General features: G+C 45.6%; 2 protein-coding genes across 3 annotated transcripts; one reads left to right on the forward strand and one right to left on the reverse strand.

Moving 5' to 3' along the window:
- Positions 1-5,798: 5,798 nt before the first annotated feature.
- On the reverse strand, positions 5,799-48,111 carry pttg1 (PTTG1 regulator of sister chromatid separation, securin). Of its 2 annotated transcripts, none has more exons than XM_070877261.1 (6): positions 47,929-48,111; positions 17,861-17,960; positions 17,176-17,381; positions 9,819-9,918; positions 6,185-6,343; positions 5,799-6,100 (listed from the first exon to the last, which is right to left on the reverse strand). In XM_070877261.1, exons 2-6 carry the CDS (start codon positions 17,943-17,945, stop codon positions 6,012-6,014), a joined length of 639 nt encoding a protein of 212 aa, XP_070733362.1. In that variant the 5' UTR covers positions 17,946-17,960; positions 47,929-48,111; the 3' UTR covers positions 5,799-6,011. The 2 variants fall into 2 exon arrangements, with proteins under 2 accessions (XP_070733362.1, XP_070733363.1); XM_070877262.1 differs by lacking the exon at positions 47,929-48,111 and adding an exon at positions 18,806-18,894.
- Positions 48,112-48,241: 130 nt separating this feature from the next.
- On the forward strand, positions 48,242-117,569 carry LOC139262115 (uncharacterized protein C5orf47-like). The gene is made up of 5 exons (XM_070877263.1): positions 48,242-48,772; positions 75,202-75,272; positions 86,209-86,311; positions 107,230-107,282; positions 117,313-117,569. The coding sequence occupies exons 1-5, from the start codon at positions 48,427-48,429 to the stop codon at positions 117,337-117,339; spliced, it is 600 nt and encodes a 199-aa protein (XP_070733364.1). The 5' UTR covers positions 48,242-48,426; the 3' UTR covers positions 117,340-117,569.
- Positions 117,570-139,737: the final 22,168 nt, after the last annotated feature.

The raw sequence follows: 139,737 nt of genomic DNA on the forward strand, positions 1-139,737 counted from the left end.
TAGGTGATCTCATTGAAACATACAAGATTCTGAAGGGGATTGACAAAGTAGATGCTGAGAGGTTGTTTCCCCTGGCTCGAGTGTCTAGAACTAGGGGGCAGTGTTGCAGGATAAGAGGTAGGCCATTTAAGACAGAGATGAGAAGAAATTTCTTCACTCAGAAGGTTGTGAATGTTTGGAATTCTGCATCCCAGAGGGCTGCGGATGCTTGGTCTCTGAAATATATTCAAGACGGAGGGTAGGTAGATTTTTGGAGTCTAGGGGAAATCAAGGAATATGGAGATCGGGTAGGAAAGTGGAGTGGAGGTCGATAATCAGCTAAGATGTCATTAAATGGTGGAGCAGGCTTGAGGGGCTATATGACATACTCCTGCTCTTATTTCCTAATGTTCTTACTCACAGTGCTGTTTAGGAGGGCGTTCTTTGATTTTGGTCCAGTGACATATTTCCAAGTCAGGATGGTGTGACTTAGAGTAGAACTTGCAGGTGAGGATGTTCCCATGTGCCTGCTACCCTTGTCTTTCTAGGCATTCGAGGTCACGGGTTTGGGAAGCTGTTGAAGAAGCCTTGGCATATTGCTGCCGTGCACCTTGTAGATGGTACACACTGCAGCCATGGTGTGCCAGTGGTGGAAGGGAGTGAATGTTTAAAGGCAGTGGATGGGGTGCTAATCAAGTGGACCGTTTGGTCCTGGATGGTGTTGAGCTTCTTGTGTTGTTAGAGCTGCACTTGTCCAGGCAAGTCATCTTCATCAAATCACTGACCACACTTGACCAGCTCCGTTGGGCAGGCCACATGTGCTGGCATGTTAACACAAGACTCCCAAAGCAAGCATTCTACTTGGAACTCCTGCACGGCAAGCAAACCCCTGACCGGCAGAGGAAATGTTTCAAGGACATCCTCAAAGCCTCCTTGATAAAGTACAACATCCCCACCGACACCTGGGAATCCCTGGCCAAAGACTGCCCTAAGTGGAAGAGCAACATCCGGGAGGGTGCTGAGCACCTAGTCTCGTTGCCGAGAGCATGCGGCAAACTAGACACCCCACCCACCTTTCCTTCAACAACTGTCTGTCCCACCTGTGACAGAGACCGTAATGGACTGTACAGTCACCTGAGAACTCACTTTTAAAGTGGAAGCAAGTCTGCCTCGATTTTGAGGGACTGCCTATGATAATGGAAAGGCTTTGGGAGTCAGGAGGTACTACAGTTGCTGCAGAATACCCAGACTGACCTGCTCTGGTAAGTTGGTCCAGTTAAGTTTCTGGTCAATATTGACACCAAGGCTGTTGATGGTGGTGGATTTGTCAATGGTAATGCCATTGAACATCAAGGGGCAGTGGTTAGATTCTTGTTTGAGAGAGACATTGCCTGGCATTTGTGTTGCACAAATGTTACTTGTCACTTATCAGCCCAAGCCTGAAAGTCATCCAGGTCTTGGTGTATGCAGGTATGGATTGCTTCATTATCTGAGGAGTTGCAAATGGCACTAAACACTGTGCAATCATCATCAGCATCCCACCTCTGACCTTATGATAGAGCAAAGGTTATTGATGAAGCAGCTGAAGGTGGTTGGGCCTAGGACACAGCCAAAGGTGGTTGGGCCTAGGACACAGCCCTGAGGAACTCTTACAGCAATGTGCTAGGGCCATGATGATTGTAGTTGGAGAGACCAACCATTTTCTTTTGTGCTAGGCATGACTCTAGCTAGTGGAGAATTGCTCCCCTTATTCCCATTGACTTCAATTTTACTAGGGCTCCATGATGCCACTCAGTCAAATGCTGCCTTGAAATCAAGGGTGATCATTCTAAAAAGGGAGGGAGAACAGCCAGTTGTCATGGTGCACATCGGTACCAACGACATAGGACCTCATCCCTTTTTTTAAACCTACAAGACGAATTTAAGGAGCTAAATTAAAAAGTAGGACCTCAAAAGTAGTAATCTCAGGATTGCTACCAGTGCCACATGCTAGTCAGAGTAGGAATCGCAGATGAATACATAGCTTGAGCAGTGGTGCAGCAGGGCAGGATTCAAATTCCTGGGCATTGGAACAGGTTCTGGGGAGGTGGGACCAGTACAAACTGGACAGTCTGCACCTGGGCAGGACCAGAACCAATGTCCTAGGAGGAGTGTTTGCTAGTGCTGTTGGGGAGGTTAAACTAATATGGCAGGGGGATGGGAACCAATGCAGGGGGACAGGGAAACAAAGAGGAGACAAAAGCAAAAGACAGAAAGGAAATGAGTAAAAGTGGAAGGCAGAGAAACTCAAGGGCCACTGAATATAAAGGGGCTGCAGGAGGGGGCAAAACTAAAAATCATGGTTTAGAAACTAGGATTAAAACACTACCTAAACGCACGCAGCATTCGAAATAAAGTAAATGAGTTGACGGCACAAATCATTACAAATGGGTACAATTTGTAGGCCATTACAGAAACATGGTTGCAGGATGGCCAAGATTGGGAATTAAACATACAGGGGTATCTGACGATTCGGAAAGATAGACAAGAAGGGAAAGGAGGTGGGGTATCTCTGTTAATAAAGGATGATATCAGGACAGTTGAGAGAGATGATATTGGCTCTATTGAACAAAATGTTGAATCATTGTGGGTGGAGATTAGAGATAGTAAGGGGAAAAAGTCACTGGTGGGCGTAGTTTATAGGCCCCCAAATAATAACTTCACAGTGGGGCGGGCAATAATCAAGGGAATAATGGAGACATGTGAAAAAGGAACGGCAGTAGTCATGGGGTTTTAACCAACATATCGATTGGTCAACTCAAATCGCACGGGGTAGCCTTGAGGAGGAATTCATAGAATGCATATGGGATTGTTTTAGAACAGTATCTAAAACAGAACCTACAAGGGAGCAAGCTATCTTAGATCTGGTCCTGTGTAATGAGACAGGAAAAATAAACGATCTCCTAGTAAAAGATCCTCATGGAATGAGTGATCACAGTATGGTTGAATTTGTAATACAGATTGAGGGTGAGGAAGTTGTGTCAGAAACAAGCGTACTATGCTTAAACAAAGGGGACTACAGTGGGATGAGGGCAGAGTTGGCTAAAATAGACTGGAAACAGACTAAACGGTGGCACAATTGAGGAACAGTGGAGGACTTTTAAGGAGCTCTTTCATCGTGCGCAATAAAAATATATTCCAGTGAAAAAGGGTGGTAAGGGAAGGGATAACCAGCTGTGGATAACCAAGGAAATAAAGGAGTGTATCAAATCAAAGACCAATGCGTATAAGGTGGCCAAGGTTAGGAAAATTTTAAACAGCAAAGAATGACTAAAAAAGCAAGAAAGGAAAGGAAAGATAGATTACGAAGGTAAACTTGCACAAAACATAAAAACAGATAGTAAAAGCTTTTACAGATATATAAAATGGAAAAGTGTGACTAAAGTAAATGTTAGTCCCTTAGAAGATGAGAAGGGGGATTTAATAATGGGAAATGTGGAAATGGCTGAGACTTTAAAAACAATTATTTTGCTTCGGTCTTCACAGTGGAAGACACAAAAACCATGCCAAAAATTGCTGGTTATAGGAATGTGGGAAGGGAGGATCTTGAGACAATCACTCGGGGGGGTAGTGCTGGACAGGCTAATGGGACTCAAGGTCGACAAGTCCCCTGGTCCTGATGAAATGCATCCCAGGGTATTAAAAAAGAGATGGCGGAAGTTATAGCAGATGCATTCGTTATAATCTACCAAAATTCTCTGGACTCTGGGGAGGTACCAGCGGATTGGAAAGCAGCTAATGTAACGCCTCGGTTTAAAAGAAAAGGGGGCAGACAAAAGGCAGGTAACTATAGGCCAGTTAGTTTAACATCTGTAGTGGGGAAAATGCTTGAAACTATTAAGGAAGAAATAGTGCAATCAAGCAGACGCAGCATGGATTCATGAAGGGGAAATCATGTTTAACTAATTTACTGGAATTTTTTGAGGATATAAACGAGCATGGTGGATAGAGGTGTACCGATGGATGTGGTGTATTTAGATTTCCAAAAGGCATTCGATAAGGTGCCACACAAGATTACTGCAGAAGATAAAGGTACGCAGAGTCAGAAAAAATGTATTAGCATGGATAGAGAATTGGATGGCGAACAGAAAGCAGAGTCGGGATAAATGGGTCCTTTTCGGGTTGGAAATCGGTGGTTAGTGGTGTGCCACAGGGATCGGTGCTGGGACCACAACTGTTTACAATATACATAGATGACCTGGAAGAGGGGACAGAGTGTAGTGTAACAAAATTTGCAATGACACAAAGATTAGTGGGAAATCAGGTTGTGTAGAGGACAGAGAGGCTGCAAAGAGATTTAGATAGGTTAAGCAAATGGGCTAAGGTTTGGCAGATGGAATACAATGTCAGAAAGTGTGAGGTCATCCACCTTGGGGAAAAAAAAAAAAAACAGTAAAAGGGAATATTATTTGAATGGGGAGAAATTACAACATGCTGAGGTGCTGAGGGACCTGGGGGTCCTTGTGCATGAATCCCAAAAAGTTAGTTTGCAGGTGCAGCAGGTAATCAGGAAGGCAAATGGAATGTTGGCCTTCATTGCGAGAGGGATGGAGTACAAAAGCAGGGAGGTCCTGCTGCAACTGTATAGGGTATTAGTAAGACTGCACCTGGATTACTGCGTGCAGTTTTGGTCACCTTACTTAAGGAAGGATATACTGGCTTTGGAGGGGGTACAGAGACGATTCACTTGGCTGATTCCGGAGGTGAGGGGGTTACCTTATGATGATAGATTGAGTAGACTGGGTCTTTATTCGTTGGAGTTCAGAAGGATGAGGGGTGATCTTATCGAAACATTTAAAATAATGAAAGGGATAGACAAGATAGAGGCAGAGAGGTTGTTTCCACTGGTCAGGGAGACTAGAACTAGGGGGCACAGCCTCAAAATACAGGGGAGCCAATTTAAAACCAAGTTGAGAAGGAATTTCTTCTCCCAGAGGGTATTGAATCTGTGGAATTCTCTGCCCAAGGAAGTAGTTGAGGCTAGCTCATTGAATGTATTCAAGTCACAGATAGATAGATTTTTAACCAATAAGGGAATGAAGGGTGACAGGGAACAGGCGGGTAAGTGGAGCTGAGTCCACAGCCAGATCAGCCATGATCTTATTGAATGGCGGAGCAGGTACGAGGGGCTAGATGGCCTACTCGTGTTCCTAATTCTTATGTTCTTATCACTCATCTCTGGAATTCAGCTCTTGACCTCAGACCTCACCTTGCTGCTCGCCTCGCCCGCCGCCACTGCCCCTATCTTGGGGCCTCCTCACCAGCCCGGCCCCTCCTCTGCGACAGGGCCTGCCGGCCCGAACACTTCCTTGGTGGTGGGGCCCCACCAGACAACCTCCAGAACGGGACTGGCGACCCGAACAGTTCCTCCCCCCGACGTTCCGAAATCCGGAAATACCCAAACCTGGGCTTGGGCATTTCCAGATTCGCGATGTCAGAAAGAAGTTCCGAAGTCTGGAAAACGCAAAGTCCAGAACAGACTCGGTCCCGAGGGTTCCGGATTTGGGATGCTGCACTTATAGCACTGTCGACAACACCCTCAGGAAGGGGGGGGAAGACAGCTCCACAACCTCACTCACCCACAGCCAGCCATTTGTTAGGCCTGATCTACCCTTTACAAATCCATGCTGGCTCTATGATCAGCTGAAAATTGAATTTCACAACACAAGTTGAGAAAATATTCAATTTCAGAGCAGCATAGAAATTCCAGTGACCAAGGGATCCCTTGAGTTGGAGCAATTCATCTAGATTCTAAGAATGTGAATGCCACTAGGTGTATATACACACACAAAAGCCTTTATTAAAAAGTTTAAGGGAACATTGGTTGCATAAATTCAAAACGCTGAAAGTGAAGAGTTCTCCCCAGACTGTTATGGATTGGGCTGCAAGATACACATGCATCCAAATCATCCACACAACTGCAATCCAGAGAGACGAATAGTACCAAATCCAAATTTCAATAAAGATGGTCGGAAATACTAAGTCATGAGTTTTCAGAAGTCACATTCCATCAATGGCAATTCAACTGCAACTCCATCCAAGTCTGCCAAAATGTCAGTATTCATGTCAAAATCCATCAAACCTACAAATAAAAAAGGATAGATAGTTTCTTCCTCAAAAAACAGAAAACCCAATGCATAATAAAAAAGGCAATCCTTTTACTCACTGGACTCTTTTACAAGTGAAGGCCATTTCATAGGTGAAGGGATTTTGTTCAGCACTTTTTCCATTAATGCTCCTTCTTGTTCAAGAATAAAGAATGGTAGACCTGTCAGGCAAATGTGATCAAGCTTATGTTCCTCTGGCACGTTAAAGTCTTCAAAGTCTGCAAACAACAAATTTACAGTTTTATAAAAAAATACCCAATTTTTCTTCTCCAATTCTTTCCACAAAATAAAACTAGATAAATTCAGAGCTGTACTACTCTTGATATGCAACATTATATGCAGTCATGTTGTTCGATTCAGTGAAGACTTAAAAGAAAGCAAGTTCTGTCAGGTCTGCCAAAGTTAGATTCCCCTCAAGTAGAGTGTGGTAGGAAAGATCTACATACAAAACTGTGATGCAGTTTTGCACATAAATCTTGTACAATTCTCAACAGTATGGATTTTCACCCACACTTATCTACGTCACAAGTTTCAGCAAGAAAGTTGCTTTTATATAGTGCCTTTCATGACTCCAGGAAATCAAGGTGCTTTACAGTTCTGAATTACATTTTGGAGTGTTGTCACTGTTTTGATGGAGAAATGGGCTGTCAATTTGCTCTCCCCAAAGCCCTGCATCATCTGTTTAAATATTAAAATCACTTTTCCCCCTAAAATCTCTACCACAATTACAATGGCAAAGTATGCAGATTAGAAAAAAAGTTGTAATGTTAATGGATTTCTGCATTTGAAAATAAACATTGAGTCAAAATCCACTCGCTATAAAACAAAATCATCTCTCTTGTACAGGGTGCTTTAAGAGAGCTGGGAGTCACAAGAACATGGGGGGGGCAGGTGAGAAGTGTTGGGAGGTGGAAAAAAGACAGGAGGTCCATGGAAAAACAGGATCACCAATCACTCCATCCCAGAAAGCCTCCCCACCTTATTGTTTCCTTCCAAATATAGCCCTCCACACTTGCTCCAGGTTCTTCAAAAAATAAGTAAACACATGCCAAGAACTTCTATAATGATCTAAAACAGAGTAGCAAAATGAAGAGACCGAGACAGGAGAAATTATAATGGAGGAATAAGGGACCGGCAGGAACTTATAGAAAGCATACCAAAAATAGTGGGGAACTAAGGGGCTAGAGTGAGGAACTGTAATTAAAAGCAGAAAAAATACTTGAGAAACTAATGGGACTAAAAGCCAACAATCCCCTGAATCCAATGGCCTACATCCTAGGGTTCTAAGATGTGGCTGCAGAGATAGTGGATGCATGATGATCGTCCAAAATTCCTTAGATTCTAAAACAGTCCCAGAGGATTGGAAGGTAGCAAATTTAACCCCGTTATTCAAGAAAGGAGCGAGAGAAAAAACAGGGTACTACAGACCAGTTAGCTTGGCATCAGTTGTTGGGAAATTGCAGAATCCATTATTAAGGAAGTGGTAACTTAGGCAGAGTCAACATGGTTTTATGAAAGGGAAATTGTGTTTGACAAATTTATTACATTTTGATGTATCCAGCAGGGTAGGCAAGGGGGAACTAGAGGATGTAGCATATTTGGATTTCCAAAAGGCACAAGATGCCACCACATAAAGGTTGTTACACAAGATAAGGGCTCATGGGGTTGGGGGCGATACCTTAGCATTGATAGAGGATTGGATAACAGACAGAAAACAGTAGGAATACATGGGTCGTTTTCACGTTAACAGGTTGCAACGAGTGGGGTGCCGCAAGATCAGCGCTTGGACCTCAGCTATTTACAATCTATATTAATGACTTAGTTGAAGGGACCAAATATAATGTATCCAAGTTTGCTGACAATACAAAGCTAGGTGGGAAAGTAAGTTGTGAGGACAGAGCCTGTAAAGGGATATTGGCAGGTTAAGAGAGTGGGCAATATAGTGGCAGATGGAGCTGGGGAAATGCGAGGTTAAAAACAGTAGTTGTTTTATTTTAATATATAAATGGTGAGAAACTATTAAATGTTGTTGTTCAGAGAGATTCCAGTCTCCTTAGGTAGGAAACATGTATCATGCAGGTACAGCATGCAATTAGGAAGGCAAATAAGATGTTGGCCTTTATTGCAAGCAGATTGATGTACAAGTGTAAGGAAGTCTTCCTACAATTGTACAGGGCTTTGGTGAGACCATGCCTGAAGTACTGTGCACAGTTTTGGTCTCCTTACATGGAGGAACAACATAAATGCCTTAAAAGGCAGTGCAACAAAGGTGCATCAGACTGATCCCTGGGATGAGGGGGTTTGTCGGAGGAGAGATTGAGCCTATACTAGAGTTTGGAAGAATGAGAGGTGATCTCATTGAAACATACAAGATTCAGAGGGGGATTGACAGGGTAGATGTTGAGAAGCCATTTCCCTTGGCTGGAGTCTAGAACTAGGGATTATAGTCTCAGGATAAGGTGTCAGCCATTTAAGACTGAGGTGAAGTAGAATTTCTTCAGAGGGTTGTGAATCTTTGGAATCCTCAGCCACAAAATGGCTGTGGATGCCGAGTCGTTTATATGCAAGGTTGAGATAAATTTTTGGGCACTCAGGGAATCAAAAAATATGAGGATCAGGCAGGAAAGTAGAGTAGAGGTCAAAGATTAGCCATGATCTTATTGTAGGCTCAAGGGGCCATATGGCCCACTCCTGTTCCTTATGTTCTTATGCAGGAACCCCCAGATAGCAACAATTTGCCTTTAACGTAGTAAAACGTCCCAAAGCACTGTCCACGATTGTTATAAATCAAAATTTAGGCAGATGACCAAATGCTTGGTCAAAGAGGTAGGTTTTAAGGAGCGAGCACATGGGTGAACGGGACTTGGTGTGAGTTAGGATGCGGGCAGCCGAGTTCTGGATGACCAAGTTTATGTAGGATCAAACGTGGGAGGCCAGCCAGGAGTGCATTGGAATAGTCATGTCTAGAGGCAACAAAGGCATGGATGAGAGTTTCAGCAATAGATGAGCTGAGGCAGTGCCAGAGATGGACGATGCTATGGAGGAGGGAATAGGCAGTCTCGCTTATGGTGTGGATGTGATCGGAAGCTCACTTCAGGGGTCAAATACGACATCAAGGTTGTGAACAGTCTGGTTCAGCCTCAGACAGATGCTACGAAGGTTGGAGCTATTGGCTAGGGAACAGAGTTTGTGGTGGGGACTAAAGACAATGGCTTGATCTTCCCAATATTCAGTTGGAGGGAATTTTTGCTCATCCAGTACTGGATGTTGGACAAGCAGTCTGATGAGAGAGTTGGGTGTAATCAGCATAATGTTAAGTGTTTTCTGATGGCACCGAGGGGCAGCATGTAGATGAGAAAATAAAAAGGGGGCCACTTGGGGACAGCAGAGGCAACAATGTGCAGTGCCCACATCTAGTTATATGCACAAAGTTCCTAACTCAGAAAGCAACATCAGTAAAAAGAACCCTTACACTATGCAAAAGATACTTACAGAAAATGACAGATGGGAAGTCAAATAATAGACAATGTGAGCCTGCCCCGTACACCCGCCCTCCAAAAAAAAAAAGCTTGGTTGGCAAGTTACTTTCAACCAATGCAATTTCAGTTCTCATTGTATGTATCCTTTAACTCACTTAACATTTCTATCTCTTTCCTCTTCAACCCACTTCCTCCCAAGTTTTCAGTTTCTTACCAAGAGGATTATATGGAATGAAAGCTTCAATTTCAGGGTAGTCTTCAGACTTTTCAACAGGGCATTTTGGTGGCTCTGAAATGGAAGGCTTTTCTGTGGGCTGGAAGCACAAGTGCTTAAAATCAGCATTTTGTAGGTAATGGTTACAGATGCTTGATTATGCGACATAAAATAGCCTAAGATTTGCTAGTTTAGTATAGATGCACATGTGCCCTCGAGTTGCATCTAATTTATTTTAGATTGGACACAGGAAAAGGAGAAACAATGTCTGAGACCCATTCACACCACATTTAATGCAGAACTTCAATATCTCCCTGATCAAGAGTTTCATCTTTTAAAAAAAGTTACTGTACAAGTGTATAGCTTTGCAACAGAGCCATTCCAAAACTATTTCAACTAATTTGGGGGGAGAAGGGATGAGAGATTAAAAAGCAAGAAGTCCATCTGAACACTAGAAAGGAGTCACTGTTTCAGATGATACTAGAGATGCCTTTGCATTCATTCTATATAGTGTTAAGACTCTATGGCCCCTCATTGTAGATGCAACTTTATAACTGATTAAGCACTTCTTCATTAAAGAACTAGAACTGGAAGTACACAGCTTATTCCCTCTCCTTTGCATACAAGAAAAGACACCCCTGGAAGGACCACAATGCTGCTTTTAAAGATGAAGGTAAAAGAAAATGTATACATTTGACCCCCCCCCTGCACGTAGCCTTCACTCAACCAGGATTTTCCATTCCATTGTCACCTTCTCACTTAAACTTAGAAAAGGGTGTGGGAGCGAAGGCTAAGACAACCCCTCCATTATTCCCCTTTTGTTCAGTATCATTTCCCTGCACACAAGGATCACTAAATAAATTTATAAGAGTGTAATTCTGGGGAAGCAATCCAGTTGACTGATTCTACACTGGACCCCTTAGCTATATGCTCCAAGTACAACCAAATAAAAAATAGCAACCTGCAGAGTTAAACTCATTCAAATGTCAAAACACGCTGTTGTGGAATCATATTGAAACATGGGCAACAATTATTTTTGTTTGGGGAGAAAATACAAATGAAAGTGATTCATCCATCTGAAGTCCTTAGCTCCAATTTGCTTTCAGCTACATCACTTTATGTCAGTGATTTGAAAATACTGCAGATGCTGGAAATTTAAAAAAAGTTGGAAAAGCTTGGCATTCGCAGAGAAATGTAGGATTAACATTTCATGTTGACAACTTTGTCAGAACTGTTTGTCTGACAAAAGGTCATAGATATGAAGTGTATAATAGATAATCAAGGGGCTATAGGGAGGAGGGAACTTAAAACAATCACTATCATCACTGAAGAAAAAGTACTAGGTAAAATAATGGGACGAAAGGTAGACAAGTCCCCTGGACCTGATGCCTCACATCCTAGGGTCTTGAGAAGTGGCTGCAGAGATAGTGGAATCTACCAAAACTCCCTGGATTCTAGAGAGGTCCCAGCAGATTGGAAAACCACAAATGTAGCACCTCTACTAAAAAAAGAAGTAGGGAGACAGAAAGCAGGAAACTATAGACCAATTAGCTAAACATCTGTCATTGGGAAAATGCCAGAGTTCATTATTAAGGAAGCAGTAGCAGGACAGTCGAAAAAGCATAATACAGTCAAGCAGAGTCAGCATGGTTTTAATAAAAGGGAAATTACATTTGACAAATTTTGCTAGATTTCTTGGAGGATGTAACAAGCAGGGTGGATAAGGGAGTAAATATAGAAAATAGGTACAGGAGTAGGCCATTCGGCCCTTCAATAGTGCACCACCATTCAATATCATGCATGATCATTCACCTCAGTATCCCCTTCCTGCTTTCTCTCCATACCCCTTGATCTCTTTAGCCGTAAGGGCCATATCTAACTCCCTCTTGAATATATCTAATGAACTAGAATCAACTCTGTGGTAGAGAATTCCACAGGTTAACAACTCAGTGAAAAGGTTTCTCCTTATCTCGGTCCTAAATGGCTTACCCCTTATCCTTCGACTGTGACCCCTGATTCTGGACTGCCAAAACATCAGGAACATTCTTCCTGCATCAAACCTGTCCAGTCCCGTCAGAATTTTATATATGTTTCTATGAGATCCCCTCTCATTCTTCTAAACTCCACTGAATACAGGCCCAGTCAATCCAGTCTCTCCTCATGTCAGTCCTGCCATCCCAGGAATCAGTCTGGTGAACCTTCATTGCACTCCCTCAATAGCAAGAACGTCCTTCCTCAGATTAGGAGACCAAAACTGCACACAATATTCCAGGTGAGGCTTCACCAAGGTCCTGTACAACTGCACAAGACCTCCCAGCTCCTATACTCAAATCCCCTAGTTATGAAGGCCAACATGCCATTTGCCTTCTTCACCACCTGCTGTACCTGCATGTCAACTTTCAATGACTGATGTACCATGACGCCCAGGTCTCATTGCACCTCCCCTTTTCCTAATCTGCTGCCATTCAGATAATATTCTGCCTTCATGTTTTTGCCACCAAAGTGGATAACCTCACATTTATCCACATTATATTGCATCTGTCATGCATTTGCTCACTCACCTAACTTGTCCAAGTCACCCTGTAGCCTCTTAGCATCCTCCTCACAGCTCACACCACCACCTTGCTTAATGTTATCTGCAAACTTGGATATTACACTCAATTACTTCATCTAAATCAGTGATATATATTGTAAATAACTGGGTTCCCAGCACTGAGCCCTGCGGCACCCCACTAGGCACTGCCTGCCATTCTGAGAAGGATTTGTTTATCCCTACTTCCTGTCTGCCAACCAGTTCTCTATCCACGTCAATGCATTACCCCCAATACCATGTGCTTTAATTTTGCACACCAATCTCTTGTGGGACCTTGTCAAAAGCCTTTTGAAAGTCCAAATACACCACATCCACTGGTTCTCCCTTGTCCACTCTACTAGTTACATCCTCAAAAGATTCCAGAAGATTTGTCAAACATGATTTCCCTTTCATAAATCCATGCTGACTTGGACTGACCCAGTCACTGCTTTCCAAATGCGCTGCTATTTCACCTTTAATAATTGATTCCAACATTTTCCCCACTATTGATGTCAGGCTAACCGGTCTATAATTCCGTGTTTTCTCTCTCCCTCCTTTTTTTTAAAAAAAAAGGAGTGGTGTTACATTAGCTACCCTCCAGTCCATAGAAACTGATCCAGAGTCGATAGACTGTTGGAAAATGATCAAAAATGCATCCACTATTTCTAGGGCCACTTCCTTAAGTACTCTGGGATGCAGACTATCAGGCCCTGGGGATTTATCGGCCTTCAATCCCATCAATTTCCCTAACACAATTTCCTGACAGTCCCCTAGTATTTCCAGAATATATATATATAATATTCTGTTGTTCAATTGGTCTGCCATTTTGGGACCTACATTTGTCTTCACTAATCTTTTTCTCTTCACATATCTATAGAAGTTTTTGCAGTCAGTTTTTATGTTCCCTGCAAGCTTCCTCATATACTCTATTTCCCCCCTCCTAATTAAACCCTTTGTCCTCCTCTGCTGAATTCTAAATTTCTCCCAGTTCTCAGGTTTGCTGCATTTTCTGGCCAATTTATATGCCTCTTCCTTGGATTTAACACTATCCCTAATTTCCCTTGTTAGCCATGGTTGAGCCACCTTCCCTGTTTTGTTTTTACTCCAGACAGGGATGTAAAATTGTTGAAGTTCATCCATGTGCTCTTTAAATGTTTGCCATTGCCTATCCACCGTCAACCCTTTAAGTATCATTCACCAGTCTATTCTAGCCAATTCACATCTCATACCATCAAAGTTAACTTTCCTTAAGTTCAGGACCCTAGTCTGAATTATTATCACTCTCCATCTTAATAAAGAATTCTACCATATTATGGTCACTCTTCCCAAAGGGGCCATGAACAACAAGATTGCTAATTAGACCCCTCATTACACATCACCCAGTCTAGCATGGCCAGCCCTCTAGTTGGTTCCTTGACATATTGGTCTAGAAAGCCATCCCCAATACACTCCAGGAAATCCTCCTTCTCCAGTTTGGTTAGCCCAATCTATATGTAGATTAAAGTCATCCATGATAACTGCTGTACCTTTATTGCACGCATCCCTAATTTCTTGTTTGATGCTGTCCCCAACCTCACTACTACTGTTTGGTGGTCGGTACACAGCTCCCACTAGCGTTTTTTGCCCTTTGGTATTCCGCAGCTCTACCCATACAGATTTCACATCATCCAAGCTAATGTTCTTTCTTACTATTGCGTTAATTTCCTCTTTAACCAACCAGCAATGCTACCCCACCTCCTTTTCCTTTCTGAATATTGAGTTCCCAGCCTTGGTCACCCTGGAGCCATGTCTCCGTAATCCCAATTATATCATTCATTAATAGCTGCCTGCGCAGTTAATTTGTCCACCTTATTACGAATACTCCTCACATTGAGGCACAGAGCCTTCAGGCTTGTCTTTTTAATACAATTTGTCCCTTTAGAATTTTGCTGTATTGTGGCCTTTTTTGATTTTTGCCTTGTATTTCTCTGCCCTCCACTTTTACTTTCCTTCTTTTAACCTTTGGCTTCTGCCCCCATTTTACTTTCCTCTGTCTCCCTGCAAAGGTTCCCATCCCCCTGCAATTTTAGTTTAACCCCTCCCCAACAGCACTAGCAAACACTTCCCCTAGGACATTGGTTCTGGTCCTGCCAAGGTGCAGACTGTCATGTTTGTACTGGTCCCACCTCCCCCAGAACCAGTTCCAATGTCCCAAGAATTTGAATCCCTCCCTCCTGCACCACTCCTCAAGCCATGTATTCATCTTAGCTACCCTGCCATTTCTACGCTGACTAGCATGTGGCACTGGTAGCAATCCTGAGATTACTATCTTTGAGGTACCAGTGGATGTGGTGTATTTGGATTTCCAGAAGGCATTCAATAAGGTGCCACATAAAAGGCTACTGCACAAGATAAGAGTTCACAGGGTTGGGGGTAATATATTAGCATGCATCGAGGATGGCTAACAGAAAAGAGAGTTGGGATAAATGCATTATTTTCAGGTTGGCAAACAGTAACTAGTGGGGTGCCACAGGAATCGATACTGGAGCCTCAACTATTTACAATCTTTATGAAGGGACTGAGTGTAATGTAGCCAATTTTGCTGATGGTACAAAGATGGGTGGGAAAGCAAGTTGAGGAGGACAACAAATCTGCAAAGGGATAGAGAAAGGCTATGAGTGAGCAAACATTTGGAAGATGGGAGTATAATGTTGGAAAGTGTGAGGTTATTGATTTTGGCAGGAAAAATAAAAAAGCAAAGTTATTTTTAAAAAAATGGAGAGATTTGGACTTTCAAAAGGCTTTTGTCAAGGTCCCACACAAGAGATTAGTGTGCAAAATTAAAGCACATGGTATTGACGGTAACTTAGTGATGTGGAATGAGAACTGGTTGGCAGACAGGAAGCAAAGAGTAGGAATAAACAGGTCCTTTTCAGAATGGCAGGCAGTGACTAGTGGGGTACCGCAAGGTTCAGTGCTGGGCCCCCAGCTATTTACAATATACATGAATGATTTAGACAAAGGAATTGAATGTAATATCTCCAAGTTTGCAGATGACACTAAGCTGGGTGGTATTGTGAGCTGTGAGGAGGATGCTAAGAGGTTGCAGGGTGACTTGGACAGGTTAGGTGAGTGGGCAAATGCATGGCAGATGCAGTATAATATGGATGTGTGAGGTTATCCATTTTGGTGGCAAAAACAGGAAGGCAGAATATCATCTGAATGGCAGCAGATTAGGAAAAGGAGGTGCAACGAGATCTGGGTGTCATGGTACATCAGTCATTGAAAGTTGGCATGCAGGTACAGCAGGCGATGAAGGCAGCAAATGGCATTTTGGCCTTCATAGCAAGGGGATTTGAGTATAGGAGCAGGGAGGTCTGACTGCAGTTGTACAGGGCCTTAGTGAGACCACACCTTGAACAGTGTACACAGTTTTGGTCTCCTAATCTGAGGAAGGACATTCTTGCTATTAAGGGAGTGCAGTGAAGGTTCACCAGGCTGATTCGCAGGAAGGTAGGACTGACATATGAAGAGAGGCTGGATCGACTCTGCTTATATTCACTGGAATTAAGAAGAATGAGGGGGATCTCATGGCAACAAAATTGACAGGATTGGACAGGTTAGATGCAGGAAGAATGTTCCCAATGTTGGGGAAATCCAGAACCAGGGGTCAGTCTAAGGATAAGGGATAAGCCATTTAGGAACGAGATGAGGAGAAACTTCTTCACTCAGTTGTGAACCTGTGGAATTCTCTACCACAAAGTTGTTGAGGCCAATTCATTAGATATATTCAAAAAAGAGTGTTAGATGCGGCTCTTATGGCTAAAGGGATCAAGTAGTATAGAGAGAAAGCAGGAATGGGGTACTGAAGTTACATGATCATTTTGAATGGCAGTGCAGGCTTGAAGGGCCGAATGGCCTACTCATGCACCTATTTTCTATGTTTCTATGTTAAAATGCTGCAGTGGAGGGGGACCTGGGGTCCTTGTGCATGAAACAAAGTTAATATGCAGTTACAGCAAGTAATGAGGAAGGCAAATGGAATGTTGGCCATTATTGCAAGGGGGATGGAGTATAAAAGCAGGGACATCCTGCTTCAACTGTACAGAGTATTGGCGAGACCACATCTAGAATACTGTGTACAGTTTTGGTCTCCTTATTTAAGGAGAGATATACTTGCATTGGAGGCAATTCAGAGAAGGTTCACTAGGTTGATTCCTGAGATGAAGGGGTTGAATTATGAAGATTGAGTAAGTTGGGCTTATACTCATAAGAGTTTAGAAGAATGAGAGGTTATCTTATTGAAACATACAAGATACTGAGAGGGCTCGACAAGGTAGATGCAGAGAGGATGTTTCCACTAGTGGGGGAAAATCTAGAATGAAGGGGGTAAGTTTCAGAATAAGGTGGTCACCCATTTAGAACAGAGGAGAAGAGGAGGAATTTCATCTGAGAGTCATAAATCTGTGGAATTCTCTGCCCCAGGAGAGCTGTGGAGGCTGGGTCATTGAATATATTTAAAGGTGGAGATAAGACAGGTTTTTGAATGGTGAGGGAATGAAAGGTTATGGGGAGCAGGCAGGGAAGTGGAGCTGAACCCAAGATTAGATCAGCTATGATCTTATTAAATGGCAGAGCAGGCTCAAGGCACCAAATGGCCTACTCCTGCTTCTTCTTATGTTCTTATGTATCCTGCCTAGCTTGCTAAGCGTTGCCAACATTTTCCATTTAACCAAACTATCTAGTTGGACACATTTACTCAGTATTTAAAAAAAACAATTATTTGTTCCCCACAAATGTTAATACCTTAGCTGTTTTTAAAATTTGTTTGTTACTTTTCCCTTTGTGGACCTTCCCTATTCTCTTTTTCTGTGAGTAATCAGTCATGCTGCCTGCACGCAGCAGACAGTTTACATCACCCAGGGCTTTTCTTGCAGACTGCTGCAAGCGAGGAGTTGCAGTCAACATCTTTCCAGTTTGTGGAGTCTGCAGTAGAGACGTTTCAGTCATAGCTGAAACAAGAAAATAGAATTAGTGTTTTAAATAGTAAAACAAATTCACAAAAGCTCAGTCAATAGTGTAGATATTAGCCTAAATACAAACAAGGGGTCAATATAGTTGACAAGCTTTTGTGAAGAAAACAAGCATTGAGACTACTTTACCATTTTAACAAGTCATTTAGCTGCAGGATAACCTGGCCGTCATTTAAAAAGGCTTAGAATCCAATAGGCCACTTCCAGACAGACAGACATATTTATAATAAATGAGGTTTCCCAACAGAACATATATTCTTTGGTTAGAAAGACTAAAGTACTTCAATTACTGGGATATAAAAAGTTCCACACAGGTACAAAGTTCTGCATTAAACCAGATACAAACTTCAAGATCAAGATGTTACCTTAATGCAAAGCTTAGTTTATGACCTCATAGCAAGTTATTGAAATTTCCCTTGTTCAAGTGCACATTAATAGAAAGAAGATAAAATACTTACATGAAACAGAAAGTAGCTTTGGATGGTTCTTTGTATGGGTACTCAAGAGCTCATTTTCTTTCTCCATAAATATTCTCACTGCCATTTTAGTTAGAGATCACTATAAAAAAATATTTAATGCCACTGTAATTGATTTTTTTTTATAGAATGTGAAGAACTTGAACAGAAAATTTAGGATTTTTCTGATTAGTAAACCAGTGATAAAATTTGGTAAACCAGTGATAAAATTTGCTAGAAATATTAAGCACTAGACATTTAACTCACAATTTTAACTTGGAGCAGTACGTAATAAGAAAAGCCAAGTATTTGTAAAACATTTCCACACAATACAGAACTGTTGTATCTATGGCTAGAGTGCCTGAAGAGAACTTCATTTTCCCTCCCTGAAGGATCACACACACATTGCTCTTTAGAAATGCCACACAAATCTCATTTGAGATAGGAGTCATGTATGCACCCCAGCAGGTGGGCTTCCTAAAGTTCTTCAGGTGACAACCACATTACGTTGAAAACACTCTTCGTTTCAAAAAGGATCACAAAAGTGATTAGTTGCAGCTCACTCACGATACTGACCACAGCCCATTTCCGAGTGGTCAGGTAACTCAGCGAATTACGAGTCACGTGAATGTATTTATTTCCTTTTCCCTATACTGACAGGCACCGAATAGCTACAGCAGAATACGGTCTACATGAGAATTTTAACATTTTATAAATCAAATTGTAAGGTCCATATCAGAAGTCTCATTTTACCGGCTGCTATGTTTTAAAAACATTTGTCGGTCATTTTGGAAACTAAATGTCATTATTCCCTAAATACCAATTTCTCCAGACCACCTAATGCAAACAGCCTAAAGCGCCAAAGTATATGCTCAAACACTCAACTCATTTTCACAGTTTAAAATTAAACACTTATCAAACTTTATGACAAAATTAAACCGGACTAACCACTCCAGTTATAGTCACTATAAAACTCAGCACCATCCCGCCACAACTGTTTTAAATGATGCCGAGCGACAAGCTGGCGGTTGATTGGATCAAATTAATCAGACAAGGAAAGCAGAAGATCGCAGAGCTTTAAAATGCTCAAGTCCCGAACAAGGGCACCCCCTGCAGGCCGGAGGGCTAAAATAAGCGGGAACAGTTTGAGCCAAGGCTGACTGATACCGTGGCATTTTGCAACCACTTAAGAGAATCTTCTCTATGCATTCATTTGTTTCAAAGTGTTTGGAATGATGGCGAGATGGATTGAATATATATATATTTGATGTGAATGACTTATTTTAGCTCTTGCGCACGTCAATCCTGCATAGTCTATTAGAAATTCAAATTAACAACGGTTCTGAGTTGTTGGGTTCAGGTGTAAATTATTTTTAGAGTCTGAAATCTACAGTACAGTAAAGCAGCAAGGCATTGTGCAGGATGTAGTGGCACACTACGCTTCTCGGCACTTCGCTTTTTTGTTTGATTTAGAGTAAGAAAAGGGAAAATGAGAGTTTGTAAAGTAGGACCACCCAGGATCGGAAATGTTAATTCGGTTTTTCTCTCCACAGATGCTGCCTGACCTGCTGAGATTCCAGCATTCTGTTTTTATTGCATATTCCAGCATCTGCCGTATTTTGCTTTTGTATTTGAGTTAAAAGTAAACTTGGGCCGAGCAGTCCACTAAGCCCACTTTTTGAGACAGAATCCAGCGAGATTATGCAGAAATTTCAACCAGTAATGAATACACATAAAGAACATAAACATAGAAACATAGAAAATAGGTGCAGGAGTAGGCCATTCGGCCCTTCTAGCCTGCACCGCCATTCAATGAGTTCATGGCTGAACATTCAACTTCAGTACCCCATTCCTGCTTTCTTGCCATACCCCTTGATCCCCCTAGTAGTAAGGACCTCATCTAACTCCTTTTTGAATATATTTAGTGAATTGGCCTCAACAACTTTCTGTGGTAGAGAATTCCACAGGTTCACCACTCTGGGTGAAGAAGTTCCTCCGCATCTCGGTCCTAAATGGCTTACCCCTTATCCTTAGACTGTGACCTCTGGTTCTGGACTTCCCCAACATTGGGAACATTCTTCCTGCATCTAACCTGTCTAACCCCGTCAGAATTTTAAATGTTTCTATGAGGTCCCCTCTCATTCTTCTGAACTCCAGTGAATACAAGCCCAGTTGATCCAGTCTTTCTTGATAGGTCAGTCCCGCCATCCCGGGAATCAGTCTGGTGAACCTTCGCTGCACTCCCTCAATAGCAAGAATGTCCTTCCTCAGGTTAGGAGACCAAAACTGTACACAATACTCCAGGTGTGGCCTCACCAATGCCCTGTACAACTGTAGCAACACCTCCCTGCCCCTATACTCAAATCCCCTTGCTATGAAGGCCAACATGCCATTTGCTTTCTTAACCGCCTGCTGCACCTGCATGCCAACCTTCAATGACTGATGTACCATGACACCCAGGTCTCTTTGCACCTCCCCTTTTCCTAATCTGTCACCATTCAGATAATAGTCTGTCTCTCTGTTTTTACCACCAAAGTGGATAACCTCACATTTATCCACATTATACTTCATCTGCCATGCATTTGCCCACTCACCTAACCTATCCAAGTCGCTCTGCAGCCTCACAGCATCCTCCTCGCAGCTCACACTGCCACCCAACTTAGTGTCATCCGCAAATTTGGAGATACTACATTTAATCCCCTCATCTAAATCATTAATGTACAGTGTAAACAGCTGGGGCCCCAGCACAGAACCTTGCGGTACCCCACTAGTCACTGCCTGCCATTCTGAAAAGTACCCATTTACTCCTACTCTTTGCTTCCTGTCTGACAACCAGTTCTCAATCCATGTCAGTACACTACCCCCAATCCCATGTGCTCTAACTTTGCACATCAATCTCTTGTGAAATAGGAACAGGAGTAACCTCTTATCGATTAAGGAACCGTCCATTTCTGTCTTAAATTTATTCAATGTCCCAGCTTCCACAGCTCTCAGACAGTGAATTCCACAAATTCAAAACCCTCAGAAGAAATTTCTTCTCATCTCGGTTTTAAATGGGCGTCCCCTTATTCTAGTTCTAGTCTCCCCCATCAGTGGAAACATCCTCTCTGAATCCACCCTGTCAAGCCCCCTCATAATCTTATATGTCTTGATAAGATCACCTCTCATTCTTCTGAATTCCAATGAGTAGAGGCCCAACCTACTCAACCTTTCCTCACAAGTCAACCCCCTCATCGCTGGAATCAACCTAGCCTCCTGAACTGCCTCCAAAGCAAGTATATCCTTTCGTAAATATGGAAACCAAAACTGCACGCAGTATTCCAAGTGTGGCCTCATCAATACCTTATATAGCTGTAGTAAGACTTCCCTGCTTTTATACTCCAGCCCCTTTGCAATAAAGGCTAAGATATCATTGGCCTTCCTGATCACTTGCTGTACCTGCATACTATCTGTAGTGTATGGAGAAAGAGTCAGACTGACTACTGTGAGCTCAAAGTAAAGTGTGACCGTAGTCTTTTAGTTCAGGTCTCCAGAGTGCCTCTCCAACCTGTGAAGCCTTTTTAAATACCTGTGCTCCCAAGGGATTATGGGATCCCTTGGGACTCCGGGGAATGAGCCCTCTGGTGGCTGTACAGAGTAAATACAAGTCCACACATAACAACATTCCCCCCCCCCCAAAATCAATAGGGTAACTATTTACAATGCGAGTCGATCTGGGGCCCTTCTTGCCCTGGTTGATTGTCTTGGTGTGAAAGCTGGTGTTGTTGAATCATTTGTTGGGCTCTCGCTGGGCTGCTGTGCAGCTGGCCTTGCTGCCTGGTGTGTTGGCCCTGCAGGGCTGCTGTGGATGATGGGTTCTGCTTCGTGGTCAACCATGGTGCCGGTTGCCACTGGTGTGTATGTTGGGGGATCAAAAAAAGGTAGGGTCCAAGGTGGGTTGCTCAGGGTAGTCCGTGATTCGGAGTTTGATTTGGTCCAAGTGTTTCAGGTGAATGAGTCCATTTGAAACTTTGACCCAAAACACCCTGCTCCCCTCTTTGGCCACAACAGTGCCAGGAAGCCACTTGGGACCTTGTCTCGTGCAGTAGCTAAGCAGGACTCTGGATAGGCGAGTCTGCAGTGAGCCTTCAGTTACCGTCTTCAAGCCTTGCTTGATGGTTTGCACTGCTCGCTCTGCCTGACCATTGGACGCTGGTTTAAACGGGGCAGATGTGACAAGTTTGATCCAGTTACGGGTCATGAATTCTTTGTACTCAGCACTGGTAAAACATGGCCTGTTGTCACTCACCAGAACATCAGGTAAGCCGTGAGTGGCAAACATGGCCCACAGGCTTTCAGTAGTGGCAGCGGACGTGCTAGCCGACATTATCTCACATTCAATCCCCTTGGAGTATGCGTCTACAACCACAAGGAACATTTTACCCAAGAACGGGCCTGCACAATCGACGTGTACCCTAGACCATGGTTTGGAGGGCCAAGACCATAAACTTAGTGGTGCCTCCCTGAGTACATTGCATAACTGCGAGCATGTATTACATCTGTGTACGCAGGACTCTAAGTCTGCATCGATACTGGGCTACCACACGTGGGATCTGGCTATCGCTTTCATCATTATGATGCCTGGGTGGGTACTGTGGAGGTCATTGATAAAGGTGTCTCTTCACTTCTTGGGGACCACAACGCGATTACCCCACAGAAGGCAGTCTGCCTTTTTAGACGTTTCATCTTTGTGCCACTGGAACGGCTTTATCTCTTCCTGCATTTCCACTGGGACACTGGACCAGCTCCCATGAAGCATACAGCTTTTGACTAGAGATAATAAGGGGTCCTGGCTTGTCCAGGTTTTGATCTGCCGGGCAGCGACAGGTGATTGCTCACGCTCAAATGCTTCCATAACCATGGCTAGATCTGCAGGCTGCGCCATTTCCACCCCCGTGGTGGGCAATGGCAGCCTACTAAGAGCATCGGCGCAGTTTTCTGTGCTTGGCCTGTGGCGGATGGTGTAGTTGTATGCGAACAACGTGAGCACCCATCTCTGGATGCGGCCCGATGTGTTGGTATTTATCCCTTTACTCTCAGAAAACAGGAATATAAGTGGCTTATGGTCAGTTTCCAATTCGAATTTTAGCCCAAACAGGTATTGATGCATTTTCTTTACCCCATAGACACACGCTAACGCTTCTTTTTCAATCATGCTGTAGGCTCTCTCGGCCTTAGACAGACTCCTGGATGCATAAGCAACCGGTTGCAGTTTCCCGAAATCATTAGCTTGTTGCCTGACGCCATATGACGACGCATCACATGCTAGTGCCAAACACTTACATGGATCATACAACACAAGCAATTTGTTTGAGCATAACAATTTTCTCACTTTTACAAAGGCATTTTCTTAGTTTTTGCCTCAAACACATTTGTCCCCTTTTCGTAGTAAGATGTGTAGTGGTTCTAGCAAGATGCTGAGACCTGGTAAGAAGTTACCAAAGCAGTTCAAGTTTTCCAGAAACGAGCACAGCTCCGTCACGTTCTGTGGCCTCGGTGCGTTCTCGATTGCCTCAGTCTTCGCGCTGGTGGGCCTGATGCCGTCTGCCGCAATCCTCCTTCCCAGGAACTCTACTTCAGGTGCCAGGAAAACACACTTCGAGCGTTTTAACCTGAGCCCAACGCGGTTGAGTCGACTAAGAACCTCCTCCAGGTTCTGCAGATGCTCGACTGTGTTCCGACCAGTAACCAAGATGTCGTCCTGGAAGACCACGGTGTACGGGACTGATTTCAGTAAACTTTCCATGTTTCTCTGGAATATCGTCACCGCTGATCGATGCCTGTTTGGATTCCAGTTATAAACAAAAAGACCTTTGTGCGTGTTGATGCAGGTGAGGGCCTTCAATGATTCCTCCAGTTCCTGCGTCATGTAGGCTGAAGTCAGATCCAGCTTTGTGAATGTCTTTCCTTCCGCCAGCATTGCAAAGAGGTCGTCGGCTTTTGGTAGTGGTTATTGGTCCTGCAGGGAGAAACGATTGATAAGTTACTTTGTAATCGCCACAGATTCGGACGGTGGCGTCTCCCTTGAGGACTGAAACAATAGGACTGGCCCACTCGCTGAACTCGATCGATGAGATGATGCCTTCTCTTTGTAGCTGGTCTAGCTCGATCTCTACCCTTTCTCTCATCATATACGGTACTGCTCTCGTCTTGTGATGAATGGGTCACGCCCCCGGAATTAGGTGGATCTGCACTTTTGCTCCTTGGAATTTCCCGATGCCTGGTTCGAACGGCGAAGGAAATTTGTTTAAGAACTGGGCACACGAAGTGTCATCAGCAGGCGATAGCGCTCGGATGTCGTCCCAGTTCCAGCGTATCTTTCCCAGACAGCTCCTGCCGAGCAGCGTGGGACCATCACCCAGTACCATCCAGAGTGGTAGCTTGTACACCGCTCCATCGTAGGAGACCTTTACGGTAGCACTGCCGATTACAGGAATCAGTTCTTTTGTGTAAGTTCTTAGTTTCTTCCAAATTGGAGCCAAGACTGGCCTCGAGGCCTTGTTGCACCACAACCTTTCGAAAGTCTTTTTGCTGATGAACTGGCTTGCGTCCGTGTCCAGCTCCATTGACACCGGGAGTCCATTTAGTTCAACATTCAGCATTATTGGGGGACAATTCGTGAAGAATGTGTCCACCCCCGTGTACCTCTGCCTCCTCTTTGAGGCTCTGTTTCATCATGATCCTCCTCTGCAACCTGGTGGTTTGCAGGTTTAACAGGCTTAGCAGCTCGCCTGCACACTCGTTGGAAGTGTCCCATTGTTCCACAGCCCTTGCAAATATATCCTTTGAATTGGCATGAATGGAAACAATGATCACTCCGCAGCACCAACAAGGTGTTAATGCCTTGTATTCATCACCCTTGATGGTGGACTCAAGACACCTGCAGATGTATGGCTGCACGTATGTGTGACCGGCCCTGTACATTACGATTCAAAAACAACATCACTTTGTTCACACTACTTGTAGCAGCATGTGTGTACTGAGAGATTTGCTTAGTATTGTCACTGGTGGCAATGAACGCTTGGGTTATCGCTATGGCCTTACTCAAGGTTGGGGTCTCTACAGTCAAAAGTTTGCGAAGTATGGTTTCGTGGCCAATGCCAAGTACGAAAAAGTCTCAACCATGTGCTCCAAATGTCCTTCAAATTTGCAATGTCCTGCAAGGCGTCTTAGCTCAGTGACATAACTCGCCACTTCCTGGCCTTCAGATCTTGCCATCAGAACGCTTTTCTTCGGGTTCAAATGCTCTCAGACCAGTGTGCACAAATCGTCGTACGATTTCTCCATGGGTTTTGCTGGAGTGAGCAGATTCTTCATGAGGCCATACGTTGGTGCCCCACAGACAGTGAGGAGGATCGCCCTTCATTTGGCAGCACTCTCTTCCCCATCTAGCTCGTTGGCCACAAAGTATTGGTCGAGTCGTTCTGCAAAAGTTTCCCAATCATCTCCCTCCGAAAATTTCTCCAGGATGCCCACTGTTCTCTGCATCTTTGGGTTCGCTATCTGTAGCTCGTCGCCAGTTGTAGTGTATGGAGAAAGAGTCAGACTGAACACTGAGCTCAAAGTAAAGTGTGCCCTTAGTCTTTTATTGCAGATCTCCAGATTGCTTCTCCAATCTGTGAAGCCTTCTTAAATACCTGTGCTCCTAAAGGAATATGGGATCCCTTGGGACTCCAGGGAATGAACCCTCCGGTGGCTGTACAGAGTAAACACAAGTCCACATATATAACACTATCCTTTTGTGCTTCATGCACAAGTACTCCCAGGTCCCGCTGTACTGCAGCACTTTGCATTTTTTCTGCCAAAGTGCATGACCTCACACTTTCCTACATTATACTCCATCTGCCAAATTTTTGCCCACTCACTTAGCCTGTCTATGTCCTTTTGCAGATTTTGTATGTCCTCCTCACTCATTGCTTTTCCTCCCACCTTTGTATCGTCAGCAAACTTGGCTACGTTACACTCAGTCCCTTCTTCCAAGTCGTTAATATAGATTGTAAATAGTTGGGGTCCCAGCACTGATCCCTGCGGCACCTCACTAGTTACTGGTTGCCAACCAGAGAATTAACCATTTATCCCAGCTCTCTGTTCTCTGTTAGCCAATCCTCTATCTATGCTAATATATAATCCCCAACCCCGTGAACTTTTATCTTGTGCAGTAACCTTTTATGTGGCACCTTGTCAAATACCTTCTGTAGTGTATGTAGGCACCTTTCGTAATGACTCCACGAGGCAGGATATGATACTTAAACTGTGTAGACCTGTAGTCTTATTTGCAGCTCCTGAGTGAGGATAACAGGCTGTGAGTTCCTTTTTATACTGGTTACCTGCAGTGTGCAGGTAACCCTTAGGTCTCCAGCAGCAGCACCCTCTGGTGTACAGATAAGGTATGTACAGTATAAGGGTACATTCAGTGTGGCATAACAGTGTTACAGACATCACACCGTAAACAGGCATACACAACATCTTCTGGAAATCAAAATACATCACATCCACTGGTTCCCCTTTATCCACCCTGTTCGTTACACCCTCAAATAACTCCAGCAAATTTGTCAAACATGACTTCCCCTTCATAAATCCATGCTGACTCTGCCTGACTGAATTTTGCTTTTCCAAATGTCCTGCAACTGCTTCTTTAATAATGGACTCCAACATTTTCCCAACCACAGATGTTAGGCTAACTGGTCTACAGTTTCCCGCTTTTTGCCTGCCTCCTTTTTTAAAATAGGGGGATTACATTTGCAGTTTTCTAATCTGCTGGGACCTCCCCAGAATCCAGGCAATTTTGGTAAATTACAACCAATGCATCCACAATCCCTGCCGCTATTTCTCAAGACCCTAGGATGCAAGCCATCAGGTCCAGGGGAACCACCTCCTTTGTGATTGTGATTGTGTTAAGTTTCCCGCCCCTCCCTCCCCCCCCCCCCCCCCCCACCGCCTGCCCCCAAACTATCCATTGTCAGAATATTGTTAGTGTCCTCATCCGGAAAGACTGATACAAAATATCTGTTCAGAGTTTCTGCCATCTCCATGTTCCCCATTACTAATTCCCCGGTCTCGTCCTCTAAGGGACCAACATTTACTTTAGCCACCCTTTTCCTTTTTATGCACCTATAGAAACTCTTGCTATCTGTTTTTATATTTTGCGCTAGTTTACTTTCATTGTGTATCCTCCCTTTCTTAATCATTTTTTTAACATCGTTCTTTGCTGGCTTTTAAAAGCTTCCCAGTCTTCTGTCCTCCCACTAGTTTTGGCCACTTTGTGTGCCCTTGTTTTTAAATTGGATACCATCCTTTATTTCTTTAAAGCTGGAGTTGCACTCTGTAGTTTGAATAAAAATGTGGATTTATCTGTGATTTTGTTTACAACTATACAATTATTATGGTTTTATGACAGTGATGTAGGATTCTGATAAAGGGGAACAGCTAAAAGATGGGTTTGGAGGGAGAGACCGTTCTAGTGGCTGTGATTTTAATGATATCAGTTGGTCAGAACAGTGGCAAATGGAATTTAATCTGAAAAAGTGTGAGGTGATGCATTTGGAGAGTACGAACAAGCGAATACACATTAAATATTTTGTATCTGTCTTCACAGTAGAAGACGCAAAATGCATACCTAAAATGGTGGGGAACCAAGAACTATGCGGATGAGAAACTTAATGTAATTAATACAAGTAAAGAAAAACTACTACAGTAACTAATGGGACCAAAAGTCGACTGACGGCCTACATCCTATGGTTCTAATAGAGGCAGCTGCCGAGATAGCGAATGCATTGGTTATGATCTTCCAAAATTCCCCAGATTCTAGAACGGTCCCAGCAGATTGGAAGGTAGCAAATGTAACACCGCTATTCAAGTCATGAGGGAAGAGAAAAAACAGGTAACTATAGGCCAGTTAGGCTGACATCAATCATCTGGAAAATACTGGAATCCATTGTTAGGGAAGTGGTATTAAGCACTTAGAAAATCATAACATGATTAGCTGAGTCAACATGGTTTTATGAAAGGGAAATCATGATTGACAAATTTATTAGTTTTTTGAGGATGTAACTAACAAGGTAGATATAGGGAAACCAGTGGATGTCATATATTTAGATTTCCAAAAGACATTCGATAAGGTACCACATAAAAGATTGTTATTAGCATGGATAGAGGATTGGTTAATGGACAGAAAATAGAGGGTAGGGATAAATGGGTCATTTTCCAGTTGGCAGGCTGTAACTAGTGGGGTGGCGCAAGGATCAGTGCTTGGGTCTCAGCTATTTCTTCTTTCTTTAGCAGTCCCTCGGAGTCGAAGATGATTTGCGTCCACACTAATATAAGTTATCAGGTAACTGATGAGTCCAATGCAGGACCTAGTCTCTGTCACAGGTGGGGCAGACAGTGGTTGAAGGGACGGTGGGTGGGGTGCTTGGATTGTTGTGCGCTCCTTCCGCTTGGCTTCTGCGAGCTCCCGGCAAAGAGACTCACGGTATTCAGCACCTTCCCAGATGCTTCTCCTCCACTTTGGACCAGGGATTCCCAGGTGTTGGTGGGGATGTTGCACTTCAAGGAGGCTTGGAGGGTGTCCTTGAAGCGTTTCCTCTGCCCATCTGAGACTCACTTGCCGTGTCGGAGCTCTGAGTAGAGCACTTGTTTTGGGAGTCTAGTATCAGGCATGCAGACTATCTATATTAATGACTTAGATGAAGGAACAGAGTGCAATATATCTATGTTTGCTGATGATACAAAGCTAGGTGGGAAAATAAGCTGTGAGGACAAAGAGCCTGCAAAGGGATATAGACAGGTCAAGTGAGTGAGCAATAAGGTGGCAGATGGAGTATAATATGGGGCAGTGTGAGATTATTCACTTTGGTAGGAAGAACAGAACAGAAAACAGAATATTTTTTAAATGGTGAGAAACTGGTGTTCAAAGAGATTTAGGGGTCCTCATACAGGAAACACAGAAAGTCAGCCTGCAGGTACAGCAAGCAATTAGGAAGGCAAATGGCATGTTGGCCTTTATTACAAGTGGGTTGAAGTACAAGAGTAAGGAAGTCTTACTACAATTGTACAGGGCTGAGTGAGACCACACCTTGAGTACTGTGCACAATTTTGATCTCCTTATCTGAGGAAGGACATATTTGCCTTCGAGTCAGTGCAACAGAGGTTCACTAGATTGATTCATGAGATGAGAGGATTGTCCTAGGAGGAGAGATCGAGTAGATTGGGCCAATACTCTCTGGAGTTTAGGAGAAGATCTCATCGGATACTGAGGGGGATTGACAGGGTAGAATCAGACAGGTTGTTTTACGTGGCTGGAGAGTCTAGAACTAGGGGGCATAGTCTCAGGATAAGGGGTCGGCCATTTAAGACTGATATGAGGAGAAAATTCTTCATTCAGAGGATTGTGAATCGTTGAATTTCTCTACCCCAAAGGGCTGTGCATGCTGAGTCACTGAGTATATTCAAGACTGAGATAGATAGATTTTTAGACTCTAGGGAAAATCAAGAAAAAAGGGGAACTTGGGCAGGAAAGTGGAGTTGAGGTCAAAAATCAGGCAAGTTCTTATTAAATGTGGAGCAGGCTCAAGGGGCCGTATGGCCTACTCCTAATTATTATACCTGTATCAATATTTGCCGATGAAACAAAAATTGGGAGCATAGTTAAGTGTGAAAATCTTCCAGAAGAGAAAGATTGGACAGACAGATGTCAGATGAAATTTAGTGTGTAGAAATGTGAGGAGATATATCATGGGAAAACATTGAGAGGAAACATGCACTAAATAGTAAAATTGAAAAAGAAGTAGAAGAGCTGAGATAGAGGGGTTCAGATGCAGGTTTTACAAACAACATAGAATACAAAAGCAAAGAGAGAATGGTAAACCTGTACAAATAATTGGTTAAGCCACAAATAGATTATTCGGGCCGATTCCTTGATTAGGATTAACAGCATTCCCAGGTGCACATGTGCTTGGTTACATGTCAGCCTGTTCCGGAGATACCTTTACGTTGAGCCCCCTCCTAGGTGGTGTGCGCTGGCGACGTATTTCTTCCGCCAGCAGCACAGCCTCAACTACGACACGCAGCTCCTGTTTCTGAGCTTGGGTGGGCGTCAGGACCGCCGTCGGGGGCTGCCTGTCTTTTACTAGGAGCTCATCAGGGTCTGGAACAGAGTCGCCACCAAGCGCAGCTCTCCACCGGCTGGAGTGGCGGCTGTCCTGCAGGAGCTGCTGCTCGGAAATCCGTACCTCCACGACTGAGGTTTCAGGTGGCAGTCGGACGAGAGGGCTGTGGCTGGCGAGGTGACCAGGGTTGGGGACCTGCTCGATGGCGGAGGAGCAGGCTGGATGGCGCTAGACATGCCGACGTCCGCCGCGCAGCCGATGCCATCGAGTCGCTAAAAACAGCTCTGGGCCCTGACTCCGTTAGGTGTGTCGAGGAGGCTCAAGCATGTGGGGAGATCCCGTCCGAACTGACCCCCGTCCGGACGGAATTTCTCATCGGCGCCAAACCCCGGAACCTCCCTCGGGAGCCGGCGCCTCAACTTGAGCCGCCTCGGGGAAATCCCCTCCGTGCCTTTCAGTTCTGCGCTGAGGGGTTTCCTGTATGGGCTGCTCCTGCATACTCTCAACCTTGCCATCCTCGTCTGCCGTCCGGACACGCCATGGCTTACCATCCTGCCGTCCGGAGGAGGCGCGGGTCCCCGATGGAGTGCACTCTATGCGGGAGTCCTCCCACTATTTATCGGGGACTTGGCCTGGAGGGTGGTGCATGGAGCAGTCCCGTGCAATAAATTTTTAAATCGGTTCACAGGCTCCCAGGCCGCCTGCAATTTCTGCGGTCTGGAAGAGTCCGTGATCCACGTTATTATTGAATGTACGAGGTTGCAGCCCCTGTTCCATTATTTAAAGTGGTTGCTCCTCAATTTCTGGTTGCACTTCAGTCCCACACTCCTGATCTTTGGGCACCCTGTGCGGAGGGGAGTTGGTAGGTCAGAGGGCCTCCTTGTAGGACTGCTCCTGGGCACGGCCAAGGGTGCCATCAGCCGTTCCAGGCAGCGGGCGGTCGAGGGGGTCGTTCAGCCTGACTGCCTGCCTCTCTTCCGCGCCTACATCCGGGCCAGGGTGTCCTTAGAGATGGAGCACGCGGTGTCCACCGGTACGCTCGCGTGCTTCCGCGAGAGGTGGGCGCCGGAGGGGCTGGAGTGCATCATCGCCCCCGGCAACCAAATTTTAATTTGATTTTATATGTTTTAAAGTTTAATTTGTTTTAATTGCCGGGTCTTTAGTGTCCCCCCTCCCCTTTTATAGGGGGCACTTGTAAATTATGGTTTTAGAGCCCAAAAAAACCCACAAAAAAACCTACAAAAATACAAAAAAAAAAGGGCCTTGGGAAATGTTTGGTGTGTCCCCCAGATCGGGGGGCACGATTTAATGTTTAATATTGTTTACTCCAAAAGAGTTGTCAGCCTGCTCCTTCTGCAAGAGGGGGGCGCCGGAGGAACCGGAGTGCATCATCACCCCCAGCAACCAAATTTTAATTTTACCGTTTAAAGTTTAATTTGTTGGTTTTAATGCCTCTTTAACAAGGGGGCATTTGATTAAAAAAATATAGTTATCAGCCTGCTCCTGCTAAATTCCATGGTATTGGATAATTTAAATTAGCCAGATTGCATGTTTTTTATGTCTGTGTGGATTGCTGTTGCACTGGACGATGGGACAGGGACTTGGGAATCCTGAGTGTACCAGCCGTTAAAGTATTGCAAAACTGTATTTTTGGCAGAAACTGGTATTGAAGATAATTAGAAAAGCAACAATAACTGCCGAGCAAGGCCTGGAGATCCTGCAGAAGGAGGTGGGAAGGCATCAGAGGGGAACTCCCGTAAAAGATCAAATGTGCGGCAGATATGGCAGGACATGGCAACCTGTGTGAATACAGACTTCCATATCTATAGGTCATGGAAGTAAATATACAAAAAGTTTTCAAGACCAAGGAACAGTGCCAAGATAAGCTTGTATTAATTATGCTCATTTAATAGAAGGGGATGCTTGTACGATAGAAATATAGAAAATAGGTGCAGAAGTAGGCCATTCGGCCCTTCGAGCCTGCGCCACCATTCAAAAGATCATGGCTGATCATTCACCTCAGTACCCCTTTCCTGCTTTCTCTCCATACCCTTTTTGAATATATTCAACGAACTGGCATCAACAACTCTCTGCAGTAGGGAATTCCACAGGTTAACAACTCTGAGTGAAGAAGTTTCTCTTCATCTCAGTCCTAAATGGCTTACCCCTTATCCTTAGACTGTGTCCCCTAGTTCTGGATTTCCCCAACATTGATCTAACCTGTCCAGTCCCGTCAGAATTTTATATGTTTCTATGAGATCCCCTCTCATCCTTCTAAACTCCAGTGAATAAAGGCCCAGTCGATCCAGTCGCGCCTCATATGTCAGTCCAGCCATCCCGGGAATCAGTCTGGTGAACCTTCGCTGCACTCCCTCAACAGCAAGAACGTCCTTTCTCAGATTAGGAGACCAAAACTGAACACAATATTCCAGGTGAGGCCTCACCAAGGCCCTGTACAACTGCAATAAGACCTCCTATACTCAAATCCCCTAGCTATGTAGGCCAACATACCATTTGCCTTCTTCACCACCTGCTGTACCTGCATGCCAACTTTCAATGACTGATGTACCATGACACCCAGGTCTCGTTGCACTTCCCCTTTTCCTAATCTGCCACCATTCAGATAATATTCTGCCTTCGTGTTTTTGCCACCAAAGTGGATAACCTCACATTTATCCACATTATACTGCATCTGCCATGCATTTGCCTACTCACCTAACCTGTCCAAGTCAACCTGTAGCCTCTTAGTGTCCTCCTCACAGCTCACACCACCACCCAGTTAAGTGTCATCTGCAAACTTGGAGATATTACACTCAATTCCTTCATCTAAATCATTGATGTATATTGTAAATAGCTGGGGTCCTAGCACTGAGCCCTGCGACACTCCACTAGTCACTGCCTGCCATTCTGAAAAGGACCCGTTTATCCCGATTCTCTGCTTCCTGTCTGCCAACCAGTTCTCTATCCACGTCAGTACATGTTAACAAATATGATGTGATTGGGATTACGGAGACGTGGCTCCAGGATGAACAGGGCTGGGAACTCAACATCCAGGGGTATTCAACATTCAGGAAGGATAGAATAAAAGGAAAAGGAGGTGGGATAGCATTGCTGGTTAAAGAGGAGATTAATGCAATAGTTAGGAAAGACATTAGCTTGGATGATGTGGAATCTATATGGGTAGAGCTGCAGAACACTAAAGGGCAAAAAACGTTAGTGGGAGTTGTGTACAGACCTCCAAACAGTAGTAGTGATGTTGGGGAGGGCATCAAACAGGAAATTAGGAGTGCATGCAATAAAGGTGCAGCAGTTATAATGGATGACTTTAATATGCACATAGATTGGGCTAGCCAAACTGGAAGCAATACGGTGGAGGAGGATTTCCTGGAGTGCATAAGGGATGGTTTTCTAGACCAATATGTCGAGGAACCAACTAGGGGGGAGGCCATCTTAGACTGGGTGTTGTGTAATGAGAGAGGATTAATTAGCAATCTCATTGTGCGAGGCCCCTTGGGGAAGAGTGACCATAATATGGTGGAATTCTGCATTAGGATGGAGAATGAAACAGTTAATTCAGAGACCATGGTCCAGAACTTAAAGAAGGGTAACTTTGAAGGTATGAGGCGTGAATTGGCTAAGATAGATTGGCGAATGATACTTAAGGGGTTGACTGTGGATGGGTAATGGCAGACATTTAGAGACCGCATGGATGAATTACAACAATTGTACATTCCTGTCTGGCGTAAAAATAAAAAAGGGAAGGTGGCTCAACCGTGGTTATCTAGGGAAATCAGGGATAGTATTAAAGCCAAGGAAGTAGCATACAAATTGGCCAGAAATAGCAGCGAACCTGGGGACTGGGAGAAATTTAGAACTCAGCAGAGGAGGACAAAGGGTTTGATTAGGGCAGGGAAAATGGAGTACGAGAAGAAGCTTGCAGGGAACATTAAGGCGGATTGCAAAAGTTTCTAAAGACAAACGTAGGTCCCCTGCAGTCAGAATCAGGGGAAGTCATAACGGGGAACAAAGAAATGGCAGACCAATTGAACAAGTACTTTGGTTCAGTATTCACTAAGGAGGACACAAACGACCTTCCGGATATAAAAGGGGTCAGAGGGTCTAGTAAGGAGGAGGAACTGAGGGAAATCTTTATTAGTCGGGAAATTGTGTTGGGGAAATTGATGGGATTGAAGGCCGATAAATCCCCAGGGCCTGATGGACTGCATCCCAGAGTACTTAAGGAGCTGGCCTTGGAAATAGCGGATGCATTGACAGTCATTTTCCAACATTCCATTGACTCTGGATCAGTTCCTATTGAGTGGAGGGTAGCCAATGTAACCCCACTTTTTAAAAAAGGAGGGAGAGAGAAAGCAGGGAATTATAGACCGGTCAGCCTGACCTCAGTAGTGGGTAAAATGATAGAATCAATTATTAAGGATGTCATAGCAGCGCATTTGGAAAATGGTGACATGATAGGTCCAAGTCAGCATGGATTTGTGAAAGGGAAATCATGCTTGACAAATCTTCTGGAATTTTTTGAGGATGTTTCCAGTAAAGTGGACAAAGGAGAACCAGTTGATGTGGTATATTTGGACTTTCAGAAGGCTTTCGACAAGGTCCCACACAGGAGATTAATGTGCAAAGTTAGAGCACATGGGATTGGGGGTAGTGTGCTGACGTGGATTGAGAACTGGTTGTCAGACAGGAAGCAAAGAGTAGGAGTAAATGGGTACTTTTCAGAATGGCAGGCAGTGACTAGTGGGGTACCGCAGGGTTCTGTGCTGGGGCCCCAGCTGTTTACATTGTACATTAATGATTTAGACGAGGGGATTAAATGTAGTATCTCCAAATTTGCGGATGACACTAAGTTGGGTGGCAGTGTGAGCTGCGAGGAGGATGCTATGAGGTTGCAGAGTGACTTGGATAGGTTAGGTGAGTGGGCAAATGCGTGGCAGATGACGTATAATGTGGATAAATGTGAGGTTATCCACTTTGGTGGTAAAAACAGAGAGACAGACTATTATCTGAATGGTGACAGATTAGGAAAAGGGGAGGTGCAACGAGACCTGGGTGTCATGGTACATCAGTCACTGAAGGTTGGCATGCAGGTACAGCAGGCGGTTAAGAAAGCAAATGGCATGTTGGCCTTCATAGCGAGGGGATTTGAGTACAGGGGCAGGGAGGTGTTGCTACAGTTGTACAAGGCCTTGGTGAGGCCACACCTGGAGTATTGTGTACAGTTTTGGTCTCCTAACTTGAGGAAGGATATTCTTGCTATTGAGGGAGTGCAGCGAAGATTCACGAGACTGATTCCCGGGATGGCGGGACTGACCTATCAAGAAAGACTGGATCAACTGGGCTTGTATTCACTGGAGTTCAGAAGAGTGAGAGGGGACCTCATAGAAACGTTTAAAATTCTGACGGGTTTGGACAGGTTGGATGCAGGAAGAATGTTCCCAATGTTGGGGAAGTCCAGAACCAGGGGTCACAGTCTAAGGATAAGGAGTAAGCCATTTAGGACCGAGATGAGGAGAAACTTCTTCACCCAGAGAGTGGTGAACCTGTGGAATTCTCTACCACAGAAAGTAGTTGAGGCCAATTCACTAAATATATTCAAAAGGGAGTTAGATGAAGTCCTTACTACTCGGGGGATCAAGGGGTATGGCGAGAAAGCAGGAAGGGGGTACTGAAGTTTCATGGTCAGCCATGAACTCGTTGAATGGCGGTGCAGGCTAGAAGGGCTGAATGGCCTGCTCCTGCACCTATTTTTCTATGTTTCTAGTACATTACCCCCAATACCGTGTGCTTTAATTTTGCACACCAATCTCTTGTGTGGGACCTTGTCAAAAGCCTTTTGAAAGTCCAAATTCACCACATCCACTGGTTCTCCCTTGTCCACTCTACTAGTTATATCCTCAAAAAATTCCAGAAGATTTGTCAAGCATGATTTCCTTTTCATAAATCCATGTTGACTTGGACCGATCCTATCACTGCTTTCCAAATGCGCTGTTATTTCATCTTTAATAATTGATTCCAACATTTTCCCCACTAACCAATGTCAGGCTAACCGGTCTATAATTACCCGTTTTCTCTCTCCCTCCCTTTTTTAAAAGTGGCATTACATTAGCTACCCTCCAGTCCATAGGAACTGATCCAGTCGATAGACTATTGGAAAATGATCACCAATGCATCCACTATTTCTAGAGCCACTTCCTTAAGTACTCTGGGATGCAGACTATCAGGCCCCGGGGATTTATCGGCCTTCAATCCCATCAATTTCCCTAACACAATTTCCCGCCTAATAAGGATATCCTTCTGTTCCTCCTTCTCAGTAGGCTCTCGGTCCCCTAATAGTTCCGGAAGGTTATTTGTGTCTTCCTTCATGAAGATAGAACCAAAGTATTTGTTCAACTGGTCTGCCATTTCTTTGTTCCCCCATTATAAATTCACCTGAATTGGACTGAAAGAGACAAAAGTTTGTCTTCACTAATCTTTTTCTCTTCATATATCTACAGAAGCTTTTGCAGTCAGTTTTTATGTTCCTGGCAAGCTTCCTCTCATACTCTATTTCCCCCCTCCTAATTAAATCCTTTGTCCTTCTCTGCTGAATTCTAAATTTTTCCCAGTCCTCAGGTTTGCTGCTTTTTCTGGCCAATTTATTGCCTCTTCCTTGGATCTGAGGAAGGACGTTCTTGCTATTGAGTGCAGCGAAGGTTCACCAGACTGATTCCCCGGGATGGCACGACTAACATATGAGGAGAGACTGGATCGACTAGGCCTGTATTCACTAGAGTTTAGAAGGATGAGAGGGAATCTCATAGAAACATCTAAGATTCTGACGGGACTGGACAGGTTAGATGCAGGAAGAATGTTCACGATGTTGGGGAAGTCCAGAACCAGGGGACATAGTCTAAGGATAAGGGGTAAGCCATTTAGGATTGAGATGAGGAGAAACTTGTTAACCTGTGGAATTCCCTACCGCAGAGAGTTGTTGATGCCAGTTCATTGGATATATTCAAGAGGGAGTTAGATATGGCCCTTATGGCTAAAGCAATCAAGGGGTATGGAGAGAATGCAGGAAAGGGGTACTGAGGTGAATGATCAGCCATGATCTTTTTGAATGATGATGCAGGCTCGAAGGGCCAAATGGCCTACTTCTGCACCTATTTTCTATGTAATTCTATCATATTATGTTAACACTATTCTTAATTTCCCTTGTTAGCCACGGTTGAGCCACCTTCCCAGTTTTATTTTTACTCCAGACAGGGATGTACCATTGTAGAAGTTCATCCATGTGATCTTTAAATGTTTGCCATTGCCTATCCACCATCAACCCTCCAAGTATCATTTGCCATTCTATTCTAGCCAATTCACGTCTCATACCATCGAAGTTACCTTTCCTTAAGTTCAGGACCCTAGTCTCTGAATTAACCGTCACTCTTCATCTTAATAAGTAATTCTATCATATTATGGTCACTCTTCCCCAAGGGGCCTCACACAAGATTGCCAATTAGTCCTTTCTCATTACACATCACCCAGTCTACGATAGCCAGCCCTCTAGTTGGTTCCTCGACATATTGGTCCAGAAAACCATCCCTAATACACTCCAGGAAATCCTCCTCCATCGTATTGCTACCAGTTTGGTTAGCCCAATCTATATGTAGATTAAAGTCGCCCATGATAACTGCTGTACCTTTATTGCACGCATCCCTAATTTCTTGTTTGATGCTGTCCCCAACCTCACTACTACTGTTTGGTGGTCTGTACACAACTCCCACTAGCGTTTTCTGCCCTTTGGTATTCCGCAGCTCCACCCATACAAATTCGATATCATCCAAGCTAATGTCGTTCCTTACTATTGCGTTAATGTCCTCTTTAACGAGCAACGCTACCCCACCTCGTTTTCCTTTCTGTCTATCCTTCCTGAATGTTGAATACCCCTGGATGTTGAGTTCCCAGCCTTGGTCACCCTGGAGCCATGTCTCGGTGATGCCAATTATAACATATTCATTAATTGCTGTCTGTGCAGTTAATTCGTCCACCTTATTACGAATACTCCTCACATTGAGGCACAGAGCCTTCAGGCTTGTCTTTTTAACACACTTTGCCCTTTTAGAATTTTGCTGTCATGTGGCCTTTTTTGCTTTTTACCTTGGGTTTCTCTGCCCTCCACTTTTACTTTTCTTCTTTCTATCTTTTGCTTCTGCCCCTACTTAACTTCCCTCTGTCTCCCTGCAATGGTTCCCATCCCCCTGCCATCTTAGTTTAACCCCTCCCCAACAGCACTAACAAACACTCTCCCTCGGACATTGGTTCCGGTCCTGCCCATGTAGGATGTGTTATATCACCAATGTCCCAATCCTCACATCCTACACTCATTCACTATCACCTCAGTCAAGTTACAGCTTCAATCTGTTGCCAGATGAAGGCTTTCTTTTACATGTATTACAAGTGTTTCATGTTTAGTCACCACTTGCTGTCGCTCCTCAAACTACTTGCAAGTTATTTACTCCTGCTCGTACTGTAGGTGGAATATAGGCTGGGCATAGGATTCTGCACCTTATCCAATGCTGAAATCATGTTTGCTTGCCTTTGTAGAAGAAAGCTGCCAACAACCATTGAGAGAACCTGCGCTGGAGGTGGACCATCTGCCACCACAACTAACAAGAGGATATTCTCAAATAATTAGCGTGAAAGTTATTGAGGGAATGGGTAAAGGAGCGCTTGGTAACTTCATACCGGAGTAACAAGGCAAGAGTTCACTTCAACATTATCTTCTTGCTAACATGCGACCCTTAACTCAGTGACAAACAGGCTACCATATCTGTCCCTCTGCTGCAAGAAACAATATTGGTCTTGCTACTCTATGTCCAGCCAATAGCCACACACCTTATACTGATTCATGTTTTTTGTGTCAAAGTCTCCCAGTTCTGTAACATAAGCACCCATCAAGACATCCAGAAACAAGAGTCCAAGGAAGCATCCAATATTAATAGTTAGGTATTCACATATCTTAGGAAAGGTCTGTTCACCTGTCTGCAGATATGGGTAATGGGTGCAAATTTATTCTTTAACAAACTAGAATAATTGGTACACAGGCTCAAGAACTAATTGCACGCATCATTAAAAAAAGTGAAGAAATTGCTTTGAAACTACATAACCAATTTACTTACTGTGTCTTTTAAATCAACTAATTCTCACAGCTAATTCCTTAGCAGTATTGGATGTATTTTTTGATGGAAAATTATTTGGAACCAATGCCCTAGATGCTAGCAAATAGCATGCAGGAATCCCTGCCTTGCGCTCAAATTAATATTTAAATTATTTCCCTGCTTGAGGCAAGTGCTTCTCTTGGCCATCGGAAATAACAAGGGAAAACAGGTGGGTGCTAAAGTGGGTTGAGCTATCACAGAAAATAACTTTAGCCTATTTTCTGATCTGGCCTGCCCGATTTATGCTGGTAAAATGGATAATCTGGGTTCAATACTCTGACCGTACTCATCCAATTTCACAGCAAATCTCCTGAAATTAAAAGCTATAAAATGGAAGTTATTATCACTCTGGAGTTAACAAAAGAAAGATTCTGTAAGAATTAAAATGTTTCTTGCAATAACCTTTGGCCTTCTGAACATCTATTTGAAAACAAGAACGGATTACTGATTAGAATAGTAAGGGTTAGTGTAATCTGTCAGTAAATGTTGAACAATGATGGTTGTAGCTGTTATTACAATAAATTGCCTCTAGGAGGAGCTATGCAATAATGTTTGTTTTTGGAAGATGTCTGCCAGTTATTGCAATGACCACCCTGTTGGTGTCATTGTATCAGTGCAACAAATGCACTTCTGGCTTAGTGCCATTGAGAAATGATGGCCAGAAGTTAGAATAAATGTAACTACTTCAAAGTCTAAATCAAAATAGAAAGAAATACCACTGTTTATTTTTTTTAAATGGACAAAGTAGTAAATTGGAGATTAAAATTCCTCATCGGAAGGAATCCCTCAAACATCAACTGTCAAAATTCTGACATAACGAACATGGAATATAAGTCGAAGATTCAGAATCGTTAAAAACGTAAAACATTTACAAACATCCACTTCCCATCTTTGATCAGGTTTAATTTTAAAATATAATGGTTTTGGTCCAACATCAAAATGGTCCCCTATGAAAATCCAAACTTATTAAAAGCATATGTGCCTGAAGTAAAACAAATTCATAGAAATTAGAACACAGAAGGACGCCATTTGAATACGCTGTTCTTTGCTTTTCTACTGAACCCATCTACTCTAATTTCATTTCTCTGCAGCCTTTTATAGTCTTCCTTTTTAAATAGAGTGGCCTAGAAATTCAATTGTGCAGCATGTTTTATTTGCACCCAAGGGTCCAATATGATGGGCGGCGTGTGCACGCTCAGTCTGCCACCCGCCATATTCAATCCGCCCCCTCCGTAACCATCCATGGCTTGTGACGAATGTATTAAAAAACCTCTTTATAATATTTAAATGCGGGTCTTACACTGATTGTAGGATCCTTTTGTGAAATTGGTCTGACTCGCAACGTGATAAACTCACTGAGCAACTTGTGGCAGTAACAGGCAAGAAGGATCCTCCAGGAGCAGTATTTAAAAGGACTCATCCGCTACAAACAGGTTAGTTGCTGGTTTGTCATTCAAGGCTTTTTTTTTGCCTATTTTCTGCTTTCTACAATTGACTTGTGACTTCTGCTAACAACTTTTTTCTCGTGCTGGACTGCTTTTGTCTGTCTTCAAAACAGTTTTATTGCAGTCAAGGGTGGACTGGTAGGTATGCCTTTGGGGCAGGAGGACGAGGGCACTGCATAGACCATGCCCACAGGGTAGAAGTTCTTCCTGAAAACCCACTAACTTCACTGAAGAGCAATGTGGCAGGTGTCTTCCCTTCGCCAAGGAGGCTGTCACCGAGCTATGTCACCTTCTGCAGCCACAACTGGAGCTTCAAACCAGGGCATGGACAGCATTGCCTGTGGCTGTCAAGGTCACAATGACCCTTACCGTTTATGCCATGGGATCATCCCAGGCTGCAGCAGGTGACATCTCCCAGTTCGCTGTTCACCTTTGCATCAAGGTCACAGGCTCTCCATGCCAGAAGGATCAGCTACAATGCTTTCTCAATAGACAGAGCAAAGTAGGACAAGAGAGCACTCGATTCTGCTCGCATTGCAGGCTGCTCCAGGGTCCAAGGTGCCATATTTTGCACCCACATTGACTTGCATGTTCCTTATCACCATTCTGGCATCTTTCAGGATAAAAAGGGATTCCACTCCTTCAACGTCCAGCTTGCTTGCAACACATCATGCAGGTTTGTGCCCAATTACTTGGAAGAAGTCATGATTCATTCCTTCTGCGCCAACCTTCTATGCTGCCTGGGGAGAGGAGGTCTGCATATACAGGTCAGCACTTTTCTGGTGAACAGAGTGTGAATCACAGCCCACAGTATAACTGTGGAGTTCCTGGCACCAATGCAGTGTACCTGCAGTCTTGGACAATATGTTGAAGAATTTTCCACTTCAAAATCAGCCACAGATTTAATGTCATTAATGTGTCTGCAGTGTTTATGAAAAGTGGTGACTTGTTTCACTATATACCTTGTAATCTTACTATAATCATCAATAAGTTCACTGCAAAACCTCCCAATATAAAATACATTATGCAGTATTGGGGAACATTTGCAATGCTATATGGTTCTGAAAAACAAGTGTCTATTTTCAGAATTTATGCTGATAGTACTATTTCCATCACATTCAAATGCTAAATCTAAATGGATATTCAGCACAAGAAAATCAAAGACTGAACTGTATTGGTTAAATCCTTACCAGCCATCAAGCTAAATGATCAGGCTTAAGTTCCAAATCATGTATGTCAGCAAGTTAGAAAGCTTGATCCATTTAGGGTTATGTTTGTTTAGACCATGCTTCTTTATGTATTTATGCTGCATGCTGAACAGTATGCCTTTAAAGGTATTACATCTATCTTTTAGTAAAGTATTGTTAAACAATCCTCCCAAATTAGACTGCTTAAGCATTTCACTAATTCCCTTTAAATTGGTTATTTTTAATCTGCATACCTGGCTGTGTTGTGCATAATTTGGGTCACTTGCTATTAAGCAAAGTTGTTCATTTTCTCTCATGGTGTCCTTGACAGACTTGGTCATGAAGTAGTCATGAATTACATTTACTAATTCGGATTCTGAATGATTTGGGCATTCCCAATTAATATTTTAAAATATACTCCCTGTTTTTGCATTCTTTTCTCTCATCAGAAATAACTGTCTTCCTTCTTAGTCTGACCTGCTGTTAGTACTGCCCTTTCCCATGCCTCAGGAGCCTCTTATCAACAAGGGCAGACATTGACGACGAGATTCAACACCTCCTCCAGTGCACCAGTGCAGCCCGTGGGAGGACAGATGCACCAACATTAGCGTCCTCGACCAGTCCAACATTCCCAGCATTGAAGCATTGACCACACTTGATCAGCTCCGCTGGGCAGGCCACATAATTCACATGCCTGACACAAGACTCCCAAAGCAAGCGCTCTACTCTGAACTCCTTCACGGCAAACAAGCCAAAAGGTGGGCAGAGGAAACGTTTCAATGACACCCTCAAAGCCTCCTTGGTAAAGTGCAACATCCCCACCTAGGAGTCCCTGGCCAAAGACGGCCCTTAGTGGAGGAAGTGCATCCAGGAGGGTGCTGAGCATCTAAGAACTCATTTTATAGAGCAGAAGCACGTCTTCCTCGATTCTGAGGGACTGCTTATGATAATGATGATGATTCAGGTTAAAAATATCCTACCAGAGTAGTTTGTTTTGCAGTTTTATATTTCCCTTACCATCTGCATTAGACAAGAAATTCAGTGGTATGATGAAAGTGAATGCCAGTTAGTAAAAGGATCAAAAAACAGGGGTATTTTTAAGTCAGTCTCAGTCATTCAAGTTACATGGAATTTGTGAAGGCTTTGTTGTTGTGAAAATGGCTCTGATTGAAAATGTTTTCAAAGAAAGGAACAAATCAATTAGATTTTTCTTTCAATTTCCCCTAATTATTTCTGCCCCCCCAATTTTTCCCTCCACTTCTGAAAGCAGAGATTTTAACTGTTGAATGGTGCCATGTATACTAGCAGTCCACCCGTACATTGACCAAGCAGCATGAGTGGAAGATAATGGCATAATTTGCAGTCAGCAACGAAGCAAAACCTTGGCCCCGAAGAGAGTTGTTCAGACATTTCTATGGCAAGAAGTTTGTCTTTTCGACATTCAATTGATTTCAGCACTCTGTAGTGGGAATCCCTCGTGCAATACTGCTGTGATAATGTCAACAGCTGTCTAAGCAGCCAATCACATTGCAGAATTCTCAGACAGGGAACAAGGAAACAATGAAACTGCTTTTATCAGGACTAAAAAAAAATTAGAGCGCAAAACAAAGATTGGGACTCCCACATGGGGATAAGGTAGAAACTGAAATATCATGAACAAATTTTTAAAAACAAATTGTGATTTTATCATAAATGGAGAAATTTGACACGTATAAATATCAAAATTAGTTTTACCTGGCCATAACGTTTATCAGTCCATGCGCTGTTAAATCCCCAGTTACACTTACTCCAACAAGACTTATCATATAATTTTTTAAAAAATCAGCGCTATTACCGCGGAAAAGCCCAAGTTTTCGTCAGTTTCACTGATTGCTGGCTATGGGGTGGGTGGAGTCGACAGCGCAGCCGGTGTGGGGGCAGTGAGTTTGACCGCAACGTCAGGATTTCCGCGTTAGGCGGCACATGCGCTACATCCAGAAGTTGCTGTCAGTTTCAGAGCGATAATCACGCCGAACGCTGGCAGTTCGCTGCTATTACCTGCCGCAAATTCCGGTCCTGTATAGTCTGCTAACTTATACTTTAACCACAGCAACGTTCCAGCGCAGCTGCTATTAGACCTATTCTCACTCATAAGAACATAAGAATTAGGAACAGGAGTAGGCCATCTAGCCCCTCGAGCCTGCCCCGCCATTCAATAAGATCATGGCTGACCTGGTCGTGGACTCAGCTCCACTTACCTGCCCTCTCCCCGTAACCCTTAATTCCCTTATTGGTTAAAAATCTATCTATCTTTGACTTGAAAACATTCAATGAGCTAGCCTCAACTGCTTCCTTGGGCAGAGAATTCCACAGATTCACAACCCTCTGGGAGAAGAAATTTTTTCTCAACTCGGTTTTAAATTGGCTCCTCCGTATTTTGAGGCTGTGCCCCCTAGTTCTAGTCTCCCCCACCAATGGAAACAACTTCTCTTCCTCTATCTTGTCTATCCCTTTCATGATTTTAAATGTTTCGATAAGATCACCCCTCATCCTTCTGAACTCCAAGGAGTAAAGACCCAGTCTACTCAATCTATCATCATAAGGTAACCCCCTCATTTCTTGAATCAGCCTAGTGAATCGTCTCTGTACCCCTTCCAAAGCTAGTATATCCTTCCTTAAGTAAGGTGACCAAAACTGCACGCAGTACTCCAGGTGCGGCCTTACCAATACCTTATACAGTTGCAGCAAGACCTCCCTGCTTTTGTACTCCATCCCTTTCGCAATGAAGGCCAATATTCCATTTGCCTTCCTGATTACCTGCTGCACCTGCAAACTAACCTTTTGGGTTTCATGCACAAGGATCCTTGGAGATGGAGCACGCGGTGTCCACCGGTACGCTCGCGGCCTTCCGCGAGAGGTGGGCACCGGAGGGACTGGAGTGCATCATCACGCCCGGCAACCAAATTTTAATTTGATTTTACGTTTTAAAGTTTAATTTGTTTTAATTGCCGGTGCTTTTAGTGTCCCCCTTCCCTTTTATAGGGGGCACTGGGGAAAATTGTGATTTTAGTGCCCAAAAAAAAAACCAAAAAAAAAAAGAAAAACACAAAAAAAAAAGGGGGGAAAAAAAGGGCTTTGAAAATGTCTGGAGTGTCACCCAGGTCGGGTGGCACCGTTTATTGTTTTTATGTTTTCACAGGTGAACTCAAAAGAGTTTCATGCACAAGGATCCTTGGAGATGGAGCACGCGGTGTCCACCGGTACGCTCGCGGCCTTCCGCGAGAGGTGGGCACCGGAGGGACTGGAGTGCATCATCACGCCCGGCAACCAAATTTTAATTTGATTTTACGTTTTAAAGTTTAATTTGTTTTAATTGCCGGTGCTTTTAGTGTCCCCTTCCCTTTTATAGGGGGCACTGGGGAAAAATTGTGATTTTAGTGCCCAAAAAAAAACCAAAAAAAAGAAAAACACAAAAAAAAAACCAAAAAAAGGAAAAAAAGGGCCTTGTAAATGTCTGGTGTGTCACCCAGGTCGGGTGGCACGGTTTAATGTTTTATGTTTTGCAGGTAGACTCTAAAAGAGTTTCATGCACAAGGACCCCCAGGTCCCTTTGCACCACAGCATGTTGTAATTTCTCCCCATTCAAATAATATTCCCTTTTACTGTTTTTTTTCCCCCAAGGTGGATGACCTCACACTTTCTGACATTGTATTCCATCTGCCAAACCTTAGCCCATTCGCTTAACCTATCCAAATCTCCTTGCAGCCTCTCTGAGTCCTCTACACAACCCGCTTTCCCACTAATCTTTGTGTCATCTGCAAATTTTGTTGCACTACACTCTGTCCCCTCTTCTAGGTCATCTATGTATATTGTAAACAGTTGTGGTCCCAGCACTGATCCCTGTGGCACACCACTAACCACTGATTTCCAACCGGAAAAGGACCCATTTATCCCGAGACTCTGCTTTCTGTTCGCCAGCCAATTCTCTATCCATGCTAATACATTTCCTCTGACTCCGCGTACCTTTATCTTCTGTAGTAACCTTTTGTGTGGCACCTTATCGAATGCCTTTTGGAAATCTAAATACACCACATCCATCGGTACACCTCTATGCACCATGCTCGTTATATCCTCAAAGAATTCCAGTAAGTTAGTTAAACATGATTTCCCTTTCATGAATCCATGCTGCGTCTGCTTGATTGCACTATTCCTATCCAGATGTCCCGCTATTTCTTCCTTAATGATAGTTTCAAGCATTTTCCCCACTACAGATGTTAAACTAACCGGCCTATAGTTACCTGCCTTTTGCCTGCCCCCTTTTTTAAACAGTGGCATTACATTAGCTGCTCTCCAATCCGCTGGTACCTCCCCAGAGTCCAGAGAATTTTGGTAGATTATAACGAGTGCATCTGCTATAACTTCAGCCATCTCTTTTAATACCCTGGGATGTATTTCATCAGGACCAGGGGACTTGTCTACCTTCAGTCCCATTAGCCTGTCCAGCACTACTCCCCTAGTGATAGTGATTGTCTCAAGGTCCTCCCTTCCCACATTCCTGTGGCCTGCAAATTTTGGCATGGTTTTTGTGTCTTCCACTGTGAAGACCGAAGCAAAATAATTGTTTAAGGTCTCAGCCATTTCCACATTTCCGATTCTTAAATCTCCCTTCTCATCTTCTAAGGGACCAACATTTACTTTAGTCACTCTCTTCCGTTTTATATATCGGTAAAAGCTTTTACTATCTGTTTTTATGTTTTGCGCCAGTTTACTTTCGTAATCTATCTTTCCTTTCTTAGTCATTCTTTGCTGTCGTTTAAAATTTTCCCAATCTTCTAGTTTCCCACTAACCTTGGCCACCTTATACGCATTGGTATTTAATTTGATACTCTCCTTTATTTTCTTGGTTATCCACGGCTGGTTATCACTTCTCTTGCCGCCCTTCTTTTTCACTGGAATATATTTTTTTTGCGCACTATGAAAAAGCTCCTTAAAAGTCCTCCACTGTTCCTCAATTGTGCCACCGTTTAGTCCTTGTTTCCAGTCTACTTTAGCCAACTCTGCCCTCATCCCACTGTAGTCACCTTTGTTTAAGCATAGTACCCTCGTTTCTGATACAACTTCCTCATCCTCAATCTGTATTACAAATTCAACCATATTGTGATCACTCATTCCGAGAGGATCTTTTACGAGGAGATCGTTTATTTTTCCTGTCTCATTACACAGGACCAGATCCAAGATGGCTTGCTCCCTTGTAGGCTCTGTTACATACTGTTCTAAGAAACAGTCCCATATGCATTCTATGAATTCCTCCTCCAAGCTATCCCCTGCGATTTGATTTGACCAGTCGGTATGTAGGTTAAAATCCCCCATGACTACTGTCGTTCCTTTTTCACATGCCTCCATTATTCCCTTGATTATTGCCCGCCCCACCGTGAAGTTATTATTTGGGGGCCTATAAACTATGCCGACCAGTGACTTTTTCCCCTTACTATCTCTAATTTCCACCCACAATGATTCAACATTTTGTTCATTGGAGCCAATATCATCCCTCACAACTGCCCTGATATCATCCTTTATTAACAGAGCTATCCCACCTCCTTTCCCTTCTTGCCTATCTTTCTGAATAGTCAGATACCCCTGTATGTTTAATTCCCAGTCTTGGCCACCTTGCAACCATGTTTCTGTAATGGCCACCAAATCATACCCATTTGTAATGATTTGTGCCGTCAACTCATTTACTTTATTTCGAATGTGGCGTGCATTTATGTAGCGTTTTCATCCTCATTTTTAAACCATGATTTTTAGTTTTTACCCCTCCTGCAGCCCTTTTATATTCAGTGGCCCTTTTTGTTTCTTGCCTTTGGTTTCTCTGCCCTCCATTTTTACTCATCTCTTTTCTGTTTTTTGTTTTTGTCTCTCATAATTCAATAAAATACGCACTGTCCCATATAGCTAAACGAAGCGCCGTATTGACAAGGCGGCTATCACCGAGGCGCCTCAAAATAACTCTTTTAGATCAGAATGAGCAACTGTCTCATTCCTGAGTGGGCCTAGGTCTAAATAAATTGTGGACTCAAGTCACATATACAACATAAAACTTACCTGTACTGGGACTAATGTAAATTTTGCTTTTAAAATCTGGCGAGGGTATTTTTTTTACTTAAAAAGCTGTTCACGACGCTGTATATTTATTTACTCAAGAACAGTACACAACTCGCTGGAGAGCACCATCCACTTGGCGTTTGCTTCGTTTTAAACTGGGGCCGGCGCGTGAATTCCGGCCGGCTCCTGGGCCAATTAGGGCGCAAAGTTTTGGACTCAAGCGGGACGCATGGACCAATCACGGCGCAAAGTTTTGGACTCAAGCGGGATGCATGGGCCAATCACGGCGCAAAGTTTTGGGCGGGAAGTGGGGGCACGTGACTGCGGCCGAGACCGGCGCGAATTTTCGGTATTTATTATCCACCCTCCAATAACATTTAAAAATAGTTTCCAAACTTGGTATTTTCTATCAACGCCTCAGTTGCCGGCAATTTATTGGTCGCTGGAGAGATTTTCTCTTCAGAGATATTTTTCTGAATAGGAAATACCGGAGAATCAATGGCGCAGGCGGAGGAGGCGAGGGCGAGACCCCGTGAGAAAAAAGGCCTGAGCGCCGTCTATGTTAACCGCTTCGGCAAACATTTATCGGGTACGGTGATCAAGTTCGGGGGCAAGGGCGCCACGGAAGAGGAAAAGACCCTTCCCGTGTTACGACAACAGACGGCTGTGACTTCACTCGGGGAAAACAAATGTCGGACGGCAGGCGGCGCGAAGCCGGGGCTGGATGCGGGTTTGAAAGGTCGCAGTGACATGAAAAGGGCCGCTTTCCTTCCGCCGATACACCTTAAAAGCCCAGAGTTGTCCCCAGAACAAGTTGACTCAGGAACACTGATGCAAAATAATGGTAGGTTTTCTGCCAAGAATACGGCTAACCTTACTCTTGCCAATAATAATACAAATCATGTTTGAGTAGCTAGAGAGAAACCGTTCACATTTGCGGAAAGGTCGAGAACCAGAGGACACAGCTTTAAGGTGATTGGCAGAAAATTCAAAGGCGACCTGAGGGAAAACATTTTTACGCAGCGAGTGGTTATGATGTGGAATGCACTGCCTGAAAGGGTGGTGGAGTAGATTCAACGATGGCTTTCAAAAGTTAATTAGATAAGTTCCTGAAGGGAAAAAAAATGCAGGGCTATGGAGAAAGGGTGGGGAAGTGGGACTAGCTGAAGTGCTCTTGAAGAGATTTGGCATGGGGTCGATGGGCTGAATGGCCTTCTGTGCTGCAATGATTATGTGCATTCTTTTTTAACCTATTTCCTACCTCCATTTACCCTACTTTGTCTTCTGAAGGTAGTTAACGCATGGTGGGGTTTAGTTCTATGGGAGCTCAGCCATGATCTTATTGAATGGCAGCGCAGGCTCAAGGGGCCAAATAACCTGCCCCTGCTTCTATTTCTTATATTCTTATGTGCTCAGGCACCTTGGCCAAGCAACCACATTTGAGTCCAGAGTGGGTCCGCAGGCTATTAAACCAATGGCGGATGTGATTTCCACATCCATGCATTTCTGAGCAGGGGTCACTGGATAGCAGTCAGGAGTGGGAACATAACTGATTCTTTTCCCTCCCAAGGACACTATGGTCAATTATCTTTCCCGCCTTTGGCAGAGATCAGTTTACTCAGCACAAATCAGATCAAACCTGGGACCTTCCTGGTCTGTAGGCTCAGTCTGAACTACCAACGCATTAGGGGCCTGAAATTCACTGTCCCCGAAGGGCGTCTATTGCGGAGTTCGGTCGAAAAAATCGATCGGTCGGGTACTTTTCCCTCCCCGAGTTGAATATAGCTCGGGGAGAATTTCAGCGGTGTTCACCTCTGCTGAAAATGGCGCGGTGAAGCCACTATAAACGAAGGTTTCCAGCGGTGAGCTCTGCAGTGTGTAGGCTGCTGGAAAATGACTACCACAGCAAAATTCACCGAGGAAAAGGTAGGACTTTTCCTGGCAGTGCCCCCGCGAGGTTTTCGATGCAGTGCTCGAATGCGACACTGCTGGGGCCCTTCGGTAGGTAAAACATTTATTATTTTTATTTCATATTCCAGCATGCACAGTATTTAGCGGTTGATATAGTTTTATTCATTATTATTTTCAGCAACCATGATTCCTTCACTCTGTACCAGACCAGTGTGCCTGCGGTCTTCACCGGCACAAATCAGGATTGCGGTTGGCTGCTTGGGGACAAGGGATGTCCACCTGTATACTTGACTGCTCACTCCTCTGCAGCACCCCAGGACAGTGCCAGAGCATGCATACAATAACGTTCATTGTGCCACCAGGTGCATCATCGAGCAGTGCATAGGCATCCTTAAGCAGAGATTCCAGTGCCTGGACCGCTCTGGTGGCACCTTGCAGTACTCTCAACAGGTCTCCATAATTGTCGTGATCTGCATGCTGCACAATCTGGCCATCATGAGGGGACAGCTGCTGGAGATCGAGCCAGCAGTACCACCTGAGGAGGAAGATCTCCGTTGCCCCAGAGCTAAGAGGTGTCGACCCACCGCCATCCTGGAAGGGCCGGGTGCAGACTGACCAGCACCCCCATGCTTTTGTACGCCTCGGTGAAGATGTTGACAATGGCTTGGAGTTCAGCCTCTGAATGTGTGCAGACGCAAGCGTACTGTAGTTCGACAATAGAAGATGCAGCGATCTTGGATCTAGCCTGGAGGCAACGAAGGTTGAACAGGTTCCCATTGGTTCTATAGTTTAGTTCCACTCCAGCGGGTGCTTGTTGAGCGTGAGATGGAGTATTGCAGTGAGGAAGATCGAGAAGAGGGTTGGCACGATGACTCAGTCCTGCTTGATCCCGGTCCGGATGTGGATTGGGTCTGTGGTGGATCCGTTGGTAAGGATCATGTCGTCGTGGAGAATGGCGACAGACTTTTGGGGGCAGTCGAAATAGAGGAGGACGCTCCATAGTCCCTCACGGTTAACAGTGTCAAAGGCCTTTGTGAGGTCAAAGAAGGCAATGTACAAGAGTTGGTGCTGTTCCCTGCATTTCTCTTGCAGTTGTTGCGCTGTGATGATCATGTCCTTTGTACCCCATAGCGGACGGAATCCGCACTGTGACTCCGGGAGGAGCTCCCCAGCCACAGGGAGAAGACAGTTGAGGAAGATTGTAGTGATGACTTTCCCAGCTGACAATGGGGAGATTCCTCTGTCGTTGCCGCAGTCGGACTTGTCCCCTTTTTTAAAGATGGTCACGATTACTGCATCTCTGAGATCTCCAGGCATGCACTCTTCCTTCCAGATGAGGTCATGCATTCGAGCCAATAGTGCCTCTCCGCCATACTTTAGTGCCTCAGTGGGGATTCCATCTGCTCCCAATGCCTTGTTATTCTTGAGCTGACGGCCTTTTCTACCTCATGCCGGGCTGGGGTTTTGCTGAGATGGTGGGATGGAGTCGAGGAGACTTGTGTCAAAGGCAGAGTCTTGATTAAGGAGATCTTCGAAGTGCTCCTTTCGGCGGGTCCTGACTGCCTCGGTGTCCTTGATGAGTGTTTCCCGATTCTTGGCCTTGGATGCTTGGGCCGTAGGTGGATTTGGCTGTGGTGAAGAATTCTCGCACTTCATGGCTGTCGGCCAGCTGCTGAATCTCCTGTGCTTTCTCCACCCACCATCTATTCTTTAGGTCGCGGGTTTTTTGTTGGATCTCAGCCGTGAGCCGTCTGTCGAGCTGCTTTACTGCTCCCGAGTTGGGTTGTTGCTTTAAATTCAGAAATGCCCTGCGCTTGCGATTTATTAGCTCCTGGATCTCCTAGTCATTCTCATCAAACCAGTCCTGGTGTTTCCCGGTTGAGTGACCGAGCGTCTCTTCCCAGACACTGGTTATGGTGGCCTGGAGGGCAAACCAAGCGTTGTGGGTACTCTGTGTCTCGGGGTCATCGAGGGACGCCAGGTTGGCAGTGAGGCGCTGGCTGTATAGGGCTCTCTTAGCTGGGTCCTTGTGTGCCCCGGCGTTGATTTTTCTACCGTCATTGCTTTGAGGCTATATTAATGTTGATGACGGATTAGGCGGTGGTCTGTCCAGCAGTCGTCGGCTGCTGTCATGGCGCGGGTGATACGCATGCCCTTGCAATCCCTCGTTCGAACACTGACGTAGTCGAGCAGGTGTCAATGCTTGGAGCGAGGGTATTGCCATGATGCCTTGCACTTGTCCCTTTGGTGGAACAAGGTGTTGGTGATGACAAGGTCGTGTTCTTGGCATTTTGTCATGAACAGGATACCGCTGGAGTTGCTTTTCCCTTCCCCCTCCCTGCCAATCACGCCTCCTCCGAGGTCAGTGTCGTTACCGATTCTGGCATTGATGTCGCCAAGGAGGATCAGTTTGTCGTCCGTAGGGACGCGGGACAGGGATTGTTCGAGGCTGGAGTAGAATACCTCTTTGGCCTCATCTGTTGTGTCAAGTGTTGGGCGTATGCACTGACAACTGTGGCGCATTGATTCTGGGATAGGGTGAGTCGGAGAGTCATGAGACGTTCGCTAATCCCGCAGGGAGAGTCTCTGAGGTGGTCGACCAGCTCGTTCTTGATGGCAAAACCAACTCCATGGAGGTGGCATTCTTCCTCTGGTTTGCCTTTCGAGAAGAAGGCGTAGCCTTGAGGAAGAGTTCATAGAGTGCATAAGGGACGGGTTCCTTGAACAGTATGTAACGGAACTAACCAGGGGCCAGGCTATCTTAGATCTGGTCCTGTGTAATGAGACAAGATTAATAAACAATCTCCTAGTAAAGGATCCCCTTGGAATGAGTGATCTTAGTATGATTGAATTTCAAATTCAGATGGAGGGTGAGAAAGTTTGATCTCTAACCAGCGTACTAAGCTTAAATAAAGGAGACTATGAAGGTATGAGGGCAAAGTTGGCAAAGTAGATTGGGAAAATAGATTAAAGTGTAGGACAGTTGATGAATAGTGGTGTATATTTAAAGAGATATTTCACAACACTCCATTCCAGTGAGGAGGAAAGGGTGTAAAAGAAAAGATAGCCAGCCGTGGCTAACTAAAGAAATAAAGGACAGTATCTGTTGTGTATGGAGAAAGAGTCAGACTGAACACTGTGAGCTCAAAGTAAAGTGTGACCGTAGTCTTTTATTGCAGGTCTCCAGAGTGACTCTCCAAACTGTGAAGCCTTCTTAAATACCTGTGCTCCCAAGGTATTATGGGATCCCTTTGGACTCCAGGGAATGAGCCCTCTGGTGGCTGTATAGAGTAAATACAAGTCCACATATGTAACAACATTCCCCCCAAAGTCAATAGTGCAACTATTTACAATGTGAATCGATCTGGGGCCCTTGCCCTGGTTGATCGTCTCTGTGTGAAAGCTGATGTTGAATCATTTGTTGGGCCCTTGCTGGCTGCTGTGCAGCTGGCCTTGCTCAGCTGCCTGGTGTGTTGGGCCCTGCAGGGCTGCTGTGGATGATGGGTTCTGCTTTGTGGTCAACCGTGGTGTTGGTTGCCACTGGTGTGTGTGTTGGGGGATTAAAAAAGGTAGGATCCAAAGTGGGTTGCTCAGGGTAGTCCATGAATCTGAGTTTGATTTGGTCCAAGTGTTTCCGGTGAATGAGTCCATTTGAAAGTTTGACCCGAAACCCCCTGCTCCCTTCTTTGGCCACGACAGTGCCAGGAAGCCACAAATACAGTATCATTAACTTCAATCTCATGACACATTTGTGCTATCATGGTATGCACTTTGTTGAAGCCGCCTGCTCTCTACCTGTTCATGTAGATCAGGGTGAACGAACGAGAGCCTTGTCTTTTAAGTGCTCTTTTCATGAGCAGTTCAGCAAGTGGGATCCCAGTGAGTGTGTGGTCTCGTGCGATAGCTAAGCAGGACTCTGGATAGGTGAGTCTGCACTGAGCCTTCAGTTACCCTCTTCAAGCCTTGATTGATGGTTCGCACTGCTCTTTCAGCCCGACCATTGGATGCTGGTTTAAACGGGGCAGATGTGACATATTTGATCCCGTTGCGGGTCATGAATTCTTTGAACTCAGCACTGGTAAAACATGGCCCATTGTCGCTCACCAGGACATCGGGTAAGCCGTGTGTGGCAAACATGGCCCGCAGGCTTTCAGTGGTGGCAGCGGACATGCTAGCCGACATTATCTCCCATCAAATCCACTTGGAGTACGCGTTTACAACCACAAGGAACATTTTACCCAAGAACGGGCCTGCATAGTCGATGTGTACCCTAGATCACGGTTTGGAGGACCAAGACTATAAACTTAGCGGCGCCTCCTTGGGTACATTGCTTAACTGCGAGCATGTATTACATCTGTGAACGCAGGACTCTCAAGTCCGCATTGATACCGGGCCACCACACGTGGGATCTGGCTATCACTTTCATCATTACGATGCCTGGGTGGGTACTGTGGAGGTCATTGATGAAGGTGTCTCTGCCCTTCTTGGGGACCACTACTTGATTGCTCCACAGAAGGCAGTCTGTCTGTATCGACATTTCACCTTTGCGCCACTGGAATGGCTTTATCTCTTCCTGCATTTGCACGGGGACACTGGACCAGCTCCCGTGAAGCACACAGCTTTTGACTAGAGATAATAAGGGGTCCTGGTTTGTCCAGGTTTTGATCTGCCGGGCAGTGACGGGTGATTGCTCACACTCAAATGCTTCCATAATCATAGCTTAATCTGCGGACTGCGCCATTTCCACCCCCGTGGTGGGCAATGGCAGCCTACTGAGAGCATTGGCGCAGTTTTCTGTGCCTGGCCTGTGGCGGATGGTGTAGTTGTATGTGGACAACGTGAGCGCCCATCTCTGGATGCGGTCCGATGCGTTGGTATGTATCCCTTTACTCTCAGAAAACAGGGATATAAGTTGCTTATGGTCAGTTTCCAATTCGAATTTTAGCCAAATAGGTATTGATGCATTTTCTTTACCCCATAGACACATGCTAACACTTCTTTTTCAATCATGCTGTAGACTCTCTCGGCCTTAGACAGACTCCTGGATGCATAAGCAACCGATTTCAGTTTCCCAAAATCATTAGCTTGTTGCAATACACACCCGACGCCATATGACAACACATCACATGCTAGTACCAAACGCTTACATGGATCATACAACACAAGCAATTTGTTTGAGCATAACAATTTTCTCGCTTTTACAAAGGCATTTTCTTGGCTTTTGCCTCAAATCCATTAACCCCCTTTTCATAGTAAGACATGTAGTGGTTCTAGCAGGGTGCTGAGACCCGATAAGAAGTTACCAAAGTAGTTCAAGAGTCCCGGAAACGACTGCAGCTCCGTCACATTCTGTGGCCTCTGTGCGTTCTCGATTGCCTCCGTCTTCGCGTTGGTGGGCCTGATGCATCCGCCACAATCCTCTTTCCCAGGAACTCCACATCAGGCACCAAGAAAAGGCACTTCGAGTGTTTTAACCTGAGCCCCATGCGGTTGAGTCGACTAAGTACCTCCTCCAGGTTCTGCAGGTGCTCGACTGTGTTCCGACCAATGACCAAGGTGTCGTTCTGGAAGACCACGGTGTGCGGGACCGACTTCAGTAAACTTTTCATGTTTCTCTGGAATATTGCCGCCGCTGATCGGATTCCAAACGGGCATCTGTTATAAACAAAAAGACCTTTGTGCGTGTTGATGCAGGTGAAAGCCTTCGATGATTCCTCCAGTTCCTGCGTCATGTAGGCTGAAGTCAGATCCAACTTTGTGAACGTCTTTCCTCCCGCCAGTGTTGCAAAGAGATCGTCAGCTTTTGGTAGTGAGTATTGGTCCTGTAGGGAGAAACGATTGACAGTTACTTTGTAATTGTCACAGATTCTGACGGTGGCGTCTCTCTTGAGGACTGGGACAGTAGGACTGGCCCACTCGCTGAACTCGATCGGTGAGATAATGCCCTCTCTCTTTATAGCCGGTCTAGCTCAATCTCTACCCTTTCTCTCATCATGTACGGTACTGCTCTCGCCTTGTGATGGATGGGTCGCGCCCCCGGAATTAGGTGGATCTGCACTTTTGCTCCTTGGAATTTCCCAATGCCTGGTTCGAACAGCGAAGGAAATTTGTTTAAGACCTGGGCACACGAACTGTCATCAGCGGGTGATAGCGCTCGGACATCGTCCCAGTTCCAGCATATCTTTCCCAGCCAGCTCCTGCCGAGCAGCGTGGGACCATCGCCCGGTACAACCCAGAGTGGTAGCTTGTGCACCGCTCCATCGTAGGAGACCTTTACGGTAGCATTGCTAATTACAGGAATCATTTTTTTAGTGTAAGTTCTTAGTCTCATGCGAACTGGAGTTAAGACTGGCCTTGAGGCCTTGTTGCACCACAACATTTTGAAAGTCTTTTTGCCCATGATGGACTGGCTCGCGCCCATGTCCAGCCCCATTGACACCAGGAGTCCATTTAGTTCAACATTCAGCATTATCGGGGGACAATTTGTGGTGAATGTGTGCACTCCATGTACCTCTGCCTCCTCTACCTGAGGCTCTGGTTCATAGTGATCCTCCGTGGATCTGCCCTCCTCTGCAACGTGGTGGTTTGCAGGTTTAACAGGCTTTGCAGCTCATCTGCACACTCGTTGGAGGTATCCCATTGTTCCACAGCCCTTGCAAACGTATCTTTTGAATCGGCATGAATGGAAACGATGATCGCCCCCACAGCACCAACAAGATGTTAATGGCCTTGTATTCATCACCCTCATCTGCGCATGTGCAGCTGCAGGTATGTGTGACCTGTCCTGTACGTTACGATTCGAAAACAACATCACGTTGTTCACAGTACTTGTAGCAGCTTTTGTGTGCTGAGAGATTTGCTTAGTATTGTCACTGGTGGCAATGAACGCCTGGGCTATCGCTATGGCCTTACTCAAAGTTGGGGTCTCTGCAGTTAAAAGCTTGTGAAGTATGGTTTCGTGGCCAATGCCAAGTACGAAAAAGTCTTTGAGCATGTGCTCCAAATGTCCTTCAAATTCGCAATGTCCTGCTCGGCGACATAACTCGCCATTTCCTGGCCTTCAGACCTTTTGTAGGTGTAGAACCGGTACCTCGCCATCAGAACGCTTTCCTTTGGGTTCAAATGCTCTCGGACCCGTGTGCACAAATCGTTTTACGATTTCTCCGTGGGTTTCACTGGAGTGAGCAGATTCTTCATGAGGCCATACGTTGGTGCCCCACAGACGGTGAGGAGGATCGCTCTATGTTTGGCAGCGTTCTCTTCCCCATCTAGCTCGTTGGCCACGAAGTATTGGTCGAGTCGCTCCACAAAAGTTTCCCAATCATCTCCCTCCGAAAATTTCTCCAGGATGCCCACTGTTCTTTGCATCTTTGGGTTCGCTATCTGTATCTCGTCGCCAGTTGTTGTGTATTGAGAAAGAGTCAGACTGAACACTGAGCTCAAAGTAAAGTGTGACCGTAGTCTTTTATTGCAGGTTTCCAGAGTGCCTCTCCAATCTGTGAAGCCTTCTTAAATACCTGTGCTCCTAAAGGATTATGGTATCCCTTGGGACTCTGGGGAATGAGCCCTCTGGTGGCTGTACAGAGTACATACAAGTCCACATATATAATAGTGTCCAATTAAAAACAATAGCATACAAAGTGGCCAAAACTAGTGGGAGGACAGAAGATTGGGAAGCTTTTAAAAGCCAGCAAACAATGACTAAAAAAATGATTAAAAAAGGGAAGATGGACTATGAAAGTAAACTAGCACGAAATATTAAAACAGATAGCAAGAGTTTCTATAGGTATATAAAAAGGAAAAAAGTGGCTAAAGTAAATGTTGGTCCCTTGGAGGACGAGACCAGGGAATTAGTAATGGGGAACATGGAGATGGCAGAAAATGAACAAATATCTTGTATCAGTCTTTACAGTAGAGAACACTAACAATATTCCAACAGTGGATAGTCAAGGAGTTATCATGGGGGTGGGCGGGAGGAACTTATCACAATCACTAAGGAGGTAGTACTCCGTAAGATAATGGGACTAAAGGCAGATAAATCCCCTGGACTTGATGGCTTGCATCCTACGGTCTTAAGAGAAGTAGCGGCAGGGATTGTGGATGCATTGGTTGTAATTTACCAAAATTCCCTGGATTCTAGGAATTGGAAAACTGCAAATGTAATGCCCCTATTTAAAAAAAGGAGGCAGACAAAAAGCAGGAAATTATAGACTAGTTCGGCTAACATCTGTGGTTGGGAAAATGTTGGAGTCCATTATTAAAGAAGCAGTAGCAGGTCGTTTGGAAAAGTAAAATTCAGTCAGGCAGAGTCAGCATGGATTTATGAAGGGGAAGTCATGTTTGACAAATTTGCTGGAATTCTTTGAGGATGTAACGAACAGGGTGGATAAAGGGGAACTAGTGGATATGGTGTATTTGGACTTCCAGAAGGCATTTGACAAGGGGCCACATAAAAGGTTACTGCACAAGATAAAAGTTCACGGGGTTGGGGTTAATATATTAACATGGATAGAGGATTGGCTAACTAACAGAAAACAGAGAGTCGGGATAAATGGTTCATTCTCTGGATGGCAATCAGTAACTAGCAGGGATCAGTGCTGGGACCCCAACTATTTACAATCTATATTAACGACTTGGAAGAAGGGACTGAGTGTAACGTAGCCATGTTTGCTGAGATACAAAGATGGGAGGAAAAGCATTGTGTGAGGAGGACACAAAAATCTGCAAAAGGACATAGACAGGCTAAGTGAGTGGGCAAAAATTTGGCAGATGGAGTATAATGTTGGAAAGTGTGAGGTCATGCACTTTGGCAGAAAAAAATCAAGAGCAAGTTATTATTTAAATGGAGAAAGATTGCAAAGTGCAAGTTGAAGGGATGAAGGCCCGAACGTCGTCGGAGGAATGAAGACCCGAACGTCGTCGGAGGGATGAAGGCCCGAACGTCGCCAGAGGGAGGAATAGAGGCCCGAATGTCGCCAGTGGAAGAAAGGGATGCAAGATGGTGGATGGGATAGCAGCTTCCTAGGGAGCTCTTCCCGAACAAACCTTCCTTTGGCCATCTGCTACCATTCTTCACCTGACCATCTGCTACCATCCTTCACCTCTCCTTCAAAACACCGCCCCTCCACCCCCGCCACTGTTTAAGCCCCTCTGGCCCTAACTTCGATTCCCTAAAGTATTTTCCTACCCCTATAAACCGCGCTGCAAGGGCCCACTGCCCATTGTTAAGTATGGAAGAACTCCACAAGACTGAGTACTGTGAGCTAAAACTGATGTGACCTTAGTCTCTTTAATACAACTCCAGAGTGCCTAAGCAGCATGGCAGACAACCTTTTATATATCCCTTGCACGAGGTGTACAGGTGACCCTTGGGCCTCCAACAGGTGGTCCGCTGGTGGCAAGTCTTACACAGTTACAATGTTTACATACATAACACCCATCCCGACAGCTTCAACTGTCAAGTTGGCGTCAGGAGTCGGCTGGAGCAGCGCTATTTAAAGGCGCCATCTTGAAAACATTTTTTTGTCGGCCATTACTCTTTGCAGCTTGCTAACACCTAGGCAGAGTGGCAGGTGAACAGATCACTGTGATTTTGGCTTCAAGGGCTGTTCTGCCTCTTAACTATTCCTCTGTATCAGTCAGGGCAGATTTGAAATCGCAACATTTTTCTCGTTTCATGGGGGCTGTGTTGGCACTCAACCTCGTGCTCCGACTTCACTGTTGGAGGCTGCTTAGGTGGAGACAAATGCAGGGAGAAAGGCATGGAGCAAGACCGGGAGAGAGACAGGGAGAGGCACAGGGAGAAAGGCAGCAAAATGTAGCCAGAAGGAGAAGGCCCAACAGGGCTGGCAACTGGAGACCTTACCCTCCCAGGTTATTCCGGCAGCAGGTCTCCTCCATCAATTTCACTGAGGAACAGTGTGTTCGAAGGTTGCGCTTCAGAAAGGACGTGGTTACAGAGTTCTGTCAACCAGCTGCAACCAGATGTAGAGCCTCAGACCAGGGCGAGGATGGCTCTCAGTAGCAGTCAACGTCACCATCACGCTCAGTTTCTACGGCTGCAAGCTGCACCACCTCAGGCTGGGCGGCGGCAGTCTGGGCTGGCTGGGTGACCGTTTGGTGGGCTGCTGCAACACCGTGACATCCCCGGTGGACTGTGGTGGACTCCGTGGGGGTGGCAGCAGTCCGAGCAGGTATGGCATCCAGCTGAGACAGCATGAGAACAGTCTGAGCTTCCATGCCACTAACTATAATCTGCATTACAGCACTAAGATGTTGAGTTGCTTCCACCTGTGCTGCAGTGGAAGCAGCCATGTCGCCCCTGACACGCATCATGAGGTCTGGATCCACACGGTTTTTCTCCACCATCGTCTGCAGACTGGCTGTCATGTATTCAACCAGCAATGTAACCCATGTATAATCTGATCTAAGTACACTGAGAAAAATGACCACTAGGTGGGAGACACTCCTAACCTGGGCCTTCAGGTACAAAAGGGGAAGCTCCACCCACTTTCATCTCTTTTCCCGCATCATGTACGGCACCGCTCTGCCCTTGTGGTGTACTGGCCTGGCGTCCGGGTTTATGTGAATCACTACCTTGTCCCTCATGAAAGTGCCGATGCCGGGTTGAAATAATGAGTCAAATTTGTCCAGAATCTGTGAGCATGATACTCGCTCCACAGAGGAAATTGCATTGACGTCGCCCCGTTTCCACTTCATGACAGCAAGCCAACTCCTCCCCAGTAGTGCGGGACCATCCCCTGGGACAATCCAGAATGGCAACCTGTTCACCGAATCTTTGTGGGTCATGACTACCGTGGCGCTGCCAAGCACCGGAATGATCTGCTTTGTGTAAGTCTGTAGCTGTGCGTCAATCGGCGATAATTTTGGCCTCCTGGCCTTGGACGCCCACAACTTTTCGAACTGTTTGATACCCATCAGGGACTGGCTGGCACCCGTGTCTAGCTCCATTGATACTGGGATGCCACTGAGGAGCACTTTCATCATTATCGGTGGCGTCCTGGTGTATGAACTGTATACGTGCTCCACATGAACTCGCTGAACTTCAGCTTCCAGCGATTTCCCCCAGCGTTCATTTCTGCAGGTATTTTGCTCATCTCTGCAACCTCTGGCTGAGTGTGTGCCTCCACGCCTCCAACATGAGCTGTTGTTGGAAACAAAAGGTCCCTTGCCAGTCGATCGTCCCTGACTGCATCTGTTATTGTCCTTGAGTGCGCTATTAACAGGTGTTGATGGCCCCATTACTGGCCGCATTGTCCCTTGCAATGGCGTGAATCGCCGTTCAGTTTGCCATTGTCTCTGTCGAACTCCCCCTCTGGGTTTGACTACATGTTGGGGCATGCCCGATTGCCCCTGTCTGCCTGGAGAACTCTGTGCTGCTTTAACAATGTTGAATCTCTATCCCAACCATTCCTTAACACAGTACCTCTCGTCTGTTCTGCTAGTGGCCATGCTCGCGTGGTTTAAATCCCATCCTCGTCACCATTGATGGGTCCTTACTATACAGTATAAATGCACACGAGGCCCATGCTTGAGAGAAGGACAGTCTGTGACCTGTCCTTTATTCCTTAGCACTCAAAGAGATGAAGGTAGGTGGAGCTACGATACTGAAGAACACCTCCACAACCTGGAGGAGGTGCTACACAGACTGGACCGTGTAGGGCTGCGACTGAAAAAGGCGAAGTGCGTCTTCCTAGCTCCAGAGGTAGAATTCCTGGGGATGAGGGTAGCAGCCAGACTGGATCAGCCCTACTGCGTCCAAGACGGAAACGATCCAGAGAGCACCCAGACCCCGTAACACGATGGAGCTGCGTTCGTTCCTGGGGCTCCTGAACTATTTTGTTAACTTTCTTCCCAAATTGAGCACGCTCCTATGCAAAGATCGCGAATGGGTCTGGGGGGACAGCCAGGAAAGGGCTTTTAATAGAGCATGCAATTTGTTATGTTCCAACACTCTGTTAACACTATACGACCCATGGAAGAAACTTGTGTTAACGTGCGATGCGTCATCCTATGGTGTCGGGTGTGTGTTGCAGCATGTGAATGCCAAGGGTCAGTTACAGCCGGTAGCTTATGCCTCCAAGAGTCTGTCCCAGGCAGAAAGGGGTTACGGGATGGTAGAAAAGGAGACACTCGCATGTGTATATGCGGTAAAGAAAATGCACCAGAACCTGTTTGGCAGGAAATTTGAGCTGGAGACAGATCACAAACCCCTAACGTCCCTTTTGGCCGACAACAAGGCCATAAATGCAAATGCATCAGTCCGCATACAGAGATGGGCACTCACGTTAGCCTATGACTATACAATTCGGCACAGACTGGGCACCGAAAACTGCGCCGATGCACTCAGCAGGCTCCCACTAGCCCCTACTGAAGGGGCTACCGAGCATGCTGCTGAGATGGTCATGGCTGTTGAAGCTTTCGGAAGCGAAGGCTCACCTGTGACAGCCCGTCAGATTAAAGTCTGGACAAATAGAGACCCGCTATTGTCTCTGGTCAAGAAATGTGTCCTGAATGGGGACTGGGCAGCCACGTACAGGGCATGCCCTGAGGAATTTAAACCATTTCACAGGCGCAGGGATGAACTCTCGATTCAGGCCGATTGCCTACTGTGGGGAAACCGCGTAGTCATGCCCCAGATGGGCAGAGAGGTGTTCATCAGAGAACTTCACAATGAGCACCCGGGCATTGTCATGATGAAGGAAATTGCCAGGTCACACGTTTGGTGGCCAGGGATAGACGCAGATCTGGAACTTTGTGTTCGCAGGTGCAACACGTGTGTCCAGCTGGGCAATGCGCCCAGGGAAGCCCCCCTTAGCCCCTGGCCATGGCCCGCCAAGCCTTGGTCACGCATCCATGTGGACTACGCAGGTCCTTTCATGGGAAAAATGTTTTTGGTTGTAGTAGACGCCTACTCCAAATGGATCGAGTGTGACATTTTAAATTCAAGCACATCCTCTGCCACGGTAGAAAGTCTACGGGCAATGTTCGCGGCCCACGGTCTACCGGATGTCTTGGTCAGCGACAATGGCCCGTGCTTCACAAGCACTGAATTCCAGGACTTCATGGCAGGCAATGGAATCAACCATGTTAGAACGGCACCGTTCAAGCTGGCCTCAAACGACCAGGCAGAACGAGCAGTGCTGATAATCAAACAGGGGATGCTCAGAATCCAAGGGGGTTCCCTACAAAGACGCTTATCACGCTTCCTGTTGGCATATAGATCCCGACCACACTCGCTCACAGGGGTTCCACCTGCAGAGCTGCTAATGAAAAGGATGCTCAAAACCAGGTTATCCCTTATACACCCCACCATATGGCGCCAGCCACAATATGACTACCATGACAGGAATGCGAGGGCACGATGTATTGATGTAAATGATCCTGTTTTTGTCCTCAACTACGCTGCAGGGCCCAAATGACTCACAGGCACTGTGATTGCCAGAGAGGGAAATAGGATTCTGATAGTTAAACTGAACAATGGACAAATCTGCCGCAAACACCGTGGATCAAACAAAAAGGAGGTTCAGCAACCCCATAGAAGAAGCAGAGGAAGGACACGATGTAGAGTTCACTCCACCACAGGTGACTGAACACCGGAACCAAAGGGAGGAGAGCCCAGTCACTGTGGGCAGTCTGGACAGGCCTGAGGCACTGCAAACAGCAGACACTCAGGCCAGCGCCCAACAACCGGAGCCCCAACTCAGGCGCTCTACAAGAGAGCGTAAACCACCAGAGAGACTCAACCTGTGATCCCAATAAGACTTTGGGGGGGAAGTGATGTAATGTATTCAACCAGCAATGTAACCCATGTATAATCTGATCTAAGTTGTACACTGTGAGAACAATGACCACTAGGTGGGAGACACTCCTAACCTGGGCCTTCAGGTACCAAAGGGGAAGCTCCACCCACCTTCATCTCTTTGAGTGCTAAGGAATAAAGGACAGATCACAGACTGACCTTCTGTCAAGCATGGGCCTCGTGTGCATTTATACTGTAAAATAAGGACCTATCAATGGCAATCATGGGCTCCATGGTGTGTGCAGAACAGTCTGCAGTGCTGGATGCGAACTCCTCCACGCTCCGAAACACTGCAGAGAGGTTCTCTGGCACCCTTGCCATTACACCTATGATGTCAGAGTGCATGGCCATCACCCTTTGTGTGAATGCCTCTCCATCGAGGTCCTCATCTGAGTCCTGTGGAGCAGAACCCACACGCAAACTCTCCCTCTGGGAGATGGCTCCCGAGGTTCCCCTTCCCCTTGACCTTGCTGCAGCCTGCTAGGCCCCAGTCCACATCACCCAGTGCAGACTGCTCTACTAGCCAAACCTCTAATGAACGGGTAGTGCCAATATCTGAGCTAATGCCTGCAGATGAGAAAAGCAGTGCTCTGCTCCTGCTCTTCCTCTTTCTCCCCCTCCCCCTCCAGAATGTCTTTGAGGGGGGTGCTCAGGTGTAGGATCGCCAGCTTCTGGCTGGTTATATGAAAGCATATACGGCACAAGATTCACATTCAGGTGAGGGCAATGGGGCAGGAATGGAGCAAGGAATGCAGACAGTATCAGAAGGTAGAAAGTGATAAAGCTTTTTGGTGTGGGGGGGCGGGGGTATAAGCGAAGGAGACAGGATTTAAAAGTGATAAAGCATCCTAGTGTGTGTGGGTGGTGGGGAGGGGGGGTGGGAAGAGGTATGAGAAAAGGAGAGGGGATAAAGTTACTGGCCCTGAAATTACAGTCGGAGGCTTCCTTCGGACGAACGCTTTCCGACCCAAATTTTTTTTACGAAAGTACCTGGTGGTCCCGGAGGCATCTTAGATTGCGGTGGGAGGCCGCCTTTTCCTGTCTTCGAGGTTCGGACGTTGAAGCTGGAGTCACGTGGGCCTGGACAACTAATCATGGTACAGTATTGTCATTAATACTGGGAACTCTGTATCTCCGAGATCTCATTACTATCAATGAGAATAATTCCCTAAAACATCTTAACATAACATATTAAATAAAAAACCTCAATTTTAAAATTAATTGAAAAAAAATATTTTTTGGATTTAAAAAAAAAAGTGTTTTAATAAGGTTTAAAATAAACTTGCCTTAGTGGACAGGGTTTTTAACATTAAAAATGTGTTTTTAAATTTTATTTTTATATGTTTTAAAACTCTTACGCTGATAAAAGTAGGCTATGTGCCTGCTTTTACCAGGCACAAGAGTTTGAAGGACATTCGCTGGGCAAGGGATGGGCAAATAGCCCAATCTCTCCTGCGCAAATGTCCTTCCTGCAGGGTTGCGGAGGATCTGTCTAGAGAAATCTTGACATATGAAAAGCTGATTTTCGGCACATGCGCATCTCGTCCCGACAAGCGGCTTTTGCGAGGCTTTGCCGGGTCCGGTCGTATTCCGTATGGACCCGGCGAAGCCGGGAATTCAGGGCCACTGTTGGTTCTCCCCGCGGGTTCGACTTCTTTGCCGGCCATGGTGCCCATCACTTGCGGCCCCAGCAATCGCTCCTCAAGGTCCTGGTTCCCCATCTCCAGTCCTCTGCTGCTCCCATCTGTTATCTGTCATCTTGGCCTACAAAAGAAAGGAACTAGTATGAATAAGGGTTCGCTATGCATTTGGAAGATATGCCTGCCGTGGTTGAATAGCTGTGACAAGGTGTGAGATGAGGATATGAGTGAGAGTATCTGCAGATGCTTGGTGGTTGAGTGGTGGGGAATTGGTGGATTGCACAGTGTGCGCAGGCAGAGGTTGAGAGGCTGGTATGGAGGAGGTGGGGAACCTTCGCCATCTGATATGGGTCGTTGAATTTTTTGCATGGGTGATGCTTCCCTGCACCACTGTGCTGTCCGATATCTCCCGGGCCACCTCTTGCCACATGACCTGGAAAACCTGCGGAGATGGCCTCCTTCCCGATGCAGGGAACAGGGACTCCCTCTTCGTCTCGACTGCCCTCACCAATGTCTCCAGAGCCACATCGTTCAATCTGTGGCCCTCTCTCTTGAAGGGGGATTACCAGCAGTCATTTCACAAGCTTCCTCAGTTCCAGAGATCAGTGACTGAAGTACAGTAATGCTGAAAATGAGTAGCAGCAGGTTCAAATGACCTCCCCTTTAAGAGCCAGATGGAGCTGGAGTCGAGGGTTGAAGGCTGATTGCTGAATGGAACTCAGCTGAAATTGGGTAACCCTCTGTGAATAGCGCCCCTGCAGGGCTCAGCTGAGGCCATTAGCGCCACATATACTGCCCCCTTCACTCCTGGGACGAAAGCACCCAATTTCACGCAATGTGGCAAGGTATCCCAAAGAGGGCGCCACCAAATTTCTCCCCCAGTATTTCATCCGTTTTACAATGAGTAACAATGGGAGATCTGCTAGTATAATATGATAATATGTGTACACACAATTCCTGTCGGTTACCTCCCATTTCCTAAGTCACATTTCTCTGTTACACTAAACTATGATAACATTTATTCCAGGCAAATTTGCAGCTGATTGACGCATCTGTAAATTTCTTTGAATAATTTTTTGTTTCAATAAGAAAGAAAGCCAGTTGTTTGGAATATACAGAGAAACTTCCCCACCGACAGAAAATGGGTTAATTAAAACAGAAGGCAGAATATCTAGCTTGTAATTTAAGAAGGGAACAAAAACATACAGTTCAAATTAGGTTCAGACTTACAGCCTGAAGAACAGTTACACAGTACGTGACCTCATTTTGCAGAGTTCCCCCATTAAACAATGAAACTTTGATTGACCGAGAGTTGTATTTTACTTCATAATTAGACATTGTAGCCATAAAGGGGCACAGCTCTGCCTTTGTTGCAGAATAATACATTGTGCATTATATGGTATATTACTCCTTACAAAACAGCATTTCATCTGACTTACCTCGAGCAAAACCATTAGAGTGCTATTAGTGTTGTAAAAATCATAGAACTGAGGCTTATACAATACATGTTTACCTTCCCATGAGCAACCAAAAGAATTTACTTTGAGACATATTGACATTGTGTGAAGATACTTATGGCCACCAATGTAGCACAGACAATACAAATATTAATCACACCATAAATGTAATAATGCAAAATGCATTTACAGTTAACAGTAATATTGCACATTGTTCCTACAATTGTTATGGTCTGCAATGTTCCCCATAAAATTCCAATCTTGGACCACTGGAAAAATATGCTGGACACCTTAGTTTTAATCCATGTGTACATGCAAACAGCATTTTAAGCAACTTAAAATACTACACAAGGGGTGGGTGGTTGCAGAAAACAAACCACAGACAGGATCATTGATTTCTCCCTGCAGTACTTTAAAGTATGTGGCTGATGGCATTCAGTGGTTTATTTTTGTGCCAGGGCAACTTTCTGACATTTGCACAGTATGAATCACTATTGACTACTTTTTTCACTGGTGAAGCAATCAAATCAGCGAGGGAGGCAACTAGTGCAGATACACTGCTGCTCCTATTTCCTCGCCCCCCCCCCCCTGAAATTTTCATTATTATTTCATGATTTCTGTTACCTTCTTCCACAAATTCAAACCTTCCTTCACATTGAAGCCCTGAAGCTGTGCAGTGCACAATCTTTCAAATGATTGCTTTTCAGTTTTCTTAAAAATGTAGTGAGGTGCAACCAATCCACTTCCACTTCACTTAAACAGAAATTACTTTAATCAATTTAAACCAATTAAAATGTATTTTTTATTACATGTTGTTTACCATTTACTTTCGACATCATTGAGGTTTATTTTTCAGTTCAATTTTGCATTTTAAATGTCCTTATAAGAAAGGTGCTGCGAAGAAGTTTCACTTTTTTTTTTACATTAAAATGTGACCATGCAGAAAGAAGACACAAATATGTAACAAATCGGTCTTCTGTAGCTGGATTAATAGAAGTAAATGAGCTTCAAGTTAAATTTATGAAGACATAGTACAATAGTGGTTGCCTTTATTTTGTATATTTGTATTAATTTTGACCCTCATCAGGAGTGAGAACAACATCTTGAGGTCAGATTCTTGCCATACCACAAGTGCTAGGTCCTGGTTCTGCCTGCTTACTGATAAACATGAAGGCTGATCTGATAGACTGCCGACCCTGAAAGATGACACTCTGAAGCTAGTTGCCATTGTTTTCTCAATACAATCCTCTGAAGGCCAATGGCTAATACCTTCGCATGTGAATCACAAATTGGTCTGGAGTCCTCTTGGTTGGGAGAAGAGATGCAGAGGTTCCTGGATCTATTAATCACTCCAATTAGTATGGTATCGTGTTGAACCCATCGTGGATATTGACAGAGGATGGCATTAAACTCAGGTAGCACCTCTGCTGAACAGTTGCAGAAATCTATGCCTGGCTGTAGAGTCTCTGGACCCTGAGATCTGAGACCTGAGCCTCTGTAGCCTAGGACTGACTTCAGCAGCCCCTCTGCTCCTGCCATCAAACTCCATTAGGATTTGTCATTCCCCTAGCAATTTCTTGCTCTGTGACTTACCAAGTGACAAATCCTTATCTCAACCATTTAGATCCCCCTGGATGGATTTCTCTGGGTTAGTGAGTGAAAGAGAAAAAGAGTGAGTGACAGCATAGGTGATGGGAGGGTAACTGAGGGCTCATGAGTATTGTGCAGCTTTCTTTTCAGCCTCTGCCATGAAGGTGGCACATCCTCACTTCTCCGGCTGCTTTGTCCTCTGTGAATCACCTAGTGCAAAATCTTCATTAACACTATCCAATTTGGGTGAAAGTATTTGAGTGCATGGAAGGAAAAAAAACAAGCAAACAGAAGGTAATATTAAGAGTCTATTGGCAGAGGACCATGATAGGAGTTTGTTGCAGGAACACTTTGTTGGTCTTGACCCAAACTTCCTCTCTATCTTTATCATCATCCTCTTTGCCCTTCTCACCCTCATAATCCATAAGGAAGATGTTCTGTTTCTCGTCCTTCTCCTTTTCATCATCATCATCATCATCGCAATTTTCTTCCTCCTCTTTACCGCCCCCCCCCCCACCACTGTTGCTGAGGAAACAATTACAGGACTATATAGAAAGAGCAGGGGAGTGGGATTATATGGATAGTTCTTTCAAAGAGCTGGCACAGGCATGATAAGCTGAATGGCCTTCTGTGCTGTATGATTCTCTGAAAAGGAGCATACAAGTTAAGAATGGGTGAACACTAACCCCTTGGGATTAAAATGTCAGAGAAGGGTGTTGAAGCTTGTAGGTGTATTGTGCTTCAGAGGGCAGCTACGGTGACTATGCAACTATTCTCCACTGCTAACCGTCTTTTTAAACCCCCCTCCCCAGTCTCCACCCTCATCTCCGACAATAAGTGTGAGGAGCTCATGGACTTCTTTGTCTCTAAGATTGAGACCATCTGTTCGGCCGCCTCTGCCTCTCCCCTTCCTTCCCCTAGCCCACCGGGCCAAACTTCCTCTAAGGATCCTCCCTGCCCTAGCCCTGACCTCACATCTTTCTCCAGTTTCTCTCCAATCTCCCCTCATGACCTTTCCGAGCTCATCCTGTCCATGAGACCCACTTCCTGTTCCCTTGACCCTATTCCCATCAAACTGCTGACTACCCAACTTCCTTTTCTGGATCCCATGTTAGCTGACATTGTTAATGGCTCTCCCTCCTCAGGTACTGTCCCCATCTCCCTCAAATCTGCCCTCATCACCCTCTCCTCAAAAAACTAACCCTCAACCTCATTGTCGTTGCAAACTACTGCCCCATCTCCAACCTCCCTTTCCTCTCCAAAGTCCTTGAACATGTTGTTGCCTCCCAAATCCGTGCCCATCTTTCCCGCAATTCCATGTTTGAATCCCTCCAATCCGGTTTCCGCGGCTGCCACAGTATCGAAACAGCTATCATAAACGTCCTTTGTGACTGTGACAAAGGCACACTATCCCTCCTCGTCCTTCTTGACTTGTCTGCAGCCTTTGACACGGTTGACCACTCTATCCTTCTCCAATGCCTCTCCACCGTCGTCCAGCTGGGTGGTACTGCACCGGCCTGGTTCCATTCTTATTTATCTAATCGTAGCCAGAGAATCACCTGCAACGACTTCTCTTCCCGCCATCGCATTGTTACCTCTGGTGTCCCCCAAGAATCTATCCTTAGCTCCCTCCTATTTCTCATCTACTTGTTGCCCCTTGGCGATATCATCCAGAAACACGACATCAGTTTCCACATGTACGCTGATGACACCCAGCTCTACCTCACTACCACTTCTCTCGACCCCTCCACGGTCTCTAAATTGTCAGACTGGTTGTCTGACATCCAGATCTGGATAAGCAGAAATTTTCTCCAGTTGAATATTGGGAAGACAGAAGCCATTGTTTCGGTCCCAGCCACAAACTCCGTTCTCTAGCCACTGACTCCATCCCTCTCCCCAACTTCTGTCTGAGGCTGAACCAGACTGTTCGCAACCTTGGTATCATATTTGACCCTGAAATGAGCCTTTGACCACATACCTGCAACATAACTAAGACCGCCTATTTCCATCTCCATAATATCGCCTTGCCTCAGCTCATCTGCTCCTGAAGCCCTCATTCATGCCTTTGTTACCTCTAGACATGACTATTCCAATGCACTCCTGGCTGGACTCCCACATTCTACCCCTAGACTCGCACATTCTACCCTACATAAACTAGAGGTAATCCAAAACTCGGCTGCCTGTGTCGTAACTCACATCAAGTCCCCTGTGTGCCGGCCGCCCCCCCCCCCCCCCCCCCCCCCGTGCTCGTTGACCTACATTGGCTTCCAGTTAAGCAATGCCTTGATTTCAAACTTCTCATCCTTATTTTCAAATCCCTCCATGGCCTTGCCACTCCCTTTCTCTGTAATCTCTTCCAGCCCCACAACCCCCCGAAATATCTGCGCTCCTCCAATTCTGCCCTCTTGAGTATCCCTAATTATAATCAGTCAGCCATTGGTGGCCATGCCTTCAGGCCCCAAGCTCTGGAACTCCCTGTCTAAACCTCTCCGCCTCTCTACCTCTCTTTCCTCCTTCAAGACGTTCCTTTAAACCTACCTCTTCGACCAAGCTTTTGGTCACCTGCGCTAATTTTTACTTATGTGGCTCGGTATCAAAATTTTTAAATCTCATAGTACTCTATGAAGGGCCTGGGGACATTTCACTATGTTAAAGTGTAAGTGGTTTCCCTTAGGTGTTTTTGAAACACCCCCACTTTACAATAATTCTAACAATGGAAGTGATTACTGTACTGAACAGATGAATGGGTCAGGGATGGGTACCTTGGTCCAAGTACCGGCAATGCTTTTATTAAGTTAAAACACACACCTGCACCCAGTAAAACCACACACCCTGGTGTGTAAAACAAACAAATGCAGTACAATACACAGTTTGGCCCATCTAAACAGGCCCCTAACGCGAAGTACCCACATCTAAAACACCCCTGTTTGGATTCAAAATTACACTACTGAAATCTGTCCAACAGAAATGTGCGTACGTTTATGATCCTTGCAAAAACCTCCCCACTAAAACCTCTAAAGCTTGGTTGGGACACACGACATCCTTTCACACTATGCGGTGGTCTTAAAGATCCGTGGGCTGGGATAAATGCTCGGCAATTATCCCTCTGGCTTGCTCGCTGCTTCTCCCGATGAGGCGTATCTTCTGGGTCCATACCAAACTCTGGTATTCAAGTTCAGTCTCAAGATCAGCCTCCCAGTCGAAGTAACAAGGCTCTCTTGGCGGTTTCTTCTCTCCGTTCCAGATGGAGTGCTCGGTCCTTGTGCATTGCAAGCAGGCGTAGAAAAGGGGAGAGAGAGAGAGAGAGATGGCTTCCAACTGCTGTTCTCTTATACCTGCAAGACTGCTTAAAGTCTAACTGTCCTTCCTGCCTGAGGCTGTCCAACTGAAAAGCAAGTCACATCTCCAGCCTGTCTCTTTGTTACTGGGGCTTTTCCTGTGGATCTGGTTCCGAAAAGTCTGGGTGGCCACATCATTTCCTTTGTCTTTCGATGGCCTGAAACACTGGCCACTTTACTTAATGTCTCACTGATGGGTTCCCATTCCATGACAAAAGGCGCTCAATTAACCATGATGTTCCTGCTTTCAGCCATTCTCATTCCCGCCCAACTGATGTGTATTCAAGTTAAAACATGTTTGGACTTTCCCAGGTTAGCTCTTCTGCTGTACAGTGCCCCAGCAAAGTTCAAAACTTATAAATCCAAAAGTTTACATCGATGTTTTCGCCGCACCTTACAAAAGACTCTATATAAATACAAGTTGTTATTTAGTCACTAACCTGACACCAACATTATGCCTCCAACCTCATCCTGTCTCACAGCAAGAACAAAGTGTCTTGTAGGGAGTGAGTTTGTTAACGTCCGGGATGTACGCTTCAGTAACTGGCCTCTCTTGGGTACTGTGCACTAGTTTGTCCTGTAAGAAAGTTATGAATTAGGTGATGGCTGTTGCAGTCTTCAGCCAGAACTCACTTTTTAAAGGCTGCACTCTAATTTATTAGTACCCCAGTATATTATTCCTGTTTCACATAGGATTTATGCCAGTGACTTCTGCAATGGATGTGCAAATGTGCTGACCCACAAAACACTGGTGCAAATGTTTCTGCAGACCATCGCTGGGTGCAACTCACCTCACGTTGGTGCAAATGTAGCTCAATTTACTACCTGTAAATTTGGGGCCAGATTGTATTACGGAGCATAGGGGGCAATGATTGATTCAATTGGGCCCAAATTTGCCCAGGAGTTCCGTTTTTTTTGGAGCAACTTGATTTTTCCGGAGTATCTTAAAAATCTCCATTCTGCACATTCAATTTGCGCCAGTGTAAGTGAGTTAGTTAGGATTTTTTTTAGTTTAGTTTTTTTTTTCAAAAGGGGGCTTTGTCAGCCACCTATGCCTGTTTTGGCCATTTAAACCAGTTTGGACAGCTAATAGTTGCTCCAAACTAACTTCGGCCAGTGGATGTGGCCACTTGTGGCTGCACAGAAAACCCTTGCGGAGAGTTAAGAAATCAGCGCAGGTAGCCAGAGATGGGGGATGGGGGGGGGGGGAAGGGAAGTGGAGAGGACCTTGCAAAGCACTAAACACCTTCACAACAACCTTCAAGAAGCATAAAAACCATCAATAATAAAAAATAAAATTTAAGTCCTACCTTCCTAACTCGGCCTGGGAAGTCAGCAGGTCGACTCCGACTCTCTCTCCGACTCCGACTCTCTCTCCGACTCCGACTCTCTTTCTCTCGAGGACTCTGACTCTCCAAGGGACTTCTCCGAGGGATTTTTCCGAGGACTTCTCCAAGGGACCTCCGGCTGGGGGCAGGAGTTACTGCGCATGCACGAAACCTCCAGTGAGCATGCATTGAGCTGCTGGCACTGTTTTTCGCACAGGGCCCTTGCTCTGCCCCCTAATGGGCAGACCACGCTGCGCCAAGCCATGGGAGAGGCCTCAGCGCGGCCAGAATCCGAGGAGATCTTTTCGACGCCGTTTTTACCCTAGGAAGTCGGCGCATCTCCGGTGAGTGCGCTGAAAAAACGGGTGGGCCAAATTTGGGTCCAATGATTCAACAAAACTTTCTCACCCTCCAGTGAATTTGAAATTCAACCATGCTATGATCATTCTTCCTTAGAGGATCCTTTACTATGAAATCATTTATTAATCCTGTCTCTTTGCACAGTACCAGATCTAAGATTGCCTGCTCCCTGGTTGGTTGCACAATGTACTGTTCAAGGAAACCATCCCGGATACACTCTATGAACTCTTCTTCACAGGTATCTTGGCCAATTTGATTTGTCCAATCAATATGAAGATTAAAATCGCCCATGATTATTGCCGTACCCTTCTTACAAGCCTCCATTATTTCTTGATTTATACTCAGTCCAACAGCGTAGCTACTGTTAAGGGGCCTATAGAGTACGTCCACCAGTGACGACTTCCCCTTATTATTTCTTATCTCCACCCAAACTGATTCTACATCTTGATCTTCTGAGCCAATATCACTTCTCACTCCTGCACTGATCTCATCCTTTATTAACAGAACTACCCCACCTCATTTTCCTTTCTGTCTATCCTTCCAAATTGTCAAATACCCGTGAATATTCTGTTCCCAGTTTTGGTCACCTTGTAACCACGTTTCTCAAATGGCTATCAGATTATACCCACTTCCATATTAATTGAATCAATGGACAGGGAATGAATTTTAAAGAAAGCTAAAAACCAATTTAATTTGCTTCAATTGCTGATTTTCTCATTTTAACTTAATTTATAATTATTGTATATAATTAATTTTGTTTAATTATAATGAATCTTTATTATACTGATTTTTCTATTGTATACTCCTTATTGTATTATTTACAATGTAATTTGAATTTATTTTTTTAGTTTTTTTCGCCTGTTTCTATCTGCGTGCGCATTTTGGCTGCCGCTTCAGACCCAAACCTTTTACCTCTTTTACACTTCCTTCTGCCGCTTTTTCTCTTTCCTCCCTTGTCAATGTCTAACATGTTGCAAGACTGTTGTGAAGCACCTTGGGACGTTTTACTACGTTAAAGGCACTATATAAATAAAAGTTATTATTGTGATTGTTAGATCTCTTAATTTCCAATGAAATACGAACTCCGATGGTAGTTTTAACTTTTTAATCTCGGCAGAGAGCAACAAACTGCTGGCTGATTGGCAGTTTCTTTGTCTTACTGAAACCACATGGTCAAAATGGCTGTATTTATGCCTGGATCAATTTACAGAAAAGAACTCGCCTCCTTTGACCTTATTGGCTCACTACCCAAGGTCCGAAAATGTCAAGTTGATTGATGACTTAATGCAATGTGGCTGAAATGCATGTAGCATCTCTGACTTGTTGTCTGTGAATTTTCACAGCCTGTCTAAATGCAGCCTGTTTGAATTCTCTATCAGTGATTATGATTTTTTCTTATAAAATATTGGTAAAAATATAATTTTTTTTTTGGAGGCAATCCTTCTGCGCTCTACTGTCAGTGTTAGTGCTAATTCACAGACTAATATTCGACCATTAACAACAGAAAAACAAACAACCGGCATACATTTACATTTTTAAAAAAGGTATTGGAGGGTGAATTTCTATTGAATAAATTTACGTTATTTTTCTGAGGTTTCCGCGAAGTTTCAGCATATGAACATAATATTGGTGGAAATTCACCCCCATAAGGCTCAACCGTTGCAATTTTTTGGTTTATAGAATTCTTGATCCAAGCATAAAATATTTTCCAATTACCCCCTGTATATTGTTTTCAGTGCTCAAGACACTAAATATGGTCAACACTAATAAAATTCACATAAAAATAGTACATTTCCTGTTCAAAATATGTGTATTTATGTACTGCAGAGAATGCTGACGTCTTCAAGTTTCCCTTACCTGCCAACAATGATGCCGCAAAAGGCAAGAAGAGAAGACAGGTGTGGTATATGTTAAAATAAAATGTCTTTGTACGTTCATAAAATACTTGCATTATACCACACACATTCTTCTTAACCATCCAAACAAATATAATTGGGAGCATCAATAGAGGATACAGGTAATGGACTTTTCTGAGACTTAACCAGATTCTGCTGAGGGAGGTTCAGATAAAGTTGATCTGCATATGTTTGTCATTTGAACTCTGAATTTAATGTTACTGTCTTATATTCACTGGAGATAACTCGAATCATCCATATTTCTAGTTTTTCTTTTAAAATAATCACTGGGAGCTGGGTTCTCCAGATTGGCTGCCGTAACTTCGGTGGAAGATTGGCAGAACCCCACAAGGAAATTCCCAGCCAACATTTTCTTAAAATTGTAATGCATGTGTTTATACTGTTGACATTAAAAATGTGTGCAATGAAAATTCATTGTATTCTAGATGTTATAATGGAATTTTGTTCAGAAGAAATATTTGTATTGAGTGATGGCTCATTCATCTTTAGGAGTACTGAACTCTGTATTATGAAATAGAGTAACAATAGTATGAGCTTCTTTTCAACAAAGTATTTCAAACTATTATAGAAGCATTGTGGTTCTTTGAAGTATTGCTGTGTAATGTAAAAAGAACATCAGTTTTGTAAGCTAGAGCCTCCAGTGTTAGAAAATACTCCCATCTGTCGGCATTTTTGTTCCAATTTGCAGATATCATTTTCCTTATCCAATGTTTCAGCCTTGCACCAGAATGTCACAGCAGCAGGAAGTGAAGTCTTCCATACTGTCAGATATGGTGCAGCAGTTCTTTGGCAGGATGTCCAGTGCCTTGATGTACATACGAGATCATTTTTTTGGAAGCTGGGCCACTAAAGCTTGAATCTCTGTTCTCTTCAGCAGAGCGAGGACCTGAAGTTGTTCTCCGGCCAGCTCACCTATGAGATTCAAATAAGGCCTGACCACAAAACGGTTTGTCCCCTCAGATGCTATTTGGGCGGCTGTTCCGATTATTCTGTATGACCCACATGATGTGCACCACGCATCAGAATTGACCCCTACGTGAATGTTTACTTATGTAGTGTTTTACTCCTAAAAATGTTTACTATTACCTGTTTAGGGCATTGGAATCTGCACACCACTGCACCAATTAGGGAGCTAGTTAAGGAACTGAAGGCATAAGGCTACTTTTGTCGCTACTATGCTGTGGTGACTAATGTTATTGCTAGTTAATTTTTTGGTCAAAGTTACATCCTGATGCTCACCATTAATGTTATGGATAAACCATCCTCTGTCACAGACCAATCCTAGGGCTCAATTTTCCCCAGGCCCGATTTCTGGCGTACTTGCCCGAGTTAAGCATAAGAACATAAATAGGAGTAGGAGTAGGCCTTACGGCCCCTCGAGCCTGCTGCACCATTCAATAAGACCATGGCTGATCTGATCATAGACTCAGCTCCACTTCCCTGCCTGCTCCCCATAACCCCTTATCCCCTTATCGTTTAAGAAACTGTCTATTTCTGTCTTAAATTTATTCAATGTCCCAGCTTCCACAGCTCTCAGACAGCGAATTCCACAGATTTTCAACCCTCTGAGAGAAGAAATTTCTCCTCATCTCTGTTTTAAATGGGCGGCCCCTTATTCTAAGATCATGCCCTCCAGTTCTAGTCTCCCTCATCAGTGGAAACATCCTCTCAGCATCCACCTTGTCAAGCCCCCTCATAATCTTGTACATTTCGATAAGATCACCACTCATTCTTCATTACGTGAGTAGATGCGCCAGGAAAAAAATCTTCCTAGTTTCTCCGATGTTTGGCCTCTACTCTGCAGCCACAGAGCGTGGCCAGTCGACTCGGGGGGGTGGAGCCTGCGGTCTGCGCTGAAAAAAGTGCCGGCACTTCTGCGCATGCGTGGTGGAAAAAAGTGATGTTCCTGACGTCTCTGCAATGGCCGCGCATGCGCAGTAGCGCTCCGAGTTGGCAATCGGCCATTTTTAAAGAACAGTTTGTGTGTGTGTGTGCCAGAAGGAGTGCTGTGTTTAGAAAAATCCCAGCTGAATGTAGAAGCAGTGCTGTGTGTGTCTCAGAGCATTGAAAAAGTGCTGTGTGTGTCTGAGAGCAGCTGCAGCAATACAGCAACGCAGACCAAGGACAAAGAATTTCTTGGTGGAAGAAGTGGAGGCACTGGTTAATGTGATTGAGAACAGATGGCAGGAGCTGGGTACCAGCAGAGGTCACATAAAAGTGCCACCAAAAGAAATGAAGAAACGCTGGAACCAAGTTGCAGAAGGCTACTGTGCAGTGGTGAACACCAAGAGATCTGGAAGCCAGTGTAAAAAGAAATGGCAGGACCCTGGTCAATTTATTAGTGTAAGTAATATTTTCATTTATTCAATGCAATTGTAAATGTGACCAGCTGTATATGTCCCACCCAGCAGAAAGACACCCTCTCTAAAAAGTTGCACTTTCATCTTTGCAGAGGAAATTGGCCCACAACAAAAGGGAAAGAACTCGAACAGGAGGAGGCCCAGCAAATCTGCAGCCACTGACACCTTGGAAGAGAGGGTTGCTGCTTTAATGGCTCCTGCCTGGAGAAAAACAATCAGTACGACACAAGCTGGGCCCACGCTCGAGAGAGAGGGTAAGACCTGCAAATTCATCGTGGCCCTTCAAATCAACCTGCTACCTGGCCTGCTATGTGTGAGCCTACTCATGCCACCTATCCTGCCCCCTCCTCTGCTGCTAACCATTTGACTGTTCTGCAAAATATAACAGAACCTGAGGCCAATCCTGAAGATAGAGAAGAAGATTCAGATGCGGACGAGCCTGAAGAGGAGAATATCTTCCAATCCAACCCTCCAGACCAATATAGGGGTGAGGGGGAGTGGAAGAGGATGGAGATGGATGAAGGCCACATTGTTCTACTGAATCTTGAGGAGGTGGCAGTCGTGGAGTTGACAGCCCCTTCCGTGACGAGTGGTTTGAGTGCCAGTGTGACATTCCATGGTTTCCCACCTTCCGAGTTTGTGGGTCCCAGTAGTGGGGCACAGCAAGTCACACCCAGGGCCCCATCATCCTAGGCTATGGGTTCCATTGTTGGGGTGCAGCAAGTCGCACCCAAGGCTCTACAGTCCGAGATTGCGGGTCCCAGTGGGATGCAGCGAGGCACACTCAGGGCCCCACCGTCCGAGGCTGCGGGTCCCAATGGGATGCAGAGAGGCACACCCAGGGCTCCACCGTCCGAGGCTGCAGGTACCAGTGGGATGCAACGTGGCAGACCCTGGGTGAAGGGAAGGAAAACTCATCCACACTCTCCTGAGATGCAGGATGTAACAGATGTGGTTCAAATGATGTCATTAAGTGCGGAGAGCATTGACCTTACCCGATCACTCCTGGACACCATCAGTGGGGTGAGTGATGAGGTAGCGGGACTATCAGGAGAATGAACAACACCCGCCGGAACCATCAGTGAGGGAATAGTGTCCATGAACGAGAGAATGTCAGAGGTAGTGCAAACCATGTCTGTGGTCATGAGGGAGGGAGTGTCAGAGGTAGTGCAAAGCACGGCACTGGCCGTGAGGGAGGGAGTGTCAGAGGTAGTGCAAAGCACAGCAGTGGCCATGAGGGGAGGCTATGTCAGAGGTAGTGTAAAGCATGGCAGTGGCCATGAGGGAATGTCAGAGGTAGTGCAAAGCACAAAACTGGCAATGAGTGAGGGAATGTCAGGGGTAGTACAGGCCATCAGGGAGGGAATGTTTTAGTCCGCTGAGATACTGTCAAGGTGCATGAGGGATGGCATGTGTGAGTTAGCTGCTGCAATAAGGGAACACATCCAGACCACGCGCCCATTGACAAAATCAACTGCCACTCCCACTGCAACCCCCACACCAGCCTCTGAAGAGCCCCAAGCTGGGCCCTCCACATTACCACCTGACTCCCCATCCACCCCCAATCAAGAAGTGCGCATTACCAGAGATATTAGAAGCTTGGTACCAAGCCCAAAATCACCGCCACCGCCTGCGGGAAGGGGTGGTGGAGAGTCCAAGACTAAGCGTAGCGGGCAGTGTTAGACTAAGGGGGACAAGGGGGATGAGAGATGGGTGCAGCCTTTCTTTGCTGTGTTCTTGTTGTTGATGTTACTGTTGTAACTGTTCTCAACTTACAAAAAACTTTTAATTTATGTAAATTTACAAGTTTATAAGTAATAAAGTTTTTAAGTGATCTTAAAGAGTCATATTAAAGTAAAGTTTGATACAAGAATAATTTTATTACAATAAAGTTAAGTACATTGTAAACTTTTAAATAAAATATATTTTACATTAACACTGAATCATGTTCCATTAACACAACACAACATTACGGAACAGCTCCAAAAAATAAACATGTCCATGTGGAATAGTTGTCGCTGAGCCCTCGGGCATTAGTAAAGCATTCACGGATGAGCTGCTGGCGCAAGGCTCGAGCAATAGTTAAAGGAGCACAATGGTCCGCCCTCCTCCCCCGTCGTGCTCCGGCCTCAGGCATTGCATGGTTTCCTCATCCTCGTCATCATCCTTCTCCTCCTCCTCCTCCTCCTTGTCACCTGCATCTTCTGCATCATTATCATCAGCCACTCTCACCGCTGGTGGGTCTACCACTACCAGCTGCTGCTGCCTCATGATGGCTAAGTTATGCAGCATGCAGCACACAACTGTGAACTGACCGACAATCTCAGGGGAGTATTGCAAGTAGCCTCCGGAATGGTCCAGGCATCGGAAACTCTGTTTCAAGATGCCAATGGTCCTCTCTATGATGCTGCGCGTCGCAATGTGCGACATGTTGTATTCACGGTCAGCTTCCGTCCGGGTTACGCCTAGGGGCGTCATGAGCCAGGTGGTGAGGCCGTACCCTTTGTCTCCCAGTAGCCAGCTCTGCCCTTCTGGCTGCTATTCTAACATGGCAGATATAACGCTGTCGCGTAGGATGAACACATCATGGTGCTGCTAGGGTATCTTGCATTGACTGACATGATGCGATGCATGTCGTCACACACGAACTCCACATTAATGGAGTGGGAGCCTTTTCTGTTTCTGAACATCTCTGAATCCTCCAAAGGTGCTCGCAAGGCGATGTGGGTACAATCAATGCAGCCCTGTACCTTTGGGAAGCCAGCAATACTGGAGAAGCCCACAGCCCTATCACGGATTGCTTGTGCGGTCATTGGGAACTTGAAGTCATTCCTCTGCGCATGCAGTGCAGCCGTGACCTGGCGAATGGAGACATGTATTGCATGTTGAGAGATGGCGCACACATCTCCAGTTGTAGCTTGAAATGATCTGGAGGCATAGAATGAAAGTGCAGCTGTAACCTTCACTTCAACTGACAAAGCAGTCCACCTGACGCTTTTCGGCTGCAGGTTTGGTCTCAGCAACTCACAGATCTCGGACAACTTCTCTGCGGAAACGCAGCCTTCTGACACGGTCTGCATCACTCGGTTGTGGGTACGAATGCCTGTCTCGATATTGCCAAGGTGGGTAAGGCCTCCTGTCCAACACCCTACAGGCTCTAATGTTCCTGATGTGATGAGCTCTAATCAATTGTCTCCTACGTAGCACAATGATGCAGAACATTTGCACAAGGTACGGCATTGTCAGTACTGCCCCCATTCTTAAAGTTAAACTTTCAAAGAAGCTCAAAATGGCAGGAAAACAGGCAGCACAGGTTTGCAGTTCTCTCCACAAGGTCTGTATGGATGGACCACACCAAAAGGTATTTTGTCCTCTCCTCTCTCTCCTCCCTCTTGAGTCTTGTGACCTCTCTCCCTCCCCCTCCCTGGTCCCCAAGTGAGGTGCCTTCCTGTTTCGCTGGGGTGAGTTCCTCCCCCATCCCGCCCCCCGAGCCTCTCCGGTGCCTTCCCGCCGCTCGCTGTGTGGTCCCCGCCCGATATGCGGGCCAGTTCGCTCCCTACCTCCTTGCGCCCCCCCCCCCCCACCCCTGAGCCTCTCCGGTGTCTTCCCGCTGCTCGGTGTGTGGTCCTAGCCCGATTCCGGCCAGTTCGCTCGCTCCCTCTCCCCCCCCCTCCCCAGCCTCTCCAGTCCCGAGTGAATGCCGGTCCAGGTCCTCTCCACTTCCTGCCCCATCCCAAGCTGAATGGCCTCCAATGTACTTCAGTGCGCAGATTTCTTTAACTCTCTGCAAGGGTTTTCTCGAGTGGCCACATACACTGGCCTAAGTAGAAATGGAGTAACTATTAGCTGGCCAAAGTTGCCTAAATGGTCAGAACTGGCGTAGGTGGCTGGTAACGCCCCCTTTTGAGCAAAAAAAAAAGTACCAAAAAAAAACACGTAACTAAGTCAATTACGCTGGTGCAAATTGATTGGGGAAACTGGGGATTTTTAAGTTAGGCCAGAAAAAGCAGCCTACTCCAAAAAAAAAGGAGCAACTACTGGGGAAAATTGAGCCCCTAGTGAGGGCACTGCTGCACAGTTTTTACTTTGTTGACAAATAAGGGTAGTGATTACACCTTAAAGACTGGAAGTGTATGCATATTTTCATCTGGAAGTGCGCCACTCGACATATTGGGTAGGGACAAACAACAGGCGTCCTTCACCCACGCATGAATCAAATGTTGGGCCCTTTATCTATGCAAATAAGGGGGCCGACGCCTATTTGAGGTCCCTTCTGTAAGATTGGTTTGCCATGTGGCAGCCCTCACCAGTGCCAGCTGCACTCGGAAAACAGATCGAGCAAAATCGCCTGCAATAAAGAAGGTAAGTAACTTTCCTGAATGTGGAGTCAGGAAGAGCAGGAAATCCACATTAAAGGACCCAATCACCACTCCCAACCCCCACCCCATCGCCGCCACACTTGACCCTCTCCTCGACCAATGCACCCATCATGATCCAGGCATAGACTCCTTCTCTTACCTAGGCCCATTTCCGACCCAGACCCTGACAACACCTACCTCGGAGCGGCCCAGACTTGGGGTTCTGTTCACAGCAGGCCACATTGAAATGAGACTCGAGGTGCAATGTCTGGGGAGCTTAGGGCCTCACCTTTCAGGAGCATGGGGTGTACCCACACCAACCCCCCGTCCCCACCACTCCCAAACCTGCGTACCCAAAAATGGGTGCGGCTCAATTTCTAGACCATATTCGCTCACACTGCTGTGTAATTGGGAAAAGCAGAGGTCTGTGCATGCACATCAAATTATTTTTTCTTCTGAAGGCTCTGGGGGTTAAATTGGATAACCTCCGAAAATGGACGAAGGGATCACAATGCGTCAGTATCTGAGCTAGTGACTGTGACTGAGTTTGAACTCAAGTGACGGTGTCCCTTCATTACTTTCTTCTTGCGCTTTCTCCGTTGCTTGGACAGATTCCAGTTCTTGAGTCTCTGAAGTGAAAAAAGGACAAGGGTTAGGTTGTCGTGAGGGGAGAGGAGAAAGTCAGAAGTGCATGCTGACACCATCTGCAGCTTGTAAGTCAGTAGAGATTGAGGGATGAAGGAGAAATGGGATGAGAGAGGGAGGATTAAGTATGCATATACCTTCACCTTCAATCGCTTCAGACGGCTGCCACTATGGCTCTGGATACCAGTCTGCAAAGGAGCTCCCAGGGTGTCACAGCACTCCAGCAATCTGCTCTCCAAAATACGAGGATTGCTGAGGCGCCGACCCGGGAGAGTGGCAGTGGTTCCATGTAGTACGAACCTGCTGTCTTCTCTCAGGATGAGAGCATTCATTTTCCCACCTCTGCCACTCTGTATTGCCCTTGCTGTTGCCTGTCAGCCAGCCTGCCTGCCTGGCCCAGACCACTGCAGCCCAGGCCGAGATGGTGCAGTCTGCAGTTGGGCCTTCTAGGCCCAGAGCTGTTCGAGTTCCTCCAAGGCCAACTGTAGTCTACCCCAGTGAAAGTCAGCAGCCTTCCACCAACCATGCTGCAGCCATTAGAATAGCATCTTGTAGGAGGGCTAGAACAGGTAGAGGCACATGGAAGAGGCACCAAGTGAATCTACAAGGGTGATTAGTTTATTATGGTATTGACTATGGCGTGATTTCATTTATAAATTTGGATTGGAATGTGTATTTTGTGTTGGCTTTCATTTTTGCATTGTGGGAAAGAGGACGATCTGATGGTCAGTGACAGAGGAAAGGTAAGAAATATAGGACTGTTGATGAATGGGGAATTGGGGTTGATGTTATTGGCATCGCTCATGGATGATTTGTTCACGTAGAGCTTGGGCAGAAAGGGACTGTCTAGGTTGCAGCCTCCCTTCCTCTTCCACCTCCTCCTCCTCGTGCTCCTGTTCCTTAGCTTCTCACCTGATAGATGGTGGAAAGAGCTATGCCCTCATGATGACAAGGTTGTGTAGCATGCAGCATACCATAATAAATCTTGAGACTTGCTCAGCTGAGTGCTGCAGGGCTCCTCAAGAGCAGTCCAGGTGTGGAAGCGTTTGTTGAGGATGCCAATGGTCCACTCTATAACATTCCTTGTGGCAGCATAGTTCTTGTTGCATGCCTGCTGTGCAGATGTGTATGGGTTCCAAACCGGCGTCATAAGCTATGTCATGAGTGGATAACTCTTGTCGCCAAGTAGCCACCCTTTGATTTGCGGTGGTGATTGAAATACAACTGGCACAGAGGACTGCTGCACAATGAACGAATCGTGACTGCTGCCAGGATACCTGGTATTGACCTGCATGATGTGCTGCTGGTTCCACACCAGCTGCACATTGAGGGAGTGCAATGGCCAAGTTCAGATGAGGTGCACGCAAAGGAATCTGCGTGCAGACAATGGCACCTTGCACCATGGAGAAGCCTACAATCCTTGCGAACCCTCATGCCCGCTCCGCCTGCTTGTCTCTGGCAAGAGGGAAGTTGTCTCTCTTTGCAGAGAGAGCCTCAGTGACCTCTCTTAAGCAGCAGTGCACTTCAAACTGCGAGATGTTGCTTATATCTCCTGCATCAGCCAGGAAGGGGCCAGATGCATAAAAGTTCAGAGCTGTTCCTTGCCCTACTCTGAGGTTGGAGTTGCGGTTGCAGCAGTTGGCAGATTTCAGTCACAACCTATTTAGTTAAGCAGCGACATCTCAAGCATTGGCTGGCGCTGAAGTTCAGGTCAGCGAATTACTCTCTCAACACCCTCTGCGGATACGGTCCCCTGCTGAGACACTCAAAATAGAGGCTCTAATGAGCCCAATTTTATCCCCGTTGACTCTTGGGGTTCATTTTCTCGCCATAATAAGAGAACAGCCCTTGCCACCATCTATCAGGTGAGACGCTAAGGAGCAGGAGCATGAGGACGAGGAGGTGGAGGAGGAAGAGAGGCTGCAATCTTTCTACTAGATCTCTAGTACATCATCCAAAAGAACATTCTTCATGTTCGAGCCTAGTTAACAAGCTATTCAGTTGTGGAAAGCATCACAGCCAAGCTCAATCCTGCTCTCACCTGACATTTACATACAATGCTATTTAGCTGGCATCACTGGACATAAGTAAGGGGCAGGAACCTTTGTTGCTTCCTCCTTCTTCCCCCCCCACCAGGTTACCAATCAGGAACAGAAACCATGACTGATTTTCCCCCTCTCAGGAAGTTGAAATGAATTATAGCACTCCCAAGTGATAGCAGCATTCTGAATTGAGCCTATGACCATCTGTTTTCCATGGCTTATATAAGGCATTATTTACCATGGTTAACATGGCCCTCGACCTTGCCCATTCAATTTCCTGCACCTGCTCTCGCCCTTCTCCTCCCTCCCAAAACCATGACAGTGTTCCCCTTGTCCTCATCTTTCACCCCGCCAGCCTCTACGTTCAACGGATCATTCTCCGCCACCTCCAGTGTGATTCCACCCCCAATCAGATCTTCCCCTCCCCTCCCCTCTCAGCATTTTGAAGAGACCGCTCCCTCCATGACACCCTGGTCCATTCCGCAGCCCCCCCCCCCCCCCCCCCCCACAGCACCTTCCTATGCAAGCGCCGGAGATGTAACACCTGCCCTCTTACATCCTCCCTTACCACTGTCCAGGGCCCTAAACACTCCTTCCAGGTGAAACAACGATTTACTTGTACTTCTTTCAATTTAGTATACTGTATTCGCTGCTCACGATGTGGTGGTCTCTACATTGGAGAGACCAAACGCAGATTGGGTGACCGCTTTGCAGAACACCTTTGTTCAGTCAGTAAGCGTGAGCCTGAGCTTCCAGTCGCCTGTCACTTTAATTCTCTGCTCCACTCCCATTCTGATCTCTCCGTCCTCGGCCTGCTGTAATGTTCCAATGAAGCTCAACGCAAACTCGAGGAACAGCACCTCGTCTTTCGTTTAGACACTTTACAGCCTTCTGGACTCAACATTGAGTTCAACCATAACCTCTGCCCATATTTTTTTCCCCTGTCTTCCTTTTTTTTTTCCCACCCCCCCCACACACCCCCCCAGCCCCCTCCCTTTTCTTTTCTCTTTCCCATGGCAGTTGGTGATCATTCTGCCATTTACACCCCATCTGGACTCCTCATCTGTTTCCTAACTTGTGCCATTATCATCTCATTTTTGCCTATCATCCCTTATGTCTTTTAAATCACTTCTGCCTTTCACCCTATCACAGACCCACCCTTTTGTTCTCCCTCTTTCAGGGCCCCAGCACTTCCTTAAGAATCTGTTACATCTCAAACTTTTCCAGTTCTGACGAAGGGCCACAGACCCGAAACGTTAACTCTGTTTCTCCCCACAGATGCTGCCTAACCTGCTGAGATTGCCAGCATTTTCTGTTTTTATTACTTTTACCATCCATGCTGTCAGGGAGCTCCACCACTCTTTTCTAACATCCAAAACTTTAACATACATATTTTGAATTTGTTTCAGAACCAACGTGCTCTACCAATCTTGCATACTTAAATCGCTTTGCTTTCAGATACAAATTTAAATATTAACATTAAAGTAATTTGTTAAATTTCTTTTTTATATAGCTTGGCAAGAAACGCGAGGCTTTTCGAGTCATCTGCAAAATGCTTCATGAAAATGAAATCCTTAGGACTCGGTTGCTGACCACCAGTCAAAAAAGTACTGTAGGTCTGTATCAAAATATTTAGGTACTTGATTTACTAGAGAAGCTATCTAGTAACTAATTTATAAATGGGTGTGCCTATTTATCATCATCATAGTCAGTCCCTCGGAATCGAGGAAGACTTGCTTCCACTCTTAATATGAGTTCTTAGGTGGCTGCACAGTCCAATACAAGAACCACAGTCTCTGTCACAGGTGGGATAGTCATTGAGGGAAGGGGTGGATGGGACTGGTTTGCCGCATGTTCTTTATGCAGCATGCGCATGATTTCTGCATGCTCTAGGCGATGAGATTCGCGGAGCTCAGTGCCCTCCCGGATGCACTTCCTCCACTTAGGGCGGTCTTTGACCAGCGACTCCCAAGTGACAGTGGGGATGTTGCACTTTATCAGGGAGGTTTGAGGGTGTCCTTGTAATGTTTCCGCTGCCCACCTTTGGCTCATTTGCCGTGAAGGAGTTCCGAGCTTGCTTTGGGAGTCTCGTGCCTGGCATGCCAACTATGTGGCCCACCCAGCAGAGCTGATCAAGTGTGGTCGGTGTTTCAGTCTGGGGAAGTTGGCCTGGTCGAGGACGCTAACGTTGGTGCGTCTGTCCTCCCAGGGGATGTGTAGGATCTTGCGGAGACATCGTTGGTGATATTTCTCCAGCAACTTGAAGTGTCTACTATACATGGTCCATGTTTCTGAGCCATACAGGAGGGCGGGTATTACTATAGCTCTATAGACCATGAGCTTGGTGACAGTTTTGAGGGCCTGGTCTTCACTCTTTTCCTCAAGCGGCCGAAGGCTGCACTGGCGCACTAGAGACGGTGTTGGATCTCGTCGTCAATACCATAGTTGTGAACAACAGAATCGTGTTTTTGTGTAGTGGAGGTTTTCAGAACAGGTCATTTGGAATGTAAGCATTCCTCCATTAACAGCTGTCACATAATTGCTGAAGAGATGTGAGGAATTAAAGGGTGCATCAATTTATACCAGACTCTGCCTAACTATATTTCTAGAAGCCACAAGATTTACCACAATAGTGTATAGTACAAATAATACGAGTGAATGATGATTTATTGCAAAATAAACCAATTTGTGATTCGGACTATAAAGTTTAAACTTCAAGAAGGCAGATTGTGTGATAATGTCTTTTATTTCTTACTAAGCCACTCTATTATTTATTGTACCAACTGATATGTTGCCATAATCGGATTTTTCTGTGTAGGAAACAGCTCTTGCGAAAAATTATACACAACAAAGTTTTGGGATTTTGTGTACTTTGGGATGATAATGTCCAGTGGCTTTTTCTTTAATCATGCCCATATTTAAAAAAAATCAAACCGTCTCCGATACTAGTTGCTAGATTTAATTCTCCGTAACTATAAATCATGTTATGAAATTAACCCTAGATATAAAAAGAAACATTTACATATTTTTAAAGTTGTTAATTTGGAGTATTGTTCTTCAGTGATTCATATTATAATTGTTTGTTAGTCGGATCTCTCATTGTACTTAGATACTTGCCATCATTACAAGTTAGAATCCTTCTTGTTAGTTCTCGGATTATTGTCGAGGAATAGTGGGAAAATAATGATCACAAATTGGATTATTTTCCACATCTCATTGCTTCCATGTTGATATTTATGTTTGCCATAAGATCAGATTCATAAATCATGTTTCATAAAGATATTTATGACCCACGAACATTTAGGTGCAAATTATGCACGGTTATGATTGGAATGCTACAGCTTGGCCAGCTAGTCTAATCTATAAACCTGTTTTTAATATACACTTCACATTTGTACAGTAAAATTAATAAATCACTTTGAAGTAACAAATGTTAGCAACAGATATGATCCACTATTACATAACTAAAGCATTACTTCTAAAAATAGCTCGTGAAGCTAGTTTAAAGATCAGTAATCAATTGCTGGGGAAAAGCTCCTGACCAGCAGTTGTGGTGTATAAGTAGACTCCATGCAAAGGGCTAGAAATTGCGTAGCGCCTCATTTGGAGTGCTAACTTTTGCAAGAGCACAAAAGTGTTGTCGGGCGGTAAATATTTGATTCTGCCGGGAACTCCCGCTTTAGTGCTCCAAGAGGGAAGTGGAGCGCTGAGTGTTTGGGGCAGTGCTGCCGGTTTTACAGGTTCCTTCCCTCCCTTAAAAGGAAGGGCCAATGCTGCGTTGATTGAATCCTCAGGCTGTGTCTGTGCGACGACGGCATAGCAGCCCCAAGCACTCTTAAGAAAGTGCAGGGTTGAGCAATCGTAGGATCTTAAAAAAGCAAAATACAGCACACACGGTATATAAATACATTTTTCCCTACCTGACCACCACCACTCCCCAAGTGGCCAGCCGAGGTGACAATGCCACCTGCAGCAGCCATTGTTGACGCCCGACAATGCTGCAGGGGGCGGAAGTGAATATTGCCTCCGAGACAGCAATGGGACGCTGCACACTGGATGATGTCACGATCTCTGGGTTGCAAGAGATTGAGGCGGTGAGTTTTAGCGCAAGCACAAACCCGCTCGGGAAGTTCGCGGATGTCGGTGATTTTGCCACACCCGGTCGGTAACCTCTTAGCGCTCCATTTCCGCCCCATCAGAGGTGCTGACGGGAGGCGCAAACCAGGCCAATTTCTCCCCCAAAGTTGGTTACATCATAATGTTTCTTTCTAGTAAGGATCCAGCATCTATTTAGGGTTAAGACTATGGCCTCAAAATTCAGCTTCATAGTGTCCGTTTTATCGGTGCTATGAATGCTGTTTTGGCTCCAAATGCTATCTTGGGTAGGGCATTAGTGCGGACGCAGGGATCACGTGCCGGAGGTACGCAAAGTAGGCAGATAGTGACGTCAATAGTGAAGCCCGCACAGCTGAACATTGGCTGGGTGCTCTTTGCCTTTCCGTTTGTATGTAGCCTTTAGGGCTGCTGACTGGGGGCCATGCGGCTGTTTGTTGGCCGGCGTGGACACAATGGGCCAAGATGGCTTCCTTCTGTGCTGTAAATTTCTATGTTTCTATATGTTCAGTAGAAGGAAGGACCATCCCACCAGCGCTATTTAAAAGGATCATCAACTACTTGCAGGTTATTTGTTGATTAATTTCTACTGGCTGTTGCTGAGTTTGTAGAAGTGTTTGGTGGTTTGTATAGTTATTTCAACTTGCTAAAGTCTACAGGGAGTGGTATGACAGGTGCTGAAGGACTTTGTTCGGACTTCAAGGATTCTGTATTGACCACCTGTTCCAAGACATGGGTGTAATAGCAGCCATTCCACTTGGCCTACAGCATGACTGGGAGAATGAGCAGAGACGACACAGAGCAGAACAAGCTGCGGGAAGGAGGAGGGGAAGAAGGGCCCTCAGCAGAAAGCCATATCCATCCAGGTTGTTCTCCCACCTGAACCTCAACAAGGAACAGTGTGTCAGAGGACGTCCTCACTGAAATCTACCACCTGCTGCAGCCACGACTGCAACCTCAGAGCAGGGCTAGGATCGCATTGCCAGTGGCTGTGAAGGTCACCGTGACCATGAACATTTTAATGCTTCGGGCTTCTTCCAAGTTGGAGCAGGAGATATTTGCAACATTTCCCAGTGTGCCATTAACTGTTGCATCATCATCATAGGCAGTCCCTCAGGGTTGAGGATGACTTGCTTCCACACTAAAAATGACTACTCAGGTGACTGATGAACTCATTTTAAATGGTGGAAGATGCCTGTGCGTGAATTCTTTTAACGTGGGAGGTAACTGAAGCTCTGTATTTGAAGAGAGCTGAATACATTTCCATCTCTCTGGCCAGAGAAGTGCGGCAGAGTGAGCAGGCGGAGTGAGCACACGGCTTTGCGAGGATTCCACTCCCTCAATGTTTAGCTGGTGTGAGACTATACTCACTGAATCATACAGGTGAATGCCTGATATCCTGGCAGCAGTCATTATGCCTTCATTGTCTGGCAGTCACATCTGCATTTGAGCCTCCGCTGCAATCATTTAAATTAGCAGACAGCACGAAGTTTGCATGTAGCCTGCATCAGCAGCATCGTGCATCACAATCCCACGGCCATTTTTGGGGCTATCGAATTTAGCCTCCTAACACTATTACTATTAGCAAAGGAAATTAAGGGTGCAGCTACTTTTGCATCACTGTTTCATGGTTTCTGCATGCCAGTGGTGCAAAAATAACAAAACAATTCCAGAATGTAATGTTGTGAGACTCCAGAGAACCTGCCTGATAATGTTTCAGCTTGATTCTGCACACTGCATAACAAAGTGCATTCTTAAGCTAAGTTCAAGGGAACTCCTAGGTTCTTTACTGCAGCAGAATTGCATTTTAAGGGGAGGTTTACCTGAGCCTTTGCCCAGGTGCGCTGTATTGCCTGGGTACCGCGTATAATGGAAAATCGGGTGGATTGGAGTGCACACCTGTAAATGAGTGTGCATGATTTTCCTCTACTTAAATGGATGGAGGAAAACAAGTTGGTTATCTTTATAGGTATATGCTCTGACTCACGGATTTTCCAATATCTACTATGCACAGGTGATTCAGTGTAGCTGGGAACAGACCTAGGAAAATCTCCACTTTAATGTTTTGAGTGTGAGGATGCCTCTGCTTGCATGCTTGAACATTCAGAGGAGCATTTTAATTTGGAGGAATGCCTGGGTTTGGTTGCTGCTGGGGGGGGGGGGTTAAAACCAGCAAACATGTTGGCTCGTCAGGAAGCCAGCTCCAACCTCCGATTTCGGGGTTCAACTGGAGTGCGTTAGGCTGCTTGCGTCCACCTCTTTGGGAGAGGCAATTTTCTCAATTAGAGCGATATTTCAACTCACTTTCAAATTTAATGGTGCATCCACAGGTTTTCCGGGCTTCCTGAAAATAGCCAGTGAAGGCAAGACGAGAGCATATTGGCAATTGACGAGGCACAATCTGTCATGTATCCTGCATGGCTACTGTTGGTACTATCACAAGGTGTGCCACCAGAGGGCACAGCAGTGGGAGACTTGTAGGTTACCTGTACAGGTGTACCTGGCCTAGTATAAAAGGCAGGCCACCAGGTGTGATCCTCACTCTGGAGTTAGCAAATAAAGGACTAAGATCACTACAGTTCAAGTATAACACATTGCCTCGTGAAGTCATTATTAGAGCATCTAAGGACACAACACAATCAAACTCAAGGATATAATGCAATAAATACTCAGTTTTCACAGCTGTTTTCTTGCTTACTCGTGGCAAAGGGTTTGTTCACAATACTTTTTCTGAGAGGTTGAAGACCTGCTCACTGCTGGACCTGGTGGCCACGCATTGCCAGTGGCTGTCAAAGTCACCACAGTCTTCTAGTTTTTTGCCTCTGGATCCTTCTAGGGCTCTATTGAAGACATATCCAGAATCTTCCAGTCGGTGGCCCATAAATGCATGACAGGTGATTGATGGCTTGTTTGCCAGGGCTGGCAATGATGTCAACTTTGCTTGCGATGACGCCAGTCCAAATGAGCGGGTGTTCAGGTTTGTAGCTTTGGCTTGCTTTCCACAGGTGTAGGGCGTTATCTACTGTACACACATAAGAACATAAGAAATAGGAGCAGGAGTAGGCCATTTGGCCCCTCGAGCCTGCACTGCCATTCAATAAGATCATGGCTGATCTGATCATGGACTCAGCTCCACTTCCCTGACTGCTTCCCATAACCCTTTACTCCCTTATCGCTCAAAAATCTGTGATCTCCACTTCAATATATTCAATGACCCAGCCTCCACAGCTCTGGGGCAGAAAATTCAATAGTTTTACAATGCTCTGAGAGAAGAAATTCCTCCTCATCTCAGTTTTAAATGGGCGACCCCTTATTCTAAAACTATACCCCATAGTTCTAGATTCCCTCATGAGTGGAAACATCCTCTCTGCATCTACCTTGTCGAGTCCCCTCACTATCTTTTATGCCTCAATAAGATCACCTCTCATTCTCCTGAACTCCAATGAGTACAGGTCCAACCTGCTCAACCTTTCTTCATAAGTCAACCCCTTCATCTCAGGAATCAACCGAGTGAACCTCTGAACTGCCTCCAATGCAAGTATAAATATTAAATAAGGAGACCAAAATTGTACGCCTCGCCAATACCCTGTACAGTTGTAGCAGGACTTCTCTGCTTTTATACTCCATCCCCCTTGCAATAAAGGCCAACATTCCACTTGCCTTCCTGATTACTTGCTGTACCCGCATATTAACCTTTTATGTTTCATGCACAAGGACCCCCAGATCCCTCTGTACTGCAGCATTTTGTAATTTTTCTCCATTTAAATAATAATTTGCTTTTTTATTTTTCCTGCCAAAGCGGAAAACCGCACACTCCCACATTATACTCCATCTACCAAATTTTTGCCCGTTCACTTAGCCTGTCTATATCCCTTTGCAGATTTTTTGTGTCCTCACAACTTGCTTTCCCACCCATCTTTGTATCATCAGCAAACTTGTCTACATTACACTCGGTCCCTTCATCCAAATCATTAATATAGATTGTAAATAGTTGAGGCCTCAGCACCGATCCCTGTGGCACCCCACTAGTTACTGTTTGCCAACCGGAAAATTGCCCATTTATCCTGACTGTTTTCTGTGGCAATTCGGGCACCCATGAGTAGTCATCAACCTCAAGGGCTTCCACTCCATCAATGTGCAGCTGGTGTGCAACCACAAAAAAGATATTTCTGCAGATATTGCCAGATTCCCCGAGAATTGCCATGATGCTTTCATGCTGCGGCATTCCAAGCTCCCTGATATTTTTGAACCTGCAAGCAGACTTGAGGGATGGCTGCTATGAGACAAGGGATACCCACTTCAAACTTAATTGATGACACTCATCAGCAACCTGACCTAGGAAGCCCAACAGCACTACAGTGAATGCCATATCACCACCAGATCAAACAAGCTATTGGCATGCTGAAGATGTGCTTGAGTTGCCTAGACACATCTGGAGGCCCGATTCAGTATGCACCAGCCAGAGTGTCCAGAATGGTCGTGGTGTGTTCCGCTCTGCACAACATTGCAGCAAGGTTTGGACCTGCAGGAGGAACAAGGTGAAGACTCAGATCATCCTTGGACAATTTGGAGGAGAGGAAGACAAGGAGGAGGAAGATGATGAGGTCAATGCACTTAGAGCTGCTCACATTGCTGCCCGGGACGCCCTTATTAATGTAAGGTTTGCTTAGGTTGCACCAGTGGACCCATGCCACGAGCAAATGCAAAGGCCACTATTCCTGCCATCTTTCCCCCCGCCCTCCCCGTGCCACTGACACAAAGTAATCCTGCAAACAACCAACCACCCGTTTAATATCCGCCCATTAATCCCCATCAATTCATGTCTTCCCATTCATCATCAAACAAGTTAAAAATCGACTTGCCACCTCGCACCCAAGAATGGACAAGACGGAAAAGTGGTGCAAAAAAAATTTATATCATCTAACTAAATAACAGAAACTTAATGCAATATTTCCTCATACATTCATATGCATTCCCTTGTGCAACTACAAAGCCTTACTCTTCCTTTTTCTACTACTTCTACATGGTGCTACCCCTGTGGCTTGAGCAGAGGTAGAGGCAGGCTGCTCAGATCCCTACTGGGATAATAATTTTTATTTATATAGTGCCTTTAACATAGTAAAATATCCCAAGGTGCTTCACAACAGTGTTACAAGACAAAACAGATAAATTTGACACCAAGCCACAAAAGAAGAAGTTAAGGCAGATGACTAAAAGCTTGTTTAAAGTGGTAGGTTTTAAGAAGCGTCTTAAAGGAGGAAAGAGAGACAGAGAGGTTTAGGGAGGGAGTTCCAGAGCTTAGGGCCCCAAACATCTGAAGGCACGGCCACCGATGGTTGAGCAGTTATAATGAGGGATGTTCAAGAGGCCAGAATTTGAGGAGCATAGACATCTTGTGACAATGTGAGGCTGAAAAAGATTACAGGGATAGGGAGGGGCAAGGCCATGGAGTGATTTGTAAACAAGGATGAAAATTTTGAAATCGAGGCGTTGTTTAAGAAAGCAAAGGGGTGATGGGTTGATCGTGACTTAGTGTGAGTTAGTACACCAGCTGCTGAGTTTTGGATGACCTCAAGTTTACATAGTGTAGAATGTGGGAGGCCAGCCACGAGTGAGTTGGAGTAGTCAAGTCTAGAGGTAACAAAGGCATGAATGAGGGTTTCAGCAGCAAAAGCTGAGGCAGGGGTGGAGGCGGGCAATGTTACGGAGGTGGAAAAAGGCGGTTTTAGTTATGCTGCGGATATGTGGCTGGAAACTCATTTCAAGGTCAAATATGGCACCTAGGTTGCAAACAGTCTTGTTCACCCTCAGATTGATGCTAGGGAGAGGGATGGAATCAGTGATTGTTTGTGGCGGGGACCAAAGATAATGGCTTCGGTCTTCCCAATATTCAATTGGAGAAAATTTCTGCTCATCCAGTACTGGATGTCGGGCAAGCAATCTGACAATTTAGATACCAAGCAGGGATCAAGAGAAGTGATGGAGAGGTACATATGGTAACTGACTCCGTGTTTTCAGATGATATCGTCAAGGAACAGCATATAGATGATGTTATGTCTTGAACAAAGAGTCAGACTAGATACTGCAAGCTCAAAGCAAGTGTGACCGTAGTCCTTTATTGCAGATCTCAGAATGCCTCCAGCCTGTGAGGCCTCCTTTATATACAGGTGCTCCCAAGGGATTGTGGGATCACTTGGGACTCCAGGGGATAAGCTCTCTGGTGGTTAGACATGGTAATTACAGGTTTACATACATAACAGATGAGAAATAAGAAGGGGCGAAGAACAGATCCTTGGGGGACAATAGAGGTAATAATGTGGGAGTGGAAAGAGAACCCATTAATTTTCTGGCTACGATTAGATAAATAAGAATGGAACCAGGTGAGTGCAACCTAGCCCGGACGTTGGTGGAGAGGCGTTGAAGGAGAATGGAGTGGTCAAATGTGTCAAAGGCTACAAACAGATCTAGAAGTACGAGGAGGGATAGTTTACCTATGTCACATTCACAAAGGATATGATTTGTGACTTTAATGAGAGCCGTTTCGCTATTGTGGCAGGGGTGAAAACCAGATTGAAGGGATTCGAACATTCATAGAAAGATTGCCATGGCTTTTGGGAGGCAACAACACGTTCAAGTACTTTGGACAGGAAAGGAAGGTTGGAAATGGGGCGATAGCTAGCAAGCAAAGTAGGGTCAAGGGTTGATTTTTTGAGGAAAGGGGTGATGTCAGCAGATTTGAAGGAGAAGGGAACAGTACCTGAGGAAAGAGAACCGTTAACAATGTGGACTAACATGGGAACCAAAAAGGGAAGTTGGGTGGTCAGCAGTTTAGTGGAAATAGGGTCAAGAGAGCAGGAAGTGGGTCTCATGGCCAATTGGCTAAGATGAGTTTGGAGATATTGAGGGGAGATCAAAGATAAACTAGAGAAAGATATGAGTTTAGGGCTAGGGCAGGTGGGAGCCTCAGATGAAGCTTGGCCCTGTGGGCTAAGTGAAGGAAGGGAACTCGCAGAGGCAGCTGAGAGGATCGTCTCAATCTTTGAGACAACGAAGTCCATGAGCTCCTCACACTTGTTGGAGGTGAGTGTGGTGGAGACAGGGGAGTGGGGTTTAAGGAGACGGTTAGCAATAGAGAATAGTAACCGGGCATTATTTTTGCAATCCAGAATGATCCTGGAATAGTGAGCAGATTTTGTAGACAAGAATAGGAAGCAATAATGTTTTATGTGTTCGAGCCAGATCTGGCGGTGAATGGCTAAACAAGTCTGCGCCCTTTTGACTTGAGGGAGCGAAGATGAGGCTGCACCAGGGGGAACGGCCAGTGTGGGAGAGAGTAATCTTTTTAATAGGATTCGGCAGAGTCAACACAGATTCAAGAGAACTTTTTTAGTCAGTATGTAACAAGCCCAACACGAGAGGGGGCGGTTTTGAATTTAATTTTGGGGAGTGAAGCTGGGCAGGTGGAAGGGGTATTAGTGGGAGAGCAATTCATTCAGATTCAAATTAGTTATGGATAAGGACAAGGATAGACCAGGAATAAAAGTCCCAAATTGGGGAAAAGTTAACTTTGCTAAGTTGAAGAGTGACTTGGCCACAGTGAACTGGGGAACAGCTACTTGAGGGTAAATCAGTGTCGGAACAAGGAGGAGATCCAGAGGGCTCAGGCCAAACATGTACCCTTAAAGAAAAAGAGTGGGAATAACAATTCTAGAGCCCCCTGGATATCTAGGGACTTACAGGGGAGAATAAAGAAAAAAAGGGATGCTTGTCATATACCGATGGCTAAATACTGTAGAACCTTTTGGAGGAATATAGAAAGTTCAGAGGTAAAATTAAAAAGGATATTAGGAATGCTAAGAGAGAGCATGAAAAATTCTTGGCAAGTAACATTAAGGAAAACCGAAAGATGTTCTATAAATATATTAAGAGCACGAGGAAAACTAAAGAAAAGGTAGGACCTATTGGAGACCATGAGGGTAATCTTTGTGTGGAGGCAGAAGATGTTGGTATGGTTCTTAATGAATATTTTGCGTCTGTTTTCACAAAGGAAAGGGGCAATGCAGATACTGCTATCGAGGAGGAGTGTGAAATTCTAGATGAAATAAACATAGTGAGAGAGGAGGTATTAAGGAGGTATTTAGCAGCTTTGAAAGTGGATAAGTCCCCAGGCCCGGATGAAATGCATCCCAGGTTGTTGAGCGAAGCAAAAGAGGAAATAGTAGAGGCCTTGACCATCATTTTCCAGTCCTCTTTGGATTTAGGCATGGTGCTGGAGGACTGCTATTGTGGTACCCTGAGTAATTACAGGCCTATCAGCCTAACCTCAGTGGTGGGAAAATTATTGGAAAAAATCCTCAAGGACAGGTAAATTACATTTAGAAAGGCAAGGATTAATTAGGGACAGTCACCACAGATTTGTTAAGGGAAGATTGTGTTTGACTAACCTGATTGAATTTTTTGAGGAGGTAACCAGGAGGGTCGATGAGGGTAGTGCATACGATGTAGTGTTATATGGACTTTAGCAAAGCTTTTGATAAGGTCCCACATGGTGAACTGGTCACGAAAGTTAAAGCCCATGGGATCCAGGGCAAAGTGGCATGTTGGATCCAAACTTTGCTTAGAGGTAAGAAACAAAGGGTAATGGTTAATGGATGTTTTTGTGACTGGAAGGATGTTTCCAGTGGATTTCCACAGGGCTCAGTACTGGATCCCTTGCTTTTTGTGGTATACATCGATGATCTAGATTTGAATATAGGGAGTATGATTAAGAAGTTTGCAGATGACATTGAAATTGGCTGTGTGGTTGATAATGAAGAGGAAAGTCATGGACTGCAGGAGGATATCAATCTACTGGTCAGGTGGGCAGATTAGTGGCAAATGGAATTTAATTTGTATAAGTGTGAGGTAATGCACTTGGGGAGGGCTAATAAGGAAAGGGAATACACATTAAGTGGTAAGCCACTTAAAAGTATAGATGAACAAAGGGACCTTGGCGTGCATGTCCACAGATCCCTGAAAGTAGCAGGCCAGGTAGATAAGGTGGTTAAGAAGGCATACGGAATGCTTGCCTTTATTCGCCGAGGCATAGAATACAAGAGCAGGGAGGTTATGCTTAAATTGTACAGTACTCTGGTTAGGCCACAGCTGGAGTACTGTGTGTAGTTCTGGTCATCGTATTATAGGAGAGGCGTGATTTCACTAGAGAGTGTGGAGAGGAGATTTACTAGGATGCTGCCTGGAATGGAGAATCTTAGCTATGAGGACAGATTGGGTAGGCTAGGTTTGTTCTCATTGGAACAGAGGAGACTGAGAGGAGACCTCATTGAGGAGTATAACATTTTGAGAGGCCTGGATATAGTGGATAGCAAGGGCCTATTTCCCTTGGAGGGGTCAATTACGAGGGGGCATAGTTTTAAGGTGGTTGGTGGAAGGTTCGGAGGGGATTTGAGGAGAGGCTTCTTCACGCAGAGGGTTATAGAAAATAGGTGCAGGAGAAGGCCATTCGGCCCTTCGAGCCTGCATCACCATTCAATAAGATCATGGCTGATCATTCCCTCAGTACCCCTTTCCTGCTTTCTCTCCATACCCCTTGATCCCTTTAACCGTAAGGCCCATATCTAACTCCCTCTTGAATCTATCCAATGAACTGGCATCAACAACTCTCTGCGGCAGAGAATTCCACAGGTTAACAACTCTCTGAGTGAAGAAGTTTCTCCTCATCTCAGCCCTAAATGGCCTACCCCTTATCCTAACACTGTGTCCCTTGGTTCTGGACTTCCCCAACAACGGGAACGTTCTTCCCACATCTAACTTGTCCAGTCCCGTCAGAATTTTATATGTTTCTATGAGATCCCCTCTCATCCTTTTAAACTCCAGTGTATAAAGGCCCGATTGATCCAGTCTCTCCTCATATGTCAGTCCAGCCATCCCGGGAATCAGTCTGGTGAACCTTTGCTCCACTCCCTCAATAGCAAGAACATCCTTCCTCAGATTAGGAGACCAAAACTGAACACAATATTCCAGGTGAGGCCTCACCAAGGCCCTGTACAGCTGCAATAAGACCTCCCTGCTCCTCTACTCAAATCCCCTAGTTATGAAGGCCAACATATCATTTGCCTTCTTTACCACCTGCTGTACATGCATGCCAACTTTCAATGACTGATGAACCATGACACCCAGGTCTCGTTGCACCTCCCCTTTTCCAATTATGCCGCCATTCAGATAATATTCTGCCTTCGTGTTTTTACCCCCAAAGTGGATAATCTCACATTTATCCACATTATACTGCATCTGCCATGCATTTGCCCACTCACCTAACCTATCCAAGTCACCCTGCAGCCTCTTAGCGTCCTCCTCACAGCTCACACTGCCACCCAGTTTAGTGTCATCTGCAAACTTGGAGATATTACACTCAATTCCTTCATCTAAATCATTAATGTATATTGTAAAGAGCTGGGGTCCCAGCACTGAGCCATGCGGCACAATACTAGTCACTGTCTGCCATTCTGAAAAGGATCCGTTTATCCCAATTCTCTGCTTCCTGCCTGCCAATCAGTTCTCTATCCACGTCAGTACATTACCCCCAATACCATGTGTTTTGATTTTGCACATCAATCTCTTGTGTGGGACCTTGTCAAATGCCTTTTGAAAGTCCAAATACAACACGTCCACTCTACTAGTTACATCCTCAAAACATTCCAAAAGATTCGTCAAGCATGATTTCCCTTTCATAAATCCATGCTGACTTGGACCTACCCTGTCACTGCTTTCCAGATGCATTGTTATTTCATCCTTAATAATTGATTCCAACATTTTCCCCACCAGTGATGTCAGGCTAACTGGTCTATAATTACCCGTTTTCTCTCTCCCTTCCTTTTTAATAAGTGGTGTTACATTAGCTACCTTCCAGTCCATAGGAACTGATCCAGAGTCGATAGACTGTTGGAAAATGATCACCAATGTATCCACTATTTTTAGGGCCACTTCCTTAAGTGCTCCGCGATACAGACTATCAGGCCCCTGGGATTTATCAGCCTTCAATCCAATCAATTTCCCTAACACAATTTCCTGCCTAATAAGGATATCCTTCCGTTCCTCCTTCTCACTAGCCCCTCAGTCCCCTGGTACTTCCGGAAGGTTATTTGTGTCTTCCTTCGTGAAGACAGAACCAAAGTATTTGTTCAATTGGTCTGTCATGTCTTTGTTCCCCATTATAAATTCACCTGAATCTGACTGCAAGGGGCCTCTGTTTGTCTTTACTAATCTTTTTCTCTTCACATATCTATAAAAGCTTTTGCAGTCAGTTTTTATGTTCCCGGCAAGCTTCCTCTCATACTCGATTTCCCCCCTCTTAATTAAACCCTTTGTCCTCCTCTGCTGTATTCTAAATTTCTCCCAGTCCTCAGGTTTGCTGCTTTTTCTGGCCAATTTATATGCTTCTTCCTTGGATTTAACACTGTCCTTAATTTCCCTTGTTAGCCACGGTTGAGCCACCTGCCCCGTTTTATTTTTACACCAGCTAGGGATGTACAATTGTTGAAGTTCATCCATGTGATCTTTAAATGTTTGCCATTGCCTATCCACCGTCAATCCTTTAAGTATCATTTGCCAGTCAATTCTGGCCAATTCACACCTCATACCATCAAAGTTACCTTTCCTTAAGTTCAGGACCCTAGTTTCTGAATTAACTCCAACTTAATAAAGAATTCTACCATATTATGGTCATTCTTCCCCAAGGGGCCTCACATAACAAGATTGCTAATTAGTCCTTTCTCATTACACATCACCCAGTCTAGGATGGCCAGCTCTCTAGTTGGTTCCTCGACATATTGGTCTAGAAAACCATCCCTAATACACGCCAGGAAATTTTTTGGTTAGCCCAATCAATATGTAGGTTAAAGTCATCCATGATATCTGCTGTACCTTTATTGCACGCGTCCCTTATTTCTTGTTTGATGCTGCCCCCAACCTCAGTACTACTGTTTGGTGGTCTGTACACAACTCCCACTAGAGTTTTCTGCCCTTTGGTATTCCATAGCTCCACCCATACAGATTCCACATCACCCAAGCTAATGTCCTTCCCTACTATTGCATTAATTTCCTCTTTAACCAGCAATGCCACCCTGCCTCCTTTTCCTTTCTGTCTATCCTTCCTAAATGTTGAATGCTCCTGCATGTTGAGTTCCCTTGGCAATTACATCATAACCCGTTAACTGCTATCTGCGCAGTTAATTCGTCCACCTTATTCCGAATACTCCTCGCATTAAAGCTTGTCTTTCTTACACACTTTGTCCCTTCAGAATGTTGCTGTAATGTGGCCCTTTTTGCCTTAGGTTTCTCTGCCTTCCACTTTTACTTTTCTTCTTTCTATCTTTTGCTTCCGCCCCCGTTCTACTTCCCTCTGCCTCCCTGCATAGGTTCCCATCCCCCTGCCATATTAGTTTAACTCCTCATCAACAGCACTAGCAAACACTCCCCCTAGGACATTGGTTCCGGTCCTGCCCAGGTGGAGACCGTCTGGTTTGTACCGGCCCCACCTCCCCCAGAACTGGTTCCAATGTCCCAGGAAATTGAATCCCTCCCTTCTGCACCACTCCTCAAGCCACATATTCATCTGAGCTATCCTGCGATTCCTACTCTGACTAGCACATGGCACTGGTAGCAACTCTGACATTACTACTTTTGAGGTCCTACTTTTTAATTTAGCTCCTAGCTCCCTAAATTTGTCTTGTAGGACCTCATCCCCTTTTTTACCTATATCATTGGTACCTATATGCACCACGACAACTGGCTGTTCACCCTCCCTTTTCAAAATATCCTGCACCCGCTCCGAGACATCCTTGACCCTTGCACCAGGGAGGCAACATACCATCCTGGAGTCTCGGTTGCGGCCGCTGAAACGTTTATCTATTCCCCTTACAATAGAATCCCGTACCACTATAGTTTTCCCACTCTTTTTCCTGCTCTCCTGTGCAGCAGGGCCACCCACGGTGCCATGAACTTGGCTGCTGCCGCTCTCCCTTGATGAGTCATCCCCTTCAACAGTACCCAAAGCGGTGTATCTGTTTTGCAGGGGGATGGCCGCAGGGGACCCCTGCACTACCTTCCTTGCACTGCTCTTCCTGTTGGTCACCCATTCCCTAACTGGCTGTGCATGCAAAAACCCTCACCACATTTATAAGATGCTTGGATGGGCACTTGAAGTGCGCGGACCTGGAGCTTGTAAGTGGGATTAGACTAGATAATCTCTTGTTGGTTGGCACAGATACTATGGTAAGTACTGCAGAGAAACTAAGACGGCCAGGGTGATCTATTGGACTAGTTTCGATCGCCTGGATGCATTGTAGAGGAATTTTCCCAGATTTTTTTCCCCAATTGGCCTGGGTTTTTCACCTGTTTTTTTGCCTCTCCCAGAAGATCACATGGCTCCAGTTGGGGTGGAGTGTAGTATGTTGCGGTGCAGCGGGTATCACAGTTGTGTGGAGCGGACTGGTTGTGTCGGACGCTCTTTACCTTTCCACCACTATTCATTGTTCATAGGTTTACATGTAACCTTCAGGGCTGTTGATCGAGGGCTGCGTGGCTCTTTGTCGGCTGGCGCGGACACGATGGGCCGAAATGCCTCCTTCTGCACTGTAGTTTGACAAATCTGTTAGAGTTTTTTGAGGTTGTAACGAGTAGAATAGATCTGGGGAGACCAGTGGATGTGGTGTATTTGGGTTCTTACAGGGCTAGAGAGGTTAGATGCAGAGATGCTATTTCCTCTGGCTGGGGAATCTAGAACCAGCGGTCACAGTTTCAGAATAAGTGATCGTCCATTTAGGACTGAGATGAGAAGAAACTTCTTCACTCAAAGGGTGGAATTCTGTACCCCAAAGGGCTGTGAAGGCTCAATCTTTGAGTATATACAAGACTGGATAGGCTGGGTTTGTTCTCATTGGAACAGAGGAGACTGAGAGGAGACGTTGGATATTAAGGGAATCAAGGGATATGGGGATGGTGCAGGAAATGGAGTTGAGGTAGAAGATCAGCCATGATCTTATTGAATGGCAGAGCAGGCGCGAGAGGTCCTAATACTTATGTTCTTATTAAAGTGCTTCCTGCACTGAATCCACAAGCGTGGCACAATGCTCCTGCTTGGCAACCTCCAGCCACTTCTTTGTCGCAGCAGCAGGTTTATTCCTCCGTTTGCTGGTGAAGATTATCTCACTCTTACTTCTCACTGCACCCAGCAGTGCAACAAGTGATGCATCGTTAAACCGAGGAGCAGCCCTTGACTGTCCTGAATCTATGATGAAACTGCACCCTCTCTTTGTGCAAACTCCTAACTTCTCCAAATTCCGTTTTTGGATTGGTCACTTACATGCTCCAGCGGAGATCGTGTCATGCAGGTTCGCTCCATGCCCACTGTCGCGCATTCGCGCCAAACCCGGAAGTAATATTATAATTAGGTAGCTTTGTTAAAATACCACAGAGGACTGTACTGAAAGGTCTTGGGGGTTTCCCACCCGATATCGCACCCCTCCACTCCAAACACATCTTGGGAGTTATTATCTGGGCCAATGATGCACATTAGTGAGTGAAATTAATAGGAGATGAGTTAGGCTGAGGCAAAGGCATCTCCCTCCAAAACAGATATACCACCTTGGGTACTGTTGGGGGAGATGACTCATCAGGGGAAGGCAGCAGCAGCCAAGTCCATGGCACCAGGGGTGGCTCTGCTGCACAGGAGGGCAGGAAAAAGAGTGGGAGAGCTACAGTGATAGGGGCTTCTATTGTAAGGGGAATAGATAGGCGTTTCTGCAGCCCCAAACGAGACTCCAGGATGGTATGTTGCCTTTGTAATAAGGTGGATGAATTAACTGCGCAGATAGCTGTTAACGGATATGATGTAATTGGGATTACGGAGACATGGCTCCAAGGTAACCAAGGCTGGGAACTCAACATCCAGGGGTATTCAATATTCAGGAAGGATATACAGGAAGGAAAAGGAGGTGGGGTAGCGTTACTGGTTAAAGAGGAGATTAACGCAATAACGAAGGACATTAGCGTGGATGATGTGGAACACCAAAGGACAGAAAACATTAGTGGGATTTGTGTACAGACCACCAAACAGCAGTAGGGAGGTTGGGGATGGCATCAAACAGAAAATTAGAGACGCGTGCAATAAGGGTACAGCAGTTATCATGGGTGACTTTAATCTGCAAATTGATTGGACGAACCAAACTGGTAGCAATACCATGGAGGAGGATTTCCTGGAGTGTATAAGGGACCAATATGTCGAGGAACCAACTGGAGAGGCAGGCCATCCTAGACTGGGTCTTGTGTAACGAGAGAGGATTAATTAGCAATCTGATCATGCGGGGCCCCTTGGGGAAGAGTGACCATAATATGATAGAATTCTTCATTAAGATGGAGAGTAACACAGTTAATTCAGAGACTAGGGTCCTGAACTTAAAGAAAGGAAACTTCGACAGTATGAGACGTGGATTGGCTTGGATAGACTGGAGAATGATACCTAAAGGGTTGACGGTGGATAGGCAATGGCAGACATTTAAATATCACATGGATGAACTTCAACAATTGTACATCCTTGTGTGGCGTAAGAATAAAAAAGAGAAGGTGACTCAAATGTGACTAACAAGGGAAATTAGGGAAAGTGTTAAATCCAAGGAACAGGCATATAAATTGGCCAGAAAAAGCAGCAAACCTGAGGACTGGGAGAAATTTAGAATTCAGCAGAGTAGAACTAAGGGTTTAATTAGGAGGGGGAAAATAGAGTATGAGAGTAAGCTTGCAGGGAACATAAAAACTGACTGCAAAAGCTTCTATAGATATGTGAAGAGAAAAAGATTAGTGAAGACTAATGTAGGTCCCTTGCAGTCAGAATCAGGGAATTCATAATGGGGAACAAGGAAATGGCAGACCAATTGAACAAATACTTTGGTTCTGTCTTCACTAAAGAAGACACGAATAACCTCCCGAAAATATTAGGGAACCGAGGGTCTAGCGAGAAGGGGGGACTGAGGGAAATCCTTATTAGTCAGGAAATGGTGATCGGGAAATTGAAGGGACTGAAGGCCGATAAATCCCCAGGGCCTGATAGTCTGCATCCCAGAGTACTTAAGGAAGTGGCCCTAGAAATAGTGCATGCATTGGTAGTCAATTTCCAACATTCTATAGACTCTGGTTCAGTTCCTATGGATTGGAGGGTAGCTATTGTAACCCCATTTTTAAAAAAAGGAGGGAGAGAGAAAACGGAATTATAGACCGGTTAGCCTGACATCGGTAATGGGGAAAATGTTGGAATCAATTATTAAAGATGTAATAGCGCATTTGGAAAGCAGTGACAGGATCGGTTCAAGTCAGCATGGATTTATGAAAGAGAAATCATGCTTGACAAATCTTCAAGAATTTTTTGAGGATGTAATTAGTAGAGTGGATAAGGGAGAACCAGTGGATGTGGTATATTTGGACTTTCAAAACACTTTTGACAAGGTCCCACACAAGAGATTAGTGTGTAAAATTAAGGCACATAGTATTGGCGTTAATGTATTGACGTGGATAGAGAACTGGTTGGCAGACAGGAAGCAAAGAGTTGGAATAAATGGGTCCTTTTCAGAATAGCAGGCAGTGACTAGTGGGGTGCCGCAGGGTTCAGTGCTGGGACCCCAGCTATTTACAATATACATGAATGATTTAGACAAAGGAATTGAATGTAATATCTCCAGGTTTGCAGATGACACTAAGCTGGGTGGCAGTGTGAGATGCGGGGAGGATGCTAGGAGGCTGCAGGGGGACTTGGACAGGTTAGGTGAATGGGCAAATGCATGGCAGATGCAATATAATGTGGATACGTGTGAGGTTATCCACTTTGGTTGCAAAAACAGGAAGGCAGATTATTATCTGAATGGTGACAGATTAGTAAAAGGGGAGGTACGACGAGATCTGAGTGTCATGGTACATCAGTCATTGAAGGTAGGCATGCAGGTACAGCAGGCAGTAAAAAAGGCAAATGGCATGCTGGCCTTCATAGCGAGGGGATTTGAGTATAGGAGCAGGGAGATCTTACTGCAGTTGTACAAGGCCTTGGTGAGACCACACCTTGAGTATTGTGTGCAGTTTTGGTCCCCTAATCTGAGGAAGGACATTCTTGCTATTGAAGGAGTGCAGCGAAGGTTCACCAGACTGATTCCAGGGATGGCAGGACTGACATATGAAGAAAGACTAGATTGACTAGGCTTATATTCACTGGAATTTAGAAGAATGAGAGGGGATCTCATAGAAACATATAAAATTCTGACGGGATTGGACAGGTTAGATGCAGGAAGAATGTTCCCGATGTTGGGGAAGTCCAGAACTATGGGTCATAGTCTTAAGGATAAGGGGTAAGCCATTTAGGACCAAGATGAGGAGAAATGTCTTCACTCACAGAATTGTGAACCTGTAGAATTCTCTACCACAGAAAGTTGTTGAGGCCAGTTTGTTAGATATATTCAAAAGGGAGTTAGATGTGGCCCTTGCGGCTAAAGGGATCAAGGGGTATGGAGAGAAAGCAGGAATGGGGTACTGAAGTTGCATGATCAGCCATGATCATATTGAATGGCGGTGCATGCTCGATGGGGCTGAATGGCCTACTCCTGCACCTACTTTCTATGTTTCTATGTTTGACTTCTGGCAAATAATGGGAAAACCTGCCACATGGTCAAACCAGTCGCCGTTTCATTACTAATAAAAAAAATGAGTAAGCTCTAAAATAACCATGGGCAAAAGGTATTGACAGAAATGTAAAAATATTGAATGAACCTAAAACAATAGCAAAAACCAAATTCATATGTAAAAAGTCACAAATAAATAGTTTTAACAAGTTGTTTTTCTAAATACTTTTAAATCCCATATAATTGCAAATTAGTTATATGCATGTATTTTATATTGATTTTTCTGGGTTTTTGCTGTGGAGTTGATGCTGTGATATTGGAAATTATTTAAGCAGAATTTGACTTCAGGGTTCATCTTGACTTAGTGCAACTTTATAGATTGATAGCCTTGATATATTTTTGTAATGATCACAATCTATAGTGAATTGTCATAAAACCCCAACTGGTTCACTTATCATTTAAGGAAGGAAATCTGCCATACGTGACTCCAGACCCACAGCAATGTGGTTGACTCCTAACTGCCCTCTGAAATGGCCTAGCAAGCCACTCAGTTGTACCAAACCGCTACAAAGAACAGCGGTTGAAGAAGGAGGCTCAAGCGCAATTAGGGATGGGCAATAAATGCTGGCCTTGCCAGTGATGTCCACATCCCATGAACAAATTTTTTATTATTTGCCTTTTCTTATTCTGTGAATAGACATTTAGCTTAATCAAATTTAAATACTGTGGTTTTAAAATGTTCCTATTCAACTGTTCCATTGTAGTTGCAGATGAGCAAACAATATCTGAAAGAGAGAAGGATTCTCCTAAAGCCTTGGTGAGTATTTAAAAAGTTATTAAAAAATCAGGAGCCCATCAGCTGTTTCCCGAGCTATTTTCTAAATAACTGTAGCTGCTAATGATTTTAGTTAGTTATAGCAGATTTCTTTTGGTTGGTTTGTTTAATCATCTTTCTCTTCTGAGCTTGTCGGTACACGAGGCAACTCATTTCTGCCACATCTAGCAGATTATGTTCTGGGTTGTTTCTGCAACAAAGATCCTTTTTATGTGGTTAACCTGACGCACAACATCTACCAGAAGAACAGGTTAGATACATTGCGTGGGTGAACATAAGAACATAAGAAATAGGAACAGGAGTAGGCCACAGGGCCCCTCGAGCCTGCTCCGCCATTCAATAAGATCATGGCTGATCTGATCATGGACTCGGCTCCACTTCCCCGTCTGCTCCCCATAATCCCTTGTCCCCTTATCGTTTAAAAAGCTGTCTTATTTCTGCCTTAAATTTATTCAATGTCCCAGCTTCCACAGCTCTCTGAGGCAGCGAATTCCACAGATTTACAACCCTCTGAAATAAGAAATTTCTCCTCATCTCTGTTTTAAATGGGCGGCCCCTTATTCTAAGATCATGCCCTCTAGTTCTAGTCTTCCCCATCAGTGGAAACATCCTCTCTGCATCCACCTTGTCAAGCCCCCTCATAATCTTATACATTTCGATAAGATCACCTCTCATTCTTCTGAATTCCAATGAGTAGAAGCCCAACCTACTCAAACTTTCCTCATAAGTCAACCCCCTCATCCCCGGAATCAACCTAATGAACCTTTTCTGAACTGCCTCCAAAGCAAGTATATCCTTTTGTGAATATGGAAATGAAAACCGCACGCAGTATTCCAGGTGTGGCCTCACCAATACCTTGTACAGCTGTAGCAAGACTTCCCTGTTTTTATACTCCATTCCCTTTGTAATAAAGGCCAAGATACCATTGGCCTTCCTGATGACTTGCTGTACATGCATACTATCCTTTTGTGTATCTACTCTACCTCCATCAGGCACAAGTACCCTACTGGATGCCAACTCAGTATTCAGACGCTGATCTTCAGTCTGATGTCTAGCTCGCTGCGGCTATCATGGAGGAGCTGCTCCACTGTTATTGAACATGTGTATCTCGTTGGAAAGGGAACTCTCATCTCCTTTCACCGGGAATGTCTAGAGTGGGACTCAAACCCATAACTTTCTAATACAGAGGCGGGAATGTACCACTGTGCCAAAGCTCACTCCGATTTTACAAAAGCAAAATACAGCAGGTGCTGGAAATCTGAAATAAAAACTGAAAATACTGCAAATACTCAGCAGGTCAGACAGCATCTGTGGAGAGAGAAACCGAGTTAATGGCCAGAATTTTGTTTATCTGGGCGGGTTGGGTGCAGCAGTTGCCGTGGCGGGCCGCGACCTCATTGTTGATTCCATCCTGCTCCTGAAATTGACTTTGTGTTAATGGAATCTATAATGCCCAACCTGCGCATTACCTGGCCCTATTAAATGGTGCAGATCTGATGACATCATTGATGACATGCTTTCAGCCGGGATATTTAAAGGAGCCATGGCCACATTGCATTTGAAGGTTCATCTAGGAGTGTGCAAGCAGCACACTGCACAATTAGAGTGTTGCAAACATTTCCAGAGATGACTGCGCAGAGACAGGACTGCACCCAAGTTCACCGATGATTCACTCCATATGCTTGTGGAGGGAGTCAGAGCATGCAGGGAGGTTCGCTTCCTTTCTAATGGGAGGATGAGACCTACCCAGGAGACCAAAAGAGCCTGGCTTCAAATAGTTGAGGAACTCAACAGCAGGGATATTGTGAGGAAGACCTGGGTGCAGATGAAAATGTTTCAATGATCTCATTAGATCAAGAAAGGTGAGTGCAACGACACACACAACTTCATCCTGCTTTACCTCTCATCACATCCTCATCACTCTGCCTTCCCAACCCTGCTCCTGCACATCCTTACTCACACCAACACACCTTGCACGTCCACCCATCCCTTTCTCGCTATCTACATACTCACATCCCTATCTGACTCGTTACCCCTCACACTCACCCTCATCCTACTGCAAACATAGCAACTAACAACATACAAGGAGGCCACTTGGCTTTAGCACCCCATTCCATCAAAGTCTCCCTCTAAAGATGTAACCCATTCATTCCTTACACTCATTCCATCACTCTCACTCAATCTTCTCTTTCCCTCCTTGCAGGAAAAGAGAGCCCACAATAAGAGGGAGCGGGACAGAACCGGAGGTGAAACACCATCGTTGGCAACCCTAACAACAGCAAAGGAGCCTGCCTTAGAAGTTTTGGGAGTCGCGAGCAGCTGGAGGTGGGAGACGAAGAGAAGGGAACATCTCAGCAACCTGGTGACAGAATTACTTATATGGGGACTGATGTTAGCAGCCACTGAGTCTTGTGCATAACGGTATCTGTACCCATTCTTCATATGACATATCTAACTCACCTCTTTAGTCTCACACAGGTCCATCAGGAGCCCCCCACACTGTCCAGGAAGAAGAGGATGACGGTGCTCCCTCGGAAGAGCCTCCAGCTTCTGAGGGAGCACCATCATCAGACATAAGGGCACGCAGCACCAGCGCAGATACGCACATCTCTGTGGGTCTCAGGTGAGATAGAGTAATGTTATCACCTGGTGTCTCACAAGTTAGCAAGAACAGATGGTGGAGACAGGGACAGCAGTGGCGACTCCTCGCTGGAGGGCGCAGGACACTCCCAGCTCTGCTCAGCTGCGTGCCATCCAGAAAGAGGCGTTCCTGAAGGTACAGCAAGAAGTGCAGGAGGCTTTGACAGTTTTGCGAGCGCGATGTCTGCAAGTGTCCAAAGAAGGGAGGAGTGCATTTCCAACATGAGCACCACTGTGTCACAGGCAATGGTGACTGTAGGCTCTTTCATGGATACGATGGCCACCTACATGAGCAGATAATACGCCATTCACAGGAGCACATGGTCTCTATGGAGAATAGATGGCTATCTATGGAGGATAGATGGTTATGTATGGAGAATAGATGGCAGAGGCTCAGACACCTCTCCCGGAGGAATGTCAACGTGGACGTGGGTCCTCATGGCCCCACTGATGTGCAGCAAGGTGCTCTCCAGCTCCATGCTAGCAGGGAAGTGTGGGTGGCCCAAGAGAAGAATGATAGTGAGAGGGGACAAGGAAGTGTGAGCTTCTCTCAAAGTGCTCACACTTCTCCCCTGTTGCCACCCCCTCAGTCAGATTCCCAGGTGCCTTCTCGGACAGCGATGGTCAAGTCTGCCCCTGAACAGTCGCAGGAGGAACAGACTTTGGTGGGGCCATCAGAGGCTCCAAAACCCAGAAGACGTCCACCAAGAGTGTCTAAGCAGTCGCAGCAGGGAAGTGAACAGGCTGCCTCTACCTCTGCTGAAGCCACAGGGGTAGCACCTCATAGAAGCATGTGTAAGAGAAAAACGACACACAAGTAGATTCACAAGGGTAGCCACTTGGGTGTTTTATTCAATGTTTCTGTTAAGTTTCCATGAGTGTGATGTCACACATAAAAATCTTTATTTTCACGACTTTCCGCTCTTGGGACAAATTTGTGTGCACCTTTGGAAATGCCTTCGTGAGTTGGAGTGAATGGTTAGATATAACGTTACCTCCAGCAATGGTAGTGAAAGGAATGGCTTGATCATTGTAGGGATGCTTTATGGTGTTGCCGTGGGGTGGTACCAACCTGGTGCAGCATGTAGCAGCCATACTGTGTAAAGTTACGCAAATCTGGCCATGATGAACCCATTGCTGCCCTCCCGGGCAGCACTGTGCTCGGGTGCTAGTGGGATCTGGACCGCTGGTTCCTCCTCCTCGTCTTCCAGCTGATGCTCCTCCTGTTCCTCATCCTCTGAGGAGGCTGTGCTCTCAGTGCCTTGCTCCTCATGCAGTGCTAATCCACGCTGCTGCACAATGTTGTGTAGGGCGCAGCAGACCAAGATGATTCTGGAGACCCTGGCTGGTGCGTACTGAAGGGCTCCTCCAGATCTGTCAAGGCATCAGAAGGGCATTTTCAGCATGCCTATTGTCTGCTCTGTGACACATCTGGTGGAAATGTGGCTTTCGTTATATCTCTGCTCGGCCACAGTACTTGGCCTCCTCAAGGGTGTCATGAGCCATTTCTTCAGTGAATAGCCCTGGTCTCCAAGCATCCAGCCGGAAAGTGTGTTTGGTGGAGCAAAGAGCTAAGGGAGACTGGACTGGCAAAAGATGAAAGAGTCATGGCAGCTGCCAGAGAATTTGGCACACACATGAATAAAAGGGAGGTTCTGTGCCTGGTTGGAAAACAAGAGTGATTAAATGACAAATGGGACGATGGTGGAAGGCAAAAGGATATGGGGCAAGAAAAGAAACAAAAGGTGGATCTAGAGGAGCTGAAAATGACAAAAACAGAATCATTACCAGCAACTGCTATCTGTTGAAAATGAGAGCAGCCATTCTGATCTAAATTTGTTGAACTCAATGATGAGTCTGGATGGCTGTAATGTGCCGAATCAAAAGAGTAGGTAATGTTGCTCAAGGTTCCATTAAACTTCATTGGAACAGTGCAGGAGGCAGACGACAGAGAGTTCAGAATGGAGCAGAGAAATAAAGTGATAAGCGACCGGAAGCTCAGGGTCATGTTTGCGGATGAATGGAGGTGTTCCGCAAAGCGATCAACCAAATTGCATCTGGTCTCCCCAATGTAGAGGAGACTGCATCATGATCTGTGAATAAACTATATAAATTGAAAAAAGTCCAAGTAAATCACTGTTTCATCTGGAAGGAGTGCTTTGGGCCCTGGATAATGGCAAGGGAGGAGAAAAAAGGCAGGTGTTGTATCTCCTGCACTTGCATAGGAAGGTATTGGGGGAAGGGAAGTGCGTTTTGGGGTTGATAGAGAAGTGCACCAGGGTGTCAAGGAGAGAACGATCCCTTCGGAAAACTGGAAGGGGAAGGAAGGGAAAGATATGTTTGGTGCCGGCATCATGCTAGAAGTGGCGGAAATGGTGGCGGATGATCCGTTAAATGTGGAGGCGGGTGGGATGGAAGGTGCGGATAAGAGGAACCCTATTGTGCTTCTGTGAGGGAGAAGAAGGGCCGAGAGCAGAAGTGCGGGAAATGGGACTGTCATGGTCAAGGGGCCGATCAACCATGGCGGAGGGGAATCCTCGGTTGAGGAAAAAGGAAGTCATATCAGAAGCACTAGTATCGAAAGCGTCATCATCAGAACAGATGTGACGGAGAAACTGGAATAGAGGCCTTACAGGAAGCGGGATGTAGTCAAGGTAGCACTGGGAGTTGGTGTACTTATGGTAGATATTAGTCGACAGCCTATCCCCAGAAATGGAGATAGGAAAGTGTTGGAGATGGACCATGTGAAACATAGAAACATAGAAAATAGGTGCAGGAGTAGGCCATTCGGTCCTTCGAGCCTGCACCACCATTCATTGAATTCATGGCTGAACATGCAACTTCAGTACCCCATTCCTGCTTTCTCGCCATACCCCTTGATCCCCCTAGTAGTAAGGACTACATCTAGCTCCTTTTTGAATATATTTAGTGAATTGGTCTCAACAACTTTCTGTGGTAGAGAATTCCACAGGTTCACCACTCTCTGGGTGAAGAAGTTTCTCCTCATCTCGGTCCTAAATGGCTTACTCCTTATCCTTAGACTATGACCCCTGGTTCTGGACTTCCCCAACATTAATAAGAACATAAGAATTAGGAACAGGAGTAGGCCATCTAGCCCCTCGAGCCTGCTCCGCCATTCAACAAGATCATGGCTGATCTGGCCGTGGACTCAGCTCCACTTACCCGCCCGCTCCCCATAATCCTTAATGCCCTTATTGGTTAAAAATCTATCTATCTGTGATTTGAATATATTCAATGAGCTAGCCTCAACTGCTTCCTTGGGCAGAGAATTCCACAGATTCACAACCCTTTGTGAGAAGAAATTCCTTCTCAACTCGGTTTTAAATTGGCTCCCCCGTATTTTGAGGCTGTGCCCCCTAGTTCTAGTCTCCCCAACCAGTGGAAACAACCTCTCTGCCTCTATCCTGTCTATCCCCTTCATTATTTTAAATGTTTCTATAAGATCACCCCTCATCCTTCTGAACTCCAACGAGTAAAGACTCAGTCTACTCAATCTATCATCATAAGGTAACCCCATCATCTCCGAATCAGCCTAGTGAATCGTCTCTGTACCCCTTCCAAAGCTAGTATATGCTTCCTTAAGTAAGGTGACCAAAACTGCACACAGTACTCCAGGTGCGGCCTCACCAATACCCTGTACAGTTGCAGCAGGACCTCCCTGCTTTTGTACTCCAACCCTCTCGCAATGAAGGCCAACATGCCATTCGCCTTCCTGATTATCTGCTGCACCTGCAAACTAACTTTTTGGGATTCATGCACAAGGACCCCCAGGTCCCTCTGCACCGCAGCATGTTGTAATTTCTCCCCATTCAAATAATATTCCCTTTTATTGTTTTTTTTTCCAAGGTGGATGACCTCACACTTTCCGACATTGTATTCCATCTGCCAAACCTTAGCCCATTCGCTTAACCTATCTAAATCTCTTTGCAGCCTCTCTGTGTCCTCTACACAACCTGCTTTCCCACTAATCTTTGTGTCATCTGCAAATTTTGTTACACTACACTCTGTCCCCTCTTCCAGATCATTTATGTATATTGTAAACAGTTGTGGTCCCAGCACCGATCCCTGTGGCACACCACTAACCACCGATTTCCAACCCGAAAAGGACCCATTTATCCCGACTCTCTGCTTTCTGTTAGCCAGCCAATTCTCTATCCATGCTAATACATTTCCTCTGACTCCGTGTACCTTTATCTTCTGCAGTAACCTTTTGTGTGGCACCTTATCGAATGCCTTTTGGAAATCTAAATACACCACATCCATCAGTACACCTTTATCCACCATGCTCGTTATATTTCTCAAAGAAATTCAGTAAATTAGTTACACATGATTTCCCCTTCATGAATCCATCTTGCGTCTGCTTGATTGCACTATTCCTATCTAGATGTCCCGCTATTTCTCCCTTAATGATAGCTTCAAGCATTTTCCCCACTACAGATGTTAAACTAACCGGCCTATAGTTACCTGCCTTTTGTCTGCCCCCTTTTTTAAACAGAGGCATTACATTAGCTGCTTTCCAATCAGATGGCACCTCCCCAGAGTCCAGAGAATGTTGGTAGATTATAACGAATGCATCTGCTATAACTTCCGCCATCTCTTTTATTTCATTTCATCAGGACCAGGGGACTTGTCTACCTTGAGTCCCATTAGCCTGTCCAGCACGACCCCCCTAGTGATAGTGATTGTCTCAAGGTCCTCTCTTCCCACATTCCCGTGACCAGCAATTTTTGGCATGGTTTTTGTGTCTTCCACTGTGAAGACCGAAGCAAAATAATTGTTTAAGGTCTCAGCCATTTCCACATTTCCCATTATTAAATCCCCCTTCTCATCTTCTAAGGGACCAACATTTACTTTAGTCACTCTTTTCCGTTTTATATATCGGTAAAAGCTTTTACTATCTGTTTTTATGTTTTGCGCAAGTTTACTTTTGTAATCTATCTTCCCCTTTATTGCTTTCTTAGTCATTCTTTGCTGTCGTTTAAAATTTTCCCAATCTTCTAGTTTCCCACTAACCTTGGCCACCTTATACACATTGGTTTTTAATTTAATACTCTCCTTTATTTCTTTGGTTATCCACGGCTGGTTATCCCTTCTCTTACCGCCTTTCTTTTTCACTGGAATATATTTTTGTTGAACAGTATGAAAGAGCTCCTTAAAAGTCCTCCACTGTTCCTCAATTGTGCCACCGTTTAGTCTGTGTTCCCAGCCTACTTTAGCCAATTCTGCCCTCATCCCTTTGTTTAAGCATAGTACGCTCGTTTGAGACACTACTTCCTCACCCTCAATCTGTATTACAAATTCAACCATACTGTGATCACTCATTCCGAGAGGATCTTTTACTAGGAGATCGTTTATTATTCCTGTCTCATTACACAGGACTAGATCTAAGATAGCTTGCTCCCTTGTAGGTTCTGTAACATACTGTTCTAAGAAACAATCCCGTATGCATTCTATGAATTCCTCCTCAAGGCTACCCCGTGCGATTTGATTTGACCAATCGATATGTAGGTTAAAATCCCCCATGATTACTGCTGTTCCTTTTTCACATGCCTCCATTATTCCCCTGATTATTGTCTGCCCCACCGTGAAGTTATTATTTGGGGCCAATAAACTACGCGAGAGAGGGGTGGAAATTGGAAGCAAAGTTGATTACATTTTCTAGTTCGGGGTGAGAGCAGTAAGCGGCACCGATACAGAAAAAGAGGTGAAGGAGGGGACCTGAGTAGGACTGGAACAAAGAATGTTCCACATATCCTATGAAAAAGCAACCCATACAGGTTCCCATAGCAATACCTTTTATTTGGAGGAAGTGATTGGAGTCAAAAGAGAAGTTGTTCAATGTAAGAACAAGTTCTGCCAGGCAGAGCAGGGTGGTAGTGGATAGGGAATGGTTGGGCCGTCATTCAATGAAGCAAAGGAGGGCCCATATGCCATCCTGGTCGGGAATGGCATCACACTGGAGGTGATGGAAATGGTGGAGGATTATCTGTTGTATGTGGAGGCTGGTGTGGTGGAAGGTGAGGACAAGGGGGACCCTATTATGGTTCTGGGTGGGAGGGGAAGGGGTGAGAGCAGAAGTGTGGCAAATGGGACGACCTCACTCCTCCCTATTTCTGTAACCTGTAACCCTCTGAGATATCTGCGCGAACCTGATTTTAATTGCTCCACCATTGGTGCTGCGCCTTCAAATGCCATGGCCCTAAGCTCTGGAATTCCCTCCCTAAACCTCTCCACGTCGCTATGTCTCTTTCCTCCTTTAAGGTGCTCCTTAAAACCTACCTCTGACCTAACTCTTTGGTCATCTGCACTAAAAGCTCCTTATGTGGCTTGGTGTCAAACTTTGTTTGATAACGCACCAGTGAAGCGCCTTGCGACCTTTTACTATGTTAAAGGTGCCATATAAATACAAGTTGTTGTTGTAGAGGGACTAGATGTCTGTGATGAAAAGGAGGTTAGGGCCAGGAAACTGCCAACTGTTAAAGTGGCGGAGGGTGTCGGGACAGTCGTGGATATAGGTGGGAAGAGACTGGACAATGGGATGAAAAAAGAGTCGAGATAGATTTTGTTTAACTGTATTCATATGTTTTCTACTCCTTTTTGGTCTTCCTGTACAAACATGAAACCCAGTTGAAAGGGCAATCTGCTCCTCGGTTTCCAGTAATACTGTTTCTCCAACCACCTGCTCGAAATGTGCTGCTCGAAGTGTGCTATTATCAATGAGATAATTGAAGAAGAGCAGAGACTAATACCTGGGGGGTAGTACATTCTTATTTCATTTTATTTGCCAATGCTTTTTTACTTGGACTGTGAGTGCAGAACCAGAGGATATTGGTTCAAAATTGATAAGCTTCAAGAAAAACTAGAGGTTAAAAGTAACATCCACAAAATACTGGATATGCAGAGCAAACTCCCATTGACAGCAGCTAAAGTTGTGTCAGTTACCTCAGGGAAATATCTGTTTAGAAATGGGATATCAAGGATAAGTATCAATTGAAATAATATATTTCAGAGCGCGTAATGGTTCTTGGGTTGATGGAGAGTTATCAATGCATGGCAGTGAATTTATTTGTGGAGATGTAAGACTGGGTAGATAATTCCACTTGATTAGATTTTTGCATTGGGGATTATTTATGCAGAATTTTCCCTCAGGAGACAATGGAATCAGTTGTATGCTGTTTTCTATTTATGTCAAGTCTGCTGCATGTTTTGAGTGATCTTTCATTATTTGCTACCTGAGGCCTATAGGCCGGTGCAATACTTTAGTGTTGTTTTATCTCTAAATTTAAATTTCTATTCAGTTTTTTGCAGACCATATATATTGTCCAGAGATAATTTTATTTGTTTTTATTAGGACGCATCTCCTTTTGGATGGGTGTAGAAATTACGAAGCTTCATACTTTTCTTCAAGGACCTAAAATTAATTGAACATACATTTTGAAGAGAAATGATTATTTGACATAAAAGATGAAATAAGATAGTTTTGTTTTAAGAACAATTCATTTAATTCTTGTGCTGTGACAAATATACATAAATTCTGAAATAATTTTGATTCAAGAACTGGTTTGACATTGAGATAAATAATATTTTTGAGGATAAATAATTTGTAATAATATGTGAAATTAAATGCATTGAATGTAATTTTGACAATGTTTTGCAAGATTCAGTGCACATAAATGCAGTTCCAAATGATTTTATTTCACTAACAATAAAATTACTAAAAAGATAATAAAGCAGTTTGTGATATATGAATTTAAGTATTCATCATTTTACTTAAAGCAAAGGAAAATCTAGCCCATTATAGCTTATCACCCATTTTGGGGAATAATACTGAGTAAAATGGGGTAGTAATGGCTACTGCTTGAAATTTGCGAATAAAACACTGCACCTGAATTGTCCTCTGAGAAACCAGTCATTCCTTCCGGCCCGGTAGATCATCCAATTTTTCTAACTTTTGTTCAAATCTGCCCTGAATTATTACTGATACTATGGGGGTAACTTTAACCCATAAAAACGGGTGGGCTGGGATCGGGTGAGATGTAAAGCATTAAAAAAGAATGGAACCTGCCTCCAACCCGCCCATTTCCAGTCTTAACGGACATGGGACAGGCGGCAGGCAGCCCACCTGCTTCCAAAAGGCGGGTTGTCTATTGTAGGGGGTTTTTGCTCTGCCCAGTTACGGGGGTCTTTGGTGGCTGTTGGTGTATTGGGCCTCTCTGTCCCTTCTAGGGGATGGTCCAGCAGCTTATGGCTCGCTGACCACTAAACTGGCGGTTTTGAAGCGCCCTAACACCCCTATCTGGTTCTAACCTCAGAACTTTGGTGGATTATGAGCTTCCACAAGGGAAAACAAAACACTCAGAGACAAGTGGTCCTTGGAACGAAAAAAATGGGTAAGTCCAATTTATTAACCACGGTAAGTTTCTAACAAGGTCAAACTTCATCAAAACACATATCTGACACACACTTATAAATTATGAAAATCTATGGGAAGAAACGGACACAACAAAAATCTTACATAATTTTATCTTTACAAGACATTTCCAACACCACCCCCATCCCCCTTTTTACCTGACTGACCTAGGCTGACAGTTGGGAAAAGAAACCCCAGGATAATACTTATGATCCCTTTTGACAGTTATTTTTTTTTAGCCTTAGGATGGTTGGTTTACAGGGTAGCTGGAGTGAATGTTGCCTCTACAGTTACTTTGGTCTCCGGTTCTTCAGCTGGTTGGCTTCGGAGCGTTGTTTGGTGTGCGGCTCGGCTTCTTGAGACGATGTTGGGCCTCTCGGTAGTTGGGTTGTATATTCTACACACAAGTCGAGTCCAGGGCCCGTTCGATGGTAGGTTTCCCAGCCAGTAACAGTCTGTCTCTGTTCTCTCTCGGTTTCTGTCTGTCTGTGACTGTTACTGCTCCTCGACTCCTTCTCCTACTGCTCCAGCTGCTTCTCAAACTCAGTTGGTGGCCCATTGTGTAAGTTTGGGCGGGGAGATAGCTTTGAATATTTAATCAGAAGATGTCACAGGTACAGGTAGGTGTGAGGACAGGGGTATTGTTTCAGTGCACATTGGTGCCTCAAAGTCTGCTGGTCCATTGTAACAGTCCTGGGAGTCAATCGGTTTGGGCCTCCCCTTTGATGGGCCATCACTGCAGTGATCTTAGGACTATTGTCCACTGTCCTTATTAATTAGGTAGATGATGGTCCACATTCATAATTTGATTAGGGGTGAGTCATATTTTCGAACTGGGCTGGGTAGTCCCCATTGGTTGAGGATTTCCCCGCTTCAGGCCCGACTCGACCCTGATTGGCCTGCCAGAATGCACTTTTCCCCCATTGGCCAGTGCCTCTGTCTCACTTGTGAGCCAGACTCCACAATGTCTGTATCTGCCCACACGTTTCTCAGCCTGCCTGGTCTGAGGATTTTACTTGGCCAAAAAATGTTCATTTAAAATGTATAGGACGATCCCATCTTAGTTTTCTTGTCCTTAGGGTGTTCCAAAAGAAAATGCGGTCGTGGATTTTCAAACCATACACTATTTAAATATTATAATGAAGCTGGGGGCTTCACATTTTCCTGCCTTACAGATTTAACCCTGGCCCACCGGGAAACCTGGTAACTCAAGGGAGGTGAAGACAGATTCAGGGAAAAGGTAAGTGCCCTTACAGCAGTGCTTGTGGGCCAGGAGGAGCAGGAGTGCTTCTGCCCAGCCCACCAAGCTAACTTCTTCCCTGCCATTGGACAGCTCCCCCTCTTGAGGATCGGACCCAGCCAACGGGGATCGGACAAACCCAAGATCCGGACTCCCAAGCTCCCACTAATGCAGCAGCTGTTGCAGGGATCTGATCAAAACTACTCCTTCACCCCCACCCCCCAGCTAACGCAACCCAGCCCTGTCAATAATGGGGCCTATATCTGGTTTGAGCTGAGGAGCAGTATCGATGAGATGGATACTGCATTGAGGAAGGCATTTTGATTCCTTCAGCTGAAGGTTGGTTCTACTTTGAAAGAAAGAAAGACTTGCATTTATATAGTGCCTTTCACAGCCACTGGACGTTGCAAAGCGCTTTACAGCCAATGAAGTACTTGTGGAATGTAGTCACTTGTAATGTGGGAAACGCGGCAGCCAACTTGCGCAAGGCAAACTCCCACAAACAGCAATGTGATAATGACCAGATAATCTGTTTTTGTTATGTTGATTGAGGGATAAATAGTGGCCAGGGCACCAGAGATAACTCCCCTGCTCTTCTTCGAAAATAGTGCCATGGTATCTTTTATGTCCACCTGAGAGAGCAGACGGGGCCTTGGTTTAACATCTCATCTGAAAGACGGCACCTCTGACAGTGCAGCACTTCCTCAGCACTGCACTGGAATATCAGCCTATATTTTTCTTTGTTCAAGTCCCTGAAGTGGAACTAGAACTAACAACCTTCTGACTCAGAGGCAAGTCTGCTACCCACTGAGCCACAGCTGACATAGTTTGCCGTGCCAGCTTTCCTAGCCAGCTTCTGCCGAACAGCGTTGGGCCATTGCCTGGTACAATCCAGAGTGGTAAATCATGCACAGTTCCATCATACGATACCTTCACTGCGGCACTGCCAATGACTGGTATGAGCTCTTTGGTGTAAGTGTGTAGCTGGGTGTGAATCGAGCTTAGTTTTTGCCTTTGTGCCTTGTTGCCCCAGAATAACTCCACACGACTGTGTGCTGTAAGCTCAAACAGTTGTGACCTTGGTTTCTTTAATGTAACTCCAGCGTGAGGAAGCAGCATGGTAGACTGCCTTTTATACCTGCTTGCCTGGGGTTTGCAAGTGATCCTTGGGTCTCCCACAGGTGCACCCCCTGGTGGCAAGTCTTACACATTGGTAAAGTTTACAAACATAACAGGTTTTACTGTAGGTGTCTTTTAACGTGGAAATTATTGCTTCTGATCAATCGCTATTATACTTTCATTGGAATGGGGCCAGCCATTTCTCAGCTTGCATCGATTAATATGCAGATGCTCCAGAGTGCAAATAGCACAACGTCTAATGCATATCGTTATGTGCCCAATCTAAGATGTGCCAGAATGAGGAGGAGGTCCAGACCATACACACCCCGCACTTACAGGGAGAAGAGATCTTACCTTGACGTGTCCGAGCACACCTGCCTTTGGAGACTGCACTTCCACAAGGTGGTGATCACTGAAATATGCAAGCTCACCAGGTCAGATATGCAGCCTGCCATCAGGACATCAGTGTCGGTCGAGGTCATGGTCACCGCGGCACTGTCTTTCTATGCATCCGATTCCTTTTGGGCCTACGCAGTTGAGATTTCCCCTCTGTCTCACCATGTCACACATCGCTGCATTAGAAAGGTCACGGAGGCCCTGTACGTGCGTAGGATGGACTTTATCAGCTGCTCCATGACCACGGAGGCTCAGACTGACAGGGCTAGAGCATTCTACTGCATTGCTAAGTTCCCCAGGGTGCAGGGAGCAATACAGTGCACTCACATCGTCATGCAGGCACCTTCTCAGGACTCAGAGCTTTTTCGTAACAGAAAAGGATTTCACTCCCTGAAGGTCCAACTAGTTGTCGACCACAACCAGATAATAATGGCAGTGAATGCCAAATGTCTGGGCAGATTCGATGAGGCTCACATCCTGCGTGAGAGCGATGTCTCTGACATCTTTAAGAGTCAGCCACAGGGACAATGCCGGATGCTTGTTGACAATCGATATGGCCTCGCCACCTGGCTGATGACCCCCCTGCGTGACACCCACACCGAGGCCGAGAAGCGATACAACTAGAGCCACAGAGACACACGCAATGTGGTACAGAAAACGTGCTTAAGCAGCACTTTAGATGCCTGGAGCACTCAGGATGGGAGCTGCAATACAACTCTGAGCAATTAGCTAAATTCGTGGTCGTGTGCTCCATGCTGCACAACCTGGCTATCAGGAGGGGACAAAAATTGCCAAAAGGGACTGATGGTCCACCTCAGGAGAGAGGCTGAGGAAGATGAGTGGCTGGACACTGAGCTAGGGCCAGACAATCAGACTGACTATGCAACCATGCCCACGCCCCCCTCCAGACCGCAGGAAAGGGCCCGTGGTGGCTACACAGCTGCAAGACTCTTACGTCAGGAACTCATAAATGAACGATTTGCCTGAAAGAACGTTGCTGTGATGGACAACGCTGACACACTGCTGTGTGTGTGCAGCTCAGACATCAATGGTGGTGGCACTTGGTGCCAGTTAAAGTTTAAGTTGATTCAAGTTAAGTTTTATTTAACCCTTTCATGTTAAGGAATCACCATTGTGTAACGGTGCAGCTATCTGAGACAATGTGCAACAAGGTTATGTTGAATAAAAAACATTTTATACGACCATTGGTCTGAAATCATAAGTATCACGGGCAAAAACACCCCACCCCACCCCACTTTTCAACCATTGACATCAATCAAATGGTCAACATTTCCAGCAACACAGAATATAAATGCAAAGCAGGAGGGTGGCCCCCTCATCCCATACATTACAACAAATTGCATACACCCAGCTGGAGATATAACACAGCCATCACCTGCAGACATGCACCTCACTTCCCTCATAGAATCCAGAACGAACGGCAATCTGAATATCGGTCTTCCCTCCCCTTCTTCTCCCCACCTCTACCTCTTCCCCTCCTCGCTCCATGCCGCCTGGCCGAAGAGCTCAGGCGGTGCCTTATAGGTGGGGGATGAAGGCAGAGGCGGTGGTTACATGGGTACGGGAGCGGGGGAGTGCCAAGGTGGGAACATTCTCAGATCCAGAAGCAGGATCTTGGTCCTGCCTCTCGTGTCGTTGGCACTGGTGGTGCGGAACCTAGGGGTGGAGTGCCACGCTCCAGGACCACTGGTAGGCCTGTGTCAGTAGTGTTCCTGGCTATCACCTCTGCCATCTGCGGAACGTACTCAGTCATGGTGGCCAGCCCCCCAATGCATTGAGGATCTGGTCACCAATGTTGACAGTCCTCCTGGACAACTGTACCATCTCTCCGCTCTCATGAGGCACTCGTGGACCAGACCTGTCGCATCCACGAAACCTCATGCAGGGTCGACGCCATCCTGGGGACAAATGGGGTGCACTGTGGCGAGGTGCTTGGGCCTGGTACCTCCAGAGTGGAGGCGGGAATGGCCGGAGGAGCACTAGATGGCCTTGGGGTGGAATGCCTTCTGTAACCAGGCGATGCAGGTTTCTTGAAGTCCGCGCTCGGAAGTGAGTATGAATGTTTGAATATGAGTGTGTGTGGCATCTATTGGCTTTACATCATGCAATGGTGTAAACTTTACTCACGTGGCATCACTTCAGGGTCTGCAGCTGCTTGCGTGGCCGTCCGGGTATGCTTCCCCACGAGTGCAAGCACCTGCTCCCCATGTCAGTGATGTCGCTGGTGGCCCCCCACCCATTCGCTTCTGCACGGACCTCATCGTCGAAACAGACCCAGCGGATTGACGGGCGAGAATCGGACCTCCTCAGCACCAAATGTAGAATCGTCCGGCGAGTCCGGCTCTGCGCCCCCACCTTCTGGCCTCTATGGTCTTGCCTGGGGCCGCGCTGCTGGCTGAGTTGCAAAACACAAATTAGGTTGTTAGAGGAGAAAGGTGTGCTAGGGTCACAAGGTGATTGCAGCGCTGCACACAGCATATGCACAACAAAAGCACCACTGCTATCAAAATCATCACAGACATCACATTTCATGAACATCAACACATTCTGCATTGCAATGGTTTTCATTAGGCCAGCATTATTTATAGGACAGTTTTAGAAATCTATCATATATTATTGTTTGAATATGAGTCGGTGTGGCATCTATTGGCTTTACATCATGCAATGGTGTAAACTTTACTCATTGGCATCACTTCAGGGTCTGCAGCTGCTTGCGTGGCCGTCTGGGTATGCTTCCCCACGAGTGCAAGCACGCGCTCCCCATGTCAGTGATGTCGCTGGTGACTGGTGGCCCCCCACCCGTTCGCTTCTGCACGGACCTCATCGTCGAAAGCTTCTGTAAAAGGTAACAGGACGACATGGCATGAGATCATTGCGTCATATCATTGCTAGGTACTGTCACAGAGACTGATGCAACACATAACCGACAGATGTAATCATGATTATTACAATAATTATCATTCATTACCTAAAGACGTACACCGTGACCGCAGGCTTTGAGTAGAACATTCCCGGTAAAAGTGAAAGACCTCACATCTGATGATAGTCACTCATGACTCTTACAAATCAAATTATATAAATAAATAAGTACATGTAAATAAACATAATACTTTTGCGGATCCGACAAGGTCGTTCCATTGTTTGTGGCATTGGTTGCCCTCACGCTCCTCGTTGGTCGCCGACAAGACCACCTCTGCTATCTTGGCCCTTATCTTCTGATAGGCCTTTGGGGTGGGCTTCCCACGCCCTCCCTGTGTAAAGTCCTTACTCTACAGTATGAAACCACACGAGGCACCTTCTGGGGACAAGGTCACTCTTTATTCACAGGACTCCAAAGACAGTGACCCTGCGTGGGACCTCCCTTTTTATACCTGAGTGATCAGGTAAGGAGTGTCTCCCACAAGTTCACCTCTTGTGGTCAAGGTGTGCATCTAGGTTGAGTGTATACAGTAATACAGTGGTGTTACATTGTGGTTACATACATGACATCACCTCCCCCCCGCCCCCCACAAAGTCTTATTGGAATCATAGGTTTAGTCTTTAAGGTGGTCTACGCTCCTTCGTGGGGCTCTGGTTGTTGGACATGATGTGAGTGTGGTGATTCTGGCCTGTCCAGGGACTGCATTCTTCTGATTGCTCTTGTTGCTCGTTCACTGGCGGTGTGGTGAGCTTCATCTCATGGTCTTCTTCAGGTACCTCTGTTTCGATGCTGAAACTTTTTTTCACTTGGTCCAGATGCTTACGGCATATCTGACCATTGTTGAGCTTTACCATGGTGACCCTATTCCCCTCTTTGTCAATTACAGTGCCCTCAAGCCATTTGGGCCCCATGGCGTGATTGAAGACGAATACATGATCATTTATTTCTATACATCTCCCCCTCGCATTACGGTCATAGTACTGGTTTTGTGACTTGCGCTTGCCCTCAACTATGTCGGTCAGGACTGGGTGAATGAGGGACAACCGAGTTTTGAGTGTCTGTTTCATTAGTAGCTCTGGGGGCGGGACCCCCGTGAGCGAGTGCGGTCGGGATCTATAGCCAGCAGGAGGCGCAATAGGCAGCATTGTAGGGAGGGTCCTTGAATCCTGAGCATACCTTGCTTAACGATTTGGACCGCATGTTCCGCCTGGCCATTGGAGGCCGGCTTGAACGGCGCAGTCCTGATGTGGTTGATGCCATTGCCCGACATAAACTCTCGAAATTCGTAGCTTGTGAAACATGGGCCATTATCACTAACCAGGATGTCCAGCAAGCAATGGGTTGCAAAAATCGCACGTAGGCTTTCCAGGGTGGTGGATGACATGCATGAATTCAGAATGATGCACTTGATCCATTTCGAGTACGCATCTACCACAATAAGGAACATCTTACCCATGAACGGGCTCACGTAGTCAACATGAATGCGTGACCATGGCCTGGTGGGCTAGGGCCACGGGCTGAGCGGGGCCTCCCTGGGGGCATTACCCAGCTGGGCACACATCGTGCACCTGCGAACACAGTGTTCCAGGTCTGAATCAATTCCAGGCCACCAAACGTGTGACTGGGCAATGGCCTTCATCAGCACAAAGCCTGGGTGCTCGCTGTGGAGTTCCCTGATGAAGGCCTCCCTGCATAATTATCCAGCTGCCCCATAGTAGGCAGTCAGCTTGGATGGAGAGCTCATCCATCCGTCTGTGGAACCGTCTGACCTCCTCAGGGCATGTGTGCGGGTGCCCAATCCCCAGTCAGGACACATTTCTTAATCAGGGATAGGAGGGGATCTCTGTTATCCAGAGATGGGGGAGCCTGCGCTGTCAAAGGCATCGACAGCCATGACCATCTCGGCGCTTTGCTCCGCTGCCCCCTCAGTGGTGGCCAGTGGAAGCCTGCTGAACGCGTCAGCGCAATTTTCAGTGCCGGGCCGGTGCCGGATGGAGTAGTCATAAGCAGCCAGCATGAGAGCCCATCGTTGTATGTGAGCTGATGCATTGGCATTGACAGCCTTGCTGTCTGACAACAGGGATGTTAATGGCTTGTGGTCCGTCTCCAATTCAAACTTCCTACCAAATAGGTACTGATGCATTTTATTTACACCGTAGACACATGCAAGCGCTTCCTTCTCAACCATCCCATATCCCCATTCTGCTTGAGCCAGCGACCTGGAGGCATAAGCCACAGGTTGTAGTTAACCCTCAGCATTGCCCTGCTGCAACACGCACCCAACTCCATAGGACGATGCATCACAAGTCAGAACCAAATTTTTACAGGGGTCGTACATGGTCAACAACTTGTTTGAACAAAGTAGGTTTCGCACACAATCAAAAGCCCGTTCTTGACAGTCCTCCCAAAACCAATCGCAACCCTTATACAGGAGCATGTGTAGCGGCTCCACCAACGTGCTCAAGTTCGGCAGAAAGTTCCCGAAATAGTTCAACAATTCCAGGAATGAACGCAAATCCGATCTGTTGCAGGGCCTGGGTGCTCGTCGAATCGCCTCTGTTTTGGATTCGGTGGGCCGAGTCCCATCTGCAGCAACCCTCCTGCCCAGAAATTCAACCTCAGGAGCTAAGAACAAACATTTAGACTTTATGAGTCGCAGGCCTACCCGGTTCAGTCGGCGTAGCATCTCCTCCAAGGTTGTAGAGGTGTTCCTCGGTGTCTCGACCCGTGATGAGGATGTCATCCTGGAATACGATTTTTCCAGGAATGGATTTAAGCAGGCTTTCCATGTTTCGTTGAAAAATCGCGGCCGCTGATGAATGCAAACGGGCACTTGTTATAAACGAACAGTCCCTTGTGTGTGGTGATGGTGGTCAGTAATTTAGATTCGTCGGCCAGTTCCTGGGTCATATAGGCTGAAATCAGGTCCAACTTGGTGAACAGATTGCCAGCTGCCAGCGTGACGAAAAGTTCCTCCACTCTCGGGAGCGGGTATTGATCTTGTAGGGACACCCGATTGATGGTGGCCTTGTAGTCGCCACAGATCCTGACAGAGCCATCCGCTTTTAATACGGGAACGATGGGGCTCACCCAGTCGCTGAATTCGACAGGCGAGATGATGCCCTCTCTCAACAGCCGGTCCAGTTCGCTCTCGATCTTTTCCCGCATCACATACAGCACCGCTCTGGCTTTGTGGTGCACTGGCCTGGCGTCCGGGGTGATGTGTATCATTACATTAGTGTCTTTCAAAGTCCCGATGCCAGGTTGGAATAGTGAATTGAACTGTTGTAGGACTTGTGAGCACGAACTTCGCTCCACAGATGACATTGCATGAACATCCAACAGGAAGAGCAGTGCAAGGAAGGTAGTGCAGGTCATCCCCCTGCAAAACAGATACACCACTTTGGATACTGTTGAGGGGGTGACTCATCAGGGGAGAGCAGCAGCAGCCAGGTTCATGGCACCGTGGCTGGCTCTGCTGCACAGGAGGGCAGAAAAAAGTGGGAGAGCAATAGTGATAGGGGATTCGATTGCAAGGGGAATAGACAGGTGTTTCTGTGGCCGCAACCGAATCTCCAGGATGGTATGTTGCCTCCCTGGTGCAAGGGTCATGGATGTCTCGGAGCGGGTGCAGGACATTCTGAAAAGGAAGGGTGAACAGCCAGTTGTCGTGGTGCATATAGGTACCAACGAAATAGGTAAAAAAACGGGATGAGGTCCTACGAGACGAATTTAGGGAGCTAGGAGTTAAATTAAAAAGTAGGACCTCAAAAGTTGTAATCTCAGGATTGCTACCAGTTCCATGTGCTAGTCAGAGTAGGAATTGCAGGATAGCTCAGATGAATACGTGGCTTGAGCAGTGGTGCATGAGGGAGGGATTCAAATTCCTGGGACATTGGAACCGGTTCTGGGGGAGGTGGAACCAGTACAAACCGGACAGTCTGCATCTGGGCAGGACCGGAACCAATGTCCGAGGCGGAGTGTTTGCTAGTGCTGTTTGGGAGGAGTTAAACTAATATGGCAGGGGAATGGGAACCAATGCAGGGAGACAGAGGGGAATAAAATGGAGACAGAAGCAAAAGTTAGAAAGGAGCATAGTAAAAGTGGAGGGCAGAGAAACCCAAGGCAAAAAACAAAAAAGGCCACTTTACAGCAGAATTCTAAAGGGTCAAAGTGTGTTAAAAAGACAAGCCTGAAGGCTCTGCGCCTCAATGCAAGGAGTATTCGGAATAAGGTGGACGAATTAACTGCACAGATAGCAGTTAACGGGTATGATGTGATTGGCATCACGGAGACATGGCTCCAGGGTGACCAAGGCTGGGAACTCAACATCCAGAGGTATTCAGCATTTAGGAAGGATAGACAGAAAGGAAAAGGAGACGGGGTGGCGTTGCTGGTTAAAGAGGAAATTAATGCAATTGTAAGAAAGGACATTAGCTTGGATGATGTGGAATTGGTATGGGTGGAGCTGCAGAATACAAAAGGGCAGAAAATGCTAGTGGGAGTTGTGTATAGGCCACCAAATAGTAGTAGTGAGGTTGGGGACAGCATCAAACAAGAAATAAGGGATGTGTGCAATAAAGGTACAGCAGTAATCATGGGCGACTTTAATCTACATATTGATTGGGCTAACCTAACTGGTAGCAATGCGGTGGAGGAGGATTTCCTGGCGTGTATTAGGGATGGTTTTCTAGACCAATATGTTGAGGAACCAACCAGAGAGCTGGCCATCCTAGACTGGGTGATGTGTAATGAGAAGGGACTAATTAGCAATCTTGTTGTGCGAGGCCCTTTGGGGAAGAGTGACCATAATATGGTAGAATTATTTATTAAGATGGAGAGTGGCAAAGTTAATTCAGAAACTAGGGTCCTGAACTTAAAGAAAGGTAACTTTGATGGTATGAGGCGCGAATTGGCTAGATTAGACTAGCAAATGATACTTGCAATGGCAAACCTTTACGAATCATACGGACGAACTTCAACAATTGTACATCCCTGTCTGGAGTAAAAATAAAACGGGTAAGGTGACTCAATCGTGGCTAACAAGGGAAATTAAGGATAGTGTTAAATCCAAGGAAGAGGCATACAAAGTAGCCAGAAAAAGTAGCAAGCCGGAGGACTGGGAGAAATTTAGAATACAGAGGAGGACAAAGGGTTTAATTAAGAGAGGGAAAATAGAGTACGAGAGGAAGCTTGCCGGAAACATAAAAATGACTGCAAAAGCTTATATAGATATGTGAAGAGAAAAAGATTAGTGAAGAGAAACATTGGTCCCTTGCAGTTGGATTCGAGTGAATTTATAATGGGGAACAAAGAAATGGCAGACCAAGTGAACAAGTACTTTGGTTCTGTCTTCACAAAGGAAGACACAAATAACCTTCCCGATGTACTAGGGGTCCGAAGGTCTAGTGAGAAGGAGGAACTGAAGGATATCCTTATCAGGCGGGAAATTATGTGAGGGAAATTGACAGGATTGAAGGCCAATATTCCCCAGGGCCTGATAGTCTACATCCCAGACTACTTAAGGAAGTGGCCCTAGAAATAGTGAATGTATTGGTGATTATTTTCCAACAGTCTACCGACTCTGGATCAGTTCCTATGGACTGGAGGGTCCTTTTCAGAATGGCAGGCAGTGACTAGTGGAGTGCCGCAGGGCTCAGTGCTGGGACCCCAGCTCTTTACAATATATATTAATGATTTGGATGATGGAATTGAGTGTAATATCTCCAAGTTTGCAGATGACACTCAACTGGGTGGCAGTGTGAGCTGTGAGGAGGACGCTAAGAGGCTGCAGGGTGATTTGGACAGGTTAGGCGAGTGGGCAAATACATGGCAGATGTAGTATAATGTGGATAAATGTGAGGTTATCCACTTTGGGGGCAAAAACACGAAGGCAGAATATTATCTGAATGGCGGCAGATTAGGAAAAGGGGAGGTACAGCGAGACCTGGGTGTCATGATTCATCAGTCATTGAAGGTTGGCATGCAAATACAGCAGGTGGCGAAGAAGGCAAATGGTATGTTGGCCTTCATAGCAAGGGAATTTGAGTATAGGAGCAGGGAAGTCTTACTGCAGTTGTACAGGGCCTTGGTGAGGCCCCACCTGGAACATTGTGTTCAGTTTTGGTCTCCTAATCTGAGGAAGGACGTTCTTGCTATTGATGGAGTGCAGCGAAGATTCACCAGACTGATTCCTGGGATGGCAGGACTGACATATGAGGAGAGACTGGATCGACTGGGCCTGTATTTACTGGAGTTTAGAACGATGAGAGGGGATCTCATAGAAACATATAAAATTCTGATGGGACTGGACAGGTTAAGTGCAGGAAGAATGTTCACGATGTTGGGGAAGTCCAGAAGTTCAGGGGAAATAGTCTAAGGATAAGGGGTAAGCCATTTAGGACTGAGATGAGGAGGAACTTCTTCACTCAGAGAGTTGTTAACCAATGGAATTCCCTACCGCAGAGAGTTGTTGATGTCAGTTCATTGGATCCATGCAAGAGGGATCTAGATATGGCTCTTGCGGCTAAAGGGATCAAGGGGTATGGAGAGAAAGCAGGAAAGGGGTACTGAGGGAATGATCAGCCATGATCTTATTGAATGGTGGTGCAGGCTCAAAGGGCCGGATGGCCTACTCCTGCACCTATTTTCTATATTTCTATGTTTCTATCCCCCCATTTCCAGTTCATCTCGGCTAACCAGCTCCTCCCCAACAATGCGGGACCATTGCCCGGGACAATCCAAAGCGGTAGCCGATTCACTAACCCATTGTGTGTGACAGCCAACATTGCACTGCCTAGCACCGGAATTATTTCTTTCGTGTAAGTCCGAAATTGTGTGTCAACACGTGCTAATTTGGGTCTACTGGCTTTAAGTGGCCATAGCTTCTCAAATTGCTGAATGCCCATGAGTGACTGGCTGGCCCCAGTGTCCAGCTCCATGCATACAGGGATACAGTTTCATAAAACCCTCATCATCATTGGTGGCGTTTTGGTGTATGAACTGTGAATATTCGCCACATGGACCCGCTGCACCTCGGCGTCCATTGATGTGCCCGAAAGGTCATCCTGCCTCAAAGAACCCTCTTCTGGTCCATCCACCTCATATATTAGTCTGGTTGCAGGCTTCCTGCACATTCGAGCTAAATGGCCACTGAGATTGCAGTTCCTGCAGACAAACTGTTGAAATCTGCAAGATCTAGCTGAGTGTTTTCCCCCATACCTCCAGCATGAGTTAAAGTTTCCATTGTTGGGAACAAAAGGGCTGTGGCCAGGCATTCCGCGCTGACTGTCCCTTTGACTGCTCTTAAGTACCCTATTAGTGGGTGTCAATGGCCCCGTCCCAGGCCGCATCGTCCACTGTGATGGCGTGAATGTCCGTTCAGCCTGCCATTGTCTCTGTTGAAGTCCTGCTGTGGGGTTAATTGCTTCGGACTGCCCCTGCCTGCCTGCGGGGCTCTGAGTCGCATTAATGATGTTGACTCCCTGATAAACATCGCCGCGATAGAGGCAGAATTGCGCGCGTATATTATTTTCGTCTCTTCCTCCCCCGCCATGAAAGTCTGAGCCATCAACGCCGCCGCTTCCAAGGTCAAATCCTTGGTCTCAATTAATTTGCGGAAAATTCCCACATGACCGATGCCCTCGATAAAGAAGTCCCTTCGTATCTCCCCCCTGCAGGCATCTGTGAACTTACAGAGGCTGGCCAAACGCCAGAGGTCCGCTAGGAAGTCCGGTATGCTCTGTCCTTCATGACGTCGGTGGGCGTAGAATCTGTGTCGGGCCATATGTATGCTACTCGCCGGTTTGAGGTGCTCCCCGATCAATTTGCTAAGTTCTTCAAAGGTTTTGTCCGCCGGCTTTTCAGGCGCTAGTAAGTCCTTCATGAGCGCGTAAGTCTTTGGTCCGCAGCTGGTCAAGAGATGAGCTCTTCGCTTGTCGGCCGCTGCATCCCCCAGCCATTCTTTCATAACGAAGCTTTGCCGAAGCCTCTCGACAAAATCGTCCCAGTCTTCCCCAACACAGTACCGTTCCTCTGTGCTACCGGTGGCCATTCTCGTGGGCCGTGAATTCCCATTTCTCGTCACCAATGTAAAGTCCTTACTGTACAGTATGAAACCACACGAGGCACCTTCTGGGGACAAGGTCACTCTGTGACCTGAACTCTTTATTCACTGGAGTCCAAAGACAGTGACCCTGCGTGGGACCTCCCTTTTTATACCTGAGTGATCAGGTAAGGAGTGTCTCGCACAAGTTCACCCCTTGTGGTCAAGGTGTGCATCTAGGTTGAGTGTATACAGTAATACAGTGGTGTTATGTTGTGGTTACATACATGACACCCTGGGTCAAATCACCCCAGCGTAACTCGACCTCCTGCCAAGAACCTCCTCACTCTTTTGTGTCCTCCAATGTGCTCCTCTCCCAGCTCACTGCTCTTGCCAGCATCAGTCTCCACAGCATGCTATGTCGCCTCCTCCTCTCCCTCCATTATAGGCACCAAATTCGGGCAAATATCTGGCTGGCAACAGCTAATTTTTTTCCCCAATTTGTTTTAAAGCTGTAAACTCTCCCTCCTTCCTCCCAAAGCAGCCACACCACACCCACACACGCCTTCACTCCCTCTCAGCTCCCTCTCTCTCTGTCTCCTCTTATGCTCATGTCATGACCTTTGACCTCCTGAATCGCAGGAATCGATCGTTGTCATGCCGTTGCTAAGGATGGCGACACTTTACGGCAGAAGGTCAGAGAGATTTAATGCTTCCGCCCATTTTATATTGCTCGCGGTAACGCCCAATTTCTAAAATGGAGCCGGCGATCTGAAAACCCATTTTTACCGCCCACGCCGGAAATAATGCCCATTTTTGGGCAATCTGCACAAAAATGTAAAATCTAGCCCATAGTCTTTTAAAATAAATTTAAGTGCAGACAGTTCCTTCAGAGTTTTCACCAGCCGCCAACAATTAGAACAATCTCTTTAAATTGAACTGGTTCTTTCAATGACAAAGGGGATGATTTGCTCTATCTGTTAGGTATAGCATTTTGTTCATTGAAATCTTTGTCCACAGCCTCTTATAGCTTCCCATGAACTATACAAGCTGAATAATCAATAGGTGGCCTAAAAAGCCTTTAGAAGTCCAGTGAGAACTCAAGTCTACAGAAGGATCAATTTCATCAAACCCACCATCTATTCTTTCTCCACCCACCATCTATTCTTTAGGTCACGGGTTTTTTTTTGGACCTCGCCCTTAGGCCATCTGTAAAGCTGCTTTGCTGCTCCCGAGTTGGGTGGTTGTTTTAGGTTCAGAAATGCCCTGCGCTTGCAACTTATTAGCACTTGGATCTCCTGGTCATTCTCATCAAACCAGTCCTGGTGTTTCCTGGTTGAGTGACCGAGCGTCTCTTCGCAGGCACTGGTTATGGTAGCCTGGAGGGCAGACCAAGCGCTGTGGGCATTCTGCATCTCGGGGTCATCAAGGGTCACCACGTTAGAGTGAGGCGCTGGCTGTATAGGGCTCTCTTAGCTGGGTCTTTGAGTGCCCCGGTGTTGATTTTTTTGCAGCACTGCTTCTGATGTCGTCGCAGCTTTGGAGCTATATTAATGTTGATGATGGAACGGATTAGGCGGTGGTCCATCCAGCAATCAGCTCCTGTCATGGTGCGCCAATACACGTCAGAGGTGTGCCCCTGACACCAGCCAATTTTCCGGTCTCTGGGTCATTTGCATAATTTTGATGTTAAGTCTCTTGGTAGCCTGCCGCAGCATATTGTTTTCAATGGCCTCAGTGCAGTTGGCATAAATCTCCAATGAAATGTAACATTTTTCAAGTCTAAATAATTGATCATCTCTGTGCCCATCAGGCTTTCAGGTATGAATAGTTGACCCAGGCTGCAACAGATGACATCAGTCATATGGGTCAGTCTTCAGTCTATGCCTGCATAAAGCAGGTCGCTGATGCCATCTTTGCTAAGGCCAAAAATGTTCTTACATTCCCCGTATATACCAGTAGTTAGCAGGAAAAAGCTGTAGACTTTGCTGCCATAACAGGCTTCCCACAAGTTCGGGCTGTGATTGTCTGCACCATTGTACCCACAAGGGTGTCTCCCAGTTGGCCAGCAGCCTTCATGAATAGGAAAGGCCACCACTGCATTCGGGTTTAACTGGTGAGTATTCGCTACCAGCAAATCATGCAGGTCTGCCTCATTTCTTACACCAATGTCACAATCCCAGCCTTTGACCACTAGGCAGCTCTGCATAAAACATTGTCATACAATTGCACCATTAGGCCACTAGCAGGATCTGTCTCAAAATTCTGAACTCGGTCTACACTTTATTTTCTGCTTCCATGTCAGTATTATGGCCATTTGTACTGGAGTTATACTTCCACTTGTGAAACCCCTTGCTACTGTAGTATATTACAGAGTCAGATTTGAAGTTATACAGCCCTAAGTGGAGGAAGTGCATTCGGGAGGGCGCTGAGCTCCTCGAGTATCATCGCCGAGAGCATGCAGAAATCAAGTGCAGGCAGCGGAAGGAGCGTGTGGCAAACCAGGCTCCCTGCCCACCCTTTCCCTCCACGACTATCTGTCCCACCTGTGACAGAGATTGTGATTCTCGTATTGGACTGTACAGCCACCTAAGAACTCATGCTAAGAGTGGAAGCAAGTCTTCCTCGATTCCGTGGGACTACCTATGAAAGATGAAAACTTCAGTAGTACGACTGCAGCCTAAAAGGAAGTGTTGCATTTTTTCTGGATTGACAAATCATTTTATGGATTATTTGAAGAACTCTGGAATTACTGGTATGAAAAAATTAACTACCAAATCCTATACCTGATTTATCAAAAATGAGTGAATTTCATCAGAATTGTACGTGATTCAATAGGATGATGGTTGACTTTTTATGAAACAGTGAATCAACTGTAGTTTCCAAATAAATTGTCTTCCCTCTCCAATTCCTCCCCACAGTTTTGTTTTAATCACAAGACTTCTCCCTCCTTGTCTTATTCAACTGGAAGACAGGGTCGCTGCTACTACTTGTGTTTCGTGATTAGCTGACACGATTAATTTTAACAGGTCAAGATATACTATGCAATTTTTTCCCTTAGGCCGTGGAGCAATATTATATTATTGTGACATGCTGTGTTTGACATGTCATTGAAGAAATTTGGAAGCTAACATTTGAACTGCTTAATCTATGGGTCAGCTTTAGTTTTAACTATAATTATTAATGCAGGGCTACTCAGTGCAGTAACAGCCCCAACACATACTTTGAAATACTAAACAAATAAATACATAAAAATATAACTTGGGTTTCTGGTTTTAGGTTTTAACCAATAAATCCCTATGAACTAATAATTAAAAAGCTGATGGCCTAGAAATTGGATTGACCCCAAAACCGGGCGCGGGGATCACGATGCGCGTTCACCCATGCCCATTGAAAGGAATGCAGTCAGCACACGGCCTTTGTGCTGCCTGCTAACGACAATGATTGTGGCGTTCAGCCCAGCAATAAACACGCTGCTAAGTGGCTGAACGCTGAGCAGGGGGCTGAAGTTTGTGTGAGACTTGCATCAATGAAAGTTGGCCTGCACTTCTGAATGGCATTTAAAGGCGAGGTGCATTCTGTCTGCAGTAGCTCATAACTGGCTGGGGAACAACTACTGATGTCACAACAGGGGAGAGAGTGTGCACTAAGGTTCTCGGATGCAGCATTGGAGGCCTTGGTGCAGGAAGTGGATAGGAGGAGAGAGATCCTATTTCTACAAGGGTCAAGGGGGTCCTCCAGGCAAAATTGAAATGTTAATGGGAGCAGATAGCTATAGCTGACAATGTCAGCTGTGTAGCCCCGAGGACATGACTGCAGTGTAATAAGGAGTTTAATGACCTTGCAAGTGTAGTCAAGGTCAGTGATTTCATCTTCAAATTCCATGTCCAGTAACATAACCAGTGTACTACCATTCCCATCACTAACTGCATCACTACCCTCAGATACTCCTCAATTCACCACACCCCTATCACTCACCTACAAACATCAATTGAGCCTCATACCAAACATTCATATATTTCACCTCACCCTCACACACTTTGCGATGCTGCAAGCCTCACATCCACATCAGACAGCTTGCACACACTGCCAGCTATTCAACCACGGGAGCCACATCAGCCAAACAGATTGCACGACACTCAATGACTCACTTCTATCTGTCTTCGAGGACAAGGTGACGCACAACCGGAGGCAGCAGAAGCTAACCTGAGTAGGACAGGTGTGTTTGCATGTCCTAACCCCCATAGAGGAAACGGTACTGGCCATTATTGGGATGGCCATTGCTGAACCCGTGGCCAGCGGCGGGGCTGAAGTAATCCAAGATGATGGTATCCTGATACTTAATTCGCCTTCTTACATCCCACTTTCCCCTAATCCCAGTACCTCTTCTGACTTACAACCTGCAGATAGTGTAAGCATGCACCTCTTGCTTTCCCCCCCTCCACTCACCACAACCTTACTCTTGTGCCTTTCTCCTTTCAGATAGCCAAGAACGACAACCTGGCAGAGGAGGAGGAGGACAGTGACCATGAAGATTACAGCGGGGCCGAAATTCAGGTCCCCAATAAGGGATGCCGTTAGGGGAAGGTGTGGCATTGACGCATGGAAGCTGCAACTAGCACATTTTCAGAAGGAAAGGCACAGTAGGCACTTTCAGGGAGAGATAGGATTCAAGGAGAGCCTCACTTTCCCACTTTCAGGGAGAAATAACATTAAAGAAGGGCCTCACTTACCCATGCTGCCCGCAGGGGGGTCGGCATCGCCAGTACCGGTGGCCACAGGAAAGGCAGCATGTCTGCCCACTAACGCCTCTACCCTCTCCTCAAAAGGGCTCAGTATTTGAAGCTGGGGCTCTCCACCGCCAGTCTTCCTTTCCCCCATGCCATTGTGCGCAACCTTGGCCTGTAAAACAAAGAATGGTTGCTGAGTAGCAGTGTGATGAGGCCTCAGAAATGAGTGCACAAGTGTGTGTCCCTGACATGCAGCTGTAACTGACATGAAAGGGAGCCTCCATTGTGAAAACACATACATATCTATACAGGCCTCAACAGTGAAATGCTGCTTCAGTGACTACATAGTGAAGGTGGGAAATAAGAGAAGGATGAAGGAGAGGCTCGCAGATAGAAGGTCAACAATTGGTGGAGCAGGTACTCATTTTCATCAGCTGGATGATGTCGTTCAACCTTTTTCTGCACTGGGTGGCGGTCCCTGAGACCTCCACAGCTATCTCCCTCCAGGCATTGGTAAAAACCTCCTGAGTAGGTCTGCCTGCATCAGGGTACAGCATTCGCCTCCTTCCTTCCACAGCCTGCATGAATGTCTCCAGCTCGGCATCCGAGAACCGGGTTTCCCTCCTCGCAGGTCTAGCAGGTCCAGCAGCCATTTCTATCGGTCAAATGACTTCCCTCCTCAGGGCCTAGCTGCAAACCCTGGCCTTTAAGAAGCTTTCATTGGAGCACAGGCAGAAGTGAGCCAACGTCTGAGTGCAGCAGTGGAAGCTCTGACTTCTGTCACGCAAGCTCAGACTGCTCTCATGCAGGCTCAGCTTGCTGCCATGCAAGCTCAGACTCCTGCTTTCATGGCTGCTTTTACCAGTGTTGAAAGGAGCTGTCAGAGTATCACAGCATTCCAGCAATCTGTCCTCCAACAGATTACTAGAATTTCTGAGGCGCTGCCCCGGGGGAGTGGCAGGAGCTCCGTGGAGCATGAACCTGCTGTCCTCTCTCAGGATGAGAGCATTTGTGCTCCCATCATTGCCACTCTGCCACTCCTTTGCTGTTGCCTGTCAGCCAGCCAGCCCTGATTGCTGTTTCCCATGCTGAGGTGGTGTAGTCTACTGTCAGGCTTTCTAGGCCCAAACTGCTCGAGGTCATCCTCCAAGGCCATCTGCAGTCTCCCCCACTGAAAGTCAGCGGCCTTTCAACAGCTATGCTGCAGCCATCGAGGTAACACTTCATAGGACTCCAAGGACAGGCAAAGACACACATTAGATATGCACTAAGGGAATGCACAAGGATGATTTTTAAAAACTTGTTTTTGTAATACTGCATGGATCGATGTATAAAGTTGTTTGTTTTGCGGTGGCTTTCATTTCAGCATTGTGGCCAAGATAGTCCGTATCAGAGGGATGGTAAGGTGTGGGACAACAGGTGAATGGGGAATTGGGGTTGCATTCACTGGTACCACAGTTGGATAATTCGATCACGGACAGCCCAGGCAGAAAGGGGCTCTCTGGGTTGCCTTCTCCCTTCTGCATCCTCCTCTTCCACTTCCTCCTCTTCCTCCTCCTCAAATGATCGCCATATGTCTGGTGGCAAGGGCTGTGCTCTCACCATGGCAAGGTTGTGGGGCATGCAGCAGACTGTGACTAATCTTGAGACGCAATCTGCTGAGTACTGCAGGGCTCCTCCAGAGCGGTCCAGGCAGCGGAACCATTGCTTCAGCACCCCAATGGTCTGCTTCATGATGTTACGTGTGGCAGCATGGCTCTCATTGTACGCATGCTAGCCAAGTGTGGTTGGGTTGTGGAGCAGGGTCATGAGTCAGATGGTCAAGGGATAGCCCTTGTCGCCCGGCATCCAGCCTCTCGTTTGACATGGTGGCTCAAAGACTGTGGAACAGCAGACTGGTGCAGAATAAAAGAATCATGCCTGCTATCAGGATACCGGCCATTCACCATCATGATATGCTGAGCATGGTCGCTCACCAACTTCACATTCAACGAGTGGAAACCTTTACGGTTGCAGTACATCTCAGCATTTAGATGTCATGCCCACAAAACCACGTGCATGCAGTTGATGGCAGCCTGCACCATGAGGAAGCCCGCTATCCTAGCAAAGCCACGTGCATGCTCCGCCTGCTTTTCTCTGTTCAGAGAGAAGATAAAGAACTCCCTTCTCTTGGCATAAAGAGTGTCTGTCATCTCCCTTATACAGCAGTCCAAGTTTAAAGTATGCTGCAGGAGACCTGGGAAAATGTGAGGTGTTTGCAATTTTCAACAATGTCATACTCTTTAAAGTATATATATTTATACTCAGGCAATTAAATGATTAAAAATAGATGATTTATTGAAGGTGCAACCAACACCATTCTTTGAATAAAATTCTCTCCATCTTACAGAAAATAAACCAGCTAGTAAATCCTTGAGGGAATGTTTCCAATGCCTTTTCCTTTAAGGGTTTGTCACATAGTTCTATCACATGACTTACTCATTCTGTGCCCTATATAGCAGCCCATACCATCTGTTATCAGTTGTTCTCAGCCAGCTGAGGCCAACATGCAGCATTGCCAATTTAAGCACGAACTGAAATGTCTAATTCTTTTTTCTCTCTAGAGATTTGTTTGTTATTGAAATGTGGTATTTGATTTTGTTTTTCAAATAAACTCTTTTGTCCCATGTTGAAAATGGTTATCTAAATTCTCTCTGCCGAAGGGTAAAATCTTTATTCTCTTGTTATGATTTTTTTAAATGCAGAAATTCAATCATAGTATGTATTTCACTTCAAATCATAATCCAGAAGAGCAGAATGTATGACATTTGCTTTGTGAAGAAATTAATTTGAAGAATGTGGACTACTGTGTCTTGAATGAACATAATTTACCTATTCATTTGTTCTATTGAAACCT

The sequence above is a fragment of the Pristiophorus japonicus genome, chromosome 4 (genome assembly GCF_044704955.1).
Source record: "Pristiophorus japonicus isolate sPriJap1 chromosome 4, sPriJap1.hap1, whole genome shotgun sequence".
Lineage (NCBI taxonomy): Eukaryota > Metazoa > Chordata > Chondrichthyes > Pristiophoridae > Pristiophorus > Pristiophorus japonicus.

Excerpts from the sequence above, each read along its gene's own strand:
- LOC139262115 (XM_070877263.1), top strand. The coding sequence starts at position 48,427 with ATGGCGCAGGCGGAGGAGGCGAGGGCGAGACCCCGTGAGAAAAAAGGC. Across the intron at positions 75,273-86,208 it reads AAGGCAAGAAGAGAAGACAG|CTTGGCAAGAAACGCGAGGC; the intron begins GTGTGGTATATG and ends TTTTTTATATAG. Across the intron at positions 86,312-107,229 it reads CAGTCAAAAAAGTACTGTAG|TTGCAGATGAGCAAACAATA; the intron begins GTCTGTATCAAA and ends GTTCCATTGTAG.
- pttg1 (XM_070877261.1), bottom strand. The coding sequence starts at position 17,945 with ATGGCAGTGAGAATATTTATGGAGAAAGAAAATGAGCTCTTGAGTACC. Across the intron at positions 9,919-17,175 it reads AAATTTTAAAAACAGCTAAG|CCCACAGAAAAGCCTTCCAT; the intron begins GTATTAACATTT and ends TTGTGCTTCCAG. Across the intron at positions 6,344-9,818 it reads CATTCCATATAATCCTCTTG|ACTTTGAAGACTTTAACGTG; the intron begins GTAAGAAACTGA and ends TGTTGTTTGCAG.